This window comes from Gymnogyps californianus, chromosome 1 (assembly GCF_018139145.2).
Source record: "Gymnogyps californianus isolate 813 chromosome 1, ASM1813914v2, whole genome shotgun sequence".
Lineage (NCBI taxonomy): Eukaryota > Metazoa > Chordata > Aves > Accipitriformes > Cathartidae > Gymnogyps > Gymnogyps californianus.
In genome coordinates this window covers 84,625,363-84,754,738 of record NC_059471.1, presented here as the reverse complement: position 1 = coordinate 84,754,738, position 129,376 = coordinate 84,625,363, and the positions used below count along the sequence as shown (strand labels likewise).

Sequence of the window (129,376 nt, the reverse complement as noted above, 5' to 3'; positions counted from 1 at the left end):
GGCTTGAGCGGGGCATGCCGGGAACGGTAGTCTGGCCTGCCGCGGGGTGTGCCGGGAGATGTAGTCCCGCCGGCTGGGGCCGAGGGGCAGGGGGCGCGGCGGGAGGTGCGGGAGCGGCCACAGAGGTGCGGCGTTATTAACGGCCAGTCACCGAAGGAAACGTTGCCCCCCTTCCTGCCTCGAGCTTTATTCCGCCTTCCTTGTAGCTATTACTGCCTTTGTCATGGCTTTGAAGACGCGGCCAGCTCAGCGGCGGGGCCGTGACGGGAGGCCGAGCGTGGGGTAGTTGCCGCGGGCCGTCCTGCGGCGGCAGCTGTGGTCGGCGGAGCTGCTTCTCCTGAGGAAAAAGTAGGACGTCTGTCGGGAAGCGGAGTTGCGCAAGGAAGTTCTGCCAGGAACTGCTTTAGACGCGTAGCCGAGGCCGGGACTGCAGACGGAGCATCTTCTTCGGGCGGCACAGCTGGAGAAGCCACGCTGAGTCGGAAGCCCTTCTTCTGAACACAGCGACGCGCTACAGCCTTCACCTTAGCCGAGGCCTTCTCCTCTCCACAGGGCTCCTGCTAGTGGGAAGGCTGCTGTGGGTTTAAGGATTGCTTCTGTGAGAGAAGGGATGACAGCATACGCTGGAGGAAAGGATGAAGCTGCTGAGGCGCACATGCAATCCTTTGAACCCACCATCAGTTTCATGTGCTCATGTGGGCCTTGGTCTTCTGGTGGGCTGCTGTAGAGTAACTTAAAACTGACGCAAGCAAACATCCTGGAAATACATATGCTCCTGCTTCTCAGGGAAAGAAACTTAACCTCTTCACAATATGAGGGGAACCTTTATGTTCTTTTATAGAGTTACTGAATAAAAATATCACACTAAACCTCCCTAAACACTACTTCAGAGAATAGGTGGAGTGGATATTTGTGTTGAATAAAGTAGCTTCTGTGACGCAGTATTTACTTAAATTATTTTGTCCTTATATCCTACATCTACACTTACCAGAACTATTCAATTGCTAATTTCAAGACGAAAAATAATCTTACATTTTTGGGTATCATCCTGATCTTTAAATGGAGTTTTTCTCCCCCCAAATAACACTTGTTCTTTTACAAAAATGCAAAATACTGGTACAATTCTTGGAAAAAGAAAAAAGGGCCCCTCCTCTCTCCCAGCAGAATTTTGACGCTTTAGGATTTTTCCCATGCACCCCTTCCGGTTGAGAGTAGCAAGAGATCCACGCATATACGCTCTGGTTGATCCCAGGATGGCTCATGCAATCCTTAAATAGGGCTTTAAGATTACTTTTAATTTCTCCCAAGCATTATTTGAAAGTATATATATGTAGCAAAACATAAGTTACTCTTGCACCCTCCTTCCCCTCCCCCAGATGACAGGCACTTTTTGGAATAGAAGGGAGATTAATTACAGATATGAACTACTTTGAGAGAGAACGGAAAAAAGAACCACAGAGTTCTTGCTGGCTGTAAGCCTTTACTGTAGTAAAATTCATCGTAAGGCCTATTTTGGTGAATTTGGGTGCCAGAGAGGTTAGCGCACATTGTGCAGCAGAAGCAGGCATGAGGCTGTTCTGTCACAGGGGACAAAGTTTCCTTCAAAAACTACCATATGTTAGAGGATATATTTCCAGCAGTAATTCTTTTCACACTTGAAGTGGCAGGTTTTTTTCTGCTGATACAGTGACACAGATCAATTATAATCATTTTGTGAAGACAGATACTGCTTCCTAGTAAGTCAGTTTTTACAGAAGTTTAGGGTTTTTTGAGGATAGCTGATGCAGGTGTAGTGAGAGAGGTACCATCAGCTTCCAAACTCAGTCACAGATCTCCGGTGCACTGATTGCTTGCTGTGCTATTGTCCTCTGAAGAACGCAAATGTGAAATTGAATGAAAAAAATTACTTTTAGTATTTTCAATTACATTTATGGTTCTCTCCCTATGTCTCCTTGTGTGTTTTTGTGAACCGTTTTCCCTCAAAAATGCACTTACCAGCAAAGTGCACGTCAACAGTACTGGAAATTCATATTCCACTCCTGCAAGTAAATACACGTACTGACAGGAGGATGAGAACATATTTGCAGTTGTGCCCTGTTAATGACCCTGCTGGAGATTGCTCGTGCGAGGGAGGAACAGTCATGGACTCCACACTAGGAGCAGCCAAGTAGATATTCCACCCAAATGGCCATTGACAAGAAGCTGCTTAATTATTGGGCACCAAAAGTAGCGGTCTCATGTTTTGACAGGCAGGGAGCTGAAATTTTAGGAAAACTAGTTCTTTCTTATTATTTAGGATATAACTAAGGATCCATTGGTAAAAATCTTTAGTCATCAAGTTTTTACAAATTTTCAGGGTAATCTATTTTCATGAACTACATCCAAGTTATGTGGTTATTACTATACTTAAGAGTAGTCTTAACTTCATGAATCCTGTACACATAAGCGGCCAGTTTGACACCTCTCTCGAGTACTTCACTGCCCGCATTGGGGTGGGGACTCCTAGGCAACTTGGTGAAAAATGAGTTGCTTCATTACTTTTTTAAACACATCAGTAGGGTGGCAACTAGAACAAGATGTTTAAAACTCTAAACAATGACAATTGAGAAACTGTGAAATGAAGATAGCATTTCTTTTCTTACAGCATTGTTACAACATGCAATGCAGTCAGGAAACTATTGAAATGCAGCACCAAATTTAATTTTGTCCTTTTCTCATGATTACTATGATAATTGCTTTCATGGAAATTTTCAAGCAGCTCTGGACTACCAGAGTTGTTCTCGGAACACTTCCCCCCTGGTACTGAGGAGGAACTGTAATTCTTCCAATGTTACTTTTCACAGAATGACCAATTGAAAATGAAGGCAGGAGGGGAACAGAAAAATACAAACAAAACCAAAAAAACAACCCAAATCACCACTCTTCTACTCCACAGGATCCTAAAATTCAATGACGGCTACTAGGGAAATTGCCTGGGGCTCAATGTGGACAATACTGCAAACACATACTGGCTGAACATACAGCTATAAATAAAAACAAATAAGATGTCGGGGTACACATGGAATGAGATGACGAGTAATACAGAAAATGAAACCAGCATGTGTCAGCTGGGTGGTGTGTTCTCCTACGTGCTTGTTGCACATCACACCTCCCTCCCAGAAAATGAACTCCGAAGGTAAATGAGCTCTAAGGAAAGCTGTCACAAATTACTGGGTATATGGAAAAATGGGGAAAAATGCCCCCATTAAAATATGACAAGGGTGAAAAGTCTGAAATTACTTGCTTGGCTCAGGAAAGTAGCACGTGGGACACGATGAAAAGAAGGCAAAGTCAGGTGCTTCTGTTTTCCTACGTCACACACCATTCAGCTAAATTACAAAGTGGCACATTTGAAACCAATAAAAAGATTTTCCCCCTTCACAGATTAAGAAATTATATTACCCCACAATACCAATGAAGTAGCGAACTAGATTAAAAAAGGAACTGGTCATTTGTATGGAAAAGAATGATAGCCAGTTACAGGTTCGTGCAAACATACTTTGAAAGAGAATTCGGATGCCAGCCACCAGGGTCTGAAGGCGAGCCTTGGCTCACCGTGACGAGGCAGGCGGTCAGTCTGGGGATCCGATGAACCCGGCGCTGCTTACCCTAACGCTGCTCGTGTCCTTGTTTGCACCAGCCAGGACCGGAGGCAGGACACCCAAGCCAGAGGCTATGCTTGCGGTTGTGAGTTAAATCTGCCGGTGATTGTCCTCCGGCACCCAGACCAAGGGGATGCAGACCATTCCCTACTGTACCCCGAGGTGCTCGGCCTCCAAAGCTGGGTTGCTCGCCAGCTCGGTGGCCAGGAGCTGATGGAGAGATTGCTAGCTGGCTCAGGGCAAACATTTTTAGGGGTCTTTCTAACTGTTCACAGGCATTCAGTTTTCAACACGTGCTCAGACACGTCAGTTGACTAGTATATCCATAGCCAGAGAGACCTGGAGCGTGTCCGATAACAACATTCCTCCATCTGAAAGATCTCATGCCCCAGTATTTTTGCCTACTTAGGCAAGGGTTTCAGCTCTTTCATTCACATGCCCACTAATTCTTTGATGCCAGATCCCACTGAGAAAGATTGTTGTTTCCACATCCACACTGAATGTCTGTGGAGGCTCCTCTCCACCCCAGTAATGCTCTTACAGCAGCACTTTTCATCCACCCAACCCACGATGGGCTTGAAAGTCTTGTTACACACGATACAGGATGCAAGGCGGTGATGATACAGCAAAAGCAAAACTGTTTGATGTTTAAATCGCAGGCATCAAAGTCATGAAAGGGCACATGGCCAGCATTAAAACGTTTCTGAAGTAAGTGGGACAAGAAGCTGGGTGTAATCAATCTATTCTTTGGCCATTATTCGACTGTGAGGTAAATTGGGCTCATTTCTCCTCGGGAAGGATAAGAATGCAGAGAAGCAGCAGCTTTACCTGGCTCTGAAACCTTCACATTTAAGTATGGAAACCATAGCTAAGAGAACAAATAAATAAAAGCAACTGCAGAATTAAGGTTTTGTGCATGCATACAATTAAAAACCCCCACACTAAACATGGTTTTCTTTAGAGCATCATCTATCAAAGCAGGCGTCAAATCTTTATTCTTCTAATTTTCTATATAACCCTTAACTAATGGTATTTTTCTTCTGTCTTTCCCTACTTTGTCCGAATCACACTGAGATAAAATAACCTTTCTGCCCATGTAGTTTTGGATTCAGCATACCTCCCAAGTGTATCTGGAGAGGTTTGTCATAGCTTCATGAATCCCTGAATTAGCGAAGGAAAACGTTGCCAACCTGTCCCATAATGAAAACGAGGCTTTTAAGAAATGAAGCAAGTGATTCATTCTTCAAGATAATTTCTACAGAGCGCTGTCTCATTAAAAATGATAGAGTGACAAACTAATGATAATTATTTTGGTTGCTCCTCCTCTCGCAATGGTATCTAGTTAAAAGTAACAGCTGAAAAGTATATTATGATTTTTAAAATATATTTAGACACACTAATAGATGTGGATTTGTATTTATATATATGCATGGTCTTCATATATATATACAGAGAGCCAATACTGGGCTATACTGAGAAGAAAATGAAGCCATGCATGTCTTCTGATGTTTTTGTAGGAATTGTTGTTTTCTGAAATAATTAACTTTAGTATAATGCAAGGAAAATACAGCAAGAAAGTAATTCACTGTTACTCGCCATTTTGTTTAAAAAAATTGGAACGGTGATCTAAAAAAACCCCCAAACCTCCTAACGTTTAAAGCAAAGGAAAAAAAGCATTGAAAATGAGTAGTTTGGAACAAAAAATCTACTAATGGATAACTTTATTTAAGGCTAGGCTGCTGTATGGTTGTTGTTATAGATACATCAGTCAGCACTTACTGAGGCATATAGTATCAGGCCAGACAATACATCTTCTAAACTTCTGCTGAATCGAAACCCAGACCATCATCAGCGTGGTTCTTGACACTGTAATCATACAACTAGACTCTAGATAGAGCACGTGGACCGAGGGCCCGATGTGGCTGCTGTTGCTTGGCAGCGCACCAGTAAGTAACCAGACACACCTCGTCCCCTTTTATGTAAGAGCTATTGCAAAGTACAAGTCAATAATAAGTGAGCGGCCAACAGTTCAAGGATGCACCTCATAGTCAGGTGATACGCTCCTGTACATAGGGTTGTTCTTTAAATGCGTGAGGTTAAAATTGACATCCTGCACTTCGGTACTACATACATAACCCCACCAAACAAACACCAAGATAACCAAACAGCAAGGAGAAAAAAAAAATACTTTTATGATCCAACTGAAGTGACAAACTAAAGAAATTCAAAGTTTACTGAAACAATTCAGGAAATTGAAAGCTTTGGTTAACTTTGTTTAGAGAACAGCTGTAAATGATCGAATAAAAATGTAGGGGAACATTTTACTACACTTCTTTTATTTCAGGATTTTACAATCTTTCCTCTTCCTCCTCCTCCAAACAAATTACTGAATCAAAAAATTCCATACACATATTAACTAAGACCACCTGGAGTAGTAAACTAATATTTGAAGAGGATGATTCGGTGCACAGAAGAACTGGAGACGTTGGTATCTCAGAAGAAAGCTGTATCACTGTTCCAGGCTAACCTAAATGATTCCTGGGCAATCTTTTCCCTGTTTCTCAAAGGTTAATTCCAAAATCTGCAAGTTTAGCTTCTTCTAAAAAAGACTTGTTAACAATCTTTTTGTTTCTTTGCTTTTCCTCAGTGTTTTAAACTACTGCATTTTCTGTTACATTGTCTTCACGGGTTGGTATTATTTACATACATTCTTGGTTTCTTTTGTTTTTGTCATTGATTCTGCACTGTTGTTGTTTTGCATCTGCGCCATCCCAGTGCTTGGAATGATGTTGTTAAGAAAACACCAGCATACTTGCTTATGAAATATATTATTATGACACATTTAGGCTACAAAGGCCTACAAAATTCATCATGAATGTGAAGAGGTCTACCTGTGTTCATCTCCTGTGACAAGTGGAATGCAGACACTTTCCCTCCTACTATGCACAATAAAAACTGCTGGGCACTCGTAGCACTAACCTAAATGAAAAGCATGGGCCAGTTCTGAAAACTGCAGGATTACACAAAACGTATTTCAGCTTTCCAGGTTAAAACCAGATATGCAGATTTGAAAATATTAAGATGATTTTTTATAAGAGACTTTAAATATCGGAGCTCAAGTCAGATTCAGCCTTGCTACATTATTGCCTTTTTAAATGCAAATTTAGATACCGTTGGGTTTGGGTTTTTTTAAGACATACTTGCTTTTCATGAGACTTGGAAAACTAAGGTTTTATATGTAGGAGCCATCTTTTATGACAGATGGAGTTTAATATCTATAACCATCATATAGGCTATGCTTACATGAAAAGAAAGATGAGGGTTGAGGTACAAACCCCATGCAAATAAGCCCATCACGTATCTGAAAACACTAGGAATGATCAGGCTGGTTTTTAAGAAAGCGGACATTTAGAACAGTGATTTTGAGCTCTTAGTCATCCAGGGAAGATTTGCCACTATCACAATAGAACTACCCGTCTTTTTAGAAGGTGTCATGTCAAACTGTACAGTAGACAGATCCTTACGTCTCCAGCTTAAATCTGTGAGCAGTTGTATTTGTCAAGAGTAAACATTAAGCTTTGAATAGTCTGATTTTTATGAGCATAACAGATTTAACTTTTGTGGCCTTTAATTAATCCCAGATATAAAAAGCTCCTGAAGTACCTCTTATTTACCATGACTTAACTTGCATCTGTTGACTAAAAGTGAAAAACACTATAAAAATACAAATGGTGCTTAAGATGATTTGTAGTTGAGAACGTGTATGGTACTAAAGAAACTAATTTGAGAAGCCAAATGTATGCAGGTTTAAAACACTTCATTTTCCATAGTGAGAAATACAGGAGGGCTTTCTGTCCAAGTTGCTAATAGAGACAATTTTAAATAGTCCTTTCTTACAGTATCAGCGGTTAAAACTACTTAGCTCTTTTCAATTCCCACGGAATGAATATTGACTGAATAATTACAGCTATAATCTTTTCAGTCTCTTTACAAAAGTTTTCTGCAGAATTATGTCATTAAGACAGAGCTTACTGTATGTAACGTGCCTATAATTCAATTGTGCTTAATGGCTCCTACCTACTTCATTTTACCCATTTTCCTTCCTATTTGGAATTTCATGAATGTTTTGTCACAGAAGTTTATGAAATAGATGACAAATAGAACATCAAATTTTCATTTACATACATAAAGATACTGACTTAATGGTAAAACTACAGGCAACATCCAGATGCCCAAGACGACAAAAAAAAATCTCTTAAACTATTTTTTATTTAAATTCCATGTCTTAACCACTGTGACAAAGTATATTTTTGAAATCTGTATAAGCCTGAAGTATGTTTGCCCCTCACTCTGCCCTCCCCCCAAATAAATGAGCCAATTTTATACATATCTACAGTATTTAATAAAGATGTCCAAACCAGCCAAAGTTTTTACATAAATGTTTCAGCACTTAAAATAAAGAGAAACATTTAATTTGCTCTCACTCAGACAGCAAAATTAAATGGAAACATAACAGTCTTCTGAAGAAAGAATGCATTAAACCTTTTCTCTCTGTGGGGAAAGGCAGTATCTTAATATGATGATATAACAAAACCAACAGTTTAATTCAAGCAGTTAATAACTCTGTTCTTATTTAAATGCTTAAATGTTTGCCAGTTAATCATATCTGATCAATAATTAATCAGTACTTCTTTTGGAGTCTGAATTAGTATTTTTTTAACAAATTATCAGAAGTTATTCAATAGAGTTTTCTATAAATTCTTTGGCTACATACATTAAGGAAGTTAAATACACATGAAAGCTACTAGCTACAAGTACCTTAAAAATAGTACACATTTACAGATTATACAGGGATCAGAGTGCAAATGTGATGAGAGAGTTATTTTCAAGGACTAAGTTACTTACAACATCCATTTTTACATCCCAAACAGAAGGCTGTAGACAAAAAAAATTGAGATTCTTAGATTTAGAAATCTCTTTGCAGAGCTTCTTGACCACCTAAAAATGCCTCAAACTAAACTGTTGCTTCATGTAATAATGTTATCGCTTTTAGTTATGACATACAACCTGCGGTGTCTGTCTCCTTTTTTTTTTTGTTTTTTCTTTTGAAGAATGTAGAAGTTCAGAAACTGCTCATATAAAGAACAGAAATACTGGTTGTATCCCCATATGGAATTATAACGAATTTAGATTCTTTTATGTCTTTTGAAGATCTTTCGTAAGCAAAATATGAAAGCAGAAATCCATGTCAGTCCTCAGAAAAAGCTTAGGGTTATAGTGATTTTGTGAAAATGCTTAATTTTCTTCTTGCAGCATTTCTTCTATTTCTTTATCCCAGTTTTCATCACGCTTTTCTGATTCCGTCACCACCTCATACTCTTGAAGCTCTTGTTGTAATTCCTTTTCCCAATCAGCAGTTTCTTCTACAAGAGATAAATGATGTGTAAGAACTAACTTGATAATACAGAATGTTGCTTATTTATATAAAACTAGATGAATTTGCACTGAATCTCTCTTTTATCCCCTGAACTTTATGGACAATTCTCCTTAAAAACTAAAAGAAACTTCAAGATCAGAAATTTCATCTTCTTATTGACCACAGATAGGAGCCTATATTCCTGTGTGCATACGATAGTAAAGATATAAAAAGCAAATATGCAGCTTAGTTGTAACAAGTGTCCCTTTGCAAGCTCATTTCCTACAGTCTTTCAGTCTACTATCAACTGAATCTCCCTTTGTACTTTTAGATCTCCAGAAAAAAAATGGATGAAGTTCATAAGTTTGTTGGATATACTGTTGGGGGGGGGGGGGGGGGGGGGGGGGGGGGGGGGGGGGGGGGGGGGGGGGGGGGGGGGGGGCGGGAAATCAAGATCAACTACTGTGGATAATTTAAAAAAAGAAGCAGGTATTCTCCTCACTGACATTTGTAGCTAGGCAAGCTCATTTAAATCAGGGTTAAAGGTAATCATATTTCATACTTCAGGGCAAAAAAAATGAGTCAAAAGGCATTCCTGTGTTGTTAATCTCCATTTTAATTAGCTCTACCTATCATATGCAAGAGTATGGGGGAGGAGATGGGTGTTTGATGTGTTACATGTTGGTTAGTACTTCAGCCTAGATATGAAGGTACGTAATTCCATAGTCCAAGTCACTAAGGCCAGCTGAGATTTCTCTGAACAAATTACACATTAATGACTTATTGAAACACTTCCATCAAAAAACTAGATGCAAGGAACTGATATTACTTATTAGAATTCCTCAACCTTGGCTACGTATTGGAAAAAATAATAATTTCAGAAAACGAGGATTCAGCAACATCCAAAACACATTGTAAGATGAATTCTGAAAATTGTATTATGATAAGCATCTACGTATACAAGTGTCTTCATAGTAAATTGTTCATTTTGTATGGCCAGAGTCACATCATCACAGATTGTTTTTATGCTTTTTACATTGATATTAATTCTTCTGAATTATTTTAAGTATAAGCCCCACTTCATGTCTTCTCATCATTCGCAAAGCTATTTGTTAAATTTTAACTGTTCCAAATGCATGTAAACCTTTTACTGCAGAGGCATCTGCAAGCTCACGGTCTGGTGCAAATACTGCCTTTTTAGCTGGTGTCACAAGAAGAAAACATAGCCTGACTTCCAAATACTGTCCTGTACCTACAAGGATGTCAATTAAAGAAAGAAAAATTCATACACATAAGGACCTATGAAAGAGAAGGAAGGGAAAGGAGGAGGTAGACAGAAAAAAATACTCCACTGTCACTTTCATAAAAGAGCCACCTAAAAATTGTTAGGTTCTTTGGATTTAAACTCCTCACAGCTAACATTCTGTATAAGACATGGTTCGAGTGTGGTGAGAATTATCATTAATTTCTGTAATATTTCATTGCAGGTTGTTTCATACACTTTGAAAAATGGTCACAAATCTACTTTCCTAAATCAAATTACAATTTTTTTTAAAATCAACCTATCTTAGAATTGCTGTATTTAAGATACAGAAGGTAATAATAGCTTTACCTTCTACTACTGAAGTCTCTTCTTTCTTTTTGTCTAGCACCAGTTGTTCCATTTCTTTTCTTAGGTCTTCCTGATTCAGATTACAGGCATCAAAAGCATCACTCACGAATTCTGATACACCTGGACTTGTGGAAATCTCTTCCTCGTCCTGCAGTAAGACAGTTTTGTATAAGCTTATCCAAAAAGGGGAAAAAAATGTCACCAATACATACTTCCACTCATGTGATGGACTGCCTTTTAAATAGAGTCAGCAAAAAACCAAACCAAATGCATTACTCTGACAACTGTTTTTCTTTATGGGCTATTTTTCTTTAAGAGTATTTTTGCACAGACAAAAATGTTAGATAGTTGTACTGAAAATGATCTGCTTTTCATCCTAGGCTCCTTTTTGTGTTCTCTTAACAACTTTAATTCTGTTTTTGTAATCTTCAAAAACAATAATAAATGCATAAGTAGTTTAGACCGGTACCTAATATTAAATTTTGACCACAATTCAGTAACAGTTTTCTACACACAAATAAGATTAAGAGAGGACTGTTCTTCGGAAATCTTTCTAGCTTAATTTAGTTCACTGCATATTATTGGCAAGTGAATGCACAGCTCTGCTTCTGCCAAGAGTGTTCTCTGGCACTGATTTTACAATCCAGAAATGAACAAGGGTCATTACGTGTCCAAGTTAAAGGTTTTTGCAGTATCAAGCAGAACTCTTCTTGCCGTTGCAATAAAATAACGTTGCTATCGCAATGCATCATTTAGATTTCCTATACTTAAGCCTGACAACTGCTGAAGAGTTGGACAGAACATGGCATATGAAGATATTTCTATGAAGGTATTCCTCGTGTCTAAATACAATGCAAACCTTCTACTCCAAACATTTTGGAAATGTCACTCTTCAGAGTAAAAACATGTTTCATTATAATGTGCAGGATACTAATGAAAGTATTCTCCAGATAAACTACTGTTTCTTCTACTGAAAATGAGTTTAAAGTGTATGTACTAAAAATTAATATCACAGCAGAACAGCAGCAGGTTAGGCCGGTCAGATGTTATATTATTATGGTTTCATAGCACAACTTACTCAAAAGGATGCATAATTACCTCTTAAGTAACAGTTTCACATACTAAATACCAGATAAAATGTAACAACATTTTTACCTCTTGAGATTTTATTTGAGGCTTTATTGTAACAGGCGGTGTTTTCGGCCGTACTGTTTCTATCAAGAGGGGGAAAAAAGGTAGATTACATTTAAATATATAAAGATCTCATTTAATTTGCATAGCTATTAAATGTACAAGGAAATATTTTAAATTTTAAGGAATCCTGGTGGTTAAAGGCTGAATTCAGCCATAGGTGAAGCATTTGCAACAACAAAACAGAAGAGAAGCAATTTTCTATTCTTAATTAAGGCGAATTTAGCAAACCATTTCTTCATTATGACTCCAAAGTTAAATCACAGGAACCCCTCTGCCCCTCAAAATGATCCAAAGAACTACGTAAATAGGAACAGTTGGGAATCTGAAAGAATGTCTTCTATAAAACACTTACAGATTGCACCACATGTCACAAGATCTTTAAAGTTACAAAGGTGTAGACCTAGTCATGAAACCCAATTACTGCCTATCACAGAAGTTCCCAAACTCCCCTGGTTAGGTACTACTACTGACGTGGGCACCAGTTAGCTGTTAGGTATACCAGACTAGATCTGTACGCACACCCCTAAATGCACACAAGAAGAGTGCTCTGCAGCCTTGCCTTCTTTCACACAGGCAAAGGGAGTCACTGAAAAACATAAATCCTAGAAGCTGTTCCCAGCTTCCTAAGAAAACTCACTGTGCATTCTGCATTTAGTAGCATAGTGCTAGGAAGACAACGATTGTTTACAAGCAAGGACAGATCTTTTTCTTGGCAGGTAAAGGAACACCCCCAGCTTTCTTCCTTGTGTTGTACAAGGAAGAGGGTAGAGGGTAACAGGGTTACAGGGTAAAGGAGTAACAGGGTAGAGGAGTCACAATAAAGAGCCAGGTGGCTGCAAGAACAATTAACATACAGGGCAGGTTGTGGTAGTGATGGAGTGCTTGCTTAGCAGTTATATTTGTTTAAACATGCAAAGCAGCTCTGAGCTTGCAGCTCTGCTTACTGCAGCGTGCCCAGGTGGACCCTTCCTGCTTACTCAGCAATTTCTGAAGGGGGAATTTTTTCAGGTTTAATCTTTACAATTAAGATCAGTTCTAATTAAAATAATTCCCTAATTGGTAGCTGTCACTGCTCATACAGCTCATCTACTCAAAGCCCACTGCTGTGTCCCATCCTCTCTCTTCCTTCCTCTTCCCAATCTTCAGAGGATCTGTTGCTGCACCCAACACCACAGCCAAAGAGGCTCCGGCGCTCCCTGCTCAGGGAGGCTGTAGAACATGGCACTAACTCTTTGCTGTTCAGCACCGAGTGCCCAAAGCACCGTGCAAGAGAGGTGCCTCAAGCTCCATCTGCTGCTGTCATGCAGGAGCGCCACAGCAGCTCTGCACTGGGCCATGCACCAGTCTGATGTGACTAACATACCATTATCACTGTTCTGGATCTACTGGCCTGGCATCATCTCCTCCACTGCTGATGTGCTCTCTGCCGCTGAGGTAACTTCATTCCCAACTAAATAGTTACTAATACCTGGAGAAGGACTAGAACTTGGCATTTTGTTATAGATCTTATATAGTCTCTACTCTAGAACATGGAATGTCTTCCATTTGTCCCTTCTTTTTTCCTTTCACATCAACCATGCTAATTTAACTTCGTGAAAATGGCAGGTAAGGAGGAGACAGACAGATAAAAATGGAAGGCAATTAATTCAATTTTATAGACATCAGTCAGCTTTAAGAAGAAACCCTAAACATTATGAAGAGTTACCAACAAGGAATTACTTCCAGTTTTAGCCTCCAATTAGGGAATCCAACCTTCAAAAAGGTTATTTAAATAAAAAATAACACAGATGATTCAGAGCTTCCCAAATCTATACAATTTTTGAATCAAACAAAACATGTATTTACTACAGTCTGGTAAATGTATCTTTGCCATTACAGAATATGCAGTCATTAGGACACTAAATCTATCTGCATATCCTACACTGGTCTTCTGAATTGTGTGAGATCCACAACAGGCCAAAAGACAGTGCTTTCCCCCCCCCCCCCCCCCCCCCCCCCCCCCTTTTTTTTAAATGAAGATATGTTTTGTTTTCAGTCACAATGGTAATTTTACTAGAATAACTCTTTGGGTATGTCCTGGTTTTGGCTGGGACAGAGTTAACTCTCAGTAGCTGGTACAGTGCTGTGTTTTGGATTTAGTGTGAGAATGATGTTGATAACACTCTGATGTTTTAGTTGTTGCTAAGTAGCACTTATCTTAAGCCAAGGACTTTTCAGTTTCCCATGCTCTGCCAGCAAGCAGGTGTGCAAGAAGCTGGGAGGGAGCATAGCCGGGGCGGCTGACCTGAACTAGCCAAAGGGGTATTCCATACCATGGAACGTCATGCCCAGTATATAAACAGGGGGGAGTTGGCTGGGAGGGGCGGATCGCAGCTCTGGCATCGGCCAGCAGGTGGTGAGCAATTGCATTGTGCATCACTGGGTTTTTTCCTTCCCCCCCCCTTCTTTTTTTGTTATATTCCTTTTCATTACTATTATTATTATTATATTTCATTATTATTATTGTTAGTATTATATTTTACTGTAGTTGTTAAACTGTTCTTATCTCAGCCCATGAGTTCTACCTTCTTTCCCGATTCTCCTCCCCATCCCACTGGGAGCAGGGTAGGGGTGGGGAGTGAGGGAGCAGCTGCGTGGTGCTTGGCTGCTGACTGGGGTTAAACCACGACAGGGTATTATCCAGCAACTTTCTCTTTGACTGGTCATTTCCAAGGATTTGGATGACTCAAAGATAACAGTTTTGTGGTTCAATAGGGTCAGTTGCCATCTCTCCTGTACAGTTGAGACACTTAAAATGGCCATAGTTTGGCAAATGTGAGTACTGTACTGTTAAAAAAAAGCAGGAGGTTATGCTGCCCTAGGAACTTACAGTTTAAGACTGCCCATTTAACTATATATTTAGCTTGCATAAAGGAAACCTTCAGCACTGTAATTAACAATAGAGTAACTTCTATTTGACTAGCCAGTCAGCCACAACAGTAGCAGCTTTCTTTTTTTCTGAAATTGGTTTACTGAAGCAATGATATGCAGAAACAGAAATCAAGTAAAAAGCTCAGTGGAAAGGGGAAGCATACTGATAGTAAACAGACTTCACAGAGAATATGCTTATAAACAATAGTGAAGAAAACATATTTTGGCACAATTTATGTTTCTAATCTTTCCAAATGCAACCTTTTCCTCTATACAATGGACTAAATGCAGTAGTAAATGAAAGGAACCAATACTCAAAGATCTATTGTGAGGCACTACAGAAACCAGAGAAGACAGTCACTACTCTTAATAGTGTATAATATAATCCCATCAGTTGCTGTAATAAAAAATCCAGAGGAACAGAAATCCAAAAGAGATTTAAAAACCACAACAATAAAGAAATACAAGAAAAAAAAGAAAATTAGATAAATGCATTTAGATGCAAGTTAGGTGCAAAAGTTTATGAAATTATAAGAATCCCAGTGATTTCCTGAGTTGATGGCACCTGCACAGGGTAACAGCAAACACAATTTGCTCATAGAAAATGACAAAAATGGGAGCTAAATATGGTGGGACTGTAGAAGTGACATGACATGAACAGGTAAGTAGGAAATGAGCCTAAATACAGTCTGTACTGAAAGGTAAAGACAAAAGCTTTCTGTTATGATGAAAGAGTTAGTGTAGGACATTTAAGAGTAGCTCTTTTACACCAGGAAAAAAAATTAAGTCTCAGCTTCCACAAAACTGATCAGTTGTTTCTCCATATAATCACATTTCCTCTATTGCTCTTCTGTTTCTATGGAGAGAAAAGAACATGCTTGCAAGACTGTGAAAACAGTAGGAAGATTCACTATCATGTAATTCTCAACTTCATTTTTTAACCTGCACATATTTTAAATTAAAGGTACAGAAAAAAACCCAAAAAACCCACAAGTTCTGTACTCCTTTGCTTAAAGCAGTCTTTTGAACTATACTGAGCAAAAGAATTACATCATTATAGTAAACACATAAATCATGTTGGGCTATTTCTATACTGTCTTCGTCAATCTTCCCAGGGAGGGAACCCTGCTCCCTACAGCCCACTGGTGTGTGCTGGCAATAGTTACTCTCCTCAAAGACTAGCATCCTCTGGAGTGCACATGGCCTGCAGTCACTTTGCACAGATTTGGCCTAGATCTCCTCTGTGCTCCATGTAATACACTCAAGTGAGGCCATGATTTTTTTTAAGCTTACAAAGCCTGAAATAGCCTGAGTAGTGTTTCTATGATTGACAGCATGCTGTTCAACATGGGAACATGCTGCAATGTTTGATTGTATACAGCCCATTGGGACAGCAGACAACTGTCCTGGATAAAAGAAGTCAGAATTGGTGCCTCTTGGTCTGCAGTAGATTCTGGAGTGACCTGTCCTGTCAGCATTGCTTGCATTTTAACTCAGAGAAAACTACTTTGTTCATTCTAGACGGGGACCTTGCTTATGCTAACACACGCGCACTCTGAACAAACCCTATGAGAAACAGAATAAGACAAACTGACAGCAAAGGCACACACACACAAAAAGCTTGAGGAAACTACTACAGTCCTTTTTGAAAAGGTATCTTCTATGCAACATGCAAGCCCGGCTCTGTAATTCCCTTTGTAACCTTCCCTTCACCCCAAGGTTCAGCTGCCTGTATCCAAGGAGCCACGGCCTAGCTAAGTAACCTTAGCTCAGACTGTGCAGAAAATTACCAAGTTGTGCAAAAGAGCTGTGAGAAAGTCTGTAAAAAGATAAGAAAGGTGAAATTAGAAACTGAGGTGGGATTAGAAAGATGGGATCATTAGCAGTGCAAGGACTCAAGAGGAAAAATACCAATATGGAAAGATTATTATATTCGAAAGGGGGGGAAAAGAAGTTAACTTGGCAGTGATCAGTTGGTTGTCAGTCAGGCCAGCAGTGTCAACAGGACCTGAGCATTAATGGATTTCATGGATGATGACAATTTACTGATGTTGGGGATATGAGAATCTGTTCCAAGGTGCAGCAAAGGCTTTCTCTTTCTGCCTAACACCTACCCAGCCCGCCAAGATTCTTCAGGTGTCTTACCAGGGGTGGCGAGCGTACCTAGTTTAAGCTAAGATTTAATGAGCTACTAGTTATCTTTTATGTCTTTGCCAGTAACTGCTTTATACTTTTAAAGCTGCATATATGCCTGCTTGCAGAATTTGTTTGCATGCAGATAAAGATGCCCAGTGGTTCGTAAGAGGGTCAGTAAGAATCATCTGTATAAACTGATCAATGTACCTGAAGACGCCTACATTGAAGTGGCTTTTTCATCTCAAGGTTGAATCCTAGGTAGCCTCCTGGTCCCCATCTTCCTCCATCTCTATAATACATTGTGGGCCTTTCCATTTCCTGCATGCGTCTCTGCCTCCAGCACCACAGTAATTCTACCCCCCTATCACTCACTAACTTCGGTTTGGCCTGAGGCCTAAGCAAAAGCCAAGAGCAAACCATATGTCAGCTGGCTGGGTTGGCTAGTACCTGTTGTCTTATCAGGTGAACCAAAAGTACCTTCTACTTCTTTCTGACAAGTCAAAAAAGCACACCAGAGGCCACTAGTGGTCTTGAACTGTTATCAGCCAAGTACAAAATTTCATCTCTTGAGGTTTCCACTCTTCTGACAAAGTTGGCTGAAATTGGAAAACAGCTTAGAAGCACCAGGAGCCTCCTCTTCCCCAATCTGGACAAACACACCAAGTATGGTGACAGAAGTCCTGATTTAATAGGAAATCCAGGAAAAAAATTTGATGTCACCTGATGTATACAGTCAGTATGCATGACACTAACTTAATGCTGTGCTAAAACAAATCCTTCCCATACCTTTCAGTTGACTATCCTCTTCTCTCCCTTTGTTCTCTTCTTTTCCTACTGCTTGCTGTTGAGCTGCAAGTGCGGTGAGTTGTGCAGACTGTTTAATTAGGGACACCCTGTAGAAATAATTTCTCCAGAACACCTCCTCCTTTATGCTAGAGAGAACAAACAGATTTTGATTACTACATTTGGAAATATGGTTCCTTTTACCATGTAGCAAAGAAATAAAATTAAATATGCAGAGGGAAGGAGTAGACATAGCTGCCATTTAAGTAAAAACTTAAAAAAGAAACTTGTGATATTAACACAGTTTAAAAAAATCCATCATTGTAGAAGTTCTTGATCTCTTACAAGACAGTTACAATGGACTTGAACGTATAATAGTAATAATGTTATGACTTCAGAAAAAGCTTAACAGCATGCAGCAATACATAATTTGGAAAAATATTATGCTGTTCCATTTCTCTTGCCAAATTATGTAAACAAACCCAACAAGCCAAATAACCCTGTTCGCTTCCTCTCTAAAACCAGCATTCTATCACTATCAAACTATATTCACCTACATCTTCCCTAGACCTCAGGTGGAACTGGAACATCTCTGATCTACAGGCAGAAGTCATTCCTAGATTGCAGCAGAACTATTTCACTATCTGCACATCTTTCATCATGTCCACAGGACCTTCAGTAACTAGAAACTGCCATCTCGGAAATGACCAGCTCTGATAACTGGGAGACTATCCCATTTCTTAGGTAACATTTCCCTCTGATAATCCTCCAGCAAGCAAGAAAAGACCCAACTTTAACCCAGAGGGAAGAGAAGCCAGAAACGGCAAGACCCATGGGGAGGAAGGTGTGTAGCACAAGAAGGAAAGAAAGAAATAAGAAAGTGAAATTACCTTCCTGCCCATTCAGGCAAACAGTGACTATTGAGACTAAGAACAGGAAAAAAAAACCCCACCTATTAAGCAATGTGGTAGAATAGGCAAGGATAGCATGACCAGAGGCTGAAGACAGCATCAGAGACAGATCTGATGAAGACCTAGAATATGGGCAGAGCTTTAGGACTGACAGCAGCAAAGAACAGCAGGGCAGGGGGTAAATAAAATGAGGAGCTGGGAAGGTTTATAAAAGGAGATTTAAAACAGAAAAAGCTCACAAAGATGTTTTCTTTCCTGTTTCCATCCTTAGACAAGGAGACTAATGTTGGGAACTCCTACTTCACAAGAACGTTGACCTGTGAAACAAGCTTTAGGAGCAGAGTCTGGGACAGGACAAGGAAGGAGAACAGCACTGGAATAAAGCTGAGATCAAGAAGCCATACTGGAACAGGCCATAACTGCTGGGACAAAGACCTTATGGATCTTTTAGTTAGGTCCACTAGAAGGAAGACAGTCACAACACACAGCTTTTCCCATTGCTTGCTTGCATTGCTGCTGTTTTGTGACGCATTCTTTTACCATTTCTCCAGGGGGCCTCTGACTATCTCTAATAACCTTTCTGGGGTGTCAGTTACACCAACAGATCTGAACATTTTTGTTGTTGCATTTATCTTTCTTTGGGAAAAAGATTTTCAATTAATTTAGCAGGCTGGACATGGAAAAATTTAAGGCCTCTCCCATACTTAAGTCAACAGGTCCTTATTAGTTCTGAATGTCTAACAGATCTACTTCTGTTCTTTCCTCCAATTGCTAAACCGCAATGCACATGCAATATTCCATGCATGTGAAATTAGCAGATACAAAATACATACAGAGGAAGTACATAAAGAAAGAACTGAAGGAAGTAAAAAGAAAAAGGAGTAATTTACAAATATTTACAGACACATTAAAAATACAACAATACATAGTTACCAGCAGAAATTACTTACTGTTTGGGAACGAGATCAAATCTCATCCTATTGAGAAGTTCATCTTCTTGTAACATCACCATTGCAACAGGGTACATTTGATCAAAGTCAAAATTAAACTGCACACCTGCTGGAGGATCCCGCAGAAAATTTCGTTTATCCTTTGAAGAACATATTTATGGTCATTAACTGATATCAGAAAAAGGATATCATATTTCACATACAAGACCAGCAAAGCAATCCCACTTCCCACATAATTCTATCACACCACAAAGCTGTAAAGCCTTTATAAAAATAAAAAATTATATTGGGGATCTACTTTGGCTCAAGTTGATACTGAAAGAACTATTTACTCTCGCACATGATCAGTGCAATGACAGACACATTAAAAGAAGTATATTGAAAATACATAATTTAATAATGCCAGCCAAACTTACTTTGGAAAAAGAAGAGGAAGTTTTAACCTGTCCAACAGAAAAATTTCAAATCTTACAGGAAATGAAATACTTACTGCTGATAAGGCCAGTATTTGTTGTTGAATTGTCTCTTCTTCGTTGCTGTCTACCCAGGGAGGCACTGCTGCTTCTGTTATTGAAAGGAAGAAAATAATCGCATGTGTATTAATTTTTTAAAAAACCCGCCTTATATAAAGTAACATATACTGTCACAAAAATAAGCAGACTTACATCAGTAAGCCAATTCATTGTTCCTTTTTCCTAAACTAAGCTCACGGCATAAGAGAGAAACTCTAGGAATGGACCTTTGCTTATCAGAGGTAAAAAAAAATTAAATAGTTACTGATTTCTGTTATTGTAAAACTAAAACTGTGGGGATTTCTTTGCAGTGTGCACCAGTCAGAACTTGGTGCCTCTTAGCTTAGTTACTGAAGTAGTGCTGTATAACTGGTTAAGCTGCCTACAAATAGAAATTTCTAGATTCACTTTAAATGTGTAAACTTTGTCTAAATTAAGTTTTCAAAATAACTTACTATTGCATTAATTTTCTAACACCCAGAAGACACCAATTCTTTAATGACAGAGAAAAATAAATTATAAATTTGTTATAAATTACAACATGTTATACACTCAATAAGCATACTGGAGGTTCAGCTGATTTATATATTTACACAGATACTTCCAAAACAGTTTTGTAGGCTGTACATAGAGGAAAATAAACTATTGTAGATGTATAGAAATCTATTAATCTCTTCACCGTCAATGCAAATTCAGCCTACAGAGACATTATGATGCATCTGTAATAGTTAACAAATAATTCTTGTGCACTTAAACTAACAATGCTTATTTGCCTATGCACCTGACATCAGCAAGATCTTTCACCCACATGGATTCACATCTGATGCTAATGCTTCTTTCAGTTAGGCCATCTGTTACTCCTTTCACCAATCTAGCTACCTATTTTCATGAAACTTGTAGAAATATATTAACAGGTGCCAAAGTTTACTAACAGAGACAAAAAGACAGAAATACAGACGATGCAATCACATAAGCAGTCTTGCTAGAAGAAGCCAGACTAACATACTAACTACAGACAGTATGAAAAATTTTATCATGATCCATTTAAAACCAGCCCATTTTCAAGATTAACAATAGAGCCACTAATTATTCAGACTGCCAGAAATTACTGCATTCAGGTAACACATTAAAAGAGATAAAAGCCAGTGATGAAACGCAATGTAAAAAAAAATCGTGCTTATTTTAAAGTCTCAAATAGATCCATTAATGTCAATAGTGCATGGGTGGATAACTCAAAGGATTTAGATCACAGATAATTATAAAGCAAATGATTTATGGGAAAGCAAAAGAGCAATTATGCCTTTAATGTAAGCAGAGCAACTCCTACAGCAAAACTAATTAAATACTATAGTGCAAGCCCTAACCCATGTTTTTCATTTCATGACGAAAATGTGACATGATTGCTAAAGCTCAAAAGAAAAGTAATCAGCATGCCTGTTTTCAATAAATACACAGGCTTAAGATTCAAAACAACAATAAGAGATCAGCTTTGCTAGCACAGGGATCTTTGAGTTAGTTTCATAAAGCTGAATTTGGTTAAAAAAGCAAATCTAAACCAATGAGATAATGTAACACTAACCTCACTTAAAAATGTCATCTTCCTATTCCACAATATACGTTAAGTTCTGCCATAACGTGTTTCATTAAACAGAGTTTTGATAGATTAGGTTTATATATAGCTCAATTATCCAGCTTCCAGCAAGTTTTAGCTTATGCAATGTTACGCATTATCAAAAAAAGCATACATTACCTGATTTTTTTGTTTGCTGCTCTTGGACAAATTTCTTCTGTTCCTTCTGAAAATCTCCAATAATTGTCTAAAATAAAAATTAGGGAACCACAATAAAAAAAAAATTCACTCCTTCTGTTTCATGTTCATTCAGAAAGTGCTTTCAAATACACTGCAAGATCATATTCCTATATCCCTGGTGGCCCTTTTTGTAAGTTAATTAAAGGTGTTTCATGTAAATCATACATTCCCCTTTACCGAAACATTCGATTTTGCCTTTAAAAGTTTAAACTATTGTGTATGCTTTCAAAATCATATTTATAGTTTTATCAAGTTCAGGGGACAAAAAAAAAAAAAAAAGGAAAATCCTAGCTGATAATTTGAACATCAGCATACTATGCATATACGCTTACTGCCTTACCATATCAAATACAGACAATATAGACTGTTTAGTCTTATTTAAACATGTTTTTAAAGCATTGAACACTTAAAGATACCCTTCGCCTTACAATAAGTTTCAAGAGTTGCGTAAGAAATATATCCATTGCAATAAATCAGACTTGTAAAATTGTTAAGTATGATTTTCAGAATGCCTGCTTAGCTGAAATAAAATCATTTCTCCATTTATGTTGTTGACAAATGTTCATCAAAAAATTATGTTCAGAAATGTCCTACATTGAATTTAGAATTAAAAAACGGAGAATGGTCTCAGAAGTTGGCATGCCATAATCTAGAAGTAACAATGCAAATGTTGTTCTGTAGTTGAAAGCAGAGGCAAAAAACCATGAAGCTAGAAATGAATACTTAAACCACTCACAAAATACAAATTTTATGCAGTGAGGTCTATGGCTTAACAAGTTGCCAAAAAGCATGCAAATCTTGAAGCTAAATCCTGATAAATTCCTATAATTTTTTTTTTCCTTCAACAACACAGCATTTCAGTTTAAGATTAACATCAGTGAGAGAACTACTGTAGTGCCTGTTATACAGATAGATCATTGTGGTTCCTCCTGGTTGTAAGTTATATGAATTTTTGGTATTTATGGAATAAAATAATTTATATAGTGTAATAAAAAAGCTTTACAATGATATAGCTATAATCCTGTTTCTCCCATATGTAAACTTATTAGTCAAAACAGGGAATTCATATTATTCTAAGGCATTCACAGCAAAAAGAAAATGGTATTTTAGGCATAAAATATGCTGTAGGTGCTTAGCTACAGTTTCTTATGAGCATTATTATTTGTGTATTAAATTACCAAATAACCTTCTTGATTTTTCCTTTTTGATGTAGATCAAAATTACATTAGACTCTAATATACTGTAGTAGGACATATAACTCTGCTATTATATATAGACAGTTGTCACTAAAAAGTCAGTGAAATCTGGAGACAAAATTCGATCATAACCTCCCGTGTCTGACACTCCTGGATGCACAGTCCCGCTACAGCTGGGTTGTTTTTGGCCAGTTCCCTTCCCCTTTCAAGCTACCCTCGCTAACAAACACAGAACACTACATAGAACTTCTTGCTGCTTTGCTTTTTTTTTTTTTTCTTTCTGCCAAGTTTGTGACTTAAAGCACTGGAAGAACACTTGCTGGCAGAAGTTAAGCAATTGGAGCCGGCAGCCAGGAACAGGGAGGGCAAGAGATAAGTGGCAGCGTTGGGGTGGAGGAAAGAACAGGACAATAGTAAGCTATTTCATTAACTCACTGGGTCTTATGAAACCATACCTGTATAGCTCTAGGGTCTTGGTATACAATATCCACAAAGCTGACCTAATGCTGAATCTTGCTTCAGAAATGCATTTAAGATGCAAGCTATAGCATTCCTCTTTCCACCTAAATAAACTGGGGGAAAAAACCCAACCCAGACATCCCCCAACTGCCTGTCTCTACTAATTCTTCCAGCCTTTCCTCCTATGTCAGCATTTTTCATATTTTCCTCTGGTCTTCCTCCAGTCTATCCACATCCTGAAGGAAGGGAACACAGGTGCAGTACTGAGTAAAGCAGAGTGACCATTTTTTGGCACGTCTACCCTGAATAAACATCAGTCACATCATCTATCATGACAGGAGATACCTGCTTTTGAACTATGTAATTCCTAAAGCCATCTTAAAGAAATGTTATCACATGCCAGGTTTGCCACATGTTACAACAACAGTAAGCAAACTGATCTTTCAGCTCAAGTATCTAGAAATAAAATACCTTATCAATGATACTGTCGATTTTTCCTTCTTCTACAGACTTCTTTATCGTCTGTGCTGTTTCGGCAACGGATTCAGATATCTTTTTTGTAGCAGCAGTAGCAAAATTGAAGAGGTAACCTTTGACAGATGAGAAGAGAAAGACCTGAAAAAAGATCTCTTTACATCCAGTTCTCTTACTATTTTCCTTTCTCTTTAGACATTTGGATACCTACTTGAAAGCTTCTTTCAAAATCATTTAACCCAGCTTCTGGCCTACAAAGAACTCCTGAAATCCTATTTATCCTTTTCTAGTTCATATTCTTTAGTGATGATGATCAAAGTGTATGTCTGATCACAGTTTTCTATAGATCAAACTTTTATATATGAACCTTGTTTACTAAATCAAAATAATGGTTCATTGAACCTCAATTGGTTCAAGGACCAATTCCTAATGGTCCTTGAAATACGAATTTTCTGAAGCAATGTGTCTTTCCTAATTTCATTTAAGTATTTTGGAGACATTAAGCAATAAAGTAACTTCAGCAACAGTATTAAAACAGAATTAGATTTTTTTTTAAAGAAAATCAATGTGCACAATAAAGTCTCATGAAGTAAGGCAGCAAATGCATGAAAAATTTCAGGCAAGTAACACTTGAGATTCCTTCAAAAGTCTTAAGATAAAAGCTTGCTCTTGATGTTTGCCCTTTTCTATTTTGCATTGCCTTCCTCTTTTTAGCTCCATGAGAAGCACTGTGGCCCTGTTTGCTTATTTTTCTGACTACGTTCAATGTCAGAACAGCAGTAACAAATACTTCCAAAGACTAACTAGCATTTTTTATATTAGCAGTGCTGAAGTGAAGAAAGGTGACAGAATGTAGCATGGGCCGTTGCATTGTATTGTTCATTTTTAATTAAGGAGAGCAAACTTGCAAGCAGCAAGATGTATAACACAAACCTTTAGAAACATTAAGTATCAGTTTATTGACAAAGGATATTAAAGCAACATTGGTATTGTTTATTTCTCAGATAATGACATGATGTCACAAGCACTTTATTAGATTTGAGCAGCTGTATTATGACTGTAATACCACAGTTACAGTATATACAATGATAAAATGTTGGTAAGTGCCATAGTAAATATAATAATATAATTGCAGAGGCATCTAGATAGACTGGAGCATTGGGCAATCATCAACAGCATGAAATTTAACAAGAATAAATGCCAGATTCTGCATCTGGGATGGAGTAACACCAGGCACAAGTCTAAATTGGGAGAGGAGTGGCTGGAGAGCAGCCCTGCAGAAAGCGATCTGGGGGTGCTGGTCAACAGCAGGCTCAGTATGAATCAGCAGCGTGCCCTGGCAGCCAAGAGGGCAAACCGCATCCTGGGGTGCATCAAACACAGTATAACCAGCCGGCTAAAAGAGGTGATTATCCCGCTGTATTCAGTGTTGGTTTGGCCTCACCTTGACTACTGTGTGCAGTTCTCAATTTAAGAAGGATGGGAAGGTCCTTGAATGCATCCAGAGGAGGGCAACAAAGCTGGTGAAAGGGCTGGAAGGCATGTCCTATGAGGAGCGGCTGAGGACTTTGGGCTTGTCTAGTTTGGAGAAAGGGAGACTGAGGGGCGACCTCATTGCTCCCTACAGCTTCCTGAGAAGAGGAAGCAGAGAGGGAGGTGCTGAGCTCTTCCCCCTGGTATCCAGTGACAGGACGCATGGGAATGGTTCAAAGCTGTGCCAGGACATTAGGAAGCATTTCTTTACTGAGAGGGTGGTCAAACACTGGAACAGGCTTCCTAGAGAGGTGGTCCATGTCCCAAGCCTGTCAGTGTTTAAGTGGCATTTGGACAATGCCCTTAACATGCTTTAACTTTTGGTCAGCCTTGAAGTGGTCAGGCAGTTGGACTAGATGATCACTGTAGGTCCTTTCTAACTGAAATAGTCTATTCTATTCTAATTCTAGGGTTAGAAGTAGTAATGGTGGATCTAAACTCCATAGTAACTATCAAAGATATATTTGAGGCATTAGTAAGAATGCAAAGCATGTGGGATGGTAAGAATATTTTAGTTATTCCAGAAAATCAACTTTGACTTTTATACAGGGGCCTTTCAAAAAAAACCCAGCACTTCTGTTTCAAACAAACAAAAAACCACCTGCCTTCTCAAGACCTCACAAAAATTCCAGTTTCCTTGTGGGTTAGAAATGTAAGAAATAACCTTAACATGCAAAAAAATGTGAGTTGTTTTAACACACAGTTGTTAGCCACTGGTAGAATGAGTTACTTTGGAACATTCATGTCACCTTTTGGAAAGCTGACTGTTCTTTGTGGCGTAGAAAATATTCTCTCTTTATATCATCACCAAATTAATACTGAAATATGCAGAGGTCTAGCCAGCCCTTAAGCACGCCAGTTTTTTACACGTAACTTCCATTTATAAGCCACCGAATGGTGGCAACCAAACTTCCTTCAAGTACTTGCTATCATCTTTCATATCTGTTATCAAGCTTTACAACCCATCACATGCTTCATATTGTATAAAAAAAGCGCCTATCTTCTACACTTTAGATATAGACACATATACTATCCCCCTTACGACAGTAGAGGAAGCAGCAGCCTACTGGATTGTTTCCTCCCTACCAGCTTTTATTGGTTCTTCTGTGTATCCCTGGAAACTCTCATATGCAATCGTTTTAGGTGCAAAAGATGATGAAACATTTGCTGTCCAGCAACATTTTGGTATTGTTGGGCAAAGTGGTTTTGGCCAGTCCTGGAACCAGTCTAAACCAGTCTTTTGAAGAGCAAAATGCTTTTTATTTTCATTAAGGGCAAATATTCTTCTCAACTAAGGTACTTATAAAACCTCAATAAGAGGTGGTACTTAGCCTTAGAAAAATAGAATTAGTGGTGGAAAACAACACTTTCACTTTCAAATGACCAAGAAATTTTCCCTCCCTCTTACAAATCTATGCCTGTATTAAGAATATGTATCTAGCAATATTTCTATTATTAGTTCACACTAATAAACTCTCCTAACCTTTGTAATGACGTGATAATGAGCAAAAAATAATGTATTTAAGGCTTCAGTTTTACCAGTAAAATTCTTTATGTGCTAGGGGAGTCTTTCCACACAGCTACCCTGGTTATTAGTCATGCAGATGTTTCTAGAGTTATCATGTGTTAAAACAGTGATGTCCAAATCCTTATAAAAAAACCTTTCCACCACAATCTTCTCTGGTGTCGCAGACAATGAATGGATGGATCACTAAACCAAATACTCACTTCCAGAGCAAATTATGGGATGGACCTCTGTATCTGTAACAGTCAATACTTATTCTTTCCCTGAAATTCAAAGTCTTTCTTCCTTCCTGAACAGAGTGACTACCAGATTAGGATCTATTTACAACAACGAGACAAGTATTTGACCAAACTACACAGATAAACTGCTGCAGCTCAGATAACCCTAGGCTAAGCACAGTAAAGAACCATCTCAGACTAACCTTTCAGATGATATTGATCCAGCATTTCAGAGCATCAGTAAAAAAAACACTTTAGCAATGAGTATGGAGCTGTACTTTGGATTAATTTTATCTAAGAATCTTACTATAGTAAAGCAGAATGCTTACCCATAGCAAATTACAGCCTTGCCTCGTTACAGATGAGTTCAACAAAATCAAACCCCATTACTTTCCTATGAAAAATCACAGAAACCCCACACTAATTCATGAAGTACATTACTCTATATGTACACATCACTTCTCCTGCAGTGACAACAGAACAGATACTTAAAGAAATGCTCTTCATTTAGTAACAATTCTGAAAAAGATGATAACTGAAAGGAACATTTGCAGCCATTTACTTGGTTCTTATTTCAAACATCCAAGGTTTTTTTAAAGAGTTTTTTGATTTCCAGTGAGGCAACATCCTTTAACAGTGCACAGAATTGTTAGCAACTCAATCAAATATTTCTCACTGCCAGTAACTGCTATTTAAAACGAATCTCTGAAAGGCAGAAAAATGAAGATGAAATTAGAGAATTAGGTCATTTCCAAACTTCCATCTTTATCAATTGCACAGGATTGTTTCAGAACTGTGGAAGAGACTGGAAAAGCTGTACGAAAAACTCCATCTTGTGAAATACATGGTAGTTATGCATGTCACAGGCTGCAGTTCACAGACATGATTTAAAAGAGATGCAAAACAAAGATATGTGAAAACATAAAATAGAAAAGGGTAGGAAACAATGACACTTAGAACTTTTCACCATGATAATTTTCCATACTAGCTAACCTAACCTGAATTATCATTTACATCTGAAAAGATACGCTTCAGGTTTTTTTTCTTTTTTTAAAGAGTCTTCAGGTCACCTCATAAACTTGTGTTCCCCATTTTGCATCACTGTACAAGCTACACTGGAGTTGTTGCTATCTAGATGAACAGTGATTTTTCTTTCACATTTGTTGAATGGAGAATAAACACGCTTAACTCATCTTAAAACATATCTGTAATTGCTTAGCTCAACTAAAGCTTTGGTTTAAGTACCAATGATAAGTACCAGTACCTTCTCGTCTAACCTCTAAACACGCGTTAATCGGGTCTACCTTCCCTCCTCCAGTTGCTACCTTGTGCTACTCTCGCCACACTAAGGGAGTTTTGCTGCTAAGACGACTTTTTTTTCTTTTTTAAAACAGACCCATAGCAGCACTCCCCGCGTGCAGATGCCTGGGCACGACACACCTCTCCAACAAGCGAAGCTATTCTTTTACTCAAGCTTTCTTGTCGCATGAAGGCCCCCAGCGGAGATGTGGGGTGGGAAGGGGAGGAGCCCCACACCTCTCCGCTGCGGCCCAAGGTACCGCGGGGGAGCGGAGGGGAGGCGGCGGGGGCACTTCGGCCTCGGGGAGCCGCAGGGACAGCGGGAGGGGCGCTTTCTGGTCGGGTGCGGGTGTGCCCCGGGGCGGGCGGTGCCGGGCCGCCTCCGCCCCACTCTCCCCGGCAGCACCGGCGTGCGAGGGCAGAACACTCACTGCCGAGTCCCTTGGCCTGGGTGAGGAGCGCCTCCGAGTCCACCTGCAGCTCCACCTGCTCCGAGCTCTGCACGGCCGGCTCCGCGCCTGCAGCCGCCGCCGCCGCCTCCCCCTCCTCCTCCGCGGAGCTGCTCCTCTCCTCGGCCGACAGCAGCTTCTCCTCGCCCGCCCGCTCCAGCCCCAACCAGCTGCCCAGGCCGCGCAACATGGCGCAGGAGCGGCGGCAGCCGCGCTCGGCCGTTAACGGGCACGCCTAGCACCCAGCGGCGAGCAGCTCTGTATGCGGAAGCCCGGCCTGCCCGCTCCTTCCGCATACGCCACTTCCGCCTAGCCGCGGGGAAGGGCGGCGCTCTAGCCTCCCTCTCGCGCCGCCGCAGGGGGTGGGGACTAGGCGGGGCGGCGGAGCGGGCGCGCGAGGTGGACAGAGCGCCGGTAGCGGCGGGGCGGGAGGCGCGCGAGGTGCGCGGGGCCGCCCCGGGGCACCTGTCCCGCGGGACCGCCGCCGGGCGCCCGCGCCCCGCCCGGCTTCGCTGCCTGCGTGGGAGGCGCACGGAGGGTGACTCCCCGCGGCTGCCAGCGCCGTGCGCTGCCTTGCTCCACGCTGACGGGGAAGCAGCGGGCTGGGCTCGTAGGCGTTCTACCGGCCGGGCGGCGGTGAGGGGCGCTGCCGCGGGGCTTCGCCTTCCTCGGGGAGGTGCCGCCTACCTCCCCCGGGCGTTCGCTTCAGTTTGGCAAGCCCCGGCGGTGACCCCGCGGCGGTTACCGGGCAGCGGGGCGCACCTCATCTTCGCTCTCGGGCCGCTGGTTGGAGTGTCCGCCTTTAAAGACAAAAAGGCGGCGCGGAGCGGTAAGTCTCCGGCGGGCGGCGGGCGGTCGCTCGGGAGGGGGGCAGCCCCCTTGCCGCGCTCCTTCTCTCTGCTCCGCCGGCCTGCCGCCCGGCCCGGCCTCTGCCTGGTGGCCGCCCTCTGACGGCCCTTCCCGCCCCGCACCTGGGCCGCGGCGGAGCCGCCCGCCGCCGCCGCCCTGAGGTAACGGGCTCCCGGCTGCTGGGGCGGGGCAGGGCAGGGCAGGGCGAGGGGAGCCCCGCTCCTGCGCTCGGCTGCAGCTGGCGGCTTACTGTAGTGCAGCGCGTTTGGCGTGGAGCGCCCCGAAATCCCTGCTGAAGACACCAAGCTCCTGCTGATAAGGCTAAACGGAGTAATTCGTGTTCCCCTCTGCTTGTGCTGATTTCCAGTTCCCAGCAAAATGTTTGCTTCCAGTATCCTCTTTTTGCTTTCCCTCCCCTGACTCTATTTCCTTCTCCTTTTACATGTGACTTCTCAAACCACCTGGGGTTCTTTGTTTCTATTGCAAGTAAACATTGTGTTTCCATAAGCTGCTGGGAAATAGCTGTTCTTGCTGAAATCACAGCGAGTCTTTCCTTTTGGTTCCTGTAAGCAAGGTGGTAGGGTTTAAGAGTTTTGAAGAGGCACATACTCAAGATTTGTACCTGTGGTTGAAATAATTTCTCCCCCCCCTTCTTGAAAATAGCTTTGAAAATGGCTTAGATGATTATGGAATGTTAATGTTGACAACTACATTAGCTGATTTATGAAGGAAGAGTCTGAAATAGAGGAGGTAGGCTCCAAATCTTAAAATCTATGCTATTAAAAAAATTAAATATTAAAACTAAATGGCAGGGAAAAGTTAATTCCTGATGATCCTTTTGTCCTGAGTTACATACTTTTGATGGCTGTGGTCTTCCTTTTGGCCATATTGACAAGGAAATAATAGTTTATTAATTCCCGTCATCAAGAAATGCAAGAGCATTGGTAACAAGCATTGTTACATTCTTGAATTCAGTCTCCTGAAGATCCAGGCCTTATTTATGTTACTTCAGTATAGTAAGAGGAAGAGTTACAATGTTCATTCACTAGCTGCTGCTTACTACCAGCGGTTGAAGAACCGTACTGCTTTGATTTATACTGAGTGCCGTTAGATCATGTGGTGTTGCATGTTGTTTTGGATGAATTAGGTACTTAAGTAAGGAAAGATTTTCTTGACCGTAGAGTTTTTGCTCTGTGGTGAGCCATGCTGTCATTGTTCAAAAATTATTCCGGTGATTGGCCTTCACAGCTGCCTGAATGTAATGTGAATACAATTATGGATGAGATACACACAACATCATCCTGTTTCAGGTGAGGTGGAGAAATGGTGGCAAAATCTATGCTTGTGTGAAAGCCAGATGAAGTAGGAGACTAGCAGGGACAACATCAACAGCAGTTGATGCGAACAGCAGATTATAGCAACAAGAAGGACGATGAAGAATTTTTAATTAGGATAGTAATTATCAGAATTTTTAGGGGGTGGTCTCCTGATCATCTTTTTTTAGTAGTTCTGGATCCCTTGATGTTCATACTTATGCACAGTGCAAGGTGGCCTAGACATGTTAGCATCTATTAGATTATTCTGCAATCATATGATTTACCTAGTATGATATTTGAATCTCTTAGTTCATAGCAGGTCCTTTTTTTTTTAGTTTTAATTATCCGGGCTTCTTATAAAGAACCAAATTTTCAAGAGAGGAAGTTTCTGTATCTGAACAGCTGTTGTTGCTTACGCTAGTACTTTTGTAGAGCACTGTGAAATATGATGTTGTGTCTGATCAAGGCTTCAGCACCATAATAGGCATTAACTATCATATTTCTATCTTCAGGGTATAGTGTTTGTGAGTACTCATAGTTCCCTCTTGTGAAGAATCATTTCTTTCGTGGTTGTCCTGGTTTCTGCTCAGATAGAGTTAAGTTCCTTCCTAGTAGCTGGTACAGTGTGGTTTGGATTTAGTGTGAGAATGATGTTGATAACACACTGATGTTTTGGTTGTTGCTAAGTAGTGTTTATACTAAGTCAAGGACTTTTCAGCTTCTCATACTGCCCTGCCAGCGGAGGCTGGGAGTGCACAAGAAGCTGGGAGGGGACATGGCCAGGACAGCTGACCCAAAGTGGCCAAAGGAATATTCCATACCATATGACGTCATGCCCAGTATATAAACTTGGGGGACTTGGCCGGGTAAGTGACCAGGACACTTGGAGAGGGAGAATAGGTAGGCATGTGAGGAAAGGACTCTAGGCTCTTGAGCAGTAAGGTACTGTAGTATAAATATGGACATTCTGGTTCAGTTTTTCTTTCCTGGTCTCATGTTCTAGTGATCTGTAGGATATTGTAAGACTTTTGGTGAAATACTTGATACACTGTGAGTCGGAGAAGTGATAGCTGCTGAAAAATGGAGTGGATGGTATAACATTCTGACTTTAATAGATATTTGAAGCTACAGTCACTATTTTTGAAGGTAAAGCTGCTGGGTAGAGAATGTGAGTGTTCTGGCTAATGTAGCAATGAACAATCTTTGAGCTAACTTCGCAAAACACATGTGAAATTATTAACTACTTTAATTTAGAAAGAATCCAGGGTGAGATTCATCTTGCCTAACTTGCGGTTCTAAAAGTTAGCTGGCACTTCCTGTCACGGGACAGGAATACATCAGAGGAACTGTGCCTCTGGCATCTCCACAGGGCAGTGTATCAAAATGGTATCTGTTTTTCCACTGACTGTGGAGTGGATTTAGGTGCTTAGCTTACGTATTGATGTAGAAGCTGGGAGAGATGAATCCTACTCCCAGATTCCAAAATGGTCATTTTTCTTGTCTGTTTCCAAAGGTCATTTCAACTTAGATTCTTTGCATACTGAGGCTGTGTTCTTCCCTGACATGAATTTGCATTCAACAGATGTATGTCTTTGTCATTTTAGATTTCCAGCTCAAGATCAGTGTGCTTGTGCTGATTTTCCAATGAAGTACATCCTGGTAACTGGTGGTGTCATCTCAGGCATTGGCAAAGGGATCATTGCAAGCAGCATTGGCACCATACTGAAGTCATGTGGTCTACGTGTCACTGCAATCAAAATTGATCCTTACATAAACATAGATGCTGGAACCTTTTCACCATATGAACATGGTATGAAGGGCAGTGCTGTTCCCTTTTGTATAAATATTTGTATTCACAGTAACTTGGTGGGTTTTCTTTTTTTTTTTTTTTAAAAACAGTAGTTGGTAGTTATTAGTCATTTTATAATCTATTTCGCAGTGCAAGTTTGTTCCTTACTATGTGTTCTCAAGGGCATTGTCTGCTCTAAGTAAAGAGAGAAGCCTGTTTTTTGCAGATACTTTTATGAGTTAATGCTTCCTTTCTACAAAATACCACTTTGTTGGGAAAATCCTAGCTGTAGGCCATGTTCATTTAATGCTATCTTCAGTTCAACTTGATTAAAAAAAAATAAAATTGGAATAGTACTATAAAACTTATTTGAAACTTAAGTCCTCAACAGTTCCTTGTGAATGCTGTTATCTGGGTGTCAGGTGTCAGTGCCTTCTAGTGTAAGTGTCTTCATGAGAGTTAGATTAAGTTCTCATTTTAGTCAATGAGAGTCTAGTCAAAACCATCAGTGAAGCTTAGAGAGCCAACTAATGATATAATTTTAAAGCAGATGCTTAGTTTGGTTGGTTAGTTCTCTAAGCTACACTGGTTGTATTGACTACATTGCTGATGAGCTACAAGACAGTCTGACATGCGTTTAAAACGTTGAATGTTCCTTCAGCTGTCTGGCTTGTTACTGGTACATTTATTAAAAACAATGGTTTTCAAAGTTCCAAAGTACCTTCAGCCAAATAGACATTTCTAATTCTTTTTATTTGTTGGATTTTGTCTGCTTACTTTTAGTCTAGACCAAAATTTTTGGAACTGGAGATAAATGTGTTTATCTCCTGAACTGAATGAAGACCACTTTGCTTTTTAAGTGGAGGAAGAGCACAGTACATCAGACCTCTCTCAAAAAGCCAAATTTAACTAATCCAGTAGTCCTGCACTTTCAGAAGTACATCTGGTGCTACTTAGGCAGTTGACTGGGCAAGTTCTGCCTTCACCTTTGGTGGTAAGACTCCTGTGATGACTTGAGATTGTGAGGATGTATTCCTCCCCTGGATCAGGTACAGGGGAGAGGGGACGCTATGGCATGTAATTCCCACACGATTTTTTTTTTTTTCTCCTCTGTTCACTTACGAGTTTCTTACTGCTTGCGAAGAAACACTGGCTTGCTGGGTAGTAAGTAGAAATTCACACACACCAGAACGGCAAGCCTCTTTTGTTAACATTTTGGCAGAAATATGATTAAGTCAAAGGATTTTAATTTGGTGATTTCCAGTTAACTAAAGAAGTTTTTTAATAATACATTTTTTTATTCTTTCAAGGCCTGCTTATGAGACATGTTGGTTCTACTTTGCGTCTATTGGCTTAAATGATAACTTAGTACAGAGGAGGTACTTGGTGCCTCACAGGATCAGGCATAAATCTTCCACTCTGTTGTATGCGTTGTGGTGTTTTTGTTAAACTGTTCATTGAAGTGTGTATTGGTGGGATATATATTTCCGTAGTCCACACTATACCTTCAGGGGGATTGCTTCTGTTTTTTCTTGTGCATTAGTACTGTAACTTGTTTAGCCGTTGATTCATTGGATCATGGCAAAATATTTTATGGTTTTGCTGAAGAGCTTTCGAGCCTTACCTCAAGATCTAGCAACTCTAGTTCCTTCAGAAGTTGACTAGATTCAGAATTTAGAGACTCTTTAGAGGTCTAAGGAAAGTCTGAACCTGAAGGATATTTTCATTAGATTTTTAAGGGTCAGAAATAACCCTTGCTGTGGACATAGTGAACCAAATATACAAGACAAAACAACTGAATAAGAAACAGTGATCATGTTTGAAGAAGCATTTATTTTCATTGTAAATTTACTCCTGATCCAAGCCTTAATCATTACAATAGATCCAAACAACAAGAATTTATAGTGAAACACTTTGAACATGCGTAATAGTGCTTATAAAAGCACAGTTTTTGGCTCCCACGTGTAAATTAATGTTTTATTTGTTGCTGATTATTGATTCCTGGAGATTGTTTTCTTCCGATCAAGGATTGTAGCATGCTGTTGAAATACTGGTTAAATATTTTTAAGTCACTTAAATATTTTGGCAATATAACTTAAATTTATTTGCAAAACTATATGTGACTGAGGGATAGACATTTGATGTAAAAGTAAAGACTCTGCTATTAAGTCGCACAGAATGACAATGCAGATTGAGTTGCAGCAAGTGCTTTATTGTATGTTGTTGTGATATGTCATTTTAAAAAACACTTCTTCAATTTTAAGATAAGTTTGTGGTATTCCTTCTGTGTATTTAATAATTTCTGATTATTTTATTGCTTTTCTGTCTGTTTTCACTTTTTGCAGGAGAAGTTTTTGTATTGAATGATGGTGGAGAAGTTGACTTAGATTTGGGAAATTATGAGAGATTTTTGGACATCAATCTCTATAAAGATAACAACATCACCACTGGAAAGATATATCAGCATGTCATTAATAAAGAAAGACATGGTGATTACCTGGGAAAAACGGTTCAAGGTGATATTTTTAATTCTGTGGGATACTAGTCCATTCAGTCTTCACAAAAGAGTGATCAGCTAGAACAACTGCTCCTTGCTGCATCACCTTATTCCTTTTTCCTTCCCAAGAGATATGGGCGTATTCCTGTAATGTTGGGCTTTTGGATTCAAGGAAAGGAGGAATAGAAAAAGGAGCTAGTAGTTTCCTTTTGACTCACTGCTCATTTTCCCCCTTTTGTGTGCAAAAACTGGTATATGGGCCTAAAGTAAGATATGCTTGCCACCTTTGGTTTTGTCTTGTAGTTGTTCCACACATCACTGATGCAGTTCAGGAATGGGTAATGAATCAGGCAAAAGTTCCGGTGGATGATGACAGAAAAGAGCCACAAATTTGTGTAATTGAGGCAAGTATGGAACCTTTTAGGATATACATCTGCAGTGAACACAAAGAACTAGCTTGTTTTCTCTTTGCTACTTACTGTAAAAAGGTCAGACTGAAGTTTTATGGAGAGCAGCGATGCAAAGACATGTTTTATAATCTTTGGTTTGTTCTGAGAATGATAGGCATGGTCTTATCCCTACAGCTTCTGTTTACTTGACTAAATCCTGTCTAGAATACTGCTGAAACTGAGCTGCTTAAGAGTTTATTAATTTATAAAATTAAAGCAGCCAGTTACTGTAATGTGAAGTATCTGTTCCAAGATACAGACATTTGACTGAAGCTTTGTACTGTTAACAGTATTGAGAAAACTTGTTTAATACCTGAAATGTCCTATGGTCTGTAGGAGAGCCTATAACATTCTAGCTTTCCATATGACTTCAAATGTCCATCTTGTTACTCATGGTCATCTTTAAAGGAATATATTTAAGCACTGTATAAGTTAGTTTCCCACTTTCTGGTGTTACTTTTAAGATCTTTGGAGGCAACTTTGTTAATCACTTAACCTGCTGATGTTCTGCACAATGGAAACAATGAGTTTTGCCTATCCTTAGTAGGGCATTGAGACAACTGGAGGAAAGGCAGTCAGTAATTGTTAATATTACTATTACAGTGGAAAATACAGAAAAAGATTATACCTGAGAATTTGACAGAAGGATGTTATAAATTTAATGCCAGAAGTGACCACTGTAATCAATAGTGTGCTAAACTTTGTGCCCCAGGCCACAGAATTGCTCAGTGTTTCTTACGCAGAAGAATCTGCCTTGATTAAAATATACTTATTGGTATAGCTATAGATCTTTTTTATGATGTGCACAGTAAGAGTCAAACATTTCATTTAAAACAAATGTAAAAACAGTAAATACAGAAGTTGCGCAAGAACATTAATAAGTGATGGGCTTGTCAGTCCTTTAACTTCAAGCTTAATTTTCTGTTTCCTCCATGTAAAGTGTGGTTTTTTTGTTATAGCTCCAGCCTCATAAAAATATTTTTCTTCAGGACTTTAGGGATAATTGTAATGTTTTTCCATGGCAAAATCCTGAAGGAGTTAGACTGAATACGTGTGTCACATACAAATGTTGTCGGAAGTTTTTCTGGTACTGGGTGAACACAAATATGCAATTCTATCAAAAGCCACTTGGTGGCACAGAAAGGTCATTCTGAAATACAACTACTTGATAAGACTTATGTGCTGAACACCGCTTTATTCATTGCTTAGTCTACTACAGCTCTTTGTGTCTGTGAAAGACATCTAATTTCTGTTTTTATAAGTAAGTTTTATCATGGACTTAGTCTTGGGTTTTGGTTTGGTAATAAATATTTAAAGTCTTTTATAATGTCAAATATTATTTCATGTTGTCCATATGGCATTTATTGATGTTGGAAAGCTGTGATAATATTGCTAAATATCTGTATCTTGTTGGTCACAACTGTTCATTAATCTGACAGACAGGAAAATAAAGTTTTTCTGACAAAAACCTTCACATCAGCTTAACTATTGATTACTTGTTCACCACTTCGAAGGCAGTGTGAAAGCATGTATTATTCAGCAGCACCACACATCTTCCCATGGGAAGCTTATGTGTTTGGTGTAAAGTGAATATAACAAAACTGGAAAATTGTTTTATGTTTTCCACAGGAAACAAAATGTGCAGAATGGATGAAGGTTCTTTGCAGAGTATGCCTGCAAATTTCAATTGTCAGGTTTTTTTAAGATAAAAATTTCAGAAAACTTGTTGAGTATGTAAGAGGTAGACTTTTTTTCCTTCTGGTTTTGCTTTCTGCTGCTCTGACGTATCCAAGCTTTCTTTTTCAGCTGGGTGGAACCATTGGAGATATTGAAGGAATGCCATTTGTTGAAGCATTTAGACAGTTTCAGTTCAAAGCAAAAAGAGAGAACTTCTGTAATATCCATGTTAGTCTAGTACCACAGGTAAGTTATTAAAATTAATAAAATAGATTTTACTCTGTATTGGGCTTTATATTTGTTTACTTCTCCCATTAACCATTTCATGCTGGAGGGTTTTAGAGACAGAGATATGAAACCGAGCCACACTGGGGTAAATAAAGGCCTTGATAATTACTTTATTGATGTAAGAATCTGTTTTAATGTTCTAAGTTACCAAAAAACCCCTTTATCAACGCTAATTTACCTAGAAGGCTAAATATAGTTGTGCTTTGCACTGGAAGGTGCTGGCACATTATGAACCCAGTAAGAAAGGCACTCAGACTCTCTAAGGTATCGTTTAAAATTCTATTTGTTGGAGCTAATACTATAAGGAGAGAATGGTATAAATGACCTTACATCCCTTTAGGTGGTGGGAACACCAGGTGGTGTAGCATTGAATGGCCCTGATGTGCAGCATGCTGGGCAGACCACATCCATAGAAGAGGTTCTCCCCTTTCGGTCATTTGAGCTAATAGATAATTTTCTTACAAGGAAACAACTGTATCATTTTTACTGTCAAACAAAGGATGTTCTCAGGAGAACTTCTTGCCGCATCCCTAAAGGCAAGGCCATGCAGGTGATGCAATTGCAGATGCTGAGTGGGAGCTGCCTGCAGGCTCCTCTGTTACAGCGAGCTGGCTGAGTTTGTCGTGCGGCCAAGGGATTTGTGCAGTGCAGGCCTGGGCTTCCTCAGGTGAACTCTGATGTGGATCACTAACTCCTCGATGTACAATGGTCTTCCAGTCAAGACCACTATAACTTTTTGTACAGGACCAAAAGTATTTTTCCATTCTAACTCTTAATTTTACTTCAGAAATAGGTTTTCTTATTATTTCAAGAAGTAAGTATTCACTGGGGAGATTTTGGTAAGGAAAGGTTGGTAATGATGATATGATTGCACCTTGTACAGATAAAGAGAATTATTAGCCACTGCAGCTATAGCTTAGAGGATTGATCAGCAATTGTTAGGATTGATTCTGTGTATTTGAGAACAGAATTATTTACTACATCTAATTATTTCCAAGGACGGTCACTGAAGGCTTTGTGCTATGTTGGACATTCTCCATTTATTAGCAAAATCCAACTTTTGGAATATTCTTCTTCTTCTACCTGAGTCAGTTATATTGAAACTTTTTCTCTGAAAGAAAAAAACCACAATAAACCTGACCTGAATTAGGGCCATGTGGTTTCTTCATGGAATATTTTATATAAGTAATAACAGTGGTGCCAATTCTGTTTCTGGCATATTGTGGCTCTGTTTGGATATGTTTACATCCTGCAAGTATTATTACTTGCAATGACTTTTCTCTTTTAACCTGTAACTGCTCTGTTAGTAGATTTTTTTTTTTGCTATTTGAGCTTTCAAAATATGTCTTTCCAGCCTAACGCCACTGGTGAACAGAAGACAAAACCAACACAGAACAGTGTTCGAGCACTGAGGGGTCTAGGCTTGTCTCCAGATTTGGTGAGTCAATAAATACAGGTTTTTATTTATAGGTCATCTAGAAGTGTCCTTCATAGCCTGTGTTCAAAGAATAAGCCTTAGTCTCCCATGAGAGACAAGAATTTTAGAAGAAATGCAAAATATATGCTGCACTGCTTCACTAAAGCCACAGGAAATCAAACTACTCAAATTCACTCTAAGTTAACTTAATTCAGCTAACTCCTTGCAATATCTTAGGACTGTACCTATGTTCTTCTTCTAAAGGAATCTTTGCAGAAAAATCATTCTGCACTGCTAAAAGTAATCTAAAGTAAGACCTAGAATGCTTCTGGCTTCTAACATTCTCTCACAAATTTCCTTTTATGCATGATTAAGAAGAAGCAATCCTACCTTTGAAGTACAGCCTTCAAAAATATTCCTGTTTGGAAATAAAAAACGTGGGTGAATCTTCAAAGTAAGGTTCCTCAATTTCTTTCATGGAATCATAGAATGGTTTGGGTTGGAAGGGACCTTTAAAGGTCATCTAGTCCAACCCCCCTGCAATGAGCACGGACATCTTCAACTAGACCAGGTTGCTCAGAGCTCCGTCCAACCTGACCTTGAATGTTTCCAGGGATGGGGCATCTACCACTTCTCTGGGCAACCGGTTCCAGTGTTTCACCACCCTCATCGTAAAAAATTTCCTCCTTATATCTAGTCTGAATCTACCCTCTTTTAGTTTAAAACCATTACCCCTTGTCCTATCACAACAGGCCCTACTAAAAAGTTTGTCCCCATCTTTCTTATAAGCCCCCTTTAAGTACTGAAAGACTGCAATCAGGTATCCCTGGAGCCTTCTCTTCTCCAGGCTGAACAACCCCAACTCTCTCAGCCTTTCTTCATAGCAGAGGTGTTCCATCCCTCTGATCATTTTTGTGGCCCTCCTCTGGACTGGCTCCAACAGGTCCATGTCTTTCCTGTGCTAAGGACCCCAGAGCTAGACACAGTACTCCAGGTGGGGTCTCACCGGAGTGGAGTAGAGGGGCAGAACCACCTCCCTCGACCTGCTGGCCACACTTCTTTTGATGCAGCCCAGGATACGGTTGTCTTTCTGGGCTGCGAGTGCACGTTGCTGGCTCATGTCCAGCTTTTCATCCACCAGTACCTCCAAGTCCTTCTGTGCAGGGCTGCTCTCAATCCCTTCTTGCACCATGTACTGTAGTGAACCTAAAGCCAGCATGTTTCAGCTCATGCCAGTTGCCAAATGATGACAAATGCTCAACTCCTTCCATTCTTTCTCCCCAGTGCTCTAGTAATGAGTATGTGCTTATTCCTTGGATGCAGTGTTTGCCTCCCTGGCACTTTTCCTTGGGAGTAGAGAGGAGACATAAGTAGATTGCAGCTCCCTGTGATACCTGTCTGCCGTTGATGTTAATCTGTTTGGTCACGTTGATAGCAGTGAAGCCAAGGCAGCACAGCTTCAAATGCCAGTACAACCCAAGTTCAAACTTACGCTCGTATCTTCCTGAGCTGCAGCTGGTGCAGCTGAAGACACACTCTGTTTCTAGGTCTGCTCCAGGAACAGAAAAGGACAATTTTGCTCTTTCGTGTGAGGCTGCTTGTTAAGTCAAAAAATATTTTCCTTACTTGATTCTTGAAGTTGTTGAGCACTTTCCGTTCCATAAAGGCCCCTGGGAGAAAAAGCTTCCTAGCCCTTCTCAGAAATGAAAGAGTAGTGAGAATAGTCACTGCTTCTGTATAATATTTTTATTCTCAAAAAGGAAAAATGATTCTTAAAAGGATAGTCACACAACTACATTTTTTTATTGTGCTTCTTTCTGGTTTTGTTTTTTTTTTTTTGAACTCTTGCATTTTACATTTATCAAAAAGCATGTTAAGAACTACAAAACCAATGGCTTTATAAATAGGATATGTGAAGGATGTGTTAGGTAGCTTCAAATCGTTGGGACCTGGTAACTGTAATCAGCTTGTGGAGGGAAAGACTTTTATTAACACAATGCTGCTCTATATTCCAAGCTTCAGGGCCTAAATTTCAAAATCCCTCTTGAGGTGCTAATTGCATATGGAAAGTTGCATGTGATTTTTGAACGCCTTTAAGATAATTGCCAGAGCCTGGCTTTCCCCCCCCCCAGATTAATTTTTAAAAGCCTGTTAAGTGTGTTTGTGTAATAAAAGGAAAACAGACTAATCTAGTCACTTTCTCACATCTTGAGTTCTTGCCTGGGGCAGTTCTGGGACTGCCAGAAGTGCAGTACCTTTTTTTTTTTTTTTTTTTTTTTTTTTAAAAAAAAAACAAACGAAAACAAACCTGCTGCTGTTGACCACTAAAGCATAGAGAGATTACACTCTGAGCATAGCCTCTTGGTGCTGTTATAAAGTTGCTTGGGCACTGCTTCAAGAAAGTCTTTAAATGGTTGCTCTCCTAGGCAGGGGCCCAAGGCCAAGACAGCTGTCGTGGTTTAACCCCAGCCGGCAACTAAGCACCACGCAGCCTCTCGCTCACTCCCCCCCACCCAGTGGGATGGGGGAGAGAATTGAAAAAAACCCAAAAACTCGTGAGTTGAGATAAAGACAGTTTAATAGGACAGAAAGGAAGGAAAATAATGATAATTCTTTTAGTGTTATTATTGTCATTTTATTATTATTAGAATGTACAAAACAAGTGAAGCACAATGCAATTGCTCACCACTCACTGACTGATGCCCAGTTAGTTCCCGAGCAGTGATCTGCCCCTCCTGGCCAAATCCCCCAAGTTTATAATCTGGGCATAATGTCATATGGTATGGAATATCCCTTTGGTCAGTTGGGGTCAGCTGTCCTGACTGTGTCCCCTCCCAGCTTCTTGTGCACTCCCAGCCTCCGCTGGCAGGGCAGTATGAGAAGCTGAAAAGTCCTTGACTTCATATAAACACTGGTTAGCAAGAACTAAAACATCAGTGTGTTATCAACATTATTTTCCTACTAAATCCAAAACACTGCGCTATACCAGCTACTAGGAAGAAAATTAACCCTATCCCAGCTGAAACCAGGACAACAGCATAGGGGGAAGCTCCTAGAACAGCAGTCAGGAGGGCTTCCTTCATAAGCTGTGCTGCCAGGCTGCCTGATCTAAACTTGGCTAGACCTATTCTTAATACCTGCTTAATACTGTCTGGTCCCAGGCTTCCCTGAGGTGGCATGCTGGGCCAGTCTCAGCTGTGTACGTACAGGAGCCTTTCTGTTCTCCATGGGGTGTTCTAAGCGCGTAATGAATATGCTATATCTGCAGATTTAATGGACTCTGTTACAGCATTTTGAAAACTGATTATACGCTTGTCAGTGCTGCCTTATTCAGTTCAATTGTTCCTCATCATCTTTGTATTATGTTTCTTTGAGATGCATCTCCGCCACTGTTATTGTAGTTTCGTATTTTCATGCTGATTCTGATGTTTTTGATTTCTGTGACTGCATTAACTTTAAATTTGTCTCAGCAAGATGGATTATGGATTTCAAAGTGGATTTAATCATGTGCTCATACTATCAAGGTTTATGAATTATATCTTCAAACATTACCCGGTTTTTAAGTGTAAGTTGTGCTTAATTGAATACAATGTACAAATCGTATCATAATTCTTCTTTGATTATTAGAATGTGCACTAATTTTCCCTTATACTTGCCATTGTTTTTCTGTTTCTAGAATTTCTTGCAAGGGTAGGGGAAGTTAATTAGACTTCATCAATATCAGCGTAGCTAAGCTGCAGTCTAGCAAGGTGATCAAAGATCAGCTATAAGTTTCTGAACAAAAAAGGGCTTAATGCATTAAGTAGTTGCATTTGCTAGAAAGGTGGGGAAAATAATGAATTAATCTTTTAACGGGATCATCCTACTTTCTGTTATACTTTCAGGATTCAAAATAACTTAAGTAGTAGACTGAGTAATCAATAGGCACACTGATAGAGCAGTTCTGCATTTTGAGCTAGTTGCCTGAAGTTACATAATGCAAAAACCCCCCTTCCAACAAACACCAAAACACATGCTTCTTTTCTTTATTGGTAAAAATTATCAATATTTTCTAAAATTTCCGAGTTTTACATGTGTCAGCAAAATAATAACAGAATAATTGCACCAGGAAAAAACCCACAAAATTATGAAATATTTTCTCATCTTCAGCCTGCTTCTTTTTATCATGATGTGCAAATTTAGAATTACAAAAAGGTGCTGAAGTACTGAAATACTAGAAAACATGCATGTAAGCTAAGTATTATTGCTCTAAATTTAGCAGATAAGATCACAATATTTCTTTTGATTCATCGTATTATTCATACTTACAGAGCTGCTAGACTTTAGCTAAAGACTATTACAACAGTAGCTACAAGAAAGGAGAACATGAAGAAGCAGTATTACAGAGAATGCCAAAGAAAGATTAATAAAAGTGGGTCAGTATGGGCAGATGACTGATTTACTTCTGCCTTACTAGCAGATATTTGTGAGCTATGATAAATTGTAGAACTCCAAAAGAAGGGAAGAGAAAAAAAGGCACATTTGTTTGTGCTGTGCTTCCAAAGGAGATTAATTTCTCCATGAACAGTATTGAGGATCTTGTATTGGTTTGCCTAGTAAATATTTAAGATTTTTCCTTCTGTTATGACAGATTGTCTGCAGAAGTGCAAAACCTATAGAAATGGCAGTGAAGGAAAAGATTTCCATGTTTTGCCATGTGGAGCCTGAGCAGGTCAGTACTTTAATACTTTATTCCTCATTATTTAAACATGTGGGAAAGCATGCAAATATTTCTGTGCATTTCTGTTTTCAACTTCAGACTGTTTCATTAATATGTAATTGTTTTTACAGTTTTTATCTTGCTGTCATGTACACTATAACACTTAAAATTTAATCTCCCAATATTTTTGATGTCAAACGGTCATTAGCAACTCAAATGCACGTTATGTAAAAAGTTAATAAAAGGAATAGATTTTGAGTGCATGGTTAATTGCTATACCTAGTTGTGAAAACTGTGCAGTTTCAAGCTATGGTTGGTTATTGTCCATAAATCATCTCAAGTGTTTGTAATAATGGATGAACAAAGTGTGGTTGAAGCTAGAGGTTTTGCTTATGTCCAGAGATCATCACAGCCACATGAACACTGTTACTGTGATAATATGTAATAGGCTATCCATGCCCTTTAACATGCTTAGAACATCTACTGTGTAGTTATGTATCCTTTTATAATTCATGTGTGATTTTGGCCTTAATAGTTTGTAATTAATTGCTATTCAAATATTAATTTTGATAAATCAAATGCTCTTTAATATTTTTGCAAATGAGAGCATTTTACTCTTCAATGTAACGGATAATGTTAAAGGGATAATAGATGCCAGCAGTTATACTGTGTTTCAAATACGTATCAGTGTTGACCTCCCTCTCTGCAGGTATGTAAGAAAAAGCTTTTTATAGTAAGATTCCAGATGAGGACATAGAGGACAGTGTGGCCATTACTCCTCCTCCCTGCCCCCACCCCTTCCTTCCCTCTTACTATCTGTGGAAGACAACACCCTTGAGCTAGCTTCTGGAAAATCCTTCAGAAATGCCTTTGTGGTTCCTCTCCAGCCAGAGAGAGACAACTGGAAGTTCAATCAAACAAAACTGGTGTGTGCTTTTCTGGCAGTATCAGGCCATGTGTAAGTATGTACATACTCAGATTCCACCTGCAGTTATTATGCTAGTCTAACTGGACCAAGAGTCCTATGTGTAACTGAACTTCCCTAAGAGCTCCCTGACAGGGAGGGAGCTGTCTTCATGTCACTGTTTTTTTTTTTCCCCAAAGTTCTGCCTTTTAGGGTAGAAGCTCAATAGTCATACCAGTCACAGCTTTCATGAGAAGCTGAGTATATGATCCCAGGCAGAGTGCTGCACTCTTCTTGTGCTGTTCTGGCTAGCTCAAATGTCTATCCATAGCACTGCATTGTGTAATATAGGTGTGTCCCTGGTGGTTAGACCCAGTGGACTGAACTGGGATGCTGCTAGGTGCCATACTGCATTGCAGCCTTATTTTTTATTTCTTTTTTCCTTTTCATAACTGTATTCATCAGAATTCTGCAGCGCCATTCTTAAGTCCCCTGTGTGTCTTAAAATAACGAACCACTTCTGGATTTCAAAAGATACTGGCGACATGTCTATATATTCCTTAGAATGATCCTGATCCTTGTGAACTGAAGGATTAGATGCATCATCAGTCTTCTTCCTGGAGCTATGTGCAATGCCAGTGGAGAAGAAGCTACAGTCTATTTTGTGTCTAGAACGGTGGTTTACAGTCTCAAGGGGATCAACCTTTTCAGTCCACATTTCCCATTTATTTGCTGTCACAGAATCACAGAATAGTTGAGGTTGGAAGGGAGGCCATCTGGTCCAACCCCCCTGCTCAAGCAGGGCCACCTAGAGCCAGTTGCCCAGGACCATTATTGAGGCAGCTTTTGAATATCTCCAAGGATGGAGACTCCACAACTTCCCTGGGCAACCTGTGCCAGGGCTCAGTCACCCTCACAATGAAAAAGTGTTTCCTGATGTTCAGAGGGAACCTCCTGTGTTTCAGTTTGTGTTCATTGCCTCTTGTCCTGTCACTGCGCGCTGCTGAAGAGAGCCTGGCACCATCTTCTTTGCACTCTTCTCTCAGGTATTTCTATACATTGATGAGATTTTCCACCCCCACCCCCGAGCCTTCTCTTCTCCAGGCTGAACAATCCCAGCTCTCTCAGCCTTTTCTCACAGGAGAGATGTTCCAGTCCCTTAATCACCTTCATGGCCCTTTGTGGGCCGTGGACTCTTTCCAGTATGTCCATGTTTCTTTTGTACTGCGGAGCCCAGAACTGGACCCAGTACTCCAGGTGTGGCCTCACCAGTGCTGTGTAGAGGGGAAGGATCACCTCCCTCGACCTGCCGGCAACACTCCTCCTAATGCAGTCGAGGATACTGTTGGTTGGCTCATGTTCAACTTGGTGTCCACCAGAACACCCAGGTCTTTTTCTACCAAGCTGCTTTCCAGCTGGGCGGCCTCCAGCATGTACTGGTGCCTGGGGTTGTTCCTCCCCAGGTGCAGGACTTTGCAATTCTCCTTGTTGAACTTCATGAGGTTCCTGTCAGCTGCCAGCCTCTTGGCAGGATGGCAGCATGACCCTCTGGTGTATCAGCCACTCCTGCCACTTTGGTGTCATCTGAAAACTTGCTGAAGGTATGCTCTGCCCCATTATCCAGGTCCATTAATGAAGATGTTAAACAGGAATTGACTCAGTACTGACCCCAGGGGTACTCTGCTAGTTACTGGCTTTCAACTAGACTTCGTGCTGCTAATCATCACCCTCTGGTCCTGGCCATTCTGCCAGTTTTCCTCACTGTCTGCTCATCCTGCCCATACATGAACAGGTTAAAGTATTAAAAAGGAGACAGTGTTACAAGCCTTCCTGAAGTCCAGGTAGACAATATCCACTACTCTCCTCTCATCTGCTAGGCCAGTCACTTCATCATAGAAGTTTATGAAGTTGGTCAAGTATGACCTCCCCTTGGTGAATCCATGCTGAGTACTCCTGATGATTTTCTTTTCTTTTGTGTGCCTGGAAATGGTTTCCAGGACTGTCATAACTAGTCCATGAAGACCACATGCTGTTTTGTGCACAGACTTCCTCTAAGTGGATTTTTTTTTTTTTTTAAATTTGCTTTTATCAAGTGAGTCCTCCCTCCTCACTTCAAGGTATGTACCACCAAAACAAAAGCAGTGTCTGCAGCTTGTTTCAGGATTATAATAGTCTCCATAGTCAGCACGGCTGTAACCTAGAGCAGCTAGTGATTCTTTCTTAATGTTATATCCTTAGGATGGTAGCTGCCAAGTTTGGAAGAACAGTTGGATAAGCCTTATTCCTACTGTAGGAGGGCTGTGGTTACCCTATTCTTTTTGTTGTTGAATGAGCGCATAGAGAGGCATGGGGCAGCACGCGTGAGTACATACTTATGTGATGAACAGAAGTAACTCAAGGATAACTAAGCGAGTGTCCTTTACTTCTTATGTGTATCAGGGAAGAGAACACTTGTGCTCAGGATTCTGAACTCTGTGGTCTCGTGTAAGCCAAGTGCAGTGAACTTAACTGCCAGCAGCTTGGACGCAGTTTATAAATGTGTTCTTAACTAAATGGTCATTGAATGGACTATACTCATTAATTAATTACATAACCTAATTCACTAACAAAATTCTTTTAGGAGACTTTATCGCAACCTAATTGAGTCTGTTTTGTTAGGTTCCATTTGTGTTCTTTCTTTCCCAGTTAATATTCTTGAAGTTTGTGACAGAGAAAGAAGTATTAGCAAGCATGACTGCTTGTGGGGCCAGATGGATGCGTTGATAGGCTTGACAAGCTATTTTTGTATGATAGTGTGATGAAGTGAAACACACTTTTACCTTTTGGGTAACTTTTTCCATGTAGATTTAGTAGAACCTTAAATATTAGCTGTGCTGCCCTGCTCATTCAAAAGAAAAGTATTTGAATGTTAGAACGTATTCTAAGAATACAAAACGCATATATTATACAAAAAGTAGAATGTATGTTTCCTATGAAAATTTTTTACTTAAGTCTTTTATGTTATGCTTTTTTTTGTTAGGTGATATTTATCCATGATGTGTCTTCCACTTATCGAGTACCAATCCTGTTGGAGGAGCAAGGCATCATTAAGTATTTTAAACAGAGGTTAAATTTACCTATTGATGACCAGCCAAGTGATCTTCTAATGAAATGGAAGAAAATGGCTGACAGGTATTGTAACTCCTGCTGCTTTTTCTAAAAGTGTTTTAATTGAAGTTACGTTTCTAGTTGCTGTGAAGTCACCAAACTGGACTGGGGTCAGTAGCATGCTGCTGATGAACACCTGTGAATGGTCTGGGTTTAAAAACATTGTCAGTTTTGAGATTTTAGAAGAAGTTTTGTGAAATTAAAGAAAAAGCAAACACTGTTAAAATGTTTTCTTTGTGAAAATTGGTGTAATAACCAAAAAACTTGTTTTTGTCAGATACGAGAGGTTGCTGAAGGTGTGTTCCATAGCTCTCGTTGGCAAGTACACAAAACTAAGTGATTGCTATGCATCTGTTTTCAAGGCTCTGGAACACTCTGCGCTGGCAATTAATCACAAACTGGATTTAATGGTGAGGATATTTCTGGATTTTGCTTTCAGGAATACTTTGAATATACTCTACTAGTTCCCATCATGTGAGGCAGTTTTAATTGATGTGGAAATTAGAAAATGAATCATGCAGATAAATACAGACTGGCCAAGCATCTCATTTTTTTTTAAAGAAGTGTTTACAGATTTAATTATTTTATTTGGTACTAAACTTATCTGAAAGGAACGCTACAATTACCCAAAACTGGGTCTGATGAAAAAAGCAGACTTTACCTGCAAATTTGTATTTACTATCAAAGGTAGGTTTCACTTGTTCTCATGAGACTGCTTGCATGTTAATGAGGTTAGCTTAAAGACAGGAGAAAATAGGTAAATTGGAAAGCAGTTTAGTTTCTTTTCAAAATCCGGTGCCAGAAGCTGTTGCTCTTCAGTTAATATTCTGAGAGCCGTCCATTTTATCTTCAGCAGGATTCTAATGATATCAGAATTGACCCATAAAATTAGTTTCTCCAAGATAGTAGTTCCTCGAATAAAGGACTATTTAGGGATCTAATTTGTCTCATTTTAATGAGAATAGAAAGTTGAACTACATGGAGAAAAACTGTTGTCAGCTTTCTCACTGGCGGAGCTATCATTTTCCATTGCTGAGTTTTGTTGCTAGGGATGGCAAGTCTGGGGCAGAGAGTGTGGAAGTGTGTGTTGTTATCCCTTAATGGGTACAGAGGAGATTTTAGCAACTTGCAGTAGCAAAACAGTAATAAATGGTTGCAAAGTATCAGCAACGACGTGCTGCTTTAGAGTGATTCATTAAATGATATAAAATAAACTGATCAAAGTGGGCAGTTGCAGACTGTATTGCACTCAGTAGGTTTTGGTCTCTGCCTGTCTCTGATCGAAGCAAGTTCATGTGTTTATGCACTTCGGTAACTGCTGAAAATTGCTGAACCCTGTGACCTTTGATTATTCCCTTTTTCATGATATAAAAAATAGAAGATATTAGAGTGAAAGTTTCAGTGTGTCAAAAGCTGTGCATGGGTTGCTTAGATAATGCTTGTGCAAGGAACGCAGGCTGTTTCCACTCAGCTTTAGAAAGTTTCTCACTGGAACTAACCACTTCTTGACGAGGAAGGTCATTAATATCCAGGATGGCTTAACAGGTTGCTAAAGGCAGCAGGCCAAAGACACAGCCACCATTCTATTGCCTCAGTCCATCTACTCCAGAAAGAAGCAATGGGAGCACGTAGAACAACCAGGGGTGCATATGTACTACTTTAATGAAGCACAGAGTAATGAATACATGGGAGTCCTGTTTACAGTGATATTTCCAGTATCTTTTGGGAGAAGATAAGTTCCCTAAGCCATGAACACTGAGTACTAAAGAAGGAATTTCTCATATCAGAAACTTGGTAACATACTTTTGTTTGCTTGACCACACAGGTCACCAGGAATGTATCACCTCAGGTGTTTTCTTTTCAGTGACTTGGTGGAGAAGGTGACTAGCCCTGTACCAAGATAACCAATTATGTTTTGTACCCTCCCATTGCTGCTTGGTCCTGATGGACTGTTAATCAGATGGTGAAGTAGTTGCAGCATCTTGTGGTGACGTAGAACGTACTTTTCACTGTGGCTTGCGCTGTTGTGGGCTCTGAAGTCACCCTGTTGTTTTCTCACAGTATCATTCTGCCGCTGGTCAGGCACATTGGTCAGCTGCAAATCCTTCATCTTTTGCTTCTCATTGCTGATGTCATCCCAGAACCTTTTCAAGTAGGGGAGGCATACAGAGAAGCACAGACAAAAGCAAATCTGAATTATTTTTTCCTGTAGGACTTCTTTACTGAGAGAAGTGGATTGACTTATTCTCTGGGGAGGGGGAAGAGGCCCTTCCTATCAAGAGAAAAGGAAAAAAACCAAAACCTTCTTATCTTAATGTCCTTCTACTCTTGTCCTCTGTAAGGTGTGCCGAATGTGCAATAGTATAGAGACAGAGAACTGGTTGTTACCTATCATGTAAAACAGCTAGGGAACCACTCAAGAAAACAAAATAACTTCATGTTTAATAAGAGGAAATATTTTTCTACATACTAAGGAACTTATGCAGTGTTCACTGCTGAGAAGTATCTCTGAAATTACAAGGACTAAGCAGAATTCAAGTAAGCTTTATGTGTTTATGTGACTAAGAAGCCAGTTGGTGGGTATCATGGAAAATATAAAAAAAACCCCCAAACCAACCAAACCCAAAACCTAAAACCCACCAGAAACTCAGCTTAGGGAAGAAATAGCTTGTTTTAAGGCTTAAGCTGTCTCCTTTCCCTTGAAGGGAAAGGGGAGGAGGTATCATGGAGGGAAAAAAAAAAATATATATTTGTAGGAAATAGATAAGCTTTCCTCCACGATAAGTTTTCTTCCACAATATACATACACATATAGCTGGGAAGTACTCAGACCAGTTGGACATACACAAGTCCATGCGACCAGACAAAATGCATCCCAGAGTGCTGAGGGAAGCTGGCTGGTGTCCTTGTGAGGCCACTTGCCCATCAGCTTTGAAGGGTCATGGCAATTGGCAGACGCTCTCTCAGTCGCCGAGGCAAGCGGCTCCGGTGCCCGGCACGATTGGCAGCGAGGCGCTCTGGTGCGGTGCCCAGGGAGGGTCCTGAACCGGGAGAGCCTCAGCGGGAGCCAAGGGATCCACTGGGAGCCAAGGGATCCGCCAGGAGCCCACAGCTGGTGGGGCCAGGAGCAGTGGCGGCTAAGCCCCCCCATATAAAAGAAGCCCCTGGGGAGCGCTGGTGACCAGGAGCACCGCGACCAGGGCGGGCAAACGGTGTGGCGCGGCAGGGCGTGCAGGAAGGGTGCTGTAGCTCTGCCAGCTCGACCCGGGATCAATGGTATCCACCTGGCAGAAAGCCGTGGCCTCTCTCCGCTCTGCACCTGCCGTGACCGACGCAGCTGCCCAGACAGAGCTCCGGTGGGAACATGCTGCCGCCCAGGTGCCAGGCTGCAGGGTGTGCCCTGCTCTTATGCCAGTACCGGATGGCAGCAGTGAGCACACCTGTGAGAGGTGCGCCCAGGTAGAGGAACTCCTCCGCTTAGTGACAGAGCTCTGGGAGGAGGTGAGTAGGTTGAGGAGTATCAGGGAGCGCGAGACAGAGATAGACTACTGGAATTGCACCCTGCCTTCCCTGGGACAGGCCCGACAGGCAGACAGGACCTATGATACGGAGGATTCCCTATCCTCTCCACCTGGCTGAACGCGGTGACTCAAGGGATAGGGGGCAATGGCAACAAGTTCCTGCCTGGAGCAGCAGGCGCGTCTCTTCTGAGACTACCCCACCTTCCCAGGTGCCCTTGCATAATGGGTATGAGGCCGTGCAAGTGGAATGGAACAATGACGAGGATGATGGTTCATCTAGCTTGGAGGTGTTGCCGAGGTTAAGTCAGCCTACGCCCTGCGTCAAAACTGCTTCCATAAAGAAAAAAAGACGGGTCATTGTCATAGGAGACTCTCTCCTGAGGGGAACAGAAGGCCCAATATGCAGACTGGACCCACTTCTTAGGGAAGTCTGCTGCCTCCCTGAGGCCTGGGTTAAAGATGCGAAGAGAAAGCTTCCTACCCTGGTACGGCCCTCAGATTACTATCCATTATTGATTTTTCAGGTAGGCAGTGATGAAGTTGCAACCAGAAGTCTGAGGGCAATCAAGAGAGACTTCAGGGCCTTGGGACAACTGGTTAAGGGATCAGGAGCACAAATAGTGTTCTCCTCTATCCTTCCAGTTGCAGGGAATGATGAGGGAAGAAATGGGAAGAGCCAGCAGATCAATATCTGGCTCTGAGCCTGGTGTCACCAGCAGAATTTTGGGTTTTTTGATCATGGGTCGGTCTACATGACACCAGGCCTGCTGGTGACAGATGGGGTACACCTGTCTCGAAGGGGGAAAAGGTTCTTTGCACAGGAGTTAAGAGGGCTCATTGAAAGAGCTTTAAACTAGATTTGAAGGGGAAGGGGATAAAACCAGGCTTGCTAGAGATAAGCCTGGGGGCAGCATGCCACTGTTTGAGGGATGGTGTGCTAGTGAGGTCCTTTGTTCTGCCATCTTGGTGGAGGCAGGGAATGGAGAGCCATGTGACAGCAAAGATGCAGGGGTCATCGATGTGTTAGAAACCGTGGAAGGGCCTGAGAATGGTCATATAGGAATTGGGCCACCAAAAAGGTGGCGGAATGAACAGCCCAACTGAAGTGCATCTGCACCAATGCATGCAGCATGGGCAAGAAACAGGAGGAGCTGGAAGCCATTGTGCAGTGGGAAAACTATGACATAGTTGTCATCACAGAAATGTGGTGGGGTGACTCACACAACTGGAGTGCTGCAATGGATAGCTATAAACTCTTCAGAAGGGATGGGCAAGGAAGGAGAGGTGGTGAGGTAGCCCTGTATGTTAGGGAGTGTTTTGACTGTCTAGAGCTTAATGATGGTGATGATAGGGTTGAGTGTTTATGGGTAAGAATCAGGGGGAAGGCCAACAAGGCAGATATCATGGTGGGAGTCTGTTATAGACCACCCAACCAGGATGAAGAGGCAGACAAAATATTCTATAAGCAGCTGGGAGACGTCTCACAATCGCCAGCCCTTGTTTTCTTTGGGGGCTTCAACTTACCAGATGTCTGCTGGAAATACATTACAGCGGAGAGGAAACAGTCTAGGAGGTTCTTGGAGTGTGTGGAAGATAACTTCCTGACACAGCTGGTGAGGGAGCCAACTAGGGAAGGTGCCCCACTGGACCTGTTGTTTGTGAACAGAGAAGGACTTGTGGGTGATGTGATGGTTGGAGGCCATCTTGGGCACAGCGATCATGAAATGGTAGAGTTTTCGGTTCTCAGAGAAGTAAGGAAGGGAGGTCAGCAGAACTGCTACCTTGGACTTCTGGAGGGCAGACTTTGGCCTGTTTAAGAGCCTGGTTGACAGTGTCCCTTGGGAGGCAGCCCTGAAGGGCAAAGGAGTCCAGGAAGGCTGGACATTCTTCAAGAAGGAGACCTTGAAGGAGCAGGAGCAGGCCATAACCATGTGCCAAAAGACGAGCCAGCGGGGAATGAGACTGGCCTGGCTGAACAGAGAGCTTTGGCTGGAACTCAGGAAAAAAAGGAGAGTTTATGACCTTTGGAAGAAGGGGCAGGCCACTCAGGAGGACTACAAGGATGTCATGAGGTTATGCAGGGAGAAAATTAGAAGGGCCAAAGCCCAACTAGAACTGGGTCTGGCTACTGCCATAAAAGACAATTAAAAATGTTTCTATAAATACATTAGCAACAACAGGAGGGCTAAGGATACTCTCCATCCTTTATTGGATGCGGGGGGAAGCATAGTGACAAAGGCTGAGGAAAAGGCTGAGGTACTTAATGCCTTCTTTGCCTCAGTCTTTAATAGTAAGACCAGTTGTTCTCCGGGTACCCAGCCCCCTGAGCTGGAAGACAGGGATGGGAAGCAGAAAGAAGCCCCCATAATCCAAGGGGAAATGGTTAGTGACCAGCTACACCACTTAGACACACACAAGTCTATGGGGCTGGATGGGATCCACCCAAAGGTACTGAGGGAGCTGGAGGAAGCGCTCACCAAGCCACTTTCCATCATTTATCAGCAGTCCTGGCTAACCAGGGAGGTCCCAGTTGACTGGAGGTTAGCAAACGTGATGCCCATCTACAAGAAGGGCTGGAAGGAGGATCTGGGGAACTACAGGCCTGTCAGTCTGACCTCGGTGCCGGGGAAGGTTATGGAGCCGATCATCTTGAGTGCCATCTCATGGCACCTCCAGGACAACCAGGTGATCAGGCCCAGTCAGCATGGGTTTATGGAAGGCAGGTCCTGCTTCATTAACCTGATCTCCTTCTATGACAAGGTGACCCGCTTAGTGCATGAGGGAAGGGCTGTGGATGTTGTCTACCCAGACTTTAGTAAAGCCTTTGACACTGTTTCCCACAGCATTCTCCTGGAGAAACTGGCTGCTCGTGGCTTGGACGGGTGTACTCTTTGTCAATATCTTTATCAATGACCTGGACGAGGGGATCAAGTGCACCCTCAGGAAGTTTGCAGACAACACCAAGTTGGGCGGGAGTGTTGATCTGCTTGAGGGTAGGAAGGCTGTACAGAAGAATCTGGACAGGCTGGATCAATGGGCCGAGGCCAACTGTATGAGGTTCAACAAGGCTAAGTGCCGGGTCCTGCACTTGGGTCACAACAACCCCATGCAATGCTACAGGCTTGGGGAAGAGTGGCTGGAAAGCTGCCCGGCGGAAAAGGACTGTTGTGGTTTAACCCCAGCTGGCAACTAAGCACCATGCATCTGTTCGCTCACTCCCCCCACCCAGTGGGATGGGGGACAGAATCAGAAAAAAAAAACCCCTCGTGGGTTCAGATAAAGACAGCTTAATAGGACAGAAAGGAGTGAAAAACAATGATCATGATAATAATAATACGACAATAGTAATACTAAAAGAATTAAACTATACAAAGCAAGTGGTGCACAGTGCAATCGCTCATCACTTGTTGACCGATGCCCAGTTAGTTCCCGAGCCGCGATCCCCCCTCCCAGCCAGCTCCCCCAGTTTATATACTGGGCATGATGTCATATGGTATGGAATAGCTCTTTGGCCAGTTTGGGTCAGCTGTCCTGGCTGCATCCCCTCCCAGCTTCTTGTGCCCCTCCAGCCTTCTTGCTGGCTGGGCATGAGAAGCTGAAAAATCCTTGACTTAGTATAAACACTACTTAGCAACAACTAAAAACATCAGTGTGTTATCAACATTATTTTCCTACTAAATCCAAAACACAGCACAATACCAGCTACTAGGAAGAAAATGAACTCTGTCCTAGCCGAAACCAGGACAAGGACCTGGGGGTGTTGGTTAACAGCTGGCTGAATATGAGCCAGCAGTGTGTCCAGGTGGCCAAGAAGGCCAACAGCATCCTGGCTTGTATCAGAAATAGTGTGGCCAGCAGGACTAGGGAAGGGATTGTCCCCCTGTACTCAGCACTGGTGAGGCCGCACCTCGAATACTGTGTTCAGTTTTGGGCCCCTACAAGAAAGACATTGAGGTGCTGGAACGTGTCCAAGGAAGGGCAATGAAGCTGGTGAAGGGTCTAGAGCACAAGTCTTATGAGGAGCGGCTGAGGGAACTGGGGTTGTTTAGCCTGGAGAAAAGGAGGCTGAGGGGAGACCTTATCGCTCTCTACAGCTACCTGAAAGGAGGTTGTAGCGAGGTGGGTGTTGGTCTCTTCTCCCAAGTAACAAGTGATAGGATGAGAGGAAACGGCCTCAAGTTGTGCCAGGGGAGGTTTAGATTGGATATTAGGAAAAATTTCTTCACTGAAAGGGTTATCAAGCATTGGAACAGGCTGCCAAGGGAAGTGGTTGAGTCACCACCCCTGGAGGTTTTTAAAAGATGTGCAGATGTGGCACTTATGGACATGGTTTAGTGGCGGACTTGGCAGTGCTAGGTTAACAGTTGGACTCTATGATCTTAAAGGTCTTTTCCAATCTAAACGATTCTATGATTCTATGATTTTCTCACAATATCCTGTTAAAGATGACAAGTTTTGGCTATGGAGTAATCTTGAGACGTGGTGCTTAGGGATATGGTTTAGTGGTGGTCTTGGCAGTGTTAGGTTTATAGTTGGACTTGATGATCTTAAAAGTCCTTTCCGACCTAAATGATTCTACGATTCTATGACTAGAAAAGGGCAAATGTCACACCAATCTTCAAAAAAAGCAAAAAGGAGTATCTGGGGAAATGGCAGGTGGTCAGCCTCACCTCATTCCCTGGAAAGGTTATGGAGTAAATACTCCAAAAAGTTGTTTCTGTGTGCATGAAAAACAAGAAAGTGGGAACAGCCAGAATTAATCCCTGGAGATTTTCGGATTCTGACTGGAAATGGGCCTGAGCAACCTGCTCTAATTTGACCTGCTTTGAGCAGGGGGTTGGACTAGAGACCTCCCAAGGCCCTTTCCGACCTATGTGATTCTGTCACTCTAAACAGTGTTTTATACTGGCAGCTGCATAGTGGGAAATTTTTATGATATGTAAAATAACTTTGCTTTTAGCAAAAAAGTGAAAAGACACCAAGTCTGCAAATGCGTGGTTAGCTTTGTGTACAGCTAGTCTTAAGTTCGGTGAGGCTTTTGCATTAACAAGCATGTGAATTGATGATCGCTGGAACTCCAGTGTGGTGCTGAAATATTAACAGACAAGGGCTCCTACTGTACTTACCTGCATGTGCTAACCTCCTTTTTAGTGTTTTTGTCCAAAGGCTCTCCGTATAATCCCGTGTTCTGAAGGAACTGCTTAATATTGTATGTGGAATCCAGGTCGTAACCTAGCATCCACATATCTGAATGATGAAATGTTGATGCTGCTTGAAGTGATAAATGTGCTGGCTCAATATGTTTGGCAAGGAAACCACAATTAAATTCAACTGTAATTAGTTTCTCTTTACAGCCTCCCAGCATGATAAAGTGTCGTTTTAGTTGATCCTATAGTGTCCTACTAGTATAGAATAACAACATTCATAAATAGTTATTTTTCTGTTTTATTTTTGATGCCTTCTGGAGTGTGGAAAAAGTAGATGTTTGCTAGAAGGCAATTCTATCTGGAAAACTTTCAGCAATCTTCTTGTTGGTTTCATTTCTCTGCACACAAATGAGTTCTGTCATTTCAGATGATCTCATTTTTATGGGGGATGGACTCTACAGCAGGATGCTATTAATTATGTTATTCTGAGAAAAAGACTGACAAAACTAAGAATCAAACTCTGATCTTTTGTGTCCCCAGTGCAGTACATAGCCGCCTCACTCATTTGCTCTAGTGGTACCTCAGGAGCCATGCTTAATAATGGCAGTAGAGATTCTAATGGGGTATTTCTAGTAGGACATAGATAATTAGTCTGCCTCGCTCTCTACAGTTGATGCTTTCATGACAGTCCCCAGGAATGCCTTTCTCACAGGCTGGACAATGCAGGTTTATCCATAGATTAGATAAACTGTGGCACTCAAAAGCTAGGAAAGTGAACACCCTGGCCACATCTCATTTGGATGTCAGGATAAGGTCAGCACCAACCCTTGATTGGTGTCCTGATTTCCATAGGAAGAAAACCTGGGTACACAGTTATGAAGCATTCTAGCAAGTCTGTTTACCTGGAGGATAGCAAAATGAGGACTGGAGGCAGGCAGAACTTTGGAGCTATGTGCAAAGAACGGGGCATGGATTGCTGCAACTAGAGCAAATACTGGGTCTTCAGAGCAAATACTGGATCTTCAGTGGAGTTGTTACAGGTTTATTGGGAAATTCACTTGAAACTCTAATAGTTTGTCTTAGTGCTATTAAAAAGTTGGTTATATAGTGTATGCTGCTCTTTCTGTGGAAGAAAAGACTATTTTATTGCATATTTTTCTTTATTAGTACATAGATTCAACAGAACTTGAACGTTCTACAGAAGCGGAGAACTCAGTGAAATATCACCAGGCATGGCACAAACTGTGCAAAGCAGAGTAAGTGGCATCGGGTATTCTGTATCCCAAATACAGACTGTGATATTTATTTCATGTGATGAAAAATGCTTCAGTAAATCATTTCTCAGTGCATCCAAACTTCTGTTACTTCCATAAAGGGATAGATGTGCATGGTTGGTGACAAGCTTCAGACATAACAAATGATAGTACCAACCTATATCCTCAAACTCTGCTTTAATCTCTTCAGACAAGTTGCAGTTTTTTGTTTGTTGTGTGGTTTTGGGTGGTTTTTTTTTTGGATAGCTAGACTTTCTTTACAGTGCAGGTCAGTTGTCAAAGATTTTTCTTTGTCAACATGCATCATAGTGAAATGTAGTTAGATAAAAGCTTAGTAAATGCTGGTGAAACTCTGCAAATGTCTCTGTTAAGAATCGTTGCCGGGATTTCAATTTGTATTTGTAAAGGGATGTTGTTTGTTGTCAAAATGCATTTAATTTCTTCAGTATTACTTAGCAGACATAAAGTTTTGGCGCTAAGATCCTAAAGCAGTGAATATGTAGCTAGTTTATTTAAGCAATATGTGTTTAAGCAGTGGGAATTTCACTGTGAAGCATGAGGTTGGTCAGATGAGAATTGGGGTGGGTAGATGAGACACATCTCCAAATTTGGAGTTAAATTCTGTGTATTCTGAATGGTCATACGAAACATGCCTTTCGTGCATTATGCTTGCTTTGTTATAACCTCAAAAGTCTTTCGTCAATTTGTATGGACTTCCTTTGCTGGCTTGATTCTACCTGTTGGTTGCTTTATATATGACTGTCATTACAGTGGCATTCTGGTTCCAGGAGGGTTTGGAATTAGGGGAACAGAAGGCAAACTCCAAGCTATCTCCTGGGCGAGAACAAAGAAAAAACCTTTTCTTGGTAAGATCATTAGAGTCAGAAATTACTGTGTTTTGGAGGTGTATAGCAAGCTAACTGATAGCAAGCTAATTGATTTGATTAAAAAAACCCCCAACAAACACACACTAAGGAAGGATCCTGTCTTAGGGAAGTATGTGTGCTGTTGTGAATATTTGCCTTGTAAATAATGCTCAGGGTCATAGTCATGTACTACATCTGCTGTATAAGGAAGGAAGAAGACGACTATCCCTACTCCAAAGGTTTTGTTTGCTATATTCACATTTTATGTGGAGAGTCTTTGCTTCTCATGGTAATTAAATCAACATCATTATAGATATTAATCAGTGTGCAGAAAACATAGGTGTCTTTGGACACATTTGCTATATTAAATAATTTTTGTTGATTTACTGGTGTATTTTATTATGGTAAAGTCTAAAGATGCCATCTGGCCTATAAGCTAAGTGCTGTTTGTGTAAGTGCCTCTGAAGCTTTGGTTCCTACTCCACATTTCTTACAATTTTATAAGTGACTACTTTGACTGGTTGCCAAAGCAAAATTTGACTCTGGATATACCCAGGCTTTCAGCTTCTGTTTGTCTTTACAGTAATTATTGGTAAAATAGATGGGAGGAAAAAAATATTTTTGAAAGGGCTTAAAGCACATAATTGTGTCACATGTATTTACAGTGTGCCAAGTTTGAAGAGTGAGTTTTACATTGAGCAGCCATTTTTGTTTTAGCTTTTTGGTAAGTCTGTGTATATACACTGGTGTCATGGTTTAACCCCAGCCAGCAACTAAGCACCATGCAGCCGCTCCCAGTGGGATGGGGAGGAGAATCGGAAAAAAAGTAAAACTCGTGGGTTGAGATAAGAACGGTTTAATAACTAAAATAAAATATAATAATAACAACAATAATAAAAATTAATAATTGTAATGAAACGGAATATAACAAAAAGAGAGAGAAATAAAACCCAAGAAAAGACAAGTGATGCACAGTGCAGTTGCTCACCACCCGCTGACCGATGCCTGAGCAGCGATCCGCCCCTCCTGGCCAGCTCCCCCCAGTTTATATAATAAGCATGACGTTCTATGGTATGGAATATCCCTTTGGCTAGTTCGGGTCAGCTGTCCTGGCTATGCTCCCTCCCAGCTTCTTGTGCACCTGCTTGCTGGCAGAGCATGAGAAACTGAAAAATCTTTGACTTAGGATAAGCACTACTTAGCAACAACTAAAACATCAGTGTGTTACCAACATTATTTTCACAGTAAATCTAAAACACAGCACTGTACCAGCTACTAAGAAGAAAAATTAACTCTATCCCAGCTGAAACCAGGACAACTAGTTACCAAGATTTCTAAGCAGTCAAGTCTAAGACAGAACAGCAAGTACTTTGTCAGTCCTGCTCTTAGTCCAGTTAAATTCTGGGGGTTTTGTTTTCTTTTCTAGGAGTTTGCCTGGGAATGCAATTAGCAGTTGTGGAATTCGCAAGAAACTGTTTGAATTGGAAAGGTGAGCTCAGTATGCTAATGTGAATATAATTTGCTTAGAAGAAATTTTATTCTATATGTGAAATGTATATCTATTATTAGAACTATTATATAGATCTTATGATCATTAGGTACTTAGCTCTTGCAACATGGTAATTTTCAGCTAAGCCCTGCGCTACCTTTCTGTACAAGGGAGTAGGAACTCTTATTATGGAGATTGCTTGAAACCTGCTTCTTGATCTAACGAGTGTAGGAGAAAGTGTGCTTATAGTTCACCTCCGTAGTCTTTTTCAGGAGTGTGCAGGTGATGAAGAGTAAAAAGTGAGAAGTGGTTTTCTCACTTGCTTTCATTAGTTGGAGTAGCTGAACCATAGCCATTGCAGTAGTAGTATGAAGAGATTTAGCTCACCAAAGAATTTCTACCGCTAAGAGCTGAGAGGAAAAAGTTTTGGGAAGTAGGAAAGGGAGTGCATGTGACTGAGGTCGTATGCTTCCTGTGGTTGCTTCAAAAGTGGTGCAGTATGTGTTTCAACATATAAGATTGTAGCTTAAATGCAGACAAGCCCTAAAATGCTACACGACTGTTACGACGAGTTTGTAGTGCATGTGAAACAATGGAATTGTACTGTTTGTTTTGAACTTCTGTTTCAGATGCAAATTCTACAGAATTTGACCCAGACACAAAAAACCCTGTTGTAAGTACTGATTTTTTTCCCTGCATGTTTTGTGAACATACGTCTTTTGTTAAAAAGGGAGTTACCTCTGTGTAAGCTAAGATCTATCTATATTTTTACATGGTAGGACATGAAGAGGTGTCTACTGTCCCTATTCAGTATTGTTTAAAAACGTTTTTTCTTTTAATAGTCCCTTGCCTTCACCTGCTCGCTTTTGTGAGTGGCGCTCTGTATCATATGCCAATGGTAGAATTTTAGAGTGGAGTTCTTCCAGGTATCTCCTAGTTCAGGAGAGTATGGTATCACATTGTCATAATAGTAAAACTTAAAAATGATCAGTAAGAGAGGGTTTTTAAGAAAATGAAAAAGAACAGAAATACTTGTGAGAAATAAAGTAGCATCTTGGTGTAAGATGTAAACATTTGTTCTGGTGATAAATTAAGTGGGTTGCTCATAGTGACCTACTGTTTCTGTATCAATTTCCTTCAAAAGAGTTTTGTTGGGATTTGTAAGTAAAATTTTTTTTTTTTTCACCTCTGCTTGGTCTGAAACATGCAAATAGGAGGTTTTTAAAGCATTTGACCTGTTTGTCAAGGTTGTTTATATGCATAGGAGATAGAATCTAGTCTGAACTTTTGAAGGTAAATTAGAGACCTTCAGAGTTTCAGTGTGAGACTAGCTGCTAAAACTTAGTGGCATTTGGAAATGTCCTGAGGTGAACAAAGGTAAACTTTGCATTTCGCATCAAATTTGTGGGCTTGCCATCATATGAGGTCTCTTCCTTCACCCTTCTTGAATGTATGCGAAGACATACTCTTTCACTGGAGGGGTCAATTTCATAATAGCAATATGTTGTAAAATGTGGACGATGTTGAAAGTTTACTGTAAATTTTTTGGAAAGCAAGAGGGATAGTACAGAAGACTGATTCTGGGTCATCTTTGTTTCTTGGGCTTTTTAGTGCCAGTTTTATTTAACTTCTCATGACTGCATTTCAGCTAGTCACCTCAGGTACCTTTCCAGGATGCAGTCAGATCATCAGGAGGGGGTGAGTCACCCTTTGGAACTGCCAGTTTCTCTCCATTACTCTAAGGGTTGTTCACAGTAGCTGGCTCTGAGGCAGAGCTCCACACTTAGGTGAAGTCAGGAACACGGATGCTTGTCTGCTGCAGCCCTACCGACAGTTTCTTCTATTACAGAAATTGGGGTGTGTATTAGTACAATATATCTAGGACAAAATTTTATTCCACAAGTAATTAACTGAATGATTTGCAATTTGCATTCAAGGGCAAGTAAGGTATATATGTTAAAGAGAAAATTATGTGGACATAAAGTTAAGAAAATAATCGAGTGGATGTATGTGTCATAGAAGATTAATACAGTGTTTACAATTGAAGCAGCATGCTTGCAGCACGTATAATGGATATTCTTTTGTTCTGAGCTACATTAAGGTTCTGAAATTGGTTATTAGCAGTCATATTTCAGCATCTTAATCTGATCTTTGACATCTCAGTTCTGGGCAAGAAACAATGTAAATCATTCCAAGGGGGGAAATTTGCACTATCAATAATTGTAACTGCTAAATAATCTGCTTTAGCAGAGTCTATCTTGTGCTAAAAACTGTTTAGATATTCTATATAATAACAAATCAATAAAAACGATTGGAAGAGAAGCAGATTAGTGAAGCTTGTGAACTACCGAACTGATGCAGATGTTTCATTATCCAAGAAAGTTAATTGGAAACACTGTATCAGCACTGATAGTATCTTGTGATGTCACTATGTGGTTCAACTGAGTGCTAACTTAGGACCAAAGCAGTGTACTTTTCTTTTGGTTCCTGCTTCTTTGGAAACTGAAGAGGGAGAGGAAAGGCACTGGTGAGGTGGTAGTTCTATTTCCTTTTATTTTTAAGAAAAAGGAAAAAAGACAAAAGTTCAAATATGTAGTTTGGCAGGGGAACTCAGGGGCAATCATAAAATATGCAGCTACTTCCATCCCTTCTTAATTTGATAAGCATTCAAATACTCAGAACTGTACTCACCAAAGTTGATAGTTTCTTCTAAAGTACATATACAATATCTTGGTCTACTTTGCTTCCCTTTTGTCCGCATCTATGGAAATTTGAACCTTTTTTATTAGAAATAAAAACTGAGGTTGTCAAGTGATCATGTAACTCAGAATTAGGCTTCCAAAGGAAAAACAGGTGGCTGAAATAATGAGAAAAGATATTACTGGCAACTGTCTCTCAATTAAAATAACACAAGTTATTGTACTATAGAAGAGCGTTGTCTGCATTAGTAAAAAGTTTTGAGCATTGTAAAAGATTTTTATGTGATGAGGCAATTGTGACTTGTTCTGTTTTGAACAATAATGAATGCACAACTGAACATGCAAATGTAGAGAGTTGCCTGCAATGTTGAATATCTGTTTCATTTTAGCTGTTCATCTGTTTCTACCGACTATCATTACAACAATGTTGCTCAACCTGGGTTCTGCAAAAGCACCCATGAGTAACTTTATATAGGAGGGAAGCCCTGTATAAGCCTGTGTTGCTTGTTTTGGGGAATATTGATATCAATTATATTGACGTGTAAATGACTGCAAGTATTGTAGAGTTAAGATTTCAAATACCTTGGAAAAAATAGTAGTCTCTGCATACAAAAAATGGAAGTTAATGACTTAATAATGTAAAACAGCCAAAATTGTGTTTTTAAAACACTGTAGGGAAAAAAAAATTCCTAAAGCTGAATATCTATGTGATGAAAATGCAAAGGAAATGAGACCTAGAATTTGAAAATATTAATAAGCTGTGATTTATAAGCTGTGTTTGAGAGATTTGAAGTAGGTGTTAGATATTTTCATTTAGGCTTAAATTAAAAATGTGTACTCTGAAGAAAAAAAAAAAAGACCTCTGATATGGCAGTTATCTGTATTCACCAGACCATACCATTTACACTGTCAAAATACCACCTTAAGGTTTTGGCTTCAATTCCTCTTTAACACATGTTTGATTTCAGTAGGGAAAATGAAGGAGGTACATGAGCACTGATCACAGTCCCTCAAGTTCTTGATCTCATCTTGGTTGATTATTTGCAGGTCATGTTCCCATTATATATTCTTAAGCTTTCTGCTTTACTTTCTAGCCTTTTGGATAATAATGATAGGTAAATTGTTATTGCTCTTTGCAGGAAGATAGCTGTTCAGAAAAGTAATGCATTTGCTTGAGAGTAGTGCTTAGTATGAGTTTTCTGTTGCAAATGATAATTTTAAAATTAACTCCTTTAAAGGGAAACTGTATAGTCTGTGAACGCTAATAAACTGGATTCACTGGATGGCAAAAGAGTTATTTGTTTTGTTCCATTTCCCTCGCCTTCCTCTACTATTAAACTTAGATTTATTTTTTTGGATGAGCCTTTTAATTTTGTTCTTTGTCAATTTTATTGCAACTGCATCTAATACTGTTCTAGGAAACAAAAAAAAAAGACTCCTTCCAGAAATAATTCTAACGCCTTTTTTTTTTTTTTTAATTTAAAAAAGCTAATTATAATTGTGACCGTTGTTCTTCGTGACCTATTGCATCTTGTGTAGGATCATGAAACTTCAGATATTGCACTGGATAAAATAAGTGCATTTTCTATAAACTCAAGAAATTGTGCAGAAATAGATTTTGCCAGTAGGTGACACTCTTATAACATGTTTGTTTTTTGATGCCCACTTTTCCTATTCAGGATGTCAGTAACCTGACTGAATTAAAAAATTTCTAAGAGATGGAAAGGAATGTATGTCCCACTCATGCAAAAGCACCTCTTAAAATTCTGTGATTTTACTTATGTGTATAAAGTAGCTAACGTAGCTTAGTAAGCAAATGGGTGTGGAGTATATTTAGTTTTGAAATCAAAGCATATTGTGAATTTAGAATAATTTTTTTTCATAAACCAGAAAAAAGTAATAAATATTATGATTTTCTTTTCTTCCAAGAAACATAACACATTTTAACAACTGAAGGGTTTGTGTAAAAGAATGGCCCAGGAGCCTGTTAGAACATTCATATCATGTTTAAATATCATAATTTTTGAGGCTTCTATTCATGCATCACTGGTGTGGAGTACTTTATTCCTCATTTCATGGAGGGGAAATTCAGGGGTAGGAACCACCGTAGTATGGGATCTTGAATGCACTTGATAGGCTTTGCAATTAAGTTGAGTCTTTAAGTCCTTAAGTAACTCTGAGATCTAACTGATTTATGAGGATAATGGATGATGTTGATGTTAAAATTCAGTCCAAAATTCCAAGTTCTCTAGTAGGATTAGTGCCTAATCCACTGAATTACTTGTCTTCAAAATTTCCATTCTTCTCATTTCTGTTCTTTTTCACTAATTTCCTCTTAAAGTAAATAATAATGCCCATGAGTTACATGTGTGAAAATACATATGTTGCAGGGAATCATGCAATGAAAAGGTTAAAACTGCACCAAATACATGTAATGAATGTTTTAATTGCAACAGCAATCACTCAGTTCCTATATATACTTATGTATTCCCATTTACAAGAGTTATAACAAAAAATGTGCATACTTATGTAATTATAATTTAAAATAAACATGTAATGTTACAGGCATTGTACTTAGCATTGTTACTGAAAATAAGTACTTTATGTTTTAAAAATTTGAACTGTTTACTGTGTGGAAGTTTTGTCTTGTGAACGATTAAACTGAACTGGGAGGAGTATTGGATAGTATACACTAGGGGACACTCCTCAAATGGAATGATACATCTTTCCTTTTTGTGTGTTTTAGAAACCATTTGATTTGAATTGCTCTAGAGGTCCAACTAATAGCTCAGGTAAAGCAGGGTTTGTTAAATGACACTTTCTCAAATGTAGTGTGAAATAGAAACAGGTGGGTAGTTCTGAACTAATTGTGAGGCAGCTTAGCTGGAAAGTGTGGCTAGCGAATGTGCAGGAAACACAAGACAAGACATACTTTGTTATATGTCAAATCTTTATTATGTACGTTTTAAAATTGTAACAAATCTGTGGGTTTAGGTGTACGTATAATGTACACGAACGCCAGGCTCTTCTCCTTCAAAGCAGTGATATTCATTCTTGCAGATGCCTTACTGTCCCGTACCAGTTATCTTTTTTACAAGCATCACAAACTCATCAAAGGTGACGCTTCCATCGTTATTTTTGTCCAACGATTTAATTATGTTATCAAGTGAGAATGAATCCTGTTTTTATAAGAAAAGAATTAAAAAAAAAAAAAGAAGAAAAGTGAATGAAATAAATAGATTGCCATGACTATTTTCGTATGAGGAATATTGCTCAGAAGTGATGCAGTCAATAACAGTCAGTGTTACTTGAAGGTGTTACTGGTAGTGTTGTATGTACCAGTTTTAGTGTTTAAACTAGAAATACAGTGCCTGCTATCGCCTGCCAAAAATGTTAACAAAGATATGATAACCGTTTGAGAAGTATCGAGTATTACTCAGACAGGTTACTTCAGTCTTGTAGGTAAATTTGGAATTTAGGAAATGGAGCAGGTGGAATAGCTGCAGCATGTATATAGTCACCAATAAAAATTCATATGCATACCACCTACTGCTTTATTAGATACTAATTTGGGCCCTGCATACACTATTTGAAAACGTGTTGCTACTTTCATTAGGCTTTGGACCAGGACCTGAGAGTCTCTTTCCCTCCCCTTTTCCCCTCTTTACTAGGAATACTGTATCTACTGTTGAAAAATTCTTGCTAATGTATTAAATCTAGTTTAGATTATTAGCTCCTTTTATTTGTCGTGTCTGATAAGAGTGCATGTAACATCCTGATGCAGTGAGTATTCTGATAACATCCCTGCTCCAGCTAGTTCAATAATATAAAACCAGTTTTGATTTATAATTTAAATTTTTAAAATCTTTTCTTTCTTCATACTTTGTCTATGCATGTATTGTAATGTCCTGTCCTGCTTTTATGTTGATTTATTATGGTGCCATATATTTCTGCAAACAGAGTAGATGCTTGAAAATGTCTGATATCCAGACAGAAAACGTCAGCATTGCTTTTCCTGAACACTTCCATTTCCACATATCTGGGAAAGTGGGTATGGTGCTAAATTGTCTACAGCTAATATAAAAAGCATTATATTTCTGAATTTGCCACTACATTTCCTATTAGTTTTTGGCAATTAATTTCTGACATGTTTTTTTAAGGGAAAAAACCTTTGTGTTTTATTAGTTGTTTTTTTTTTTTTTTTTAATTAGCCGCCTCATGTTAATGAAATGACTGAATTGGATTACTGTAGTTCTCAAAATACTGGATTTTTCTATTGAGGTGCAACTTCTTTCAGACCTTTAGCAAAAATTGCTTTTGTCAGCTATCCAAAACACAGTATTTCAGGATTTGTCTAGCAAAAGAATCTAAATTGAGTCCTAATGCAGTTCAGGAAAGGTCTGGCAGAGAATATATATGAAATCAGAACCTAGATTTTTTTCCCGCTACAGGAAATGGGTATTTCTTTCTCTAGCTTAGTAGCATCTCTTTTCTTTACTTGGCATCTTTCTAGAATGGCAAACCTTCTTTTATTTTGTGATGGTGGGAACTTAATCTAGATAGAAATTGGCTCATGCCTCTTACTTTTAAATTTGTCCTACTGATTTACTTGGTTTATAGGTTTTTCTGTGTATTTTCTAGATTCAAGATTTATTATTTAGACTGAAACAAAAAATATTTTATAAGACTCAGATGCAATATTCTAGGTGAAATTTGGCTTACCTGAAAAACCCCAAACAAAACAGCTTCTTAGATTTTTTGCATTTTATTTCATAGGGATTTGTTATAAACTTCCTACTCAGATATCTGTTTGGAGCTACTGTTCATTAATGTGAATGAAGTTTTATAAGCCAACCCTTATTTAAGGATTATTTATGGAGTCAGTGAAACCATTTGGGCACAATAATCTGCCTTGCAGCATCATTGCCTGTATTTCCTTTTTCCTGTCCATTTCATAGGAAGCACAGTGAATATAATAAGAGTGAAACTTACCTTCAGGTACTGTGCAAATTGATTCTGAAGTAGATTTTTCAGCCCACCGATGGACAGTGCACTGGTGCTACCCTCCATTAAAGCATACTGGGTAAAATACTTCAGAAGGTTATCATTGAGTAAATGTTCCATGTTTCTCAGATGTTGTCTTGAAGAATAACTGCAAACAAAGTAGACAATAACAATCCTGTGCATCAGAATTTTGAAATACATCTGACACCCTGTTCATTGGTTTACTAACCATGTGAAATGATTAATACTTAACCTAGATGAAAAGGTTTGGTTTTTTTTTTTTCTGTAAAACTTGATCAACTCTCCCAAGAAAAAAAATAATCTAAGTTAGGTTCAAAGATTTGAAATACCCAATATGTTTAGGTTATGCTTACCTCACTCAAAATCCAGAGCTTTCAAATGTATCCAGCAGAAGTGAGAGTCTCAGATTGGGGCAGCCTTTATAGTTGCTTGCATGCCCCACCCTAATTATGAAACTAGCATTTGTCATTGAGTCAGTGCACTAGTTTTATTATGTTTTCAATTGTTAAAGGAATAGGATACTTCAGCAGTAGAAATGAGTAATTTTTTTTTTTATCTCTGAAATGAGTCGGCATCAGCATCCACAGCTGCACTTCATGTAGGTTTACCTGGTCTTTATTGGCCATCCTGGAGAGGTCTTCTCTCTTAAATTTGTGTATTTTACACTTCAAGATGTACCACACCCAAAGAAGCCTGAAAAAGGCTCCTATGGGGATATGTATAGCATTTATTATTATAATGGACTTTTGGAAAATGGTAAATATAAATTTTTTTTTTAAAAGATCCAGATAAATAAAATATGAAGAAGCTACTTGCTTTTTGTACGAGTTGATAATCAGCAAGGCCAAAGCCAGTTCTCCAAATTTTGTGCTATTTCTTAGCACAGGAGAGTGATGAATTTCCTCTGGGATAAAATTTTAGTTGCTACTATTAAGAATCAAAACACTCCATGATGTGAATGGAAAAACACTGAAGTATTCTAAATGGGAAAGGTGAATCTAAGGTTCTGAAAAACGGTTCCTTCTTGGGAACACCTTCATAACTGAGTATCGTGTTCTGCAGGTTCTGAAATCATGTTCCGTTGATAGTCTGTGGGGCATTTTTGAGTGATACTCAGCCCGTGGTTGATGCTTCGTGACCCAACACTGCTGGTTTTGCAACCGCTGAGTTGGTGGCTCTGGCTGTGGTTTCTACACGTGGTTTCTAATCTGCCTGATGTCTGCTGTCATTTTTTGGTGCTTAGCTCCAGGCTCACTTATTAGATCTTTCACCCTGTGCATCACTTATTGAGAATCAGTCATCATTGCATCACTTACAACTCTGAACCAAGAGCTTTGTGGGTCTGTAGGAGATGGATGGGTTGGAAGGGGTGTTTTGGGAACTGCAGCTGTATGGGTCTAGGGTTCCATGACAGGTAGGTAGGAGGTTTCCTGAGAAGACCATGCAAGCTTTGCTAGATGAATCATGTAGATATACACCTTGCATTAGCAGCCTGCTTGCATGTGCACTTCCCAAAGTGTCAAGAGAAGAGTATTAGAAGAGTCCTCCAGAGATCATATAATTCCTTCTTCCCTTTGCCCTAGAGTGGGATCACCGGTATTTATGTTGAATGTCTGCTTAACATATTCTTAAGTGCCTTAAATAATGGGGACTCCACAACCTCCTTACCTGGTCCATTCCTTGTGGTTCCTTATCTTACTATTAGACAGTATTACTATATGTCCACGTGCCTTGCTGCACTTAAGCCCTTTGCTTCTCCTGTCTCCACAGATAGGGAGAACAGACCTATTGTCTTCCTTCTTAAAAGGGCCTTTAACATATCAAAGAAATCCTGTCCTCCTTTTTTGGTTCAGAAATCCTTGCTAGTTTAGTCTTCCTTTGGGAGTCCTGCTTGGCATTAGCTTGAGGGTCAGAGAACTGGGGTCAGGCATCCCCCAATCTTTGTCCAGTCCAACTGAAGGATGAAGCTGGAAATGCACTTTGTCTTGTGTTTGCTTTTTGGCTCAACAGAAAGTCAGGAGCTGCTGCTGTCATCACTAGCAGAACCTCTACTGCTGCTATGGTAGATGGTGGTAGCAGTGCAAGCAAGTCTGGGAGTCTTGGTCTAGAATGCATTGTATGGGTTAGGGCAAGTCCCATACACCAAACTGCGGCACGAACTCTATGGTTGTTCATGACAATAAGATAATCATAAGTCCTTTTCCTCTTCCTTCTGCAAACAAAATGAAAAACATCTGTCCCTTTCTCTTTCCATCCTGTTTTCCACCTTTGGTAGATGGTGAAATTTTGGTAGTAGTGCATGACCAGGTGATCTGCTAAGGCTTCTGCTCCCCATCTGCTAATTCTCCTTGCCTACAGCTCCTGCCTGTGGTAGCCTCACCATGCTTACTGCTTTATCCCTTTTGGAAGCAGTGTCAGGAAGCTGGTGTGCCTGATGTGTATTGTTGACATTACAGTATTCACAACTTTTTTTTAAGTATTCAAATGACGTGTCTTTACTTGTACCAAAGGCACCTCCTTGTCTTGAAGATGTAGTAGTAAGATGCTTAGTAGTATGGAAGAAGAATTGCATTTCGAGGGATCACAACTCAAGGAATTCAGTACATTAGCCTTATTAATTCGTTAAGGGCTCATTAAAGGACACCACCTAATTGCAAAATAGCATAACCAGTTTTACTGAAACATCTTCCCATGGAAGTGAGAGACCAATGTCTGGAAATTTAGGTGACCTGCTCAAGAGTTGCGTAAGAGTTGCGTGCCAAATCTGGGGATGATTCCAGTCTCCTCAGATCAGCTTTATTCACAAGGCACTGTAATCTATAAGAGGCTATCTGAATGAGAGAGTGGCAGAGTTGGTATTTGTAGTTTGATCTCCCAACTCTTTGTCCTGTTCTCTGTCATTTAGACCGTAGTGCCCTCCTCCAATAATTTGTGTGGCATCCCTGAACTCTGTATCGGAATCAGCAACAGAACTCAGTTTGACAGTACTGACAGCCCCAGTACGCTGTCTTTGCCAGAAGACCCCTTTGTAGGACATAAGTACTATTCTGAAATAGGTACAGTTTATCCAGCAATGGCAGAATGATATCCAGGGGTAAGGAATTCTGGTTGCTGACCAAGAATTTGAACAAAAGTAGGGGAAGATAATATATTACTGTTGCCACTATTAGATGATGTGTGACTAGCAGATAGCAGCATTTATTTATGCTGAAGAACAGCAGTTGGTACCAAGCTTTGACGTCTGTGCAAGCTGACTCCCAGTGTAGAAGCAGCAGTCCAGCTTTGGTTACAGTGTTTTGCTGCTCGCTCTTGAATATATGAATATATATCGTTCCTGCACTTTATGACATAATTCAATTGGGTTTGCCCTGGGCTAGAGAAATCATGTTAGTAAGCACCATATCCTTTTGGAATTGACATTTTTATTGTAGCTTAGATACAAAGCAATTAGCAAAAAAAGAACTAAGTTGATGATGTGTTGTAAGTCTGTTTAGGGATGCACATCACACACGTGTCCCTGTGATGATTGTGTGTCATTTTCTTCCAGTGATGGTGTCTGCAGAGTCAATATTGACTCAAAATTGGCTATTGCTGAATATTGCCCCAGTAAACTGGTTTGCTGGCGTATTTGGAGCAAGCAGTTCCAATCACATTGGAGAGTAAAAGAATACAAGCTGCGGGGATGGCTGAAGTTTGGGCACCACTGCTAGTGGTAGGAGTGGTGAAGCTTATGGCATCATGGTCACATGATCTTCATGCATGTTTAATGATGGCTTAAGTGGGATGGTAACTCAGGTGCTATCTCTTTTGCCCTTGTCACATCCTTCCTGCCACCGTTGATGGCTGAAAGGTATGTGAATCTGTGCTCCTTGTTTACCTTAACGTGCTGGACTATAAATTGGGTTGGTCTATAAGTGGATTTCTATGCCGTTCACTGACACTGTTGGAAGGGACAGGGCACCTTCTACAGGGGTGGGGCTGTCACCTGAGGGCGGCAACTGTTTCGGTCATCCTGTTTGATCCTCTGCTGATGGGTTAATGCCCTAACCCTCCAGTATTTTTCCACCTTCTTTGGTGTATTTTATTGTAGCAGCACCACTGTTACTTGAATGTGAGCCCAACTACTTTAAAACTAGTTGAGGAATCTCTGTGAGGCTTATGTTACAGCCTGACCACAGTATAGAAATGTCTACTGTCAAGGTGAAGTTGGCTATAATTGAGAACATAAATTTGTGGATATTGTGCATTTGGAAAGAAAGACCAGGAGGTGGTTTTGTGCTTAGTATTCACTTATTTCTGCTTGTATACTGCTTGTGCATCATCTCTACCTTCCAGATATCCGTCACTAGATCAAAGCACTTTGTTAACTTTGGTTACTTTATAGAGGGGAAGTGGAGAAAGATGATGGGACAATTTAAGTAAATTGGGCTGGATTAGAGACTCTGTGGAACGTACGATTCTGTATCTGATTTGCAAAGAAATCTTGCACAGGTGTCAAATAAGTTCGATTTCTTATTGAGTAAAGAAGCAGAGCAGTATTTGTATAGAACTAATACTAGTATAAAGAATGTACATGTATCTATGCCTGTTGTAAAATACCAATCCCCATGAAGTTAAATATGGGATACGTACAATAACAGATCAGTAGGAATACATTTTTTGAAATAGTTGTACTGTAGATAATTTGCAAATAATAAAAGGAAAGCCATGGAGATGCAGATGTCTGCTGCTACCACGATGTGTGTTCATTTTGGCTATAAGGGCTTTGGTGAGTTCTGCAGAGAATCAGTCCTGCAACTGCAGTCATCTTCAGACATTCTTGCACCATCTGCAAAAAGGAAGAGGCTTTAAAGTTGGGATACTGGTAGTCTACTACATGGGACCTTTTTCAAGGTGTATGTTGGCAGACGTGGGAACTAACTTTCTAGTGCAAATAGGGCAGTTGTGGTAGAACTTTTCAATGTTGCCAGTGCCATGGGTTCTTGCTGTCAGGCTAGGAGGAGACGAAGGACAGACTGAGAGAGAAGGAACGTCCAGTTAACAGATTTTCTGAAAAAGATCAAATAATTATGGGTGAGAAGTTCAGCAAACTGCACTACAGCCATTGTAGATAACCTGGCATTGCTTTGAGGTATGGAACTGTTAGATGGAAGTTGAGGATGGGTTGTAAAATCCTTTATGTGTCACAGGTGATGCATTCCTTATGTTAAAATTGCCATTGTTTGTAAAACCTCTAGTGGTGACGTGTGAAAGGGTTGTCTCATCTCAAATTAAACCTGAACTATATGGGTTATCCTCACAAGAGTTTCTTCCAGGCCCTTCCTTGTGACATATACCTAATGAGACGTTGAAGGTGTCTCCCTAAACAGGACTGGGTGTGGCTGCTACAGGGATGAATGATTTAATATGATGCGTTGTTTGTAGTCAGCTTTAAATTGGTGATGTGTTATTCATTGTAGCTATATGTGTCAGCTTTTGCTGTCATATGTACACATCTGGCAGACAAACTATTATATCGCTGAAACTCCTTGTGATGTAGATATTCTTTGTTACACGAGACAGTTTTGAGGGAGAATGTGTTGCAAGAAGAGGTTTTATCCTTCCACTTTTGGAACCTTGGCTCATGCAGCAGTGCAATAAGGTTGTTACTGCCACAGCTGAAATTTACAGTTAGTGTAATTACTAAAACCCTAAAACTGTTTGTTTCTTCCTAAACTCAGATTTGGTTTTTGGAATTCTTAAGAGCGATCAGAAATGCCTAAATCTCCATTCCAGCAAAGCACATATGGATTTATGGAGGAGTGACATATTGCTGAGTTTCAGGTAGGGCAAAGTAAGTATAAGTAAGGTAGTGCTGTACAAGGGGCACCAGCACGTTCATTATTTCTGTGGTGAGATTAAGTCTTCTCTCAGCTGTCCTCTGACCTTGGAGATGCCTGGACTCTCTAGATGTCTCAGCTCTACCTAAGAACCCTTCTTCATCCTGAAAACGAAATCGATGAGGAGAGGTAGAATTCAATTCTGTAGTTTGTTTTCAAAGCATTGTTGTTGCTCTCAACAATGCAAACCTGATGGACTGTTCAAAAGAGGTCTAGAGGTGCACCTAATAAACCACATGGGCACATAATGTAGGAATTATTTGGGCTTTAGGCATCTCAGTGCCAAAGTGTGAAAATACTAGTAAGAAACTCCTTTGCCCAGCTTTTTTCATGCCTAGAAATACCTATAATCTGTTTTCATGCAAGTCCAGGACTACTGTCTGTCAATGTAGTAATCCTACTAGTGAGTCAGAAATGACACATCTCATTGTCTCAATCCTGGAAGGGCCTAATCCATTATGTATTCTTACAATTTATTTAATATGATTTGATAGAAAGGGGCCTGATACAATGTGAGTTAGTGATGCTTTCTTTTAAAGCAAGCCTACGGCTTGAGATGCTATGGTGATGTGATAGGATACTCTTGATTCTCTTTGTGTGGAAGATGGGGAATCCTGGGTTCTGGCTTCTCTGTCTAGAACAGTTTTGCCTTTTACGTTAAACAGGAGCTGGGAGAATGAGTATTCTGAATTTTTGACCACGTGGACCAACATGCACTCTTGTGTGGATGTCTTTGTACGTTGGGTAGGGACACTGGGCCCTCAGCACAGTTACAATGCTCAAGCCCCTAGAAATTGGGTACTGAGGTCTTTTATCAGAATTGTGCTGCAGTGACCCTCTAGGTCACTGTGACCCTGCTGCAGCTGTGCTGGCCTTGCTGCTGAAGTAGAAGGGAATTATTGAGACAGTGCCACAATACTGAGTAAAGGTGCTTGTGCTAGGTAATGACCATCTGCTTTCCTCCAGGAAGAAGTAAGTTTGGGGAAAACAGCAGCAACCATGAGAGGTGCTCTTAGGGAGAAAGAAATGGAGGTCGTTTTGCAAGGCTTCTTTGGTAGCAACCTCTGAATCTCTCTGTTCAATGTCTTTACCTTCAGTACTCTGTAAGAACAGCTAGATCAGCCTCGCTGGCCTGGTCAGACTCACCAGCACAAGATGCGGAGGCAGAGAAATAAATAGCATAGTGGTGCGAACCTTGGAGCTCTCTCTGATTCAGAGAAAGAGGCGCTTATAGGCACTGGTTGAACTCCAGTAGTTGCTAATTCTCAGTCAGAAGTCTGCAAGTGTGCCATGCCATGTAAAATCAGATTATTGGGATACGTTTCATTATCAGTGTGAAACATAACAAAAACAATGTTGCAAAGTAACGGCTTTACCTTTGGCATACAAATCCCTCATCTGTTAGCACTTTGATGTGTTGATTTGTAGATATAATAGATATTTGCTAAATTCTTTGCAAAGGAAGACTGTCAAAATGTTCTTTAAGTAAATTACCATGAATAACTTTGTTTCAGTTCTCTATGATTGAGAATTTGGGACAGTGCAAGAAAAAGGCTGCTAGAGACATCTCCCCCTCCCACCCCCTCTTTTGACCAAGTCAAGAGTTACCCTGGAACATGAGGGAAAACCAAAGATTAAATCAGAGGGAACTAATCAGGCTTACGAGAAGAGTAGCCGTTGTCTAACTAACAGTATAGAGCAATTAGTTGTCTAAATATCTTATAAGTGATTATGGCCTATTGAAAGAAATGAACCTATTGCTACTTAAACACTGTAGTCAAGAAAGGACAGTGCTTGTGTAGCTAGCTTAATTTTAGATTTTCTAATTACCTAATGTGATTACTAAATCAAAGCCAAATTATAATAAATTCAATAAGTAACAGCAGTAGTAGTTTGGAAGTTCTCAGTTTACGCAAATGCATCAAATGAGCAGTTTATAAACAACTGTAAAACAGAACTTCAAAGAAATAGATTTGCATTTTGTTATAAACTGAAATTAACGAATTATCCATGTCAGTCATAACTCATTTCTCAGTTGTGCTAGTGAGGAACCTGACTATCAATTAAGTTGAATTTAAGATTCAACCTTAGAGCTGGTTTCATTTATTTTAGGTTAGTGACTAGTCCTGCCTTCAACACAGAAGGACTTTGCTTTTTGCTTTTCTTTCTTTCCTATAATACACAGAAGTTCACAGCTAAGCTGTAACAAATTACAGCTTTAAGAATTTTCTTAGGATTCAGAACCAGGAATGGAGAGGATTTTATAAGAAAGCTTTAAGTGTCTTTAGCTTGTAAGGGTGTGCACCAGGTGCCATGTGGAGCTCGGCCTTAAGGCTAGCATCAGTTTGGAACAGACCTGTATAACCCCAGGATACCTGTGCAAGCTATGTGGCTTTGTATGTCAGAACTGCCAAAACATCAAAAAAGGAGAAACATTGGTTTTCCTCTGAGACATTACTAAAGTTGATTTTTCCTATGACCTCTGCACACTCACCTATTGTCCATTGCATCCTAGCATTAAAAAGCCCTAATATCTAGCTATGAAGAATCTGGAATTATACATTTCAAAATAATGAAAATATATGTATAAAAACACTTGGTGATTATTGCATTGCGGCTAAAAGATAATATAGATTTAATTAGCTGTGGCTTCCATTGGGATTATCATTTGGCCTGGCTAATTACAGAGAGCCTGCATAGGGATCAGAGATGTAACTTGCCATGAAACTGTTAACATTGGTCTTCACTGATGAGAAAGAAGCCCAACAGTTGCCCAAGAGCCTGGGAAAAATACCAAAGCCTCAGTATTGCTCAATCTGTAAACTGAAAAATAAGTTTTGACAAATCACAGCAGACATGCTGTGTCTGCAAACAACACAGATTGGCAACCATTGCTTTCTTGCACAGCTTGACTTTGTGCAAAACTTTTTTGTCTTGTGGCATAAAAATATTCTAAACTTTCTCAGAATAATCCTTTTAAGTAGAGATAATTAGAGTTCTTGCAAGGTTTGTGTTCACTTGCTGTTTCTCTCACTGTGAATGTGGAATTGTAAGTGGTGGTATACAGAAACGATATGAATTCTGTAACACCAAATAAATGACCGTTTTTGAAATTCAGTATCATTAGCACCATTATGTGGTGAATATATTTATATAAGCACCTTCTCACCCAACTTAACTGCTTTTTACCTGCTTTTTCTGAGCTGGAACTTAAGTGACAAGACACATTTAATCATCTCTGTCTTCTTGGGGGCATTAAAGAGCCAGTACTTAAGCAAACAACTGAAAAAGTTTCTAAAAATTCTTTCGTCAGTGAATTTATTTAATTTCGTCTTCATTCCACCACGTCCTTGCAAACTCAGCAAAACCTGAAGTTTGAGTGACAAGTAGCACTGGGAGGACCTTCATTTGAGATAACAAATTAAACAGAAAGAACACTGCTTTCCTCTTAGAACCCAGATAGAACTGATGAAATACATTTGTGAACTAAGCACACCTATGGTTATATAACAGGTAGGCAATGCGTTTGGTGTTCTCAGTGCATTTTATGGTATCACCTTTACTTAAGAAAAGCACACTGGGTCAGACCACAGCTCCATCTAGACCAAAGGCCCATTTGGCCCATTACCTGTCTCTGTTGTCATCTATGAGTAATTATCTGTGGAAAAATATAGTAGAGCAGGTGTACAGTGATGCTTCCCCAGTATATTTTCTCGTTTCCTACAACTTACAGCTCAGGTGTTTTCAAGACAGAGAAGACTGGAAGACCTAAACTGCACAGTATAAACTGTGGCCAGCACAGACATAAGAAGTGTTACAACGATCTCCTCTGTCTTCCTTTTGTAATTGCTTATAATGTTGAATAGCTTTTGACTGTTACTGAGTGTTGAACTGACATCATAGAACTATCTATTGTAGTCTCAAGGTCCTGTTCCCGAGGGTCTGTGATCAGCTCAAAGCCTGTAACTGCAATGTGAAATTAAGCTTGTTTTATTCCCTGTGCATGGCTTTATATTTGATTCTGCTGAATTTCACCTGGCATTTTGATCACTAAGTTTCAGAAGGTCCTTTTGTGATTCTTTGTAGTAAGCCCTCATCTGTATTACCCTCAGTAAATTAGGTGTCATCAGCAGGCTGTCACCTACTGTTCGTTCTTATTTCTTTTTATCAGATAAGTTGAATGTACTGTTCCTAGAGCCTTGTTCAACTCTACTAGTGAATTTCCTCCACTGTGAAAAATTGCATTTTCTTCTACCCTTGTACTTTTAACTGTATTTTTGTGTGTGTGTGTGTTAATCCTATAGCTACTTAGCTTTTTATAAGGGTCTTTGATGACATGTCTAACATCTGTTAGAAATCAAAGTGGACTTTGATTATTAACCAAATCTCCCTTATCCATGTACTTTTCCTGTGAAGAACTTCAATAGCTAGGTGACAGACAGACAACCTCCCTTTACAAAATCTTTGTTGGCAGTGTCCCAACCTGTTGTAGCTGCCCAGGTGCTCCCTACTTCTACATTTCTGTTAAAGGTTCTGCTAGGTTGCCTGGCATGGACACCAGGTGTTTCACACTGTAGGTCTTTCTATCTCCTCTGAAGCACTTGCCACTTCGGAGTCTCTGGGTGACAAGGCTGATGAGAGGTTATTCACCACAGTTACTAGATCCACAGTTATTTCACCCTTCAGTTGCTGCAAAATTGAGTGAGTACCATCCGTTTCCAGTGATTTCTTACTGTCTATTTTGTCTATTTGTTTTGTAACCACTTCTTTTAACACTTCAATTTGAGATGGGCGCATCAGAGTCTCCCATGAAGAAGGTTTTTAGCTTGGGAATGTCTTTCAAACTCCTTGACAGTGCACACAAGCAAAACACTCATTTTTTTATGCCATGGTCATAGCTTCTTTGAGTATGAGTTTTATTTTTTTTTTTAATCCTGATAATTGATTAGCTTTACAATGCCGGATTTTTCTCCTTAAATGAAAATAAATGAAAATAATTTACTCTTAGTTGTTGATGCCTTTTGCAAGTTGCTTCTCGAATATTTGGGGGGGAATAATGATTTGGTATTGTCGTGGTTTAACCCCAGCCGACAACTAAACACCACACAGCTGCTCACTCACTCCCCTCTGGTGGGATGGGGGAGAGAATCGAAAAAAAAGTAAAACTCGTGGGTTGACATAAAGACAGTTTAATAGGACAGAAAAAGATAGGGAAAATAATAATAGAATATACAAAACAAGTGATGCATAATACAGTTGCTCACCACTCCCTGACCAGTGCCCAGCCAATCCCCGAGCCGCGGTGTCCCCCGGCCAACTTACCCAATTTATATACTGGGCATGATGTCGTATGGTATGGAATACCCCTTTGGCTTGTTTGGGTCAGCTGTCCTGGCTGTGTCCCCTCCCAGCCTCCGCTGGCAAGGCAGTATGAGAAGCTGAAAAGTCCTTGACTTAGTATAAACACCGCTTAGCAACAACTGAAACATCAGTATGTTATCAGCATTATTCTCGTCCTAAGTCCAAAACACAGCACTATACCAGCTACTAGGAAGAAAATTAACTTTATTCCAGCCAAAACCAGGACAGGTATTTATATATTGAAAAGTATTTGTGTTTCTTTGTCTTCGTTTGGATATAGATTTAGTTTTTGTGAAGGATGCCTTCTTGCTGTTAATAATCTCCCACTTTTTTCCTTTCTTAAGGTTTTCTTCATAAGAAGGATTTTTCTAAATAGAATTGCATGTTACATTTTCAGAAAGTCTTTGACCTTTCCAGTACTTACATAAGGAATTATGTGTAAGTAATTGTAAATAAAATAGGGAAATTTATGCTATGTACAAAACAATTTTCTGGATGAAGTGGACATAAGTGAATATCTGTCAGTGTCTGATTTAACAAGCAGAGAACATTTATTTTATGGAGGGCTGTACGCCCAAGTCTGTCTTGGTAACGCTGCAATATATTTGAGCAGTGTGTCACTTCAGTATGAACTATGAATGCTCCAGGGATGGTATATATAGGCTTGAGAAAGTATGGATGTGGAAGGGCCATTCACAAAACTGTTTTGTGCAAGCAGGTTGTACATGTTAGGGCAGAACAGCACTGCTTGCCGTATGGCTTAGATGAGGATTTCAGGCTGCAACATATTTTGGTGTGATTCTCCGGCTGGAATGTATTGGCTGCTGGATGTGCTCTGCTCTCTACAGAGAGGAGCACTCAGGTGGCTCCCTTCAGTTATCTATCTGCAAGTTATGCAGCCAAAGTTATGTGAGGTGATTCCCACACACAGGGACTAACTTGGAATCACTGTGGTAAGCTAGTTCCTCACAGTTGTGCTGTTTGGCAAGTTAAAAATGCAATATTGATCAATGAAATAAAGTAAATGTGGAAGGGGGTTGTCCAGATCCCTTAATACTGTGATTATATCGCTGAATATAATGCCTCCAAAACACCTCTTCCACCCCTCTGGCCCCAAAAAACCACCCACGCAAACAAGCTTGCAGAAATTGTGTGTTAAAAAAAAATTAAAAAATTAGGAAACATGAAATAGATTACCTGTATACTGCAGTTCATATGTTGAAAACTACATGAGATCACCTCCAATATTACGAATGCCATTTCCATTGACGTTTCGCCTACCTGGATAACTGACCAAGTTACATTAAGACACTGGCTTGTTGGAAGCTCACCTGGGAATGTGTGAGTTTCTGTATTGTTACCTGCCTTGTTTCTAAAGTGTAGGAACAAGATTAGGTGTCACAGAAGTCCTGGTTCTGCTAGGTTAAACAAATCACTTAATCTGCCTTGTTTTTCTCATACCAAATGGAGGTAATGAAACACACTTGCCTTTGTAAAGTGGCTTGATACCTGCAAAGAAAAGGTCTGTGCAGCAGCTGAGGACTTCCACCTTTTTCGTAACAGCCTTGTAGACATCCAGGAGTGAGAACTGGAATTGAACGTGTGCCTAAGAGTGCATGGGCAAGAAAAACCTGAGGAATTCAAATCAGTTGCATATTTGTATTGGAGGGTGTATTTAATGATATGTGAGTGGTCTGTTCATTATGTTCTGAACTGTGTAATTTTAATTAAAAATAAAGAAAAACTACTAGCCAAAGTTTTATTTTTAATAAATACTCTGCCCCTCATCAAATTATCTGTTGGAAGCGAGGTAGAATAATAATACAAAGGTTCCCCCAAAAGGACGACTTTTTTATTAAATGAGGTTTTCTGTTTTCTTAATTCTGTATTTATTTGCCTGCCATCCTTGACTTCTATGTGATGATAAGATATTCCATACTGTGAAGTTAGGCACTGAACAACAGAACTGCATTTGCAATGGATTCGACAGTGATTCACTGTAGACCTGTGCTTTTTAACTAAAAATTGTTTCTCATGCTCTCTGACTCTTCATTCTGCCATTGGAGACATAAACTATTAGAGGTGCAGGTGAAGGATGAAAATGATTTTTGTATGGGCACTATTAAATAACTGATTACTTTGCCTTTGCGAGGTTGTAGCTGTTCTGTGTTGCTTTGTATGAGAGCTAGCTGCTGTGCTAGCTGCATGTTGTGTGATACTGTGCCGGTTGGTGACATAGCCTAGAACTTTTGCTGTGTGGCAATATCTTTGGCTGGTTGCTTGGTAAACATTTGTAGCATTTGAGTGGATCACTGCATTATCTGTTGAATTGATCTGTACCCGGCCACCCACACTTTTCACAGAGGATGTCTGCATTATGCTGGGTGTGTTCATCTGATGTCATGCTAATTAAATACCTACTTAATTTGTGGTAGTATAAAGGTGACATTATTCTATCGATGTTACTTTCTTAGAAACAATATTGGTAAAATATTTCCTGTAGGCTTTCACCATCTTTTTGCTAAATAAGAAATGATCTGAAGATCCATTTCTTCTCTCTGGCCTTTTTGCTAATGGTTCTCCACATGCGGGCACACATCCTCTCTGCTTCTCTCTTCTTACTTCCTCGTACGTATCTCTTGCTATCTGATTATATTTTAAAAGTGTGCACCGTATTCATCTCTAAAAATGAATATGTAGATTTGCAGTTCTGGTTTTATGACCCATTAGCAAACAAGAACTGCACAGGTATGTCTGCACTGTCATGTTAACTCTGGACTTTGTAGTTGAAGCCAAGCATCCTAGTGGTGCTCACTGGTACCTTGTTGGGGGAGGAGTGATTAACATTTGAGCTCTGCCAATGTAGGTGGCATGGATGCAACTAGTCAAGCCACTTGTGTTTTTAAGCACAGTCTGGACCCCCAATACCTGTATAAACACAATTAATGAAAGCAAATTCTAAAGAGTTGTTGTCATTTGATGTTGAAGGGGATAGAGTTAATGTACTAGGGGGAAGATCACAAGGAGTCCAGAATTAAATTAAGATCTGGACAGTGATGTTTATCAGGTTTTTGGAGGAGGCAGAACAGACAAAGCGAGACAGGAAGGATCCTGCTCAGAAGGAAGACATTGTGATTTCTGCTTGAAATAAAAAAGATTTGGATTGTATGTCATAAATCTTCTACCAGAATTAAGATTCTTCCAGGGAAGATGTTCTTTGGCCAGCTGAAGCTCTTCTGGGTGGAAGCAGGAAACTATTACATGTAATGTAGAGCATGTCACTCAAAGCATCCCTGAAATGGCTGGCAGAGGTAATTAAGGTAATTAATCTCTGCTATGATATTAATATGTATATAATGCCTTTTGATTTTCTGAAGCTGATGAGATGTGTACTGTTGTTGGATAGACAGTAATGAAAATGCCAAGGTACTTTTTTGCAAGATAATCTAACTGGTTAAAGTTGTATCATTGTAATTATCTCCCTATGGTGTCTTCTTTTCTTTTTTTCTGTTCTAATATGGTTGACAGTATTCTTAGGAAATCCTAGAATTAAAAGTCAGTGTCTTGATTACCATTATATGGTATCTAGCACTTGCTTTAGTTCTTCCAGTTCTCCAGCTGGAATGAGAAGTGTTATGATGTGTGTGTGGAACGGAGGATAACGACTCATGGAAGTAATCTCCACTACTGCTATTGACTTCATGGGGGAAAGAAAATCCCATTACTCATTGCTGGAGAGCTTTTCAGAGGACTAGATGTCCATTTTGTATGCCTAATGAGATATCCAGCATTCAGATTGTTCTCTGTAATTTAGGAAAAGTTACAGGCATGAAAGACCAGATAGGCCAAGGTACTTTTATTGTCTTGAGCATGCCATGGAAGACAGGTAGTAGTAGTTAAAATTACAGTGATTGTGCCAGAGGTTTTCTGCCTAGAATTTCCCTGTTATAGTATGTCTGTTCTGCTGTTAGTCCATAACATTATTGTTACTAGATTGTCTCAAATTAGTAAATTAAGTGGGAGGACCACTAAGTAACAGGGTGGCCAACTTCAGTTGTATAGGTCCTTTCATTTTGTATGCTTTTGTTATGGGGAACAGAATGTTACTGGGTAGTAGAGGTGAGGGAACTGGCATGACATTTAAAAAGGAGTTAAACCAAACCAGAAGCTTCCAAAGAGGAAGAGAGAAGGAGGGCAATACAAAAATGCATATAAAATATTCCAAGATATGTACATAGTAGATGTGAATCTCTGTTTAAACAGTAAAAGTGATCCTGCTTGCTTTCCAAAACCAGTTACTTTAGCTTGCACAGTGTTGTTCCTTTGGTTGTGATCCTTTGTGAGATGCCACTTCAAAATGCAAAAATGAAAACAAAGAAAAGAAGGGGGTGGAAGGTAGGAAGAAGCATGACTATACTGTAAATTAGTATGAGAACTACTCTATCCTTCATTATCTGTATTTCTTCATTATCTACATCTATCTTCATTTCTACAAAGTTACAGCTTAAATGTAAAACAAGCACTGAAAAGAAAATGGACTTGCTCATTGGAACAAATTGCTTCAATTAGAGGTTACAGTGGTTGGCATGATCTGGTGGTTTTGTGTGGTTTTGCAGAGTGGACTCAGCTGAGCTGCTTGTTAAATGAATTAGATAGGCACAAGATTTTGGCACTGGGAGTAGAGTAACATTTACTTTCACAACTCTCTGCAGTTGTCTACAACTTTAGTGGGATTTTTTTGCAAAGATATACAACCTGCAAAATACCTTGTAGAAGTTTAGCATGTTTGCTCAGCAGTGTCTTTAAAACATTTCAAGATATTTTCTCACTACTTTGCCTTTACTTGGGATCTTGAATTGTACTGTGGTTTTTTTGTTCTTAGAAGTTAAACATTAGGGAATTTTTTTAAAGTGTATTCTTTTTCCTTCTATTCAGCTGATTTTCATAGAATGCTCACCTATCAGAGATACTATTTTAGCTCAGCTAGTAGAGAGTTCTCTTTTTGATGTAGAAAGTCAGGTTTTAAATTCTGGTGTCTGTTTTGAAAGGTGATCAATCAGTCATTAAAGCTCATGGTCTGCCACTGATCTTTGGGCATGATATGAAGCATGATATCCTAATTGGAAAGAGTGGCACTGGGCTGCTTTCTACATATCTGTAGCACAGAAATCCTTATGGAGCTAGAATCCTTTGTTTCTGTTTCATTCATTTACTCCAAATTCTAAATAAGGCATTTTCTTGTGGCAGGATCAAGCAACGTGATAGTATATTTTTTCCCTTCAGTTTAAAACCTCGATTTAATGATCTGTTAATCAAATGTACAGTAACTAAAGCTAGTTGGTGAAATCATCTTAAACTGCATGAAGTTGTTAATATCAGTCAAGCATGTGTTGTCAGATAACGTAAAAATGATTTATCAGGCTGAATCACAGACAGAATAAAGCCATTTCTCTTAAAATGGCAGTTAAACCACAAAAAATACGGGTATGTTTAGGTTTGTATTCTTATAACTGACATGGATTTCCAGCTCTAGATAGTGTTTGCACTTCTTTCTTTCTTCTGGGAGTAAAGCTCTTACTTGAAAACTTCCAGTCTCTTTTTCAATTTCAAAGTACAGTATTTGTTGTGCCAGCAGCTAAGCACCACGCAGCCGCTCCCTCACTGCCCCCCTGCTCCCAGTGGGATGGGGAGGAGAATCGGGAAAGGTAAAACTCATGGGTTGAGATAAGAACTGTTTAATAACTAAAGTAAAATATATTACTAACAATAACAGTAATGAAATATAATAATAATAATAGTAGTAATGAAAAGGAATATAACAAAAAAAAGCGGGGGGGGGGGAGGAAAAAAAAACCCAACCAGTGATGCACAATGCAATTGCTCACCACCCGCTGACTGATGCCAGAGATGCGATCCACCCTTCCCAGCCAACTCCCTCCTGTTTATATACTGGGCATGACATTCCATGGTATGGAATACCCCTTTGGCTAGTTCGGGTCAGCTGCCCCAGCTGTGCTCCCTCCCAGCTTCTTGCACACCTGCTTGCTGGCAGAGCATGGGAAACTGAAAAGTCCTTGGCTTAAGATAAGCACTACTTAGCAACAACTAAAACATCAGAGTGTTATCAACATTATTCTCACACTAAATCCAAACCACAGCACTGTACCAGCTACTAAGAAGAAAATTAACTCTATCCCAGCTGAAACCAGGACAGTATTGTACCATTACCTTACTTTTTTTTCTATTCCAATAGCTATCCTTTCGATAGGATGCTTTTCCATCTTCAATAAATAAAAGAAATAGTCCACAGATATATTTTATTTCCATTGCAACAACTGTTACATTTTAGCATGTGCACACACAATTTCAATAGATTTGTGGCAAACATGCGTCCACACCTGTCTTGGCAGGCCTGAAAAAGGAGGAGGGCTTACAAAAAATAATTAGAAACAAATGGCTGTGGCTTGCTGTTCTGATTAGCATTTGAGAGAGATTACTCAGAAGAAATCTTTCAGCTGATTCAGGACCTTTCCAGGGATTTCTTGTCAGCTCTGAAGTTAGCTGGGAAGTTTTACACCACAAGAAAAGTACCTTCCAACTAGAATAAAAATAAAAATAGGGCAATCTATAATTTTCTACTTGCTGCCCACTTACTTCCTTTCTAAAAGAAATTACTCAATTTCTGCATCCCTGATTATCAAGTACCAAATCACCACTGAGCAGATCTGGAAGATGGACCAGGGTATCAGGATGATCGGTGACACCATTCTGTGCGAAGGATCAGTGGTTGGAATCCAGGCAGTCTTACTCGCAAATCTGGAAGTGGTCTGATTACGTTAGGGAAAGGGGATGGAAAACAGTTGCTAGTTCTGCTCATCTTCCCTATGAGGATATTGATTTTTACGGCAGATGAACAGAATTTCTTCAAGAAATACTGGGATAGTGCAGGTCATGGTACTGAGCATTGCCTGGAAGCTGATACCAGAAATTCTCCTCCGTGAAGGTCTGGAGTAGTGAGCACTTGAAGTAAGCAATTTTCCTGCTTACTTTCCTTGAAGTAAACAATTTTCCTTCTGCCTTGCTTGCTGAAGGCAGAGATAATGGATAATGAAGTGATTGTAACTAACGCTACCTTGTTAATGAATGAGAAATAAGTGGAATGGATGCTTGCTCATGCGTGATAACTCAGGGTAGAGGAAGTACAGAACACGGTGGACAGTTTTGAGGGTAAAACGTGCTGTGCATTGTCTCTGCTAAGTACAATCTCATGTCTCCTTGGCTACTTTGCGTAGCTTAGCTAGTGGGGCTTGTCTGTGGTCGTCTTCCGTGGCAATTGCCTGTAGGATATAATAATTCTCTGAGTCAGAGACCATCAAGCATACTACTGTTTAAACAATCTCCGGCTCTAAGGGTTTGATTATCCCTGTCTCATCTTTGTGGCTGGAGTGTTTGATGAAGAGAGCACGAGGCTCTGTCTCCCTCTCTGGGTTCTTCCCTCTGCTTTAGAATGCTCAGAGACACAGACTTGCTTCATGCCTTCCTCCTTCTGATATGCCTCACGTAGATTTAAGTGAATTTGTTAAGGGCAAAATTCCACCTACTAGCAATTTCAGTTGGAGAAGTCTCCCTCAAAGGCAGTGATAGAGTTCTGATTTTTTTAGTAGATGTATGTGGTAGGAAGGGAAGGATTTCTCCTAGCTACAGACGTGCTGATCTTTCTGAAACTGAATTAGTGAGTATTTGGTCATTAATTGTAATGTGAGCTGGACCAGTCCAAAGCCTGAGAACACTCTTCCGCTTTCTTTTAGTTATTCAAGTCTGTGGCAAATCCTGCACTTCCTGGCATGGCATGACTGGCACTCCAGTGTATTTCGATAGCCAGCACTGTCTGACCCTGTTCCTTTCACTAACACTAACAGTCTGACAATTTCTGCTTGATTAAGTCTTTAAGCTGACTCTGGGACGTGTGGTTGGAATAACTAGAATGAGTTCTAAAATGCTGTTAAGCAATATCTATATGGGCTTTGCATATCAACATCTCCATTAACTTTCTCAGTTCACTGCACTATGCTTATGAGTGAGTAAGCACTGTTTGAAAAAGGAGTTACACCCTTTATGACTTTTTCTGAAGAAAATGTTACAAAACATTCTGTACCAGAATTTCTGCTTATTCAGGCAGAATCTTCTTAGAGAGTTTTTAGGCTTTAATTAAATAAATACTCTAGGGCATTTACTTAATTCTAAAATAGGAAACAACAAATCTCTGGAAAAGAGGATTGCCCCAACTGGAAAATGGTTGACAGTAATATGCTGTGGGATTTTAAGAGTTTAAGAAATTTAAGCTGATATTTGTTGGAATATTTGGATACTGCGCTATAGTTTAGTGAAGAGAGTAGAGGACAGGATTTTTCAAGCTGGTTACTCATATCACTGTGTAGCTGCATGAATCAGCTGTTGATGATTTCTGCTTTGATCTTATACGTGATGGGGGTCATTTTGAAAACAAACATTACTTCAGTCAGAGTAATGGAGCACCGAGTAGTCTGAAATCTGCAAGTGGCTTTATGGCAACTAGTTCCATCCTAGACGGCTGAGTGCTTTAGATAGGTGGGCAATGATGGGGTTTGCTTGGAACTATTATATCTTTGGGGGACAAGGGAGTGAGGGATTCTGGCAGATACGTGATCCTTGCACCTTCTTTCAGTAATTGAAAATGTTAAAATCCTGGTTTTGAATGAACGAGGAAAGAGTGTCTTTTTGGTTTACTTGCCAAGTTGGAAGCTGTCAGTACCACTCTCAGTGTTGCATCTGTCAATTTTTTCTTTAAAATGTTTGTAGTATTGTTTCTAAAATGTTAGTATAAACATCCCATTTGTAGGTGTCTGAGTCTGTTTACTGATGAACTTGTGATTGAAACAGATCATGTCGAATCTAGCAAGTACTGATTAATCATGCAGAGAAATGATGGAAGAGTCAATAAAAGAATGGGTTCCTCTAGTTTAGGCTGAGTCCTTGTCAGTTTGTGTTGCTGTTTTTTTTTTTTTTTTTTCATAGCTGTGTTCAGCGGGGATTAATATTCATCAGTACCTGTCACTGTATTCCCTGCTCCTGTCAGCTTTTCCTCTGCACATCTCTTGTGTGCTGAGTGTCTTAGAGCTTCTTTTCAGTGTTCAATTAATCTTTAGGGTCAGGGCTTCTCCTGATGCTTTGATCAGCGCCTACATGTATAGCAATTTCTTTCAGCAGTGACAAATCATTTGCTTACCAGACAAGGGCAGAGTAAAAGGGCAAAAAACCTGAAAACCTGCTTCCAAAGCTGACTTATCAATGAGTTGTTCAAATCAAGTAATGCTCCCCTCCCTCCCTCCCCACCTTCCCACCCCCCGCCCCCCACAAAACCAAACCCCCAAACAGAGCCCCCCAAGGTAACCAAAGTAGATGTATTTCTCAAAATGGCCTTGCAGGATGTGAGGCAAAACAAAGACAAAACTTAATGGTCCTGGGATGATTACTAAAATGATAGATGTGGGGTTTTCAGGGCCTTGGTTGCTCTATGTTGAGTGTCTGGGCTTGAGAGATTTTCTCATTAGCTTTTTTATGTTTCCTAACAACAATGAAATGATCCAAGCAGTGGATTTCTGGAAGAAGATTGCAGTTCATGGGTAGTTAAAGTCACTATTCATCAGTAGCATGATTTAATACTGATCAGACTGTTTTATATCTAGAATGTGCTTTCTGTTATGTCAGAGTGATTCATTATTTATTTCACGTTGGCGTTTGGTGTGTAATACGTGATCTCTGTAAAATCCCTGTAGTGTTGGCAGTTTTCAGAGATGTGGGTAAGAAAGACCTAATTAATGCTTTATCTCTTCTTGCACCCTCCCTACTGATGATTTTGTTGCTTGTGGTGCCTGTTGTTCTGTGCTGTTCTCTGCTCTTCAAAGAACTAATGCATAGTAAGAGCTGATTTATTCTGTGGCAGGAAGCGTAAGCTCTTTGAAGAATCTATTCAGTTGCACAGTTGTTCAAAATAACCACCACATGAAGGTTTGTCTTTTATCTGATCAAATAAATTCTGTAAAATATGGCAAAATTTTCCATAATGAGTTGCTTTTCTGATGCTTATTACTGTCCTTGGGCTATAGGGCAGCAGTGCCACTTTGCTTTCGAAAGCTTCTTGCACAGACTTTGTTGCAGAGAAACTCATGTAATATATAAACGTTGAGGGTTGTGCTGTGATAGTTGCTGAAGTTGATCAGAGCCACAGAGCATATCAAAAAGGAAGATCCAGAGTCAGAGTAGCTCTGAGGTTACTTCATAAGTAGCTCCTTTCCTCACCAGACTACAAAAATTAATATTTGAAGCCTTGTCTATTTTCTTACTATCATAAACCTAAAAATCTTGGGGAAGATGGAGAGCTGTTTTATAATGCACATATCAATAACAAAACATGAACACACACAGTAAGCTGCTTGATGTTGAAACTCAATACAGCTGTCATTGGCAGAAGATCTGCCACAGAAATAAGGCTGAACAGTTGTATCGTAATGTTTCTTAAAAGACACCTCAATTAAGACTTAGCAGACATTAGTGAAAGTTTTAAGGGTTGGATCCTGTTCCGATTATGTGCCCCTGACCACACTAATGTAACTGTTGAGACAAGGAAGCAGGCCTTTTAGAAGACAAAGGTTAATTGGGGAAAAATGCCCAAATCTTCCCTACGAGGCCATTTCTCCAGTGGAATTTTTGTTGGGCTTGCAGCCCCATGTCGGGTTCTGACCGAAAGGGCAGCAGAAGCCCACAGCTGAGCAGATGAAGCTGTGCGTTCACAGCCTGGCTTCGTTCCAGGCCATTATCTAGAGCTTTGGTGGGACTCATGAGAATCCCATTGTTTGGTTTTTGCCTGCTGAAAGAAGGAAGAGCTGAGAGTGTGGCCATAACCTGTCGGAACTGATATGCTCTGTTTAATGAACAGGAGACCATGTATTTGCTAACTGATATTTTTGAGTCTTCCTGGAGGACACATTTAAGCACAGTAAATTAGTGAAATCTGCTATGGACTGTGTAGACAGGTCCACTTCATTTGGAGCCAGTGTTTTAACTAAGGAGTTTAAGAGCTGAGCAATGTCCTTCAAGAAGTTACCATCCCACTCATTGTATCCTCATGCTTCCTTCTATTTGCGACATTACACTCGAAATGTTTTGATAGAGAGGATATCTTAGTACAGCAAATACTGAAGGGTGAAAATAGTGAAATCTATTTTTTTTCTGAGGAGGTGAGGGAGGGGACCCCAAACACCTGGGTATTACCATAATTCATTTAGCAAAGTTAGACCAAAACATCCTGCCCCAAATTTTTTAGGAAGAAAAATCTAAAGCTGAGGTTAGGGGACAGTATTTAGGTGCTTGATAAACTTTTAAGAATGAAGGAATGTCTAATCTTGACTTTAGCCTCCAAACTTAAGAAAACCCAAATAAACAAAAAAAACCCTCATTGTTCTTGTCAACTGCAAATATTCATTAAACAGCCATTAAAGTGAAATTTTTGTAATTGAAGAGAAGCATATACTTGAAGTACTTGATAGCTGCTTGTTACCACTTCATCTCCATTTGACAAGAGTCAGGAGCACAACCTTAAGGTTATGTGAAGTATGGGTATAGGCAAGTAAATAACACCTCATGGAAAACTTATGTTTGATTTTAGAGGGTCAGTGTTTGACATATACACACAGTCTGCTGTATACATTCTAACTGCTTCTGATGTCCTGTGTTTTTTTGTGGCCACTACTTCAGGAAAAAAGTGAAAGTAAATGGAAGGAAATAAGGTAAAAGCAGACAATCTCGTATTTTTTGAAGTAATAAAGATTCAATGAATGATTTTTTTTTTTTTTTTTTTTTTTTTTTTTAGTTTGTGGGGTTTTTTTAGCTGAATGTGCTGCCTAGTCCTCACCTTCATGATTTGAGAGGTAATTAGAGGATTTGTAATATCCCACTGGTCTGATCACAACTCCTGCTTGTGACATTTTATAATGAGTATATAGCTTATAAATAACATTTTGAAGGTATAAGGTTATACAGAGATAATTGCACAGCTGAAATGCATTGGCACAAGGCCAAAGGCTAAGCACTTTCCACCATCCCTTCTAAATTGAATAACTTCACTTTATGAAGTGTATCATCAGAAATTGTTTTCATTACTCCCAGAGGGCAAATTAAGGTTAATAAAAATCCAATTTCAGATTACCCATATGTGTGAATATTTGTATTTTTAGAACCTTTCTTTGTCAATTACATTCCTCACTGACTGTGTATATGTGAATACAAGTACATAGGTCATAGTTTCAGCTCATGTGTTTCTACAATTTTGAACTGTTTTACCTCTCTGAGACAGACTTCCTCTAAACATGATTGTGAGACCCAGCAGGATTTTTCAAACTAAATGCACTCCTTCTACTAAGCTGTGTTTTCTCACATCCCCTGAATCCCACCATCCTGGATTCCACTTGACCTACATAGCAGCCATTTGACCCGTCCACTTCAGTCCTCAAACTCAATATTTGTATATTCTTGTCTTTAAATGTTATGTTAAATAGCATATTCTTCATACAAGGCAACCCAGTATTTTTTGGATTCTTAGGCAATCTGAGAAACCCTTTAGTAAAGGTGAATTAGGGGGGAATGTTTTTCCATTTTCTCCCTGTGGTAAATTAGTTACATATATAATCTGAAATGGCACACACATGTTGGAGTCACCTCTTTTAGTACTCCGCTTTTACAACATTAGATTATAGTCTTGTTACAGGTGCCCTCTTTTCTCTTCACTCTGCTGCTCCATGCTCTCCTCTTCTCCCCACTTCCCAAAAAAGAGGACTTCCGCTGTCTTGAGAAGACAGCTGTTTCTGCCTCTTAGCGTAAGAAAGAACATTGTGTATTAAGAACAGTATAAGAAAGGGCCTAGTGTACAGGAATATTTACCCAGGATAATCTTTCAGCCTCTATCACTGTGTGGTTCAGGAACTCGCTTTTTCAGAGATGGTGTCTTTGTCACTTGGTAAATTTTTTTTGTCTATGAATTTATTAGTTTTTAAAAATCTGTGTACTCTTTTAGCACCAAGAATAGTTTTTGGCAGAATTATCCTATTGCTAACGTTTTGGTATCTTTTTTAAAAGAAAGGTTTTTTCTACCCCAAAAATTAAATTAAGGAATTAATAAATGGTTTTTGTTGATCTTAACATTAAATGAAAAAGTTTCACACCAGTTAGTTAATATCCTCAGTCTATTACAGTCCTAATACTGAGAAGAAAGCATTAGGAAAACCAAAGAGAAGTCATAATTCGGAATGCGTGGAGGAAAAATAAATAATGTTACCATTTGTAAATCTATGCAACCTGTTATGCAATTGTTGCATATTTTTTTTTCTTTGTTGGATGAAACAGCATTGAAACAATTTTTCTCTACAGGTTATTGACATGCCAGAACACAATCCTGGAGATATGGGTGGAACAATGAGACTGGGGAAGAGGAGGACTGTTTTCAAAACACAAAATTCTGTTTTAAGTAAGTTACATTTCTGCTCTTATGACTTGCCTTTTGGATAGGATCTCTGTCACATGGCAAAGCAAAAATGCCAAAGCACATTTTTTTTAAAGGACCGCAACCTCAAGCAAGCAGTTGGGTGACAGCTTCCCTGAGCTCATTCACTCTGATCCTGTTCCCATATACATTTACCTGGGATCGGAATGTAAAGAAAAAAAAGAGAGACATCTGGAAGTACCAATGAAAAGGTCAGGTAGGGTCTAATGCTTTCAATAAACAATGAGGAGACTGTTGAGATAACTGAAATGCATTTTATGGTAGTTTAATTCATTATTTTCTTGGGAAGATCAGAGCATTTTCTTCCTATTTTCTTTATAGGTTGATAGGACGTGTGAACCAGGGCTTCTTGTTCTACCTCTGAAGCTTTGTGGTAGAGCTAACCCAAACTCCTACCCATTATGCTCTTGCCAGACCTAAACATTGCTTGTCATTCTCTAGAGTTGCCAGTACACCTCAGCCTTAAACTTCATCTCGCCTCGCTGCCTTAGTCCTCACCTTGTCTTGACAATGTTTGCTAGTTTGTATCCTAATTATAGCCAGGCCCTGCTTAACTCCAGTCTCTGATCCAGGACTGCCCTAGGCCTGGCCCAGCCCTGGAAACAGTCTTGTTTTGGGAAAGCAAATTATTTGTTGTAGGAAAGGAAAATGATTTTGCTGTAACAGGATGCTTCAAAAGGCAAAATAAAAGGAACCAGAATATAGAACAAATGATTCGATTTGATCTATATGTATTTTAAAATTAAAGTAATACTTGTCTCCTATTAATCAGCCTATTGTACAGTAGTAATATAAGTGATGCTGCAAATGTGTAAAAAGTGGTTTCTTGTCCATCAATTAAATATAGGCATATTTCTTGTATTGCCCTGCCCCTGACATTGATCTGAGCTATTACTATATTTAGCTATGTTAAACTTACGGAATGTGTCCTTCTGAGCTTTTAAAAATGACATCTACTTCAGCAGGAGACCAAAGTGTAATGCATATGCGCATTTACTGAAAAATCTGCCTTTCTAGAGAATGCCCGTGCTAGTGATCTGACTGACCTGGGTGATACTTTGCCTAGGTGTGATATAGATATGCACATCACAATGTACAAGTTATTCTGTGGCCTAAACACTTCTTGGAAAAGTTAATAAAAATTTACATGTGTTGTAACTCTTGACCAGTATTATGAGTTGTTTAGACGACCGTATTTATCAAAGACTCATAGAAGGCTCTGGTAATTTACTCAGGAAGTCTGATTCCTGTTTCTAATGCTTTACAACTTGAATGGAAATAAAGGTTTTGAAAAGGTGGTTCCTTAAAATTAACACATATACCACTTTTTGTAAAATTGCAGTACTATCACTCTACAATTTTTGGAGATCTTCTTGGCTGTCTAGTTCTTGTACCAACCCCTAAGCGAGATAGTAATCCTAATGACACTAGGATAAATAGAGAGCAAAGTTTGAGCCGTGACTGAGAGAGATATGATTAAATTCTGGTTTACTGCATACCTCTAACTTACTCCTTGTTGTTCTGGAATGTAGAGTGTTCCAGATTAGGCTCAGAGGACTGCAAGAGTCATTTGGGTAATGAGATCAGGAAAACAGAGAAAAACAATATTCTCTGTTTGTCATTGGAGGTATTATGCCAGCTGCCATGCATAATCTATTAAAATGGAACAGATGCTACTAAAAGGCTTCCTTCACTGCACCTTTTGCCTAGAACTCTTGTAAAACCCTGAAGGGATTTTATGTTGCTTGTTCACTCAAACATTTTTTGTTTTATTTTGGGCTTTACAATTTAAATTAGTTTAAGCGTGGCCTTCAGACTCTAGTCTACCTAAGCTATTTCTGGTCAAGGAATGTTGAATATGAATCCTGAATAAACTAAGGTAACAGTAAATTAAAAGAAACTAGTCATCACTCAGAAAAACAGAAAGCTGGAGTGAGATGAATAGTGTCCTGTTATGTTTTACATGTGAAATTTTTTTGAGGTTTAAATTACAAGAAATAGCTGTAACAACTATTAAAGCAACACATCAGCATTAATTTCTTTTTGGTTGTATATTCAGGGAAACTTTATGGTGATGAAACGTTTGTAGAGGAGCGACACAGGCATCGATATGAGGTAAGCACTGCTAATGTACCTTGTGCTCAAAAGTTAAAGCTTAAGCAAATTTTGTTTCCCTTGGTAGGCACGATTTTCCTTGAAGCCAATGGGAGATTTCTTACATAAACATAACCCAAAATTTATTAATGGTTAGATAGTATAATTTAGATCGAAAGGAACCTCTGTAAGTCTTCTGGTCCACTTCCCTGTTTGGAGCTGGGCCAACTTCAAAATTAGATCAGGCTGCTCAGGATTTTGTCCCATCTAGTTTTGAATCTCTCCGAAGAGAGAGATTCCACAACATCTTTTGGCAATCTGTTCCAATGCTTAACCACTTTATTGTGAACCCTTTTCCCCCTTATATCTAATAAGAGATTTCCTTGGGCAGTTTATCTTTTATCTCTGTCTTGTGCTGTGCATCCCTGAGCAGAGTCTGGCTCAGTCTTCTTTATACTGTCCCATTAGATAGTTGAAGTCAGCAACGAGATCCACTCTTTGCCTTCTCTTCTCCAGGCTGAACAAATCCAGCTCATTCAGTCTCTCCTCCGATGTTGCCTGTGGTCCAGTCCCCTAACCATCCTGGTTGGACCTCCTATGGACTTGCAACATTTTGTCAATCGCTTTCTTGTACTGAGGGGCCTGAAACTGGACACAGTATCACAGAGGTGTTCTTGCAAGTGTTCAATAGAGGGGAGTAATGTTTCTGTGGTAGAAAAGGTGCAGTGTCTTAGCAAAATGGTCTTGGAGAGTGATGTCAGAGATTATCTGACTTGACTTCCTGTGAAGTATTTGAAAGGTAAAGGTTTATAATCCTTAAATGCATTGCTCCTTGGCCGATTTGGCTTATTTAAAGCCTTAGATTATGTTCAGGTAGTGCACATTCTTTAATAGTCTAAATGTAGGCAGACTTCAGGCATTGAAGAGCATTGAGAGCACTTCATTGCATTCAGAGCACTTGCTTCCTGCCATCCAACTCTGTAGGCCCCTTGTATAGGTCCACTTCTCTGTTTGAGAACATTTGAACAAAAGTGTCTGTGTACATTCAAAACACTGTTATTCAAGGAGACAGGCAAGAGCTAGACTCCTAGAGTTATCTCTGAGATAGTTCAGAAGGGACCCGACTCCATCAGTGTCTGCAGAGGGGCCTGAGCTATGAGATGTGTGCATGCTACAAACTGGTTCAGACAATGTTAAGTTTCCTTAAAAAACTGGGAGGAGAATGTGATGGCGGTAAAGGTGCTCAGAGTTTGAATGTTAACTGAGTGGTTAGAACATCACCAAGGAAATGAAATAGCCCACTGCAGAGCTCCTCAGTTTGAAGGAGGAACTGAACCACAGCTTGTGTCATAACCACTGAAATGCAGGGTTCAAAGAGGAGGTCAGTCTTTACTGTAGTGGGCCATTTAAAAAACAAGGAATGAAAGCTGCTCAGAATCAGGAGGACAGCAAGCAGAAGGGACCCTGGCTTTAATCTTTTGAATGTTATGTAGTAAGTTTTAAAATTACTGATTCATACCTTATTAAATAAGGATGCCCACTTTTACAAATTTATACCAGAGTTGTTAAAACAAGAAAGCAAAAGTTCCCAACTCTTTTCTCAATTCTTTTCATTCTTGTATACACATTAAAAACATTACAATTAACTACTACTGTTTGTTAAATCCAAAGATAAATAGAACTACAATTATTATTACTTTCAATATTTCAGGTGAACCCAGAATTGACTCACTGCTTTGAAGAGAAAGGTTTGAAATTTGTTGGCCATGATACAGAAGGGAACAGAATGGAAATTATTGAACTGGAGAGTGAGTGTCTTACTTGTCTGTAGTACTTTCTGCACCTACTAAAACCATGTAAACTATAGGTTGTTAAATGGCATGTAGGCACAATATTTAGCTGTCATAACAGCCCAGATCATGTTGGGGGATACTGCTCACTCCACCTGTGTATTACAATGGGTGAAGATTCAGAGGATGTTAGGAGAAGTCTTACACTTTTCAAGGATTGCACGTGTATTTGATTATCAGGGAGAGACATGCTCCTTTTCCAAAAGGTCATAATTCTAGCTCAGTGGGATTTGGCTATGTAGAATCATTGAGTGATTTGGGAGGTCATCTAGTCCAACCCTCTGCTTCAACACAGGGCTACCTTCAAATATAGATCAGGTTGCTGAGAGCCATATCAGTCAAGTTTTGAGTATCTCCAAGTATGCTGTTGGTTGGACTTCAAACCACTCATCACTACTCTTTGAACCCAGCAGTCCAGCCATTTTTTAACACACTTGATAGTCTACCCATAGTCCATAGCTCCCAACTTGGATGCTAGGAAACCATATCAAAAGCCTTGCTAAAGTCAGGATAAAGGAAGGCTGCTGCTCTCCCTGCATCCAAAGACTGATTGTTCCCAAGCTTGTGCCCAATTGTCTTCCTGTCCTTCATGTGTCTGGAAATGCCTTGAAGGAGGATTTGTTTCATAATCTTGCCATAAACTGAGGTTAGGCTGACCATCCTGTAGTTCCTTGGATCCTTCTTTTTGTCTTTCTTGAAGAAGGGCATGGTGACTGCCTTTTTCCAGTCATCAGGGACCTCTCATGATTGCCTTGGCCTTTTAAAGATAAAAAACAGCTTCACGATGACATTGGCCTGCTCCCTAAACACCCTCAAATATTCTTGGTCAGGTCCCAATAACTAATACATGATCAGTTTCCTTGAGCATATGAAATATGTATACATATACAGCCAAAGTATAAAACATCACTGGAATATATTACCTAGAGAGGCTGTGAAATCTCCATCTTTGCAGATAGAGACCTTCAAAACTTGACTAGATAAAGCTGTCAGCAACCTGACTGAACTTTGAACTTGACCCTGCTTTGAGCAGGAGGTGGGACTAGAGACCTCCCAAAGTGCCTTCCAATCAGCTTGTGTCTCCTTCAGTTATCCTCTGTTTAGAATCATAGAAAAAAGTATGAAAATCAAATAGAAACTAAGCTCCTTTCTTTCACAGAAGGGATTCGGATAGATGAGGGTTTGATACTGTGGAAATCTGGTAGATTTGGACTACTTTACGAAGTAAGACTTGATGTCTTTTCTAAAACGTTCTGAAATAAAAAAGAGCTACACTGCATATGTTTGTTGAATCCTACACAGAGTAGCTTTTAAAAACAATCCCTTTGATTTAACTTGATTCTTTGATTAACTTCTTGCTGTTAAGTCACTGTTGGCTAGATGAGTATCAGGCACCTGAAGATGCAGGCTACCTTACAAGATTTTTTTTTTTCTTTTCTTATGTGGCCACTAATTGCCGTTGGTTAAGATAAACTCCATGCACAGAAACATAAATTTGTCATAAGAATACATTATCATCCTATGGAGTGGTATTTGTGACATGATGCTCCTGAGAATTCATTTTATATACTCCATGGTACGTTGGAGAACAGTGCTGTAATTTTGAACCTGGGTTTGAATATAGACACCTACTTAAAATGTCAAGCAACTGCACCATAGAGAGTAATCTGAGAGCAAAGGATACACATGAATTCATAAACTACTAATTGTCATGGTGTTCTTTGCTTAGTTTGTTCCTGATAGATTACCTGTTACGCATGCTGGTGTTGGGATGCTATTTTGTCTGCCTGCATGAAACAACTTCGATAGAGAGCATCGTGAAATAAATCAGGCAAAATTTTTAAATTGCATGTTACTGTGAAAAGAATAAAAGCAGCAGTAAAACCTGGAATTATTTCACAATGGGCTGCAAGGAGACTCTGATTACTAAAGAAAAACAGTCATCATAGGGAGGAGGGTGGGTTGGAGCAGAAGCACAGAAATAACAGAACACCAGATAGCTTAGGCAAAGCTTTTAAGCAAAATATCCCCACAGGAAATATCTGATGCTTTGTCATTGTCTTATTTTACAGCTTTAGAGAACTAAATTGCATGGTAGAGAGAAAGAAGTTATGGGATAAATTTAGGATCCAGGTTCTCTTTAAGACATAGCAGCAGAGAAGAGCAGTCTACTAGATCATGTAGTTTATCTTCATAGAAGAAAAACTCAGCTTTCTTGTTATCACTTATTCTGTACTGCAGAGAAATTCCTTGAATGTTTGGGATTATTTTGGAAATTGTTGAACCAGAAGAGATCTGTAGTTAATTCCGTCCAGCGTCCTGGCACTAGAAGTGGTTAATGTTAGCTCCTTTAAAACAATATTCAGAGAAGGAACAGGTGCACAGCATGAGAGAGTACAAAAACATTTTTTCTTCCTTATCCTTTTGAAGAAGACAGAAGGGAAGCAGAAGCAGTAGTAAAGAGATGCTTTAACTGGGAAAGAGAGCTGAAGATTTAAGAGAAGATGAAGCAGCGTGGCTTGTTTAGCTTAGCAGGTGGAGTTGAATGATGGTGTTATTGTCATCCTTAAACACACAGGCCAAACAGCAGGAGAGAAGAGCACCATAAGAAATGGATATAAGTTGGCTGTAACAAAGATGACCTGTGAATTAGGAAAAGGTTTCTAAGCAAAAGGAGAGAGTATCGGAAGAGCTTTCTAGTGGGAGCAAAAAAACGTAGGGGGTGTTTTGGCAGAGCCTTGACCTTTTGTGCGTGAGACTACACGATGTAGCTGCATTCAATAACAGGAGGCTGGACTTAATGTCCCAGGAGAACCCTTCCAGGCCTAATTATTTGAAGCTTGTTTTCCCCAGTTTTCTCTGTATGTTGCTTTTATATCCATCTCTTAGTGTGTAAATAGTTGCTGTATGGTAAAGCGTGGTCTTTTAGGAACTGTTTTGTTTTTCCCTCAGATATGTATGGGTGCATGTTCTAAATATATATGCATAAATATATATTGAAAACCAAAATACTATGAAAATAACATGATAAATGTAGACTTTGTGGTTATTCCCCCCTTCCTCCCTCCCTTACATGTTGGTACAGGTTTATTATTCAGCTTTTAATTACATCATTGTGCATGTTAAGGTTGAATCACAGGGTGATTTTTCCTTAATTTGCCTTACTAACCTTCTGCCTCTGTTGTCAGTTGCTTTTCATGGAAAAAGTTAAGGTTCCTGCTGCCTCACCCTTAAATTCACACATGCTGATCTGGCTTCTGGACTCCTGTGTGAAATCTTCAATAAACTTTTTTCCTAACAGTTGTTCTACTATCTTCTTCCTGCATCTTACAATTTTCTTTGACATCTATCTTGTAGATCACCCATATTTTGTGGGAGTTCAGTTCCACCCAGAGTTTTCCTCAAGACCTATGAAACCTTCACCTCCATACCTTGGACTGTTGCTAGCAGCAACTGGGACACTCAATGCATACCTGCAACGTGGATGTAAATTGTCTCCAAGGTAATCTTTCTTTCTTACTTGCCTGCAGTTTGACAGTCACATTTTTGGAGGGACTATCCTGCCCTGCCATTCAGAAGTCCAGAAGAGGAAAAAGAGTTCTTCATGTGTTGATTTACTTGTTCCTGTGCATGCCTGACATAAACTGTGGTGTAAAAGTATCTGTAAGCAGTAAGCACAGTTCCTGACTTCCTCCTTTTCAGAGGCTATTAGGGCTAAAGCCAGATCCATACATTATAACAGAAAGAAGCAAAAAACCTTTAGTAAATTCACGTGAAGTTAGTGGCCCTCTGTGTTAACTTTCATTAATGGTAGTTTCACAGGGAAAGAGATTTGCTAGAGGATCAGGCAATGAAGTTAAATTCTTACCTAGTTGTATTTGAATGATGATAGTAACAAAAAAGAAAACACTGATTTTATTTTGCAGTAGCTAAATAATTAACACCATCTAGCAGTGACAGGCCTGAAACAAAACAGTTGGGATATCTTTAGACTTATGGAAGGGTTTGGATCTAGATCAAAACTGGATGGTTCAGCCAAACTAAAATCCTTTGTCCCAGTTCCCTTGGACGCAGAGTTTTTGGTTTATTGAATGTAGCAATAGTTTTTAGCCAGTGTTAACTCATTCTTGTTTATTTCAATAATATTAATAACAGTTACAATTTCATTACAATAATAATAATAAAGAGGTCAGAGGGAAGCCTAGGGTACAATAACAAAACTGAAAAAAAAATTATAAAAAAAAAAAAATCACAGAATGACTGAATAAAAACACAGAACAGATCCAACTCTGGCTTAGTGGCTTTTCCTCTAAACAAGGCACCAAACTTACTAGTTTTGTGGGGTGGGGTTTTTTTGAGCATTGCTTTCTATTAAAATGAGGTCCTTTTCTTAAGCGAGAAATAGCAATTTTATTCAGGTTTCAGTAGTAATGGAAAATAGCCAAGCCAGACCAGATCAATCTATTTTGGTACACTGCTTCTTATGGGTATCTGTTGTCTTTCATAAATTCACCTCATCTTTGCTCACCCTGGCCAATTGTGCAATGATGTACATACAGAGAGAATTTCTTTCTGATCTGCAAACTACAGCTTGATTTAAATACTCCTGTTACCTTAGCCTGTCATTGTTATTAGCAGTCATAACATTATCTACCTTTTAAAATTTGTGCCAGTGCATTACACAGATCAAATTTTTGTGGTGCTTGGCAGGAGGGAGTCTTCAAGCACAGTGCTCTTCAGTCTTTTCCTCTTGTGGGTACAGTTCATCTTGTTTCCCAGGTCCCAATATCCTTTCTTTTACTGCTCCCTCCCATAAGTATACCTATTTGTCTCTCTGAGATAAAGAAAAATTACTTTTTTTGAACAAGTGATCTGCATGTGTCCTGCTTATTTAAATTTCAATCCCTTAGCATTATAGCAAATATGTTTTCTAACCTTGACTTTAAATTTCAGCAATTACTGAATGTGCTGCACTTACACTTATTTGGATTAATCAATAAAAAAGTATACCCAACACTTTTTCTTCATGTTCATACAATAAACTCCAACCACCACTTAAACATTTAGCAAAGACAAAAATTCATACCCCAAAACTTTATATATAAAAATACAAATTTTACCATTTACCTAGTTACACAGCAGTCAAGCAAACCCCTCTGTCTTGAGAAAGAGCATTGGAATAGAAAAACATTTTGAGGCTAAAAGAGGAGCATTTTGCAGGGAAGAACGTTCAGGAGGGAATTTCAGTGCTAATTACAGCACACCCACTCATATTAACATATCCACCTGCTGAGTGGAAAGGATTTCCAATTTAAACCTTTAAACTCCAGAATGCTAGTGATTTCATTGAGCAGTAAAGCTAAGGCATGTCGTAACAAGACTGAAACAAATCTGAGGAGAGGATTTTCTGCACACCTCATCCAGCACTGCCTGCATGAATTGTAGTCATGCTGTTGACTAGAGCAAAGATGTAACCTGAAAGAGAATTTGTGGAGGCCAGCAAGTTGAGCAGATTACTTAAACTAGGCTATTAAAAACACTAAGAAGAGAGTTAAAAAGGAAATACATATTTCAGCATGAGATTCTTAACAGGAAGTCATTACCCCAGAACATTTAACAGCCCCATAATTAGGATGCAATTTTAGAACATCTGACACCTGGACAGAAGCCCTAGCTTCTAAGCAAAGCAAACAGTAAATTTAAAGATGCATCACACCTCCCAGGAGAGTGTCCTAAATAAATAAAAGTGAATAAACCTTCTCCTAAATTTTTGTGAGGCCTAGTCTAGTAGACAGTCTGAGAATGCTTACACATAGGCATGAGCATACCTAGTTTGAGACTGGAATGCATCCTCTGGGGTAAACTTAGTTCCCAGAAGCTTTGGTGCGTACAGAGACAGGCAAGAACTGAGCAAAGGATCAGAGTAACTCAGTGATGAGTTATTACTTAGTTATCTGAAGTGGTAGTTGGGCATCTAAGTTGCCTTTGTGGTTTCAACCTCTTGTGCTTTATGGCATGAGCGCCTAACCATCAAAGCCATGCATTTCATTTCCTTGTGAATGCTTTTAAATCATGACCTTTTCCAAATCTTTCCATGGAAATACTGAAGTCACCATTTCATACAGAGCTCAGGAAGGTGAGAGGTTGCCAGTTTACATGTTTCTTTTTAAAGGAGAGAGAAAACCAGAACCACAGGAGACTCTCAGAAAGTGTACAATACCCACAAATATGCTGCTTTTTAAGAGAAAACAAAAAGTTTTAATGGAAAACTAGTGGATGAAGAGGGGAACTTCACATGTAATGTTGTTGTCTTTTACTGAGTCTTACAGAGTTTCATTTGGATAAAGTAATAAAAACTGGCTTATCTTTGGGAACAGTGTCATATGGATTGCAAAATCACTGATGGATTGCAAAATCACACAATAAAGCCATATTGCTGTTTTTTTTTCCCCATAGCAAGTTTAGCATCAGCAGGCTTTATTTCTTCTTTCCCCTCAACCAACATCTTTATTAATAGCCTACAAGAGTAGGCCACAGTGCATTAATGATATTTGCAAATAAAGTCATTTAAATAAGAGCTGAAAGCACTATTCAGAACAAAGAAATAAGATAAAAATATATAGGGAATTTAGAAACCTGTGCTGAAAATAATGAAATCATGTGTTTCGTTGGAGGAAGAGGGTAACAAGTTAAAGATTCACACAATGTCCAGTAGATGGGAGGAAATGTAGGAAGTGAGAGATGTTCCTAGGTGAGAAAGTGTGGGCAACTAGGACTACCGCCAAAAGAAATTTTTGCAAGTCGTTAGTGAATATGCTAATGTGAGGCACCAATGCAATGCCATCTAGTCACAGAGTACTCTGTTAAGTTCTAGACAGGTTATTAATAAAAGATGACTTATGAGTTGCATTCAGAGACAAGGAACAAAAGTGGCCGGAGGACAGAAGGAGTGGTGCATAAAGAAAAAAACCTCAAGAAGATTTACCTATATGGTGCTTAGTGCACTAAGATGGTCCAGCTATCTCCCAAATCAGCTGTATAGGGAGGTTTGGGCAAGCACCTACGAACAGAACAGGAAACAGCCTGTGTGACATGTCCTGGTGTAGGAGGGACAAAGAAGGTATGGGCAGGGCTATCTCTGATGGCCCCTGTACATTGTCCCCAACCAAGAACACATCTGGCACAGCATCATATTTCTGCCATTTGCCAAATCCAGACATTTCAGAGGAAAGTGAAGAAAATCTTGTGGTTTGAAGACAGTCAAGAGAGCAGCAAGAGAGGGGCTTCTCCACAAAAGAAGACAATCCAGGAGCTAGGGGTGGCAACTGTACTGCTAGGCATAGTGTCCTCACCAGCAGGAGTCAGTGCTACAGTTGCCAAAGAAGGCAAGCGGACCGGCTCCAGTGACAGTCACCATGTCCTACAGACAGTCCAGTGCTGAAGTGCAAAGTGATGAGTTAGGTCTGAGGTCAATCCAGGAAGTCCAGTCAACAAGTGACTACAGAACTACAGAGAAGGGTACAGGCATGCCTGCGACATAGCTCAGGCAAGGATTGGGAGCCAAGGCTCCTGGGCCCATCGGTGGAGGCCCCAGGTGAGGATGGTCAGGGCAGCTAAGACCTGTTGGTACCCTCAGAGCTCTTACAGAAAACTATAGAAAAAGTTTTAAAGGAAGTCCCTTCTCAACCATAGTGGTACTTAGTGATGAACTTAGTAATGGTTAGTTATGGCAGTTACTTTGTCATTTTAATATTAGATGTTTACAGTGACGACACTTCTGAGCTAGTCACCCCAAGTCTTTTTCTGTAGTCGCTAAGTGAATATGCACTTTAAAGAAGCCAAATAGCTCATGATAGTGGGTCAGAAGCATTATACCCTACAAGTGCCTGTTTCTCTCCATTGCTTGTAAGAAGCTGATGGTAACTATCTCAGATGAAGATGTCTAAAGCTGAATGAATTGAATCCCATGCATAAGACTCAGCTGAGAGTTTTGATAACACCCGGATATGTTCTGGCATCTTGGTTGTGATTTTTGTAATGCTGGGTCCTAATAAAACCGTTATTCTAGGTCCAGTTACGTGAGTGCAGATGTCTGGCAGGTTGGAACTGGGGAGTCTTAGGTATGTGCTGAGAGATTCTTCAATGAAATGATGTTTCATGGAAGCATGGGATCATATAATGATGGTGATCATAATAAATGATATATGATCATTTTTATGATCGTATAATGATCATAAAAATATGCACTGAGAAATATGGGTGACTGCAATTGTAACCATTGCACAATCAAGTATGCATTTATTTTAAATAATGTTTTATTGACTATAATAATTTTAATCATTCAGCTTTTTCTGGGAGGAATAAATAATAATAATTGACAGATTTCTTTTTGCTAGGTTCTCAAAAGCTATAACAAGTGTTTGTTTTAAACAGCCACAGCCTGTACTAAATGTAATTACATTTATCTTTAATTTGCATTGAGGAAGAAATGCACTTAGCTTGGCTCCTGCCTTTGCAAGGAATAGCATTACTGTAACAATTGTTTAAATTGCTTACATTTCTGGAAAAGGACTTTTTTGTCAATTATACGTTAAAAAAGGATGAAAATAGCCCCTCTGAAACTGTGTCAAATACTTCGTTTCTAAAGAATGTTGATCTGGATTTTCCACGTGAAACAAACAGAACGTTCAAGGAGTACCCATTTTACAGTTGCCTGTGTTTCTTAATAAAAACATTGAAAGCAGGGAGTTTGGCGCTATTGAGTGCCTGTTTGAGAAATATAGCTTTAAAATTAATCTTGAGTCTTAATTCTAGTGATTTTGCAGCTGAGATTGGTTGCTGAGGTGATGCATTACAGCTTCATGCCGTGTGGCCCCAGCTGTCGGCTACCTTCCATACCATACTTACAGGCAATCTTCTCATCTTGCTTCCTTCTGTGCTTTAGACTGATGCATAGCAGAGGTATGATGATACCTCTGTCAGTAGAACAGAGAGATCTGAAACGGGCATGAATTTGGTAATAATGGAACACATGCAGGGGGAAGCTCTTTTTATTGCTTACGTCTTTGGAAGACAGGGAGCTGAGGATGAGTGAACTTTAAAACAAAACCCCATAATGTAATTTCTCAACAGAGGATGTTTTCCTTGCTCCAGTCAGGAAATATGTTGCAGTTCACTGCAAAGTGAAATGCCAGCTAGGTACTAGTAGATGTTTCACATTGCAGTGAATGTATTTCCGTTAACTACAGGTAGAGTAGGTGTAAGGATCAAAGTGACCAAAATTCTTCATCTTGAAGACTGAACTGACTGACTAGATGCAGTGACACTGCATACTCTTGAGTTTTGTTCTGTTTTTCTCTTGGCCACATCTTTATACTCCAGATCCCGTGAGAAAAAAAAGGCGGAATAGAACCGCGGTGGTGGCCTTAGATCTGCTCACTAGCTCCTTTTTGTTGGGAGTCCACTGTTGTAAGAGTCATTACAAACAAGATGAAGTGGGTGTCAGGTTCCTGCCCAAGATAATTACTAATTAATTTATACACAAACTGAGAGAAAACTTGCTGAAGGAAATGTAAGCATATTTTTTCAGTTGAGGGCTCAGTGTGAAAAAGAGTTTCATAAAGGAAAAGCTGGGCTTATTTGGTTTCCCACCACCACCACTTTCACAGCCAGCACATTTAAGTAAGGTTGCATAATATTAGCAACTGTGAGCACAAAATATCCATTTGGGTTTTGTGCTTGATATCTGTGTAGCAACTCAGTGTAATTTGGAAGGAAGTACACATTTATTCCGAAGAGAGGTGATGACTCATTTGTGGTTAATACCACCTGGAGTTTTTCTTCAGATTACTCATCAGTTGAATACAGTTCGTATCACAGTAAATCTTACGAACGGTACATCAGCACTGGTTTGGAGCTATAACACCCAGGTGCAGATATGCCAAGATTCATGAGTCCCTGTTTGCTTTCAAGTCCACTGGCAGCTTAACTCCTGAAGAAGTTCAGGTTTCCTTGGAGCCTAAGTTGTTCTTGTTACCGTGATACCGCAGTTTCTGGGGGTGCTTAGAGATATTGTTCAAGCAGCTGAAACTGTGAGACTGACAGTTACCTGAGTCTGAAGCCCAAGAGCTGATCCTTACCTGGGTATTTCCCCTACTTTTCTTGCCACTGTGGCCTGCCTGTTAGAGAGAAAACTGACTTACACCCCACAGAACAGCCCTGAAGTAGGGGAGACTGTGAGGTGCTACTGCAAAAGTCAGGAATGTGAGGACAAGAGCCCTTCTCTGTGATGCGGAGTCAAATCTTGTACTGAATTGGGCAGTGTGGGAACAGGAACAAAATTGTCACCGGCTGAGTAAGTGTTTTAGCCTCTGGGCTAGTAGCTAGCCAGGTGACCCTCAGCTTCTGCAAACTGGAAACAGGCCTGAGAAGTTGGAGTGGTAAGTTAATGAAATGACAGAAGCATCCAGTGTTGTGTGACTGCTTCTGTGGGTGAATGCCTCTAAAACCTATGTCATTGAGTGGGGGAGGACTGATGAGAGTGCTGGGTGGGGATCAGCGCCTAACTGTCTTCAAGAGATGAAGCTGGGCAGTTCTCCACTCACCTCATTGGTCCCTGAGCATTTTTATTTAAGCATCTGTCTCCCATGCTGTGTTATATACAGAGCTCTGGTGTATGTTTTTGCGCTGTGACTGCCACTGGGCAGCAGAGCCGATTAAAAAAAAAAAAGTTCTCTGAAGACTTTTGGCTTAAACCAGGGCTATCATAAGATTATGCAGCTCTCTGCAATCACAGTTTTACCCTCTGTTCTGTGGACAATTTTTGCTATTTTGCTGTGATGTGAAAATGCAAAACTCTTTTAATAATACTGAATTTTTATTCCATGTTTCCATGGGTACTTTCAGAAAGAAGTAAGTACAATGTCGGTGATGTTGTGTTTGTCTGTGTGCATCTGGCATGCTTGATCATACTGTTAACAACACTTCCCTCACTTGAACTGTGCAATTGTTTGCCAGCTGGTGACATGATCAAATTGAGCATTTCATACTAGCCCAATATGACACACTCTTTATAAGAACCGCATCAACAACATGCGTGTCGTGCGAATAAAGGGCAGAATGCTGTAGGCAAAGTCTTAATGTTAGAACAGTTGGAATATCTACACTGTCTTGTACAGAATTTGGTACAGTGATTTGCTGTAACTGTGGGAGGCGTTCCTAACAGTCAGAGGTAGAAATTAAATGAGATGACTGTTGGTCCCATTCCTCCTGTCCCACTCTTATTAAAATGGCTGTGTTTTTACCTAATCTCTGATTTTTTTTTTATTTTTTTTTTTTTTTTTTCCCCTCCCAAAGAAGAGAGGGTGAAATTCAGGCTACAAGGTAGTGCTCAGTAACAAGCACCAGTGTAGCTGAGTGCAGTTTGTTCACTGTTCCACATTGCAGTCTAGATCAAAGATCTCCAGCTGCGGGCTTACATAGTTCCCCTTGAAACATTACACAGCAGGCAGTCACTGTGGATCAGCTGATAAGGCTGTGTCTAGGTGGGTCATGGGCTATGTGCTTGATGTGTCAGTAGGAGATCGTGCCCAGAGGTGGGGAGCGTGACGTGACTGAGGTCCTGTTGGCTGGAGGATGAAGGTGTATGTGATAAGAGTGAGATGTGACAAGACAGCTGTGCAGTGGCTGGAGTAGAGTTGGTACCCAAGGCTGACACTGGTGTACCCACACAAACGAGGTCTGAGATCCCCGCCTGTACTGTGCTAACCATAACCTGTGCTCTGAAGTATCACAGAGCTGACCAGAATTATTGCTGCTCAAATGTACTTATCAGTTCCCTGGGCTCCCTTTGCTGGCTTCTGATCTTGGGAAATTCAAGTATCTGGAAAACAGAGTGTAGAAGTGAAGTATAGTAGGGGGAGGTTGAGGCTGGAGGTTCTTCTGAAGAGGTGCACTTAGAGTTAAGATAAACCTGGAGACACAATAGACATCACAGCTGACTGAAAATGTGGTTTGTGGGCACTTCTTTCTCTTAGTCGCTGTGGTGATTCCTGTTCTTCACTGTTTCCTTGTTCTGGCCACTTATAAAACAATCACTTGCATGGCAGTTTGTTCTGTGAAAACTGGTCGACTTCTCTCAGGACACAGCAGAAGGGGATAAAAACCTCAGGAAAAACTGTCAGGATATTGCTTAGTGCAATGAAAATGATTTATGTTCTCACTGGAAGAGCAAGAATTGTAATTTAAGTATAAATTGAAGCATTCTGAGTAAATAAAGTTAAAGCTGTCTTAACTTTTTCTGTGGTCAAAACAATCATTTTCTTTATCATCTAGGAGAAATTCCTTTTAGTCTTGCTCTGAATACCTGTTATTCTCCATGTTGTTAATCATGGTCGTAGGCACACAGCACCAGCAAACTGTAGAATGAATGTACAGGAGCCAAGTAAAAAGAAATTGAACATACTGTTTATCAGGTAGAATGTTTTTTCACATCAGGTCTTAGACTCCAAACTTAAGCCCATTCCTGTAGAGGAAGGCATTCTAAAATACCAAAATTGAGCATGAGCTTAAAGTAGTTTTCTGGAAGTGGGTTGCATTTGAGGAAAGTGTTGGTCATATGCATCATCTGGGTTGGAGGGTTTGAAATAAAGTATTTGTTTTAGATCCTTCTGACTGTGTATTGCTTTTAACAGTGACAGCTACAGTGACCTCAGTGATGACAGCTCTCCAGAAAAAGAGTTTTCTAATTCAGAAACAAGCTGAAATGATTGTATGAGATCACAGAAATGGATGATGCTATTGAGGTAAACTGAATTGTTTTGATACTGCTTTATGACATTTATTTCTTCTAGACTTAAAACAGGAGACAAAGTTATCTTGATTCTCCCTTTTGTTTCACATCCCATCTAAGAGCATATGTTTTCTTCCTTGCCTGCAGCACTTAATTGTTTTCCTCTTCTGTTGCTTAACTCTGCAACTGTGATATTAAAGTCTACTAAGTGTTTTGGGTACAGCTTATAGTACGATGCCGTACAAAATCAAGTTGTGTTAGTGTTTGAAGATACAATGAAAATACATTTAAAAATTGTGGTGGGGTTTTTTTTTGTTGTTACTTCGGTTTGCAAGTTTGGATCCCTTCGAGTACACTATGTTGACATGACTTTTTATTTTGCATTAATATTCACCTGTAATTGCGTTTGATGCATTGATACAATGAAGACATCCCAAGATAAATACTTGGATTTAATCTGCAGAGTGATAGAGATACAAACAAGTTTTATAAAATCGTAGCTTTGTTTGCCATAGGCTTTGCCAAAGTGATGTTGGATTGGTTGTTTTTTCACCTGTAAACATGGTAGCCATAGATTTCCTTTCAGTTTGGAGGTTATATTTCCTGTGAGACACCTGATCTCTGCAGGATCTGGATTTGAATCTTAGTCTTATTTTATTTTCCCTACACAGATTCATCAGAGTTGTGGCTGGTATGGTACTCTGATACATGTGTGCATTCATGCTTTTCAGTGTTTCTGAGCGCTTCTGTAAGCAGGACACAACTTTCCCCTCTGATTTTATTCCTCTCACATGGTGTAGTCGCTAAGGAGCTGTGCCAAACAGACGATTAAGGCTGCATATGAATGATGCATTTCTGCCTGATGGTCTCCTGATTAAAATACTGGCATGAGATGCTAGAAATTGGAGTTTAGTCCTTGGCCGCAGCATGACTTTCTTCTGTGATTTTTAATTTGTTTCTTTTTCCCTCTCATGTGCCACATGTTAAAGATAATAATACATCCTCAAATCATGAGAGGGGAGAACAGAATGTTAAATGATTTCATGACCTAGTGCATGCAGATAGAGTACTGATGCATGTCCTAGAGTGACCAAAAAATAAGTAGACAAAATGTTCCTTTTCACTCTTGCCCAGATCCTTCCCACCTCCAAACATCACTATGGCTCTGTTTCTTGAGACCAACACAGAGTACAGGACAGCCCCTTTAGCTTTGACCTTGCTTTCCTCAATGGAATTTATGAACGGTAGTTCTCTGTTTACCATTGCAGATGTGACTTTGGATGAATGTACTTTTGTGATGCTTTTAAGTAGTGATCAGTAGTCAAGCTGATTTTGTTTGAACATGTCGCTAGTGGCTACCAATTGTATTCAACAGAATTACTCTAGAACGGATTAAATAACTAATTGCAGATATAAAAGAAGGATAGAAGCATTGGCTCATTTATTTTTATCTCGGGGTTAATTCTACCCATTAATCGGAGCTGGATACACATGTAGACTATATTTAGCTTTGTGGTTTTGCTTTATGCTGTTTGACCTAGATGAAATGCACCTACTTGTTGTATTTACCATAGGACTACTTTGAAGTCAGTCAACGGATTTGAGAGAAACTGACATAAGAATGAAATAAACTGAGTTACAGAAGAAATATTTTTAATAACTAATTTTTTTCCACTTATTCTTCCTTTCCCTCCCTTTTTATGTTACAGAAAGTTGGGAACAGGACAATATTGAATAGAAGAAAGTAGAAGAGTAAGCTGCTTATGGTCCTCATAGTGTCTCCTCCAATACCGTTTTCAATAATTCTCTTTACAGATGACAGTTTTACTGTCCTGTAGCAAAAACTATTCTGTATAAATGCTGTTTCTCTTTAAAAATTACAAAATGGTTGTGCACCTTGGCTGTTAATTGTTATTGATCTTGTCCTATATTTCAGAGTGATCTCAGGTGAATATGTATTAATTCAGTTGTTCACAACTGTTCTTGATTTGAAGGAAGATTTGGTTGTTTTCAGTTCGCCTTAGAACAGGAAGATAAAATGCATTAGTTCTTGTGAATGAGAGGGAATGCACTAAAAAAATTAAGGGAAAGTTGTCTTATCCATGAGCAGCAGAGAACTGTTTCAGATTTGGTTCCCTATTAAGCTTGTTGTATATATATTTTTTCCACTTTTTTGCTGTCCAATATGTACAAATGAGAAATTGTTGCTGTATTTCAGCTCTTTGTGATTATAATAATTGATGTTGGATACATGTCTTTTCACTTTGCTTTTGTAAGTGATTTCACTTTACAAAAGTTCATTTGCTCTGTTTCTCCTGAAAGTCTGATAATACTGAATGTAATTCTGACCTACAAAATTACAGAAGTGATATTAGAAGGCGGTTTTGTATTTCTATTTTGTAAGAGAGAAAGTAAATACACTCATGTGTTCAAGTTAGATTTTAACATTTGTATGAAAGTTGTAGAAGAACCAGTCATAAACCTGGAGCATTATCTGGGCTCCAGCCATGCAACACGTAGTTAATTTCAATAAATGAGTATAAAGGTGAATTAAGGTTCACCCTTGTTTTCCCTCATCCAGTGACCACTCCATGGTCATGACACTCATTCCCCAATAGAATAGAACTATGTATTTTAATTTAGAAATCACAAGCTGTTCCACTGCATGACAATTGCAGGCAGCCCTGCAAAGCCAGGACTGCAGCCTGAATCACTGAGGTAGAAGGGGAAGGCGAGAGGTGCTATACCGTGTTTAAGGCTGGATCCCATTAGCAATGTGGCATCGTCAGACCTGTCACAGAGGCTGGACCTGAGCTATGTAACTGACAGGCTCCAAATGCCTGGGGCACCCTTTCCTAGGAAGAAAATCTCTGAATTTTGAGCTTTGTGTTTCATTTTGGTGTTGGGCAAAGTGACTTTTTTAACTCATCAAAAGGTAAATATCTGTACAAAGGTAAAAAGCACCATGTCCCATATTACAGCTTTGTAAAACAGTAAGTTTGAGAACTTTGCATTGCTTTAGAAAATCTCAGGTTACACAGCCAATTTATCTCTTCACTAAAAGAAGCTTTAATGGTAAGGAAATATGAAATGTATTCCTATGGCAATGTTTTTCTAAAGTGGTTTGCAAATGTGTGCCTTAGAAATAGCAGGTATTGACAGAATTGGTGTCACTGTATGTCTTCCCCAATGAGAGACACTGTACACTGGTTTGTGAAAGGTGAAGCATTTCCTAAGATTGTCTGTAATGTGCAAATGTATTTTTAAATATATTAAATTGTGTTATTCAGAAGTGTTTAGCTACTGTGTTAAAGAATCATGGTGCCAATTGTGAACTGTGGTGTCAAGGAGGGAATTTTTCATTTAGTCCTGTCCCAGTTGTATTGTCTGTGTGATTTATCAAAAAAAACCTGAGGGGACAAAAAGACATGCAACCTGGAGTGAAGCTGGAAACAGCACCTTGATCTCCCAGTGCCCTTACCAATCCTCTTCCTGCTAACTGTGCTACACAAAGCAGTATCCTGGAGACAAACACATCACTGCCACAAGGGATTTGTCTCCTATTTGAGCTGACAGAAGCAGCAGCATGCCATTTCTGAAATGGAAGAAGGCAAACGAGCCTTTTCCAGCCAAATCCTGGGCTGCATTAGGAGTGTTGCCAGCAGGTCAAGGGAGGTGATCCTTCCCCTTTATTCAGTCCTGGTGAGGCCACACCCGGAGTGCTGTGTCCAGTTCTGGGCTGCCCAGTACAAGAGAGACATGGGCATACTAGGGGGAGTACAGCGAAGGGCCACTAAGGTGACTGGAGCATCCCTCCTGTGAGGAGAGGCTGAGAGTGTACTGGTTTTGGCTGGGATACAGTTAATTTTCTTCATAGTAGCTTGTATGGGGCTGTGTTTTGGATTTGTGCTGGAAACAGCATTGATAACACAGGGATGTTTTAGTTACTGCTGAGCAGTGCTTACACAGAGTCAAGGCCTTTTCTGCCTCTCACCCCACCCCACCAGCGAGGAGGCTGGGGGTGCACAAGAAGCTGGGAGGGGACACAGCCGGGACAGCTGACCCCAACTGACCAAAGGGCTATTGCATGCCATATGTTATCATGCTCAGCAGTAAAAGCTGGAGGAAGAAGGAGGAAGGGGGGGACGTTCAGAGATACGGCGTTTGTCTTCCCAAGTCGCTGTTACACATGATGAAGCCCTGCTTTCCTGGAGATGGCTGAACACCTGCCTGCCAGAGCTGGGACTGTTCAGCCTACAGAAGAGAAGGCTCGAGGGGGGAAATCTCATCCATGTGTATAAATACCTGAAGGGAGGGTGCAAAGAGGACAGAGCCAGGCTCTTCTCAGAGGCGCCCAGTGACAGGGCCAGAGGCAATGGGCACAAACTGAAACAGGAGGCTCCATCTGAACATCAGGAAACACTTTTTCACTGTGAGGGTGACCATGCACTAGCAGAGGTTGCCCAGGGAAGTTGTGGAGTCTCCATCCTTGGAGATACTCAAAAGCTGCCTGGATAATGGTCCTGGGCAACAGGCTCTATGTGGCCCTGCTTGAGCAGCAGGGGTGGACCTGATGACCTACAGAGGTCCCTTCCAACCTCAACCATTCTGTGAAACGAAGCATGATTGTCACAAGCAACCTATAGCTAGGCTTCTCTCACTAAAGAGAGAGGAGGATGTGAAAAAGCCAAACCTTACACAGTCCAAAGTCTGAAGAAGTAATTCCTGAGCATGGATAGAGGACAAAGTTTGAAGGTTGACTCATCCTTCTGAAGCAAAATGTTTGTGAAGCGTGCTTTTGCATTATTTCAGACCTCTCGTCCTGTTCGAGTAAGGACCTTCAGTGGAAATGTGTTCATTTCCATTTTTGTGTTTACACCTAATACAGCAATCTAGCAGAGAGCAGTATTTTGTTAGTGCTGTGGCAGGACAAGAAAGACAGCCTGCTAATATAGAAATACACACCAAATTTTAACAGAGTGAGATTGCTTATAGGTTTTTCATTTGCATGTGAATAATGGAATTTGGATTCTTGTAAGGGATAACAATGAAATAAAGCAGTTTGCTGTAGTGTTTTCATTCCAAAATGAGGTATGTAATGAAAAAGATGTAGAAAGAAAGATATATTTACTCTGAGAGCATTGATATGCATATGTACGTTGCGTGATGCCGTCTTGATAGACTTGGATCCATTCTTCCTCCTTGGGAAGCATGAACTGTTGAGCAGGTAACCTAATGTACTAAACTGTCTAGGTCAGTACCACTGGTTAAAACTCCTCTTTAGCATATACTTGGAGCACAGCAAGATCTGAAATCTGTATTTTCCATCCTATGTTGGCTCAATTCACTGTTGCTTAGGCTCAAGGGCTATGTTTGTAATATTACATTAGGGCAGGGACAGTAGTCTTTTGAGCCCAACTACAGTGGCTGAGATTGCTTCCGTACAGCTAAACTTTCATGGACATACTGGAGTGAGTCCAGTGAAGGACCATGGAGATGGAGCATCCATCATATGGTGAGAGGCTGAGAGAGCTGGCATTGTTTAGTCTGGAGAAGAGATGGCTCAAGGGGGATCTTACCAATGTTTATAAATACCTGATGCGAGGGGAATAAAGAAGACACAGCCATTCTCTTCTCAGGGGTGCCCAGTGACAGAAGAAGAGGCAATGGGCAGGAACTGAAACACAGGCTTAAGAGAGAACTTTTTTATGGTGCAGGTGGTTGAACACTGGCACAGGTTGCCTAGAGAGGTGATGGAGTCTCCATCATTGGAGATGCTCAAAACCCAACTGGACACAGCCCTGAACAACTTGCTGTATCTGACCCTGCTCTCAGCCAGGGGTTGGACTGGACAATCTCTAGAGGTCCCTGCCAACCTCAACTATTCTGTGATTCTATGAAACTCACTTACCTCCAAAGAAGGGGGCCACATTCAGGCTGCCTGCTGGCAAAGGTCACTAGTGCATGCTAACTCTCAGAAGGGTGCCTGGGGGAGAGTGCTAGGTACCCTGGGACAAAGCTGTGCTGTATTTTGCCATGGGGGATCATCAGGTACCTGTTCCTGGGCATGTTCTGTGAGCCTGTATAGTTTACTAGCCTAGAGATAGCTAAACCATTCTGTCTGGGAAAACCTGACTGAAGATCTGTTGGGTGTGGGTGTTGGGGGCTAAAGATCTGTTGGGTGTTGGGAAGATCTGTTGGGTGTTTTGGAGGATGACACTTAAAATCTATGCCTGCCTCATCCAGAAAGTGGTCCTGTGCTGATATGCCAGTTACACTCAGGTTTTCCCTCTCAGAAAGTTTAGTAGCTTGGTTGAGTTGGACCAGAGGCTGTGCTTGTTTGTAAACAAGGGGAGCAGCATCCGAGTTTGGATGTGACAGTGGGGTAGGTATAGCACTTAACTGATACTGTGGACAGAGCTGTATCTTACTGAATATCTCTAGTCAAGTATTGTATCTCAGCAGCATGGGTTCCTGTTTCACTGTAAGCTTTACATGTGAAGTCCTTTAGCATCTGCTGAACATACTTTAACATGCACTACCTTGAAGCTGAGGTTTCTTTCGTAGTTTATTTAGCAGCTTGGAGAGATAACCTTCATGTGCTAATGTGATGCCTGCAGAGGTTGAATCTAATGGAGAGGCATATATCTAAGTTTTCCTGAGACACTGAGGAGGATCTGCTTGGCCAACCAGACTATTCCTCATTAGGGAGTACTTGTGGAAGGGTGGGCTGGATCCTGCACTAGCTTGCTGTTTTTCTGAAGCCACTGAAGTGGTGCCATATTCATATCACACAAACTGTGACTTTGTTGGTTACAGAGTGGTACCAAAAAGGGCTTCCTGTCACCTGGGATTCAGGGGACTCAGGCATGGTTCTCCTAAATTCCCTTGGAGGCATCTAAGCCCTAGCTTGCCAGGAAGACACTGGAGGTTTTGAGCAACAGCTTGACAGTAGAGGCTGAGTTCTCTGCAAGAATCTGTGTAAGCAGGAATTGCAGCCCCAAGATAAAGGAAGTTTTCAGGAAAGAAAAGGCAGATTGGCAATGACCGCAAGGGCAGGGACTTGCTGCCCAAAAGGGTGTGGAGGAGGTTAAGGGAGGATCAAGTGCAAGAGCAACAAGTGACAACCTGAGCTAACCTCCTCATGGGAGCAATGTTACAGTTACCATGGCAATGCAAATGAAAGGTTCTCCCCAAACGCTGTGTGTGTCTTGATGTCAGTAGGGAGTGTAATTACAGCATATAGGACTTCTGAGTCAGCTTGGCTACAGCTGGCAGTGAAGCCAGATCAGTACAGAAGTGAACAGGGGCTGTGGAAACCTGTGTGGGACTGGCTGAAGCTCATTTCCCCCAACTTCACTGTTTGCATGTGTGAGGTGACTAAAATTTGCTGAGAAAAAGAGTAAGGTGGATCAAGGAGGGAATCAGAATAATGTTGCCCTTGGGAGAGCACGTGGCCTCCTCCAGCATCCTGGGGAAACTCACTCACTGCAACGTGACAGGGAAGCAAACAAACTATATAATCCTTTCCGTACCTAGGACTGAATAACACCTCCTTCTTGCACACAAGCAAGAGGAGGCTCCTTCGCTTGGGCATCTGCATGAGAGTCATGATATATTTCTGTGCCTCAGCATTTTATCCCACGTAGTGCTTAGGTTTTCCATGCTAGCATAGTGAATTGGTAGCTGTTAGCTCTGTGATAACTTCCAGACAAACTCTTCCTCTTACCAGTTCACCCTGTCCCCACTGTTGACATGGTTAGCGCTTTGTTCAAGGATTTCACTCATTTTCCCAATTAGCAGTCTTTATCTTTTTGATGGCAATGAACTTAGTGTCTCAGATACTTCTCCCTGTATCAGGTTCTCAGTACTGTCTAGATTTTTCAGGTATTCAACTGTATCTGAATTGTTAACCACTGTGTACTGACAGGGTGAAATGAATTAAGGACTCATCTAAAATAAGGATACGAAAAGAATCTACATATTTTCTGTTATGTAGGAGGTTCATATTTGTGTAATTCCCCTAAAATCACTCAGAATATTTACATAAGCATCTATTAGATATCCAAAGAAAATGTCTATGTTGCCTCAATTGGAAGTTCATTCTGAACAGCAATTCCAGAAATGTTGATTTTCCAATCTCTGGTTGATTCTTCTGCTTTTGTCTGTAAGCTTTTTTTTTTTTTAACTATGGGGTTTTTTTTAATGTGAATTAACTTTTCATGGAGCACAGGGGTGGACCAGTTCTGTTGTTCTTTATTCATATACAAGTGAGTCATCTTCAGTGCGGTCTGCTTCCTTGCTCCTTAAAATTCCTCATGGATTGCAGGATCTAACATCCTGGTCTGACCTAGCTGACCTGCTGCTAGAATAATGCCTGTTAAACTGTCTTTCATCTTGTAAAAACTGTGTACTTTAATCTTTACACTTTGATGGTTTGTTTGTATATGAAATATTTTCTCTGCTTGTAACATCCTAGTTCAGTTGAGGAAATTGGTTGCCTTATTGGACTCCTGGTAACATGCTCTCACAGATTTGGATCAGAGCCTAGAAAACCAGCTTTGCCTGAAGTGTAGAAAACATTCTGTGTTTCAGGAGTGCTCCTGGAAAGGTAAGTCTATCTTTTCTACCTTTATGGGCTCTCTGTTAATAATTTAAGAAACTTAACAGTTGGAAGCTGCTAGTGAAGTTAACAGTAGCATAGTTTGGATAACCTAAGAACTGACTCAAGTCTTGGATTAAAGCATAATCCAAAACTCCATATATTTAAAATAGTTAGGATAGTCTGCTCTGAGCTTCTGCATAACATAACCTCACCCAATAACAGCTTCAATAAACTCCTGATTTCACAGAGTCAATCTGAGAAATAAAAATATGACCTCAGGTGTCTTTTAGTTTGAATATTACTTTTGCTGCCTTTGGAACATGCTCCTCATTGTTTAAGTCTGAATTAGCAATTTGGAGAAATAATGCAGTTTTGAAGCAAACCCTCTCCATTTACTACATGTGATTGGTTTCCCACAGCAGTTGTTGTGCACCAGACCTCAGTGCCTTTTGGAGGAAATAAAACTGAAGATCCATTCCAAATGCCGGCGTGATTCAGTTCTGAACCCACCTGGGGAAGCACACTGCTGTGAGTGCCTCCAACGTGCATCTAATGAGCGTGTGCCAATAGAAAGCTCTCAAACCATCAAGTGTTCCTGTGACACCCAAAAATGGTTCCTGTCCTGTATGGGTGTTGTGTTCACCTTCTTACCGGCCATTTTTTTGCTGAAAGCTTCCTCAAACTTCCACGCAGACATCCTGCTCTGAGTTGCTGGGCCTGTATTCCCATTTGAGACCAGAAATCAGGCAGCATAGTGCTTGAGTCACCCTGGATGGCCTGATCTGCGTCCTCTTTGAGCTTGGTGAGTGTCCTGCTTGAGCAGTGGGACGTTATGCAAAATGGAGCACCACAGTCCTTGTTTTAAAATAGGTGAACCATGCTCATCTAAGCACCTTGACAGTATCAGTTTAGCTAAACGTTGATGCCTATATGTGAGCTACTCACCACAGGCTCCTTTTATAATCAGCAGAAAAAACGTGTGCTTTTCAGTCATCCTTAGCAGATGAGATGAATCACCCGTGGGTATTGCTGCTTTCTTGTCATGAACCTTAAAGAAGAGCCTGGCCCAAATGGCTCAGATATCTATGTTTGGTCAGATGGTCCTATTCCTGATGTGTAGGTGCTGAAGTGGGGATTAGTCACTACCATCAGCTCATCGTTTCTAATCAGCTAGATTTAACTGGCTCCCTTGTTTTTGGGGGCTCAGATAAGCAGACTCACCCCTCGGTAGCCTAAGCTTCCCCAGAGTACAACACTCATCCTTCCCGTGGGCCTCAAACTATCTCTGTGTTAGCGAAGGCCTCGAATTTATCAACTCTTTCTTGCCTAAGCCCAGCCAGGACCCTGTACCAGTGTCTCCCCAGTGTGGGTGCTCAGGTAAGCGTTCTCTGAATGCCCTTGCTGGGCCCAGCTCCACGCAAGATGCAGCAACAGCATCTGCTGTCGTGTGTTACCATGTAGTGTGCCTCCTACCTTGCCGAATAACAATCCATTTCCCAGAGCACTCCCCCGGGATGTAGGAGACGTGTCCAATTTCCTCCTGAGTTTCAGAGGCAGCCAGGCCCCCTCTCCTTTGGGGGCTGCCCACGCAACACGGTTAAAATCGATTCTCAGTGCCAATATTCATTGCTGTCATAACAACATTAGGGCAATCTGCAAAAAACCCCACCGGTCCCGTGTTGGAGAAGCAGCAAGTATATGATTCTGTAGGTGAGGCAACAGGAGGTTACTTGGGAGGGAGGGAGGCAGGGAGAGCACCTGAGCCCAGGTCTTTAGACTGTGTATGTATTTTAAGTAGTTATTGAACAAAAGACAGAAACAGTTGTTGGCAAAGGAGCCAGAGCACAGGACTCCCGTTTGCTAAACCAGTGCCGTAATAAATAGGTTAAAGAACCCCTCTTGCTTTCTCTTTTTGGCTAAATAAATCTTGAACCCTATTCTCTGGGGTGGCACAGATTCAGCAGGAAGAAGTGACAGCACCTCTTTTTTCTCTCTAATGGCTGGAACTTGCTGCATCACTGCTTTGTCCATCCAGTTATTATCCCTGCTGGCTCATAAGAGCCTGTGCCAGCTTCTGCTTCTGCTAGTGCCAGCCTCAGGCTGGGGAATACTTATCTTTTCCTCTGCTGGATGTGCTACTCATTCGTTTGTCCTACCCAGGATTTTAATTTAGTTTATTCCAAAAGGGATAGAAGGAAGCTTGTAAACATAGAAGAAAACTGTTCTCAGCATAGTTCCAATGCAGGCACTACCTGGAAGAGCTTGAACTCCTGTTAACATACCTGCCTAATAATATGCCTTGGTTGAGTCTCAAGGTTTGAGAAATTGAATAGGCATCCAAAATTTTGAACAGTCAAAACATTAACTTCTAAGGCTTGTGGCTGGCTAATGTACTTTCCCTGTGTTTAGTCTTGGGAGCATAATGTGACGTCTTTTACAAAGTTTGGTCAGTGCTAGTTTATAGTTGAGTATAAAGCAGGTTCCCAATTTAGAGTTATTTCTGTGTAAGCTATCTTACTGCTAACATAATTATTATTGCTAGACTTGTGTATACAGACTTACAAGGACACCACTCATGGGAGCATCTTCTTTCAGTTTTACACAAGCTTTAAGAAAGAAAGGTTTTGACCAACAAACATTTCTCTCCAACTAATTGAAGATGCAAAGCTCTCCTGGCTATGTGAAGTTAGATAGCAGCACAGTATTGTGAGCAGGAGAGAATCAGACCTCCTGAGGGGCATGAATTAGATTTGCTACTTGCATAACTAAGTGAATTAGGGATGAGATTATACATGTAATGATCTGCTTTTTACTCAGGGTAATGCAGCTCTGAGTTCACTGGGGAACAAAGACATGATTGCTTGTTAAATTGAGAAGTGTGTAGAAGTAGTCCTGGGATTGTTTTAGTTGATGCTTTTGACAGAAGGCTTACTAGGGCAGGTTAGAGTAATCATACAAAGTTTATGCTTATGTGCTTTTATATTTAATGTTGCAGTGATGCAAGTGTAGAAGTTTAACCAAGAGGCTATGCATAGCTTAAAATATGACTGTGTAAAGTAAAAATCTAGGTACAAAATAAAATGTGTCAGTGGCAGTTCTCTGAAACTGCTTTTTCTAAGATGATACCTTCAACATCTGTTGGTCATCTCGTTGTGTGAAGCAGAGGAATATGTGAGTGTGAAAGGGGTAAAAGACTGTTACCCAGTCTGCTTGCTTGCTTGCTTGCTTGCTTGCTTTGTTCTTTAGCAGCAAGGAGCCTTAATTTACGAGGGTGCTAATTTATGTCATTTTTGTTTCTGCTGTACAGACTTACAAACATTCTGCTAATATTTACTGCAGTGTTCAGCAGCATGAACCTGATAAAAGAACAGGTGTCTACTTCTGTCTGAACTGATAGCCTGTGCTTTGCTGATTCTTTGACACATTGGTTAACACTTTGTGAAGTTAGAGAGGAGAAGCAAACCTGAAGGCAGATGTAACAATCTTCATGAAATGAAAAGATTTATCTAGAAGAATTTTGTCAAGCTTTTGGGTCATCTGAAGGAGAGCTTGTGTACATGAAATTTAGTTTGTTTTTCCCAACAATGTAACTTGATCTAATAAAAATACTACTTCTCCCCACAAATCATGCCTCACTTTACCCTTGGTCCATCATTGCTGTGACAACAATCCTGTAACAATTTAGCAGTATTTTTCCACTGTATTTCTCTCTCTCTACTCTAGGGTGTTCTGTGAGTTTTTTGCTGTTGCTCAGGGTAGATTTTAAGAACTGCCTCAGTCATGTGAAGTCAAACCCTCTGGGTGCTTTTTTCATCCTGAGGCTTGCCGTGCCCTTCTTCATCTTTTGACTCACAACAGAACAGAGGAAGACACCCTACACAGTCTCCTGGGCTACCTTTTATGATCATGAAAAATATCCCAATATTAGAGAAAACATTCTTTTACTTTATGTTCTTCCCCATAGCGTTTTCAAATATTTGACTTAGAGGGTCTTACTTCCCAAAAGATTGCATTGTAATATAGACTATTATGCCACCTTTTTCTTATTTTATCTCATGTCGTGCACTTCAGGTATCTCAGCTCTCACCATCACTGAATAAGTGAGAGTCCCGAGGAAAACTTTAAAGGAAGAAGCCTTTGTGTTTGGACAGATAAACATTGCTTTTGACAAAATATTCTTGCTGGGTTTTCTCACTCCTCATTGCAGATTTTTGACCAGCTCAGTCTGAGGACTGACTTAGTTATATGTTGTTTCTAATTTCTCTTACCCAGGAGCTTTTAGCTTTAATTCCCTCTAAAATGAGTTTGAAGTCCTCTTTGATGAATCAGAAACTGGATGTCTAGTATGCTTTGTTCCACGTCTCTCAGATGGGCCCCATCTCCTCTTAGTTGTATTACTTTGTAAAACTGCAACTTACAGTGAAGAAAATGATACCCTTTTGTCCATAGTTTCTGTGAAACTGGTAATTCATTCCCAGTAGCACTGTATGTCCTGCTCCTTCTTGCCATGACTATGCAGTTTCTGAGATATCTTTTTTAAAGCTAGCTTTAGTATCTCTGACCTGTATTGTAGTTTGTAGGATAGATATATGATCATATATGATCATATCTGGTTTAGGATCTGGAGAAGATGCCTTCTGCTAGAGTCCAGAAGTGAGGATTGTGAGAAGGGATTTTATTCCTCACAGCACGAATTTGTTAGTGCATGCCTCAGTTTACCCAGATGGATGTCCTTTGGAAAGCAGTGCGGATGAAAAGTACTACGTAAGTATTTGGTGAGATGAAAAATTAATTTAAGAAGGATTATGGTTTCACACATTATGACCTAAGCTGAGATATATTTTAGATAACAGCTTCAGAGTCAGATACAGCTCTTCGGGATTTGAATGAGAATTTGTAACTTCAAATACCAAATGAAGTTCATTCATCTGTCTATATAACTTATATTAATGTGCCCAAAGGCAACATTTCGCCCTCTCCTTTCAGCTAAGCTGAAAATGGTAGGGAAAATTTATGTTACAGTGGCATTAAGAACTTAATTGCTTTAAAGCTAAATTACTACAAAGGATCTACTGCTGACCTACAATTAAAGATTTGTGCATTACGGTGAATCTGAAAATTAAAGTACAGCTTTGGAGAATGACCTTCTATCTATTTATTCTATCTATTTAATAATACAGAACTGAGGTGCTACCACAGGATAACCATTTTAGTTGCCTGAACGAATAGTTATTTAATAATGAGTTTGTTTATTAAGAATCCAATTCCAGAACATAATCCAGAATTTCCGCTCCCCTCATGAAGTGAAATATCACTATTTTCTTCCTAGTTTTAATTTCTTCTACTAAATAAAAAAAATCTTATTACAAGTGAGCTTTTAAAAAATCATGTGTGTTAGTCATATTCTTTGTAGGGAAATTCCTTATGAGAGGGAACCTGGAACATTCTTGCTTTCACACAGTCTGATTGTCTTTACTACCAACAGGGGTTTTTTGCCATTTATTTGTAGGAGATTCCAGTCTGAAAGTAAAATATATGCTCCTGCACTTTTAGATGCTGTTTTCTTTAGTCATCTAGACATGGGCAATATCATAATGACACATTCTTCTGAATTTCCCTTTGATTTCAATTGCTGCCTCTAAGCCATATATTTTGGTTTCAGATTGCTTCCCACAGCCAAGGAGACTAGAATCTCATTCTGGCTTAATTGAAATAAAAATGCCATGGAAACTGTGAAAATGCATTTCCTAAATGTAAAATCCTAGCCTTGTTGAATCCAAATACTGGATAAACCTACTCCACAGTTGCCTTGGTCTGCTTCTGGTGTAATCATCATTAAATACGGTGTCTATACTGAGTGTCTTCCACATGCAGCCAATGGGGATTCTGCCGTGGTAAAGATCCCCCTGTCCCCTCTGTTTTAAGCTTAGAAAGCTGAGAGCTATCCGTCTCAGACCGGACACATTTCGCATGTTAGGATTTGATGGTTGGCTACAGGTACTCCCTTGGACATGGCTAGGCCTTTTTTAGAGGGTGACCTGAAAAACAAGTCCTTACAAGCTAGTATGGCTTATTAGCACAATACGGTGTTACCTAATCAGATATTTATATGGAAGAATAAAGCAAGAATAAAAGGTGCGTATATATAATTTGTCTTGCAGTAAGTACCAGGGAAAGCAAAGGAGGAGCAGGAAGGTATAACCTGGGAGAATACCTCACTAGTATATTTTCTTCCGCTGCTTAAGCAGAACATGTCTCATAAACACTGCAACAGCTGAGGTGCTATTTTTATTTGTCCCAAGTGTTCTAGACAGCTGTGGAAGATGTGTATTTTGGAGCACGGTGGACCCTGTTTGAGCATTCTTGTTACCGTCAGGGATGAGGGGGTAAGCCCCAGAGCAATTGCCTGTGACTGCAGGCCAGAAGAGCTCCTGCTAAGGCTTGCCTTGGTAGTAAGTGCAGGTCAGCCCAGCCTGCACCTAGCCGATGCACTTGCCCAGCTCCCTGCTGCTTTTTGGCAGTAATAACTGCCTTTTACCTAGTTATTTCTAGCCTGTTTCCACAAAGTTTGCAGGAACTTAACATTTCTGACACCCCTGTTTCTTTGTTGCATTTGACTGAAAATTTCCCCAAAGTTATGAGAAGCTAGCTGACAGACTGAGGAAGAGATGGGGAAAAAATGGTGCAGTCACAGAAGTCTCTTTTTCTTACGAAACAGGACAAAAAATACTATTATCATGGTATTTTTTAACATCCCAAATCTCTTGTTACGATCACAGCCTTATGGCATGTTGATGTGACAGAGCTCTTACCATAAAGACCTTATAATCTGTTGTAACAAGATAGACAACAGAGACAAGCAATTTCGAAGTGTTTAATATATCACTTTAGAAACAATTATCTTTTCAGAATTGGAGTCCAGAAGCTGCCTGCTGTCGTGTATGCTCATAGTCATTTCCACTTAGTGCAGATTTAAAAATCCAACTATTGAATTTGGTTACGTGTAATGTATTTGGGGGAATGGGACATTAAAAAAAATCTCAAGTGCTAGTCTACCCTATGTAAAACTATATCCCAAAGCCCAAATTACACTGTGATGTTACTTAACAATGCAATGAGCTGTAAAATAGACGATTTTTATGCAGCTGAGCCCTCAAGCTTATTCTTACTTCTAAGGCACTGCTTTCTTACTGTGGAAACAAACAAGTGAATAATATACATTGCTTTCTTTAGTGTTCGTTATGCCACTGTCATTTTTGACCAGGGAGGACAACGAGATAATCTAAATGATATAGATCACTTGTTTTCTTCCCTAATAGGAAAGATAATGAATGGCTTTGTTTTGATGGCTTTATTGCCTGCAAGATAATGAAATATCCCAGCATGGATTTCATTAGACTTTCTCTAGTCTCACTATGATACACCCATTAAGAGGCCAGATCTCCTCTTTGATGTAAATAGAACAAGATATTTCAAAGAGTTTAGCACACTGTGAAAATCTGAGCACGGGTGTCACCAAAACAGTTGCTGGGTCTTCAGATCAAGGCTGGCTTTGGCCGCGAGAGAAACTGAAGCACTAATGCAGCTTATCAAAGTGATATAGTTCATGACGCCATAGGCATGAGGCTATGGGAGCTTTGGCATTTAAACTTCCTCATTATTTGCAGAGTTCAGGGTTAGAGAGCGTGTGCTGCTTAAATATCCAAATACTCGCACTGGTTTTGTTCGCTGGCTTCCAGGGGGTGGTGAAGAGCACAGGGCTGTCTCCTCGCCAGCAAGCCAGTCCTACGGAGAGAGTCAGCATCAAGACAGCTGCAAGGATGGACTTCTTAAGGTGTCGACTGGGAAGCAGTTTAACAACCTGGGGTTCGAAAAGAGATGGTTGTAATGTCCTTCAAATGACCGAATTGTCTGTATTCTCGTCCCAAAGATGAAAGGAGGCTAGGACTGGAGGGGACAGTGAAATATGAGCCCCCTGAGCTATTTTTCTGCTAAAACGTCATGTTCTTGTTGTTATGAACAGCTGCATGTTTTATTTCTACAAGGATGACAACAAATGCATGTTGGAATGAAACCAGGAAGACACATTGTATGAAAACAAGAATATTATCTATTTGATCCTTACATGAATAGGAGAAGTTTGGGGCTGGAAGTATGAGAGGCCAGAGGGTAAGGTTATGCACTGACTTTAAAAAGTTGGCAATTTGTTGTATTTCTCTTTTTTGGCGATTGTTCATGGGGAAAAAAGCCTAACACAGTTCTGAGGTTTAATATATGCCTTTTGGATGCAAGGAAGCAGGAACCATGGAAGGCCTCACAGAGACAGGTTGCAGCAACTAAAATAAAAAGAAATGAAGGCTGAGGAGAATTTGAGCACCAGAAGGTATCAAGGTAAAGGGCTGTGCCATAGCCAGCGTTTTAGCGTTTCTTTCTTTTTTTCTTGTCATCTCTGCAATAGGTAATTGCCAGCTCCTATCAGTGATTATTTTCTTGTATCAAAGTATTATAACAAAGTCCCAAATAAAAAATTGGCAGCAATTCTCTAATGAATTAGTGCCGGGGAAGAAGAGTTAATAATTCTTAAAACGTCTTGCTGTAGTCACCTTAGGGAGGCCCATACACTCTCTAAAGCAAGATGTGCCTGCCAAGGAAAGAGGATCGCAGGTGCAATGCCTACCCGGGCTTTTACCTCCTGAGTTTCCTTCTTCTCCATGGAACAACTTATGTGGGGTGTTCCCGGCCAGACTTGACCACTGCACTGCTGACACATTAAATGCTGTGACTTGAGATGAAGAGAGGAAGGTAGGTTTCTGTTCTTCTCTCCCTCTCCTTATACTTGCCTGAAATGGGATTAGTCCTTTGCTGTGGCTGGAATGACAGCGACGGCTTTCTAAAGGTGGCTGGGGAACCGTCCTTGCACCATAAAACATGAGTCAGTTCAAAAGCTGCCCTGAAAAAATCAGGGTATCTGATAGCTAGCATAGATTGAAACAAGATTTCAGGTTTTCAACCTATTTTGTGAAGAAAGAATTGGAATCCCAAGAGTTAAGAGTGTTCCCAACTGTTTCATAGCTCCTTCCCCACCAGTTCGGATAGGGAAGCTGAAGCGAGATGACGTAATACTTACACGGCCACCCTGCCTGTCTCCATGGCTGCTATAGACAGGTAGCAGTCGCATCGGCGGCTCTGTCTGATGAAGCAAAATAGCAGAAATGCCAGGTTGGACTGCTGGCTGATCTTCTCATCAGTCACAGCTCTGCATGTCTGATTCAGTATTGTACAATAACACCTGCTTGTTAAGAATACCGAAGCCAAATTATTTTGAGATGAAAATCAGAGAGATTTGCCCATCTGTGTGGGCATCATCATTATCATCGTCATCATCATCATCATCTCATTTAGATGCTTTCCCCGTGTCCAGCCTTTTTTGTCAAAACCGTGCAAATTTATGTCATTTTTTTACAGAGTGACCTAATGCGTATTTGAATTGCCTTTGTTTTTCTTCATGCATTTTCAGAATTCAGATTCACAGGAGAGGAGATACAGTGAACAGGCCAGCCTTCTCCCATGACAGATAGGAAACTCTAATATGAATAAAGAGTGGAGATTGCTCATCTATAGGTGTTTGTATGCCACCCTGCCAACGTCTCCAACCCAAATATTTGTCAACTGCTGATATACAGCGGCACCTGGGTTGTCCTCACTTTTCTTTTTTTCAGCGTTATGAGGGCTAAATTGTGGCAGCAAACAGATGCTCTGGGTCATAAACTTTGCACTAAGCATTTGCACAACATAAGTTTAGGTTGGAGGCAGATGATTCCTGCTGGAATACCTGTGATGATTTCAGAGGTGATTGCTCCCCCAGCTGGAGGAAACATGAGGTCTCTTTGTCCACCTCAGGGCAAGGTAAGCCAGGGTAGGTTAAACTGCCTTCTAGTGAATATTAAATCAACCTAGCAGCTGGCACAGGACCAATTAAGGTGAATTCCGACAATTGGTCCTCCTGATTCAGATGGAGAAGTGTTCACCTTCAGCAGGGAAGCGATAACGTATGGATCGACAGTCATTTCTGCAGAGCACATCTGACTATGGTTAGATTAGCCTCTGAAGCCCCAACCCAAGGAAGTGAGTAGAAAGTTTTTGGAGGCTGAATTTCTGAGATGAGAAATGAAAAAAACCCAAGCACAAACCCACGGCAAGTCAGATAATAAAATGTTCAGTTTTATGTCTTCCCCAGTGGCCTGAAAAGATGATTAGAACAGATCATCGAAGTCTGCTCTGACAGCTACTCCCAAGCTCATAGGGACTTAAACAGGTTAGGAGAGAATTCCCTTAGGCATCCTGGTGACAAGAGTTATTGATGGCTCCATTGTGTGGCTGGATAATGCTTGGTTACCTCTTGTGTTGTGGGCCAGGAATAGTCAGCACACCTGCTAGAAGAGCAAGAGGATTAATAAAAATCAGTGTGTTAATTTTACCTTACTGTCGTTTTAATATTTATTGATTAGAACTTTGATTTTATAAGAAACATTCATTTTCTTTCTCTCACTCACAGCACTATTCTCTCCTGCCTGGTGATGTGCCATATCCCCCACTTCCTTCCAGTCCTCCTTCCTCCCCTTGTCCTGGCTTTCCTCGTCACACTGAGTCGGCACCTCTTGCGCTGTAGTGAAGTTTCTGTCTGGCTTGCACCCACGGATCTTTCTCCCCATGGAAACCACCTTGGAGAGGACGCTGGCATGTGCCAGGGTCTCCACAGAGTATGGATGTGGGCCATCACCTGGGTGTTTGTCTCAACGTGGTCCTTTTACTCCTCTTGCCACAGCCTCTTTTCTTCCTGTCCCAGGCCTAGGTCTGAATCCGCTGTACCTGGCCAGGCTTTTCCTTTCTTGTTATTTTGATTTGCATCCCTTCCTTATTCAAAGTGGGACTGGTCCCTCCCTTGGGTTGCTTGAGTGCCACCAAAGGTACAATTAAGTACAAATTCTTTGCTTGTTCCAGGTAGGTCTGGAATGGCTGAGAGCAGCAGTTCAGGGGAGCTTCCCACTGCTCCTGTATGTTGAGCAGACCTCTGGGTTGTGTCAGTGAGGGAGCTGGGCGCAGTGCCCGCAGGGAGGGCTGG

General features: G+C 40.1%; 2 protein-coding genes across 2 annotated transcripts; one reads left to right on the top strand and one right to left on the bottom strand.

Annotated features, from left to right (window-relative positions):
- Positions 1-8,032: 8,032 nt before the first annotated feature.
- Positions 8,033-29,236, bottom strand: SYAP1 (synapse associated protein 1). The gene is made up of 9 exons (XM_050909121.1): positions 29,011-29,236; positions 24,002-24,120; positions 21,816-21,882; positions 20,044-20,117; positions 19,554-19,693; positions 17,696-17,841; positions 11,825-11,883; positions 10,670-10,817; positions 8,033-9,064 (listed from the first exon to the last, which is right to left on the bottom strand). Exons 1-9 carry the CDS (start codon positions 29,216-29,218, stop codon positions 8,937-8,939), a joined length of 1,089 nt encoding a protein of 362 aa, XP_050765078.1. The 5' UTR covers positions 29,219-29,236; the 3' UTR covers positions 8,033-8,936.
- A 320-nt stretch (positions 29,237-29,556) lies between these two features.
- CTPS2 (CTP synthase 2) lies at positions 29,557-113,026 on the top strand. Its single transcript, XM_050910637.1, has 19 exons — positions 29,557-29,857; positions 32,798-33,003; positions 35,328-35,498; positions 35,783-35,883; positions 37,735-37,851; positions 39,248-39,331; positions 43,941-44,021; positions 47,933-48,084; positions 48,338-48,470; positions 57,896-57,984; positions 58,774-58,868; positions 60,295-60,357; positions 60,987-61,030; positions 92,783-92,879; positions 94,975-95,030; positions 96,721-96,817; positions 100,217-100,361; positions 109,552-109,662; positions 111,359-113,026. Exons 2-18 carry the CDS (start codon positions 32,838-32,840, stop codon positions 109,619-109,621), a joined length of 1,761 nt encoding a protein of 586 aa, XP_050766594.1. The 5' UTR covers positions 29,557-29,857; positions 32,798-32,837; the 3' UTR covers positions 109,622-109,662; positions 111,359-113,026.
- Positions 113,027-129,376: the final 16,350 nt, after the last annotated feature.

Excerpts from the sequence above, each read along its gene's own strand:
- SYAP1 (XM_050909121.1), bottom strand. The coding sequence starts at position 29,218 with ATGTTGCGCGGCCTGGGCAGCTGGTTGGGGCTGGAGCGGGCGGGCGAG. Across the intron at positions 20,118-21,815 it reads GCAGCAAACAAAAAAATCAG|AAGCAGCAGTGCCTCCCTGG; the intron begins GTAATGTATGCT and ends TTTCAATAACAG. Across the intron at positions 11,884-17,695 it reads AGAGGATAGTCAACTGAAAG|AAACAGTACGGCCGAAAACA; the intron begins GTATGGGAAGGA and ends CCCTCTTGATAG.
- CTPS2 (XM_050910637.1), top strand. The coding sequence starts at position 32,838 with ATGAAGTACATCCTGGTAACTGGTGGTGTCATCTCAGGCATTGGCAAA. Across the intron at positions 48,085-48,337 it reads TGGAAGAAAATGGCTGACAG|ATACGAGAGGTTGCTGAAGG; the intron begins GTATTGTAACTC and ends TGTTTTTGTCAG. Across the intron at positions 100,362-109,551 it reads GGATGTAAATTGTCTCCAAG|TGACAGCTACAGTGACCTCA; the intron begins GTAATCTTTCTT and ends TGCTTTTAACAG.